General features: G+C 47.8%; 3 protein-coding genes across 5 annotated transcripts; 1 reads left to right on the top strand and 2 right to left on the bottom strand.

Annotated features, from left to right (window-relative positions):
- The first annotated feature begins 2,481 nt into the window (after positions 1 to 2,481).
- On the top strand, positions 2,482 to 23,651 carry KLHDC10 (kelch domain containing 10). The gene is made up of 9 exons (XM_028746706.2): positions 2,482 to 2,702; positions 8,058 to 8,279; positions 10,582 to 10,736; positions 11,743 to 11,891; positions 13,685 to 13,769; positions 16,131 to 16,197; positions 17,809 to 17,856; positions 20,312 to 20,451; positions 22,154 to 23,651. The coding sequence occupies exons 1-9, from the start codon at positions 2,564 to 2,566 to the stop codon at positions 22,361 to 22,363; spliced, it is 1,215 nt and encodes a 404-aa protein (XP_028602539.2). The 5' UTR covers positions 2,482 to 2,563; the 3' UTR covers positions 22,364 to 23,651.
- Positions 23,652 to 28,842: 5,191 nt separating this feature from the next.
- Positions 28,843 to 83,833, bottom strand: LOC114605516 (uncharacterized). The gene is made up of 20 exons (XM_028746869.2): positions 83,527 to 83,833; positions 75,270 to 75,431; positions 73,847 to 73,974; positions 64,813 to 64,921; positions 60,303 to 60,419; positions 58,263 to 58,324; positions 55,697 to 55,831; positions 54,325 to 54,510; positions 52,307 to 52,409; positions 50,965 to 51,106; positions 49,308 to 49,491; positions 46,357 to 46,456; positions 43,386 to 43,504; positions 40,877 to 40,914; positions 39,600 to 39,712; positions 35,986 to 36,134; positions 35,254 to 35,348; positions 34,188 to 34,266; positions 31,777 to 31,885; positions 28,843 to 29,412 (listed from the first exon to the last, which is right to left on the bottom strand). The coding sequence occupies exons 1-20, from the start codon at positions 83,579 to 83,581 to the stop codon at positions 29,339 to 29,341; spliced, it is 2,259 nt and encodes a 752-aa protein (XP_028602702.2). The 5' UTR covers positions 83,582 to 83,833; the 3' UTR covers positions 28,843 to 29,338.
- Positions 83,834 to 90,240: 6,407 nt separating this feature from the next.
- On the bottom strand, positions 90,241 to 111,235 carry TMEM209 (transmembrane protein 209). 3 transcript variants are annotated; one of them, XM_028746363.2, is made up of 16 exons: positions 111,134 to 111,235; positions 108,558 to 108,677; positions 108,336 to 108,475; positions 107,750 to 107,808; positions 105,574 to 105,705; positions 104,189 to 104,430; positions 102,907 to 103,111; positions 101,956 to 102,131; positions 100,668 to 100,739; positions 99,945 to 100,041; positions 99,510 to 99,635; positions 98,348 to 98,445; positions 97,699 to 97,813; positions 96,748 to 96,845; positions 93,268 to 93,341; positions 90,241 to 92,229 (listed from the first exon to the last, which is right to left on the bottom strand). In XM_028746363.2, exons 3-16 carry the CDS (start codon positions 108,470 to 108,472, stop codon positions 92,175 to 92,177), a joined length of 1,686 nt encoding a protein of 561 aa, XP_028602196.2. In that variant the 5' UTR covers positions 108,473 to 108,475; positions 108,558 to 108,677; positions 111,134 to 111,235; the 3' UTR covers positions 90,241 to 92,174. The 3 variants fall into 3 exon arrangements, with proteins under 3 accessions (XP_028602196.2, XP_028602195.2, XP_028602201.2); XM_028746362.2 differs by having other exon boundaries at positions 108,558 to 108,680; positions 111,134 to 111,226; XM_028746368.2 differs by having other exon boundaries at positions 108,572 to 108,680; positions 111,134 to 111,226.
- Positions 111,236 to 111,461: the final 226 nt, after the last annotated feature.

The following is a 111,461-nucleotide window of genomic DNA, read 5'->3' as shown; positions in this document are numbered from 1 at the left end:
AGGAGAGCCCACCACCTCCAGAGGGAGACCATTCCACTGCCGAGCAGCTCTTACTGTCAGAAAAGGCACCTTCCTGTGCTGCAAGGCAGTGTGGCGTAGTGGTTAGAGCAGGCATGGCCAAATTTGGCCCTCCAGCTGTTTTGGGACTACAAATCCCATGATCCCTGGCTAACAGGACCAGTGGTCAGGGATGATGGGAATTGTAGTCCCAAAACAACTGGAGGGCCAAGTTTGGCTATGCCTGGGCTCGAGGGTTAAGCTAAGCAGGGGACTCCCAGGTTCCAGTCGCCACTTGGCCATAAGTTTCATTGGCTGAGCTTGAGCGCAGAGACTGTCTGTCCAGCCAGACATCGTCATCGGAAATAATCAGTCTCACGCAGAGCTGGGTTGAAGAAATCTGGCTGCTTTAGAGCTGCTGCAGCCCAGCATTTATTGTGTATAGCAGGGGTCTGCAACCTTTAAGACAAAAAGAGCCACTTGGACCCGTTTCCGAAGAAAAAACAACTGGGAGCCCCAAAACCATTGCAACATTTAAAACAAATATATCTCTGGAGCCGCGATCTGACAGCGGGCGGGAAGGTGACGTCGGGACGGTGCGTGACTAACGCACGCACCGCCCCCATGCGACGTCACAGCCAGTACAGCGCCCGCCACAGTGGGGAGTGTCGGGGTGCACAATGCGCCTCCTCCCCTCGCTAGTATCCGCCCCAGAGCCGCGGCAAAGGTGTAAAAGAGCCACATGCGGCTCCGGAGCCGCGGGTTGCAGACCCCTGGTGTATAGTCAGAAAGATACAAAATACAAGGAATGCAACTTGTTCTCAGCCAGCAGATAAGGACAATGCCATGCCATCACACTAGACCACGCAGACGATCAGGCTATGTTACGTGGACCAATCATTTGGGACAGCACGAGCTATCCACGCGCTGTTCATGCTCCAAGGATGCTTTTAGCTATGAAATCACCCTGCAATAATAAACTTTCGCCCATGCTCTTATGTATAAACAACCATTTCCCCACACCTAGCCTACCTCACAGGCTTGTTGTGAGGATAAAGCAGTGGCGGAGAGGAGACCCACGAATTGCTGCCTTTATTTCCTCAAAGGAAAGGCAGGGAGTATGCAAGTAGTTACAGTAGTACCTCGGGTTACATACGCTTCAGGTTACAGACTCCGCTAACCCAGAAAGAGTACCTCGGGTTAAGAACGTTGCTTCAGGATGAGAACAGAAATTGCGGCGCAGCGGCAGCAGGAGGCCCCATTAGCTAAAGTGTTGCTTCAGGTTAAGAACAGTTTCAGGTTAAGAACGGACCTCCAGAACGTATTAAGTTCTTAACCCGAAGTACCACTGTACTAAGGCTAGAAGTACAGAAGTTTTCCCTCCCTAATTTTGGTTCCTCTCGCTTCATTTTTGTCGGTTAAATGTTCACTTGGGGTTGGCTGCTACTTTGATTTGGGTATAACTATGAACTGTTTATTGTTGCTGTTGTTACCGCTTTTCACTGATTTATTGGTTTATATGTTGCTCGTATAGGATATCTTGTGTTTTTTTTAATGTTTGATGCTTTGTTGTGTTTTATGTTGTAAGCCGCCCAGAGTGGCTAGGGAAACCCAGCCAGGTGGGCGGAATATGAATTTATTATTATTATTATTAGTAGTAGTAGTATTACTAATAACATTCATTTTGTTTCTTTTCTGCAGCCCTTAAAACTGTCGAGACCTCCTCAGAACTCCTGGGAACTATAGTTTTCGCGCTAGCGCCCAGGACAGTGTTCCCCAACCTTGGGCTTCCAGCTGCTTTTGGACTACAACTCCCATCATCCCTCGCTAGCAAGACTAGTGGTCAAGGATGATGGGAATTGTAGTCCAAAAACAGCTGGAGGCCCAAGGTTGGGGAACACTGGCCCAGGACACCTCCCTCGCAGAACTACAACTCCCAAGATTCCTGGCGAAGAAGAACCGTCTCTTCCGCCTGTCGATCCGCCATTTCCTATTTCGATTGCTGCAGCCTCCCCCCCCCCCCCCATTCCCCGTTCTGTGCGGAAAGGCCTTAACCTTGCGAGCGATTGCTCTGGTCTGGCTGCCTCCTCCTCCCCCTTCCTTTCCATGATGACGTCGCCCAGCCCTTTCGCCTCTCCTCCTCTTCCTCCAAGGCGACCCAACAACCGCGCCTCCGATTGGCCGGCGCTGTGCAAGGTCGGCACCTATTGGCTGTGGTAGCGGGAAAATTCTTGTTCAGCCCCCCCCGCGCTCCTCGCGCAGGCACGCACAAGCCCCTCCTCCAGCCCCTCACGTCGCGCTCCAATTGGCCGGCGCTGTGCAAGGCCGGCGCCTATTGGCTACGGCAGCGGGAAACTCTCGTTTGCCCCCTCCCCGCTCCTCGCGCAGGCACGCACAAGCCGCTCCTCCAACAACCGCGCCTCCGATTGGCCGGCGCTGTGCAAGGCCGGCGCCTATTGGCTGTGGCAGCGGGAAACTCTTGTTTGCCCCCCCCCTCCTCCAGCCCCTCACGTCGCGCTCCGTTTGGGCGACTGTGAGGGAGCCGAGAAGAGGAAGGAGGGCCAAGATGTCGGCGGGGAACGGAGAGGGCTGGGACGGCAACCGGCAGCGCGGCGCCGGCGGCGGGAACGGGCCCGCGGCTCAAGCCCCGCGCGGGGGGCTCCTCAACCGCTTCGTCAGGCTCCCGCCGGGCCCGGGCCGAGGCGGTGAGTGGGGGGGGGGGGGAGGGAGCGACTGCGCCTGCGCCGCCGCCACAGCCAGAGCCCCGCTGCCCACCCCGAATTGGTGGTGTTTACCCTTCGTGACCCCCTGGACCAGAGCACGCCAGGCCCTCCTGTCTGTGGAAACCAGAAGTCGGGCCTTTAATGTTGCTGGTCTTAGAACCACAGAATTGCAAAGGACCCCAAGGGCCATCTAGTCCAACCCCCTTCAACGCAGAATTCACAGCTGAGAGATGGCCACCCAACCTCTGCTTCAATACCTCCAAGAAAGGAGAGTCCACTACAGTGGTACCTCGGGTTACAGACGCTTCAGGTTACAGACTCCACTAACCCAGAAATAGCGCTTCAGGTTAAGAACTTTGCTTCAGGATGAGAACAGAAATCTTGCTCTGGCGGCGCGGCAGCAGCAGGAGGCCCCATTAGCTAAAGTGGTGCTTCAGGTTAAGATCAGTTTCAGGTTAAGTACGGACCTCCGGAACGAATTAAGTACTTAACCCGAGGTACCACTGTAAAGAGTTAGAATACGCGACTGGATTCGATAAGGGATACCAGCTGTTGAGAAGGAGGGAAGTCGCAAGCTCGGCAGAGCAAAAAGGTTAAAATGTATAAAGAAAACAATAAAAATTTATTGGGGGGGGGGGGAGAGACCCCATTAGCTAAAGTGGTGCTTCAGGTTAAGAACAGTTTCAGGTTAAGTACAGACCTCCGGAACGAATTAAGTACTTAACCCGAGGTACCACTGTACCTTCTGAGGGCATTCATTCCACTGTCAAACAACTTTTGCGCTCAGAAAGATCTTCCTAACGTTTATTTAGAATCACCTTTCTTTGTAATTTGGTTCGGGTCCTACCCTCTGGAGTGGCAGAAAACAAGCTTGCTCCATCTTCCATGTGACAGCCCTTCAGATATTTGAAGATATTTGTATACACCTAAAAAGTGGTTATAGCTAACAGTGTTCTAGCCATCCTAGAAGTCATGATTTAGGCCCAAGGAGCCAGGAAGAGATCGTTCATCTATGCACACACCATTTCTCAATCATTCATTTCCATCATTCTAATGTCATTTCTGCAAAACCACCTTCTTCATTTAAGTTGTTGTTGTTGTTTAGTCGTTTAGTCGTGTCTGACTCTTGTTGACCCCCTGGACCAGAGCACGCCAGGCACTCCTGTCTTCCACTGCCTCCTGCAGTTTGGTCAAACTCATGCTGGTAGCTTCGAGAACACTGTCCCACCATCTCGTCCTCTGTCGTCCCCTTCTCCTTGTCTTTCCCAACATCAGGGTCTTTTCCAGGGAGTCTTCTCTTCTCATGAGGTGGCCAAAATCTTGGAGCCTCAGCTTCAGGATCTGTCCTTCCAGTGAGCACTCAGGGCTGATTTCCTTCAGAATGGAGAGGTTTGATCTTCTTGCAGTCCATGGGACTCTCAAGAGTCTCCTCCAGCACCAGAGTTCAAAAGCATCAATTCTTTGGCGATCAGCCTTCTTTATGGTCCAGCTCTCACTTCCATACATCACTTCTGGGAAAACCAGAGATTTTACTATACGGACCTTTGTTGGCAAGGTGATGTCTCTGCTTTTTAAGATGCTGTCTGGGTTTGTCACTGCTTTTCTCCCAAGAAGCAGGCGTCTTTTCGTGACTGCTGTCACCATCTGCAGTGATCACGGAGCCCAATAAAGTAAAATCTCTCACTGCCTCCATTTCTTCCCCTTCTATTTGCCAGGAGCCGATGGGACCAGTGGCCTTGATCTTAGTTTTTTTGATGTTGAGCTTCAGACCATATTTTGCGCTTTCCCCAAATATGCTGAATCTGAATGTCTTGTGCTTGGTTGGGGGCTTCCGGCTGACCGCCGTTGGAAGCATCTCGCTGGGGCCACGTTGGTCTGATCCGCTTATAAGGGCTTTACGGAGGGGGGTTTGGGGAGCCTCCTCAGGTGACATTCGCCCCGTGTGTGCACAATGCAGGCAGCCCCATGTGTAAATCCCGAACAGCAGCCCTGCAAGGTCACCTGGTGCTGCTGTCACTGCCTTGGGGTGAGCTTCGTGTGTGTATACAGTACAGTGGTACCTCAGTCATCAATTGCCTTGGTATTCAAACAACTTGGAACTCAAAAACTGCAAACCCAGAAGTAAGTGTTCTGGTTTGCGAACTTTTTTCAGAAGCCGACCGTGCAACGCTTTGAGTGTTGCGCTTCCGTTTTGAGTGTTACGCTGAGGTCTGTCTGTCTTTGCTATTTATTTTGCGTTTTGCAGCTCTCTTTGTTTTGTTTTTGTGACTGTGTGGAACCCAGTTCAGCCCCTGATGATTTGATTGTGTGACTGCAGTACATCATTTATTGCTTTCATTTTATGGATCAATGGTCTCATTAGATAGTAAAATCCATGTTAAATTGCTGTTTTAGAGGTTGTTTTTAAAAGTCTGGAAGGGATGAATCCGTTTTGCATTGCTTTCTATGGGAAAGCGCTCCTTGGTTTTGGAACGCTTTGGTTTTGAACAGACTTCCGGAACGGATTAAGTTTGAGAACCCAGGTACCACTGTATGTTGCAACTTGCGTACAGCGCCTTGGCCGATCCTGAACACCAGCCCTGAAAGGTAGCTTGGCGTTGTTGCTTCTCCAGTTTGCTGTTGTGGGGTGAAGGGAGAGGTCAAGCAGCTTGCTTAAGGCCCCCTAATGAGTTTCTGACAGAGGTGAGACCAGGACTTCCTGACTCATAGCTTTAGCCACTATGCCACACAAGCTTTTGGCACCTTTCCCGTCGTTCGTGACTAATTCCACCCCATAAAACAGTGCCAAGTTCATTGCATTGGAAACGTGCTGCTTGATCCCTTGCGTGCTAATTGGATATAAATCCCATGGTGCTCACTGGTATTTACCCCAAGAATGCATAGAGTTGCACTTTCGGTTACTAAAATGTTTATATACTTCCTGTTTCCTGCTTACATTAACTGTCAAAAGCACAACTAAAACTTTTAAAAGAATCAGGTGCAATATATAAGGGGGGGAAATGTAAAGAAAGTTGGACATTGAGCAGCTTGCTTATACCGCCAGTTTTTCAGGTGCTGTTGAAACACAGCCAGGATAGGAAGTCCCGTAATGTGTGTGCCACAGAGAATGTTTTTCCCTCATTTGCCACCACCAACCAGTCTTCTGATGGTGGAATGCCCAGAGCAGTCTGTCAGTATCACCTGAGTAGACAGGTGAACTCACCTTGGAGGAGACAGTCTTTTAAGTATCAGAGTTCCAAGCCGCACAGTGCTTTAAAAATGGTACTCAGCACTTTGGGTTGGGTCTGGAAAGAAATCAGAAAATCGGTACAGGTGGTATGGCAGTGGAGCAACACACTTCAGGAACTTGTTGCTGGTCAGAACTCTGGACTCCTGCTTCCTGCATCAACTGAACACGCTTAGAGTCCCGTTATATCCTTCAAAGAGAGTCTGATGCAAGACTTGTTACTGTAATGCAAGTCTAGGTGTAACAAGTACATAACCGCAGCTGGATCTGCTCTCTCTAGGTTTGGTTGCAGTTGGCATGTTAGTTTAAGATGTGCAAGAGCGCTCCTTCCTGGTCACAGTTATCACCGGTACTGGCTATCTAGGAGCACAGTCACACCATAAACAACCTTATTGGCACCCAGTACATTTCTGAGTGCAATTCAAAGTGTTGGTGCTGACCTTTAAAGCCCTAAACGGCCTCAGTCCAGTATATCCGAAGAAGCGTCTCCACCCCCATCGTTCTACCTGGACACAGGTCCAGCGCCGAGGGCCTTTTGGCGGTTCCCTCATTGCGAGAAGTGAGGTTACAGGGAACCAGGCAGAGGGCCTTCTCGGTAGTGGCACCCGCCCTGTGGAATGCCCTCCCACCAAATGTCAAAGAGAACAACAACTACCAGACTTTTAGCAGACATCTGAAGGCAGCCCTGTTTAGGGAAGCTTTTAATGTTTGATGCTTTACTGTATTTTAATATTTTGTTGGAAGCCGGCTAGAGTGGCTGGGGAAGCCCAGCCAGATGGGCAGGGTATAAATAAATTATTATTATTATTGAGACCGGGCTGTGCCTACATCCCTGCATCATTGGTCCTCTTGACCAGCAGCACATCTAACTCTTTGTTAATGTTCTTTGTTAGCGAGGCCACACTTTTTGTTGTTGTTGATGTGACAGGGCGCCTGAATGCATACTGGTTTATGTGCATGTAGCTAAACCACATCCGAACAAGGTACTTCAACCCCATTTCATGTTACTGCTGGGTGCATATCTAGGGAGTGCACAGAGACCATGAATCAGGCCAGCTAGTGTGATCTTGTCCCTCTGCCACAGGGTTCATCGGACTGGGAGAGGTGGCAGTCTGAAAAGGGCTCCAGTTCTGTCAAGGTTAAGCTTTAGTTTGTTAACCCGTAATGATGCAGTTGCTTATCAAGCTCAGGCATTAATTCAGCGCCTCTGCAGCCTTTCTGGAATTGGGATGAAAAGAGAGAAGAGGCGGTGTTATTTCTGTACCGATGGCACTGTACCTTGTATGTGCAGATGACCTCTCCCAGCATTTTCATATTTCAGCATAAGGGCTGAAATAGAACCCCAGATGGAAAAAAAATGTTGAGCAGGTGACCTCTACCACCAACTTTTGGTAAACCAACTTCTAGGAAGGACTGAAACCACAGTGGAAAAACCCCTCCCAGATAATGTTGAGAGTTCATAAGAGCCTCCTGGATCAAGCTAATAATCCGTCCACTCCTCTTCTCATAGTGGCCAACCAGATACATATGAGAAGCCCACAAGCCAATACAGTGGTACCTCGGGTTAAGTACTTAATATGTTCTGGAGGTCCGTTCTTAACCTGAAACTGTGGTTAACCTGAAGCAACACTTTAGCTAATGGGGCCTCCTGCTGCTGCCGCACCGCCACTGCATGATTTCTGTTCTCATCCTGAAGCAAAGTTCTTAACCCGAGGTACGATTTCTGGGTTAGCGAAGTCTGTAACCTGAAGTGTATGTAACCTGAAGTGTATGTAACCCTAGGTACCACTGTATGATTGAAAGCCAGAAATGTTTGGAAGATCAGCTGTAACCATCCACAACACCACATCTCCTTGTGTAGCTTTTACACAAACTGTTTGCACACACCTTTCATGACTTACCTGCTCCCATGCCCGCCAATGAAAACGGGTTCTCGGGAATTTATCCAAGATGGAACTGGAGCAACTTCCTTTCTTGGTGCTGAGACTTTGTCTATTGTGATGCCCACCTCTCTCCCTCCTTTGTCGTCTTTCTATGCTGCTCCACCCAGCCTTGCAAAATATATTCTGTCCCGCCTTAGTTCATGAAAATATTTTGTCTCTCTGCTTTAGGCCACAGAGTCCCACCAGCCAGAAGCGGCCACCGTTGTGTGGCAGACAATGCCAACTTGTACGTGTTCGGCGGATACAATCCTGACTATGATGAGTCCGGAGGGCCAGAGAATGAAGACTACCCACTCTTCAGGGAGCTTTGGCGATACAACTTTGCTACCGGCACTTGGCATCAAATGGGCACAGAGGGTTACATGCCTCGAGAGTTGGCATCTATGTCACGTGAGTGGAGGAGAATGAATTATTGCGGTAGTAAAGCATAAATGTAACTCTTCACCTTAATAGCATTCATGTTGTGAACTGCCCTGACATCTATGGATGAAGGGTGGTATACAAATTTAATAATAATCATCTGTCCCATCTGTATAAAGGCAGTACAGTGGTGCCTCGCAAGACGAAATTAATTCGTTCCGCAAGTTTTTTCTTCTTGCGAGTTTTTCGTCTTGCGAAGCACGGTTTCCCATAGGAATGCATTGAAAATCAATCAATGCATTCCTATGGAAACCACCTTCAGACCAGGTCCGGGGACAGTCTGTCCCCCGACCTCTTCTGAAGGCTGGGGGGGGGGGGGGACAAGGGCTTTTCTTCCCACCGCCAGCCTTCAGAAGGCTGTTCTGAAGGCTGGCGGTGGGAAGAAAAGCCCTTCTCCCCACCTCCCGCCCCGCAAGCTCCGGGGACAGGAGGGCTTTGCTGCCGACCGCCAGCATTTTAAAAGCCCCCGGGACAGCGCTTCCCTGCTATCCCGGACCGCTTTTAAAATGCTGGCGGTGGGGAGCAAAGCCTTTCGGCCCTCGCCGCCCTTCCTGGACCTCTTCTGAAGGCCGGAGGGGGGCTAAAGGCTTTGCTCCCCACCGCCAGCATTTAAAAGAGGTCCCTGGAGATTTCCCTATGGGCTTTCTTCTTGCGAAGCAAGCAAGCCCATAGGGAAATTCATCTTGCGGAACGACTCAAAAACGGAAAACTCTTTCATCTTGCGAGTTTTTCGTTTTGCGAGGCGTTCATCTTGCGAGGCACCACTGTAATTGAGTAAGATTAGAGTGAACTATTTTGAGATCCGTTTTGTAACTCCTGTACTTAAAACAGGGTCTTATAAAAGTCCAGGCTTAGATGCCAAGAAGGATTTGTCTTCGTATTGTTGCTCGCAGGATCTGCACTGTGGATAAATTCATGTTACACAGTTGTGGCTACCAAGAGTCTTAAGAGGTGTGGCACTACCACCACCACCATCACCCCAGCAGTGGCCATGGGGTTGTTTTTTTTGCGGGGCTTTCTCGCATCCCTTTTCTTTTGGAACTGCTACAGCTTGGGACGCTGGGGGTGCTGAATGCTGGAGCTCTGTCCTTTCTCTTTACTTCTCTCCCCCCCCCCCCCGAAATTCTTCATGGTGGGTGTACTTTGCATGATTCATCCACAGCTCTGCAGGCAGGTTTTTTCCCATTAGTGCAGTCCGCTTTCTGTTGTGAAATTCAGGTCTGCAGGGAAGCGTCAGCGACTTTTATTGCCTTTTGCTGCTGTGTGAGCGCTTGACTGAAAAGCAGTATGAGTTGCTCGGGTTCCTTTAGTATGCTTTGTCTGTTCATTTGCATGCCCATTCATACTGCTTGCGCATGAAGCCGTCTGCTGCTCACGCTCCACCTGCACAGGCCCCATTTACCCAGCGCTAACGCGGGTGGCGCTGTGGGTTAAACCACAGAGCCTAGGACTTGCCGATCAGAAGGTCGGCGGTTCGAATCCCCGCGACGGGGTGAGCTCCCTTTGCTCGGTCCCTGCTCCTGCCAACCTAGCAGTTCAAAAGCACGTCAAAGGGCAAGTAGATACAGTGGTGCCTCGCAAGACGAAATTAATTTGTTCCGCGGGTTTTTTCGTCTTGCGATTTTTTCGTCTTGCGAAGCACGGTGTCGGGAAAGTTTTGGAAAAGCTTCAAAAATCACCAAAGTCTTCAAAAACCTCAAAAAAGGCTACCACACTATGAGTTGCTCCTCGAAGTCAAGTCACAACTGTATTAACGGTTTTAAGAAAAAGGAAACAAACTTGCAAGACGTTTCCGTCTTGCGAAGCAAGCCCATAGGGAAATTCGTCTTGCGAAACAACTCAAAAAACCCTTTCGTCTTGCGAGTTTTCCGTCTTGTGAGGCATTCGTCTTGCGAGGTACCACTGTAAATTGGTACCGCTCCAGCAGGAAGGTAAACGGCGTTTCCGTGCTCTGTTCTGGTTCGCCAGAAGCGGCTTAGTCCTGCTGGCCACATGACCCAGAAGCTGTATGCCAACTCCCTTGGCCAATAAACAAAATGAGCGCCGCAACCCCAGAGTCGGCCACGACTGGACCTAATGGTCGGGGTCCTTTACCCTTTACCTTTAACTTGTTAGTTCTATGTCACTGGCAAGAGGGCTCTCTCCATCCCTTTGCTAGACTTTTGGTTACTGGTGAACAGCTCAGCAGAGAAGACGATTGTTCCAAAGTGCATTTGAGGGCTACCAAATCTGCATGTCAAAGGTTTTGTTCTGCATTCTTGTTTTCTGCCAGTTGTGTTGCATGGGAATAACCTCTTGGTCTTTGGTGGCACCGGAATCCCCTTTGGCGAGAGCAATGGCAATGACGTCCACGTCTGCAACGTCAAGTACAAGCGCTGGGCCCTCTTCAACTGTCGAGGGAAGAAGCCCAACCGCATCTATGGACAGGTACGGGGGGGGGGTGTCATCCACTGCAGCCCCTATTCTACTCTACAGGGAAGTTTTTAATGATTGATGTTTTATTTTGTTGGGAGACACCCAGAGTGGCTGGGGCAACCCTGTTCAGATGGTCAGGATGTAAATATTATTATCATTATTATCAGACTCTTGAAGGACAGAGAGTGGTTCCATATTCCTGAGAGGTTTGTGCCCTTCATTCAGGTCTCACTTACCTCCTCGGGTCTAAAAATGGGGAGCAGTTCTCAAGTTCCTGAGCATGAAGTATACTGGAGCACCTTTGGGGGATGGCATAGTATGAAGTCAGAGAGATAAGCATTTAATTTGAGCCCAAGGTCTTGATGGCTTAGCCCTATAAAAGAGAAAAATAGAATATGCTGGAGCATGTACAGTCATACCTCAGGTTACAGACGCTTCATGTTGCCTTTTTTCGGGTTATCGACCGCCAAAACCCAGAAGTACCGGAATAGGTTACTTTCGAGTTTCAACGGTCAGGCATGCGCAGAAGCGCTAAATCGCGCTTTTCACATGCGCAGAAGCGCCAAATTGCAACATGCGCAGACGTGCCTCTGCGGGTTGCGGATGCTGCGGGTTGCGAACGTGCATCCCGCACGGATCACGTTTGCAACCCGAGCCTCCACTGTACAGAGTGTTTTTCGATTTTAGGTACCACAACCATTTTCCATATATCCAAGGCTAGAGGCTGTTCCCTTACCCCACCCTGTGTCTGTACACATTGCAGTGTTTCAGTACCACACTTCAACCATAAGCTCAAACCAGTTCACGAAAATGAGATCAGACTTACAGGCAGATTTAATTGCCCTGGCAATACCAAGTGCTGTCCGTGGCATGCTGTCACTCCTGGCTCTGCTCCCTCGAAAGTGGTGTGACAAAGGGGATCCAGGGAAGGGGGAGATGGATGCTCTTCAGAGGATACCTGCCTTCCTATGGTGCCCCTTCAGTTCCCCTGCAGCTCTTCCCTCTTCTCCCTTACCAGGCGATGGCGATCATAAATGGCTCCTTGTACGTATTCGGAGGCACGACAGGATACATTTACAGCACAGACCTGCACAAGCTGGACCTGAACACCAGGGAGTGGACCCAGCTGAAGCCAAACAACATGCAGTGTGACATGCCGGAGGAAAGGTGAGCTTGGCCTCTTGCTCAGTGGCGCCTGCTGCGTAAAACTGGCTGCAAGGCGACCAGCCTCAAGCCTTCCTCATTCAAAATGATAGTGTCAGGGGTTCAGGGGAAGAGGCACAGATGAGGGAGGAGACTGAGAGCGAGGGGGAAGAATCCCAGGACGACGAGGAAGAGGATGACAATGACTTGAGGGATTCCATGAGTCTTTCAAGTGAATCGGAGGATTCCCAAAAGGGGGCGCCTGTGGTCAGGCGAAGGGGAGTCACAGGGGGGACTCGTCAGGAGCAGGGGAGAAACAGGGGAACCCCGAGTGGGAGTTGGGAATCGGGGCCGGCTTCTCCGCCGGAACGGAGTGAAGGGGGTGGAGTTTCCAGTGTGACAGGAGAAGCAGAGCAGGAAGCAGAGAGGGGAAGGAGATCGGGGCAAGACGTCCTGCCGGAAGGGGCGGAGAGTAGTACAGGGAGTAGTGTAACTGTCAAGAGGAAGGTCAGAGGTAGCGAATGCGCGCCAAGTTCAAATGTGGAGGCGCGCGGAAATACAGAGAGCCCGGAGGAGGAGCCAGGTCCCAAAGCACGCAGGAGGGGGGAAGAGTTGTCTGGGGATTCAGCGTCAGGGGAATCCAGGAGGGGCGAAACCCCAGGGGGCAGGAAGACCCTGCGGAAAAGGAAGGAAAGGAAGAGGTGGAGCAGCACAAGCCTCTTAAACTGGTGCAGAGGAGGGACTGACTCAGAGGGGACTTCAGCGGTCTAAGGGTAACAGACGGGCTGCGCGCCTCGGCTGTGGACTGTACAATGTACCGCAATAAAGATCTTTGTATTTGAACTGGACTTGGCGTTGGTCTCTTGTGAGCTGGGACCTGAGGCGGCCCTGACAGATAGTCTCACGATAGACGATCTTATTAAAATGTCAATTTGAATTCAAAAAATTTGGCAGTCTCTTCAGCCACCTCCCCCTGCCCTCCAGATATTGCTAGGGCTTGTGTGGTTTAGTTGGGATGTCTAAATCGAGAAACATTTGCTATGAAAATTCTAGCATGTCTGGCGGACTGCCTCACCAGAGTGGTGCATGCTCTGGTTATCTCCCGCTTGGACTACTGCAATGCACTCTACGTGGGGCTACCTTTGAAGGTGACCCGGAAACTGCAATTAATCCAGAATGCGGCACCCAGACTGGTGACTGGGACCGCATAACACCGGTCTTGAAAGACCAACATTGGCTCCCAGTACATTTCTTAGCACAATTCAAAGTGTTGGTGCTGACCTTTAAAGCCCTAAATGGCCTCGGTCAAGTATATCTGAAGGAGCGTCTCCACCCCCATCGTTCTACCCGGACACTGAGATCCAGCACTGAGGGCCTTCTGGCGGTTCCCTCAGTGCGAGAAGCCAAGTTACAGGGAACCAGGCAGAAGGCCTTCTCAGTGATGGCACCCACTCTGTGGAACGCCCTCCACTAGATGTCAAAGAGAACAACAACTACCAGAGTTTTAGCAGACATCTGAAGGCAGCCCTGTTTAGGGAAGCTTTTAATGTTTGATGTTTTATTGTATTTTAATATTTGGTTGGAAGCCGCCCAGAGTGGCTGGGGAGGCCCGGCCAGAAGGGCAGGGTATAAATAATATTTTATTTTTATTTTTATTCGTATTCATATATAGCATGGCATTCTTGGCTGACAGACTGAGAAAACTGGATGCACCACAGGGGCTAGAAACTTGTGCATGCGCACACACACACACACACACACACACACAAATGAGCAGGCAGATGAAGCTACAAATAATTTTGACTTTGTCTTTCCAGATACAGACATGAAATTGCACATGACGGGCAGAGGATTTACATCTTAGGAGGGGGAACTTCTTGGACAGCCTATTCCTTGGACAAGGTAATAGGATCAACCGCCAAAATACTTTTTATTAGTTTGATTTCTCACTAGTGAGATCAGAAAGTAAGCCTGTGACCAGAACTGGTAAATTTTAATAGCAGAATGTTGGGGTCTTGAGTTTTTGGCACATAATGCAGATTGGTGAGTGATCTAGTGAATGAAATTGGGTTTGGTTTGGGAGAACTGGGTTCCAGTCACTGCTCTGATTGATTATGTGGCAGGTCACCCTTTTTTCCATCTCAGAACATTGCTCTTGCAAGGGGGAAACGTCCACCAGGGTGCCATGAAGACAAAATTGCAAAGATTTGCACACTAGGAATCCCAATATATTTCACCTGGATCTCTAATAGGGCACAACCTGGGATGAATTTATGCTGTGCAAGCCCCTTTGACATACATAGCCACACTTTTGCACAGTTCCTGTTGATTTAATTGTAATAATAATAATAATAATAATAATAATAATAGATTTATATCCCGCCCTCCCCAGCGGAAGCCGGGCTCAGAGCGGCTAACAACAATAAAAGTAACACATTTTACATAAAATCACAATCAATTAATTGAAATACATTCTAAAATCAATTCAGAATCAAATTAATGGCAACCATTGGGCTAGAGTGCTATGAGGTTTACAGAAGGAGGGGGGTCAGACTGTGCCTTGGCCAAACGCCTGGTGGAACGGCTCTGTCTTGCAGGCCCTGCGGAAAGATGTCAAGTCCCGCAGGGCCCTAGTCTCTTGTGACGGAGCGTTCCACCAGATCGGGGCCACGGCTGAAAAGGCCCTGGCCCTAGTTGAGGCCAGCCTAACCTCCCTGTGGCCCGGGACCTCCAAAATGTTTTTGTTTGAAGACCGTAAGGTCCTCCGCGGGACATACCAGGAGAGGCGGTCCCGTAGATCAGGCCGGTGGCCCATCTAATCCTGCATCCTACAGCCAAGCTAAAGCCCCAATGGGAAGACCACAGAGCAGGATCCGAGCACAAGAGCACTTGCTTCTCCTGTATTTTCCAGCAACCAGCATTCAAAAGCATTGCTTCCTCCCACCTGCGGAGAGCAGAGCTTAGCCTTCGAGAGACACCTCCTCCATGAAAGGGAGCCTGGGCAGCCTGAAGGAGATCTGGTGTGATCTGGTGGGAGGAGCAGCTGGAGCCCAGCTTACAAGGGCTGAAACACTGCTGTAGGTGGCAAGCAGACTGATAGATGCAGGAACTAAAGATAAGGCAGTGCCCCCTGAACCAAGTATAGTGGAAGGCCAATGACTTGAAACTCCAGCGGGTGCAGAATACTGCAGCGAGGCTCCTCATGGGGTCCCTGCCATGGGAGCATATTCACCCAGTGCTTTACCAGTTGCACTGACTCCCGGTGGAGTACAGGGTCAGGTTTAAGGTGCTGGTCTTGACCTTTAAAGCTCTTTGTGGCTTAGGGCCCTCGTATCTACAGGACCGCCTCTCCTGGTATGCCCTGCAGAAGACCTTAAGGTCCATGAACAACCATAGTTTAGAGGTCCCGGGCCCTAAGGAAGTCAGACTATCCTCCACCAGGGCCAGGGCCTTTTCAGTGATGGCTCCGACCTGGTGGAATGCTCTGTCCCATGAGACCAGGGCCCTGCAGGATTTAACCTCCTTTCGCCAGGCCTGTAAGACAGAGCTATTCTGCCTGGCCTTTAATTTGAATTCAGCCTGATCTTTTATTTCCCTTCTCTTCCTTCCCCCTCCCCTTTTATGAAGATCACCCGCTCTGAGATCCCACAGCTAATTCTCCCCTGGTCTCCTCGCTGGCCCAAGTAGGACCAATTCAGCCAGCCAGTCCTGGGGATTATCTAATGCTTATTTCCCCTAAATTGATACTTGATTTTTGAATCTTATTGTTATTCATGTTTTTATACTGTACTTTATGCTGCTTTTATAATTAAGTGTTTTAAATTTGTTGCTAGCCGCCCTGAGCCTGGTTTTTGAAGCAGGAAGGGCGGGGTATAAATAAAAATTTATGATTATTATTATTGCTGAAGTTACAAGAAAGCAGATTTTCACTTAAAACATCAGGAAGAACATTCCGACAGTAAGAGCCATTGTGACAGGTTGCCAAGGCGCACAGAATTATAACAGCTCAAGTTTCCCTTCGGCAGCAGGCAGATGACATGGCAATTTTTCTGCAAACCCAACAATCCATACCCCCAGATACCATGAATCAAGTGTTGCCTAATTTCCAACGCTTAGCTATTTAACCTGGAAATCTCTTGTGGGGTGATGGAGTGGGCTTGTCGGGTGAACTTGCTGGCAGAGGCCTTGAGTTCAGCCATTGCCATGTTCCATTTATTTCATTAAAAATATATATATATAATTGTATTATTTCTGTCGCTTAAGATCCACGCCTACAACCTTGAAACAAACACCTGGGAAGAAATTGCAACAAAGCCTCATAAGAAAAAAGGTAGGCTTTTGAAAAATAGCATATATTGGCAGGGGATGAAAAGACAAAATTAGTTGTAGCCAGAAATAAAATGTTGGTGGGGGCCCCAAAAAGAAGTTTGCAAACCAGTCTTCTCAAAACCTTTGTACTTTCCCTTTTGTTAAAAATCCAAACTAAACCCACAGATTGATCTGAAATATACACCAAAAATGTTGCATAATTCCAGGTCTCATGTATAGTAGGTGGTTCCAGATTGATTTTTTTAATAACTAGATACAGTGGTACCTTGGGTTACAGACGCTTCAGGTTACAGGTGCTTCAGGTTACAGACTCCACTAACCCAGAAATAGTACCTCGGGTTAAGAACTTTGCTTCAGGATGAGAACAGAAATCGTGCTCCGGCAGCACGGCAGCAGCGGGAAGCCCCATTAGCTAAAGAGGTGTTTCAGGTTAAGAACAGTTTCAGGTTAAGAACGGACCTCCAGAAAGAATTAAGTTCTTAACCCGAGGTACCACTGTATTTCTCTGGAGTCTGGTGCCTTTAGGAAATCTGACATCTCAGAAATACTTTTTAAAATGTACAGTAAACTTTCAAGAGGGGTTATGTTCCAGAGATTGTGCCTAAAACCAAAATCGCATATAGTAAAAACACCGTGGGTTCTTTGGTGGGTGGGATTGCCAGTGACTTTCCCCCCAGATGCCTGTCCCTAATTATTTATTTAGCCAAGCACTTAAATGCACACAAGTTATATGCACATATGTTGTGGGCTTACTGTATTCATGTAGAGCTCAGATTTAGTGATTCCACTTGACTTGGGCTCTAATCAACGCTCATAGTTAGGATCTTGTAACCTTTCTTGATATGAAGGCTCCCTCCACCAGGTGGCCTTTCAACATATTTCAGTTCAGATGATTTCCCCCCTGGTCATTTTTATTCGCTTGCTCTCACAACCCTCTCGTTCCAGAGTTCCAGAGCGCTTGTAAAGCGAGCACAAACTGTTCTTAGGCTTCAGATAGGTAGCCATGTTGGCCTGATGCAGTCAAAATAAAAAATAAATAAATAGTCCAGTAGCACCTTAGAGACCAACTAAGTTTGTTCAGTGTGTTTAGTGTGTATCTGAAGAAGTGTGTATGCACACAAAAGCTTATACAGTGGTACCTCAGGTTACATACGCTTCAGGTTACAAACTCCACTAACCCAGAAATAGTGCTTCAAGTTAAGAACTTTGCTTCAGGATGAGAACAGAAATCGTGCTCCGGCGGCAGCAGGAGGCCCCATTAGCTAAAGTGGTGCTTCAGGTTAAGAACAGTTTCAGGTTAAGAACAGACCTCCGGAATGAATTAAGTACGTAACCCGAGGTACCACTGTACCTAGAACAAACTTAGTTGGTCTCTCAAGTGCTACTGGACTATTTTTTTGTTCTTAGGCTTTTCATCTTTATCCACATGATCATATGAGCATATGGACGATCGTATGAGGGTTTCGCAGCCAGGCACAAGAAGAATGCTTTGCAATTCATGTTAAGCCCCTTTTCAGGCTGGCTGCCCCCTTCCCAATAATGAGAAACCCGCCTTTACTGAACAGTCTTCTCTTCCGTTTCACTCGCTCACCCTCAGGTTTTCGTTCCACAGATTTCCCGGCGGCCAGGAGATGTCACAGTTGTGTACAGATAAAGAATGGTAAGAATCACTGGCTCTCTTCGGCACGTTCAGCCGCAGAGGCTCCTGTTTGTGGCATGTGAAATCCCAACTGGGATGAAGCGTTTGAGCCTACTTCTGTATGCACACAACAGTCCATCTTTGAGGTGCTGCGGTGCCTCAGCATGTTCAGAAACATTCTAACAGCAGAGGGTGGAAGGGTCAGCCATATTGTTGGAAAACCTGTCACGAGAGAAATGGAAGGCTGGTTTGACTCGAGGGGGGAAACATCGTAACCTTGGGGCCAGTGGCGTAGCGTGGGTTGTCAGCACCCGGGGCAAGGCAAGTAATTTGCGCCCCCTAACCCGTGGATTTGCCCTAACCCCAGATGTTGCGCCCGGTGCGGCCGGCCCCTCCTGCACCCCCCACGCTACGCCACTGCTTGGGGCCACTTCCTCCAAATGGACTCTGGTTTGTCAAATGTCCATGTCACTTCCCACTTAAAAAAAAAAAAAGAGTACCGTCATACCTCAGGTTACAGACGCTTCAGGTTGCGTTTTTTCGAGTTGCGGTCTGCCGAAACATGGAAGTACTGGAACGGGTTACTTCCGGGTTTTAGCTGTCACGCATGCGCAGAAGCTCTAAATCACACTTTGCACATGCACAGAAGCGCTGGAGCGCAACCCGTGCGTGCGCAGACACAGGTTGCGAATGCTGCGGGTTGCGAACGTGCATCCCACACAGATCACATTTGCAACCCAAGCGTCCACTATCCCAGTGCCATTTACAACTAAAGTGAAAAGTAACAATAAAATCACATAAACTTGGTTAAAAGTGGATTTAACGTTAGTATATTGTTGGTGGTGCCCAAATGCATGGAAAAACAAAAACTTCTTTGGCAGTGCCAAGGGGCATTCCTGGGAAGAGTGTTCCATAAATAGGGTGCCCCTGGAGTGGTGAGTGGGCAGGAAGGAAGGAAGTGGATGGATGTGGGAAAATTCAGAATGCTTTTGCTTATTACTTAGTTATTCAACTATTAAGGTAAAGGTACCCCTGCCCGTACGGGCCAGTCTTGACAGACTCTAGGGTTGTGCGTCCATCTCACTCAAGAGGCCGGGGGCCAGCGCTGTCCGGAGACACTTCCGGGTCACGTGGCCAGCGTGACAAAGCTGCATCTGGCGAGCCAGCGCAGTGCACGGAAATGCCGTTTACCTTCCCGCTAGTAAGCGGTCCCTATTTATCTACTTGCACCCAGGGGTGCTTTCGAACTGCTAGGTGGGCAGGCGCTGGGACCGAACAACGGGAGCGCACCCTACCGCAGGGATTCGAACAGCCGACCTTTTGATTGGCAAGCCCTAGGCGCTGAGGCTTTTACCCACAGCGCCACCCGCGTCCCGTATTCAACTATTACTTTAGCCCAAAGAGCTCAGGGAAGCATACATATTACAACCCCCCCCCCAAAAAAACCAATTGGTTGAGTGGAGACTTGAACCCGGGCCTTCCTCGCTACATACACTGGGTTATTATTAAAATTTGTATCCTGCCCTTCATCTGAAGATCCCGGGGCGTTTCACAACACAGAAAAACACAAAGGAAGAATGCAAGCTACATAATAAATCACAGACAAAAACAAACGTCTCCCACAAACACATTTTAAAAGCCACAGGGTGTTTCTCAGCCAAACACCTGGTTGAAGAGAAACTTTTTCGCCTGGCACCTAAACATATGTAATAAAGGTGCCAGATGGGGAGAGCATTCCACAAACAGAGAGCCACCGCAGAAAAGGTCCATTCTTGCGTTGCTTCTCAGCGAGAGGGCACATCAAGAAGGGCCTCAGATGATGGTGGCAAGGTCTGGGTCAGTTCATATGGGGAGAGGCATTCCTTGATGGGGGGGGGGTACTGTTCCTAGGTTCCCAGGCAAGATTAAAAGTTACTGTACTTTTCCATGTAGAAGATGTTTTTTCCTTTAAAAATCATGCTGAAAAGTGGGGGTCGTCTTATACCTGGGTAGTGCATAGGGTGGGCATTTGATTGGTTGCTGCCGTGGCTGTTGTGCGTGTTATTGGTTGCCGCGTCAATGGGTGGTGTTGATTGGCTGATGCTCCCGCAGTTGGGCGGGCGATTGGCAGCTTCTGCCGGCAATGGGACAGACGGGAGGCGGATTTTGCAACGCCTGCGGGCGAGCGATTTTTGGCAATCCTCTGCAAAAAAAAAAAGTGCAGCAACTCTGTGCCATCTTCCCCCATTTTCTTTGAGCCCCCAAAATAGGGGTAGTCTTATATACGGGGGTGTCTTATAGACGGAAAAGTACAGTATTTCCTTGAAAAGATGGAGGTGGGGGAGCATATTAACCTCAGAGGAAGTCTGGTGAGAGAAACCATTGTGGAAACGGCAGTTTCTCTCTGCACCAGTTGAAGAACTGAGCAAACCCTCCTTGTGTGCCCCTTTATGGTGGGAAAACAACGCCTAATGCCCTGTGCCGTTTGTCGATTCAGATGTCTTCGTCTGCGGAGGATACAACGGAGAAGTGATCCTGGGAGACATCTGGAAACTGAGCTTGCAGACCTTCCAGTGGGTGAAACTCCCGGCCGTCATGCCAGAGCCAGTTTATTTCCACTGTGCTGCAGTGACTCCGGTAAGCGGCTGCCAGAGCCCAGCCTCTCTGCAAGGTCCTACGTGGCACAGAAATGGCCAGCAAGAAGCTGGGGGGGGGGGGGAGTGAATTAACCAGCTGAGGGAGGTATTTCAAAATACTGGAGTTATGTCAACCCAGACCGTCATTAGGTAAAGGTAAAGGGACCCCTGACCATTAGGTCCAGTTGCGGACGACTCTGGGGTTGCGGCGCTCATCTCGCTTTACTGGCCGAGGGAGCCGGCGTACATCTTCCGGGTCATGTGGCCAGCAGGACTAAGCCACTTCTGGCGAACCAGAGCAGTGCAGGGAAACGCCGTTTACCTTCCCGCCGGAGTGGTACCTATTTATCTACTTGCACTACGATGTGCTTTTGAACTGCTGGGTTGGCAGGAGCTGGGACCGAGCAACAGGAGCTCACCCCGTCACGTGGATTTGAACCGCTGACCTTCTGATCAGCAAGCCCTAGGCTCTGTGGTTTAACCCACAGCGCCACCCGCGTCCCTAAGACCATCATTGGTGGGGTGGGAAATGGCCCTGGAACAGCCACCTTCAGATGCTGGAGATGAAATCCTGCTGGGACGCTCAGGCACTGCAGGATTAGACCAGCCATGTCAGCTGGTTTGGGTGGGAAGGTGGGCATTTGCTTGATGGGAAATGGCCAAATTGGATGCCCTGCGGGTCGGAGGTTCTCCGCCCCTGTTCTGCCTCATGTCTTCAGTACTACTCAGGCTGAGGAAGAGGGGCAGAGGATGGGGGCAAAGGGCCTTTCTCTGCAGTATGACTCTCTGCAAGCACGTCAGGCCCATCGGCTGTTGCCCTGTACTACTACTACTACTACTACTACTACTAATAATAATTTATTTATATACCGCCCTCCCCAGCCGAAACTGGGCTCAGAGAGGCTAACAACAATAAAAGTAACACAGCATTCTAAAATCAATTCATTCTAAAATCAATTCAAAATCAAATTAATGGCAAACATTGGGCTAGAGTGCTTTGAGGATTACCGAAGGAGGGGGTCAGACTGCGCCCTGGCCAAAGGCCTGGTGGAGCAGCTCTGTCTTGCAGGCCCTGCAGAAAGATGTCAAGTCCCGCAGGGCCCTAGTCTCTTGTGGGAGAGCGTTCCACCAAGTCGGGGCCACGGCTGAAAAAGCCCTGGCTCTGGTTGAGGCCAGCCTAACCTCCCTGTGGCCCGGGACTTCCAAGATGTTTTTATTTGAAGACCGTAAGGTCCTCCGCGGGGCATACCAGGAGAGGCGGTCCCGTAGGTACGAGAGTCCTAGGCCGTATAGGGCTTTAAAGGTTAAAACCAGCACCTTAAATCTGACCTTGTACTCCACTGGGAGCCAGTGCAGCTGGAAGAGCACCGGGTGAATGTGATCCCGCGGCAAGGACGAATCTCGCCATGGCATTCTGCACCCACTGGAGTTTCTGGGTCAGTCTCAAGGGCAGTCCCACGTAGAGCGAGTTACAAAATGAGTTGCCCATGAGGATCTTGAGGTCAACCTGGCTGGCAGGCTTGTAGCACCCACTGCCCTCTTGCTTCCTGTGGTTGCAAACAGAATGCCACCGCAGTGTCAAGCTGACCACAGATATTTGGGGCCAGATGGCATGCCTCCTTCGCAGGCAATCCAGGTGCTTGCCATTCTGCTTCAAAGAAAACCCAGCAGTGATCTTCCTTTCCCCCCTCATTTCCACACAGGCCGGCTGCATGTACGTCCACGGAGGCGTGGTGGACATCCAAAGGAACAAACGGACTGGCTCTCTCTTTAAGATGTGGCTGGTAGTGCCCAGCCTCTTGGAACTGTCATGGGAGAAGCTTCTGGGGTTTTTCCCCCACTTAGCAAACCTCACCAGATCGCAGCTTTTGCACCTTGGACTCACACAGGGACTCATCGAGCGCTTGAAATGAGAAAGCACCTGCTCTTCAAACACTACTTTTAAAAAAGCGACTCCTCTCGCCCCTCTCTTTTCTCTCTCTCTCTCTCTCTCCCCCTCTCCTTTTCTCTCTCTATTTATGAGCACTGCGGAGGACTGCTGCTAGGAGGATGGGACGACGCCCGACTCCAAAGCCTTACTCGGCAAATATACATCAGATGCCTTTTTTTTTTCCTTCTGTGAATTTTTATTTTAAAGTTTATGGAAGTCAAGCTTTTTTTTGTTTTTAATTTATGGATACCTATAAATACATCATGAACGAAAGACGCTGTCGCTCAGCTGATTTGTACTGCTTTTGCTGCATGCTTTGTAGTCACAGGAAGGCAAGGCGGACTGCGTGAATGTCTCTCCTAGTTACTGTTCTGTAAGATGGCCGTAACTTGCAGCAGTTTCAAAAGGGGAAGGCTGGCTGCTCGCTCGGGAACCCATCGTAGTAGCTCTTGCCACATCCCCTGCCTCTCTAAAAAAAGAAAAGGCCTAAATGCGAGCTGGCTTCCTCTGATCTGTCTCCTTACAGATGCTACAGTTTGGAAAGACGGGCGCCTTCTGTTGTGACTTTCTGAAATGCGTGTCATTTATTGCCTTTTCATATTGAACTGCCCAGTCCAAGACTGGCTTACTTCCGTGTGGCTGGCTGGCTTCAGCACAGGAGTTTATCCTGAATGGTGGCAGGAAAGGGATATAGAGAGCTGCCCAAGTACCATTTCTGTTATGCCTGACAATGAAGGGGAAAGAGAACTGTGAATAAGCCGATGCTATTTTTTCTTTCTCCTGTCGCAAGTGTGTGTATGTGTGTTTGTGTGCATGAGAGAGAGTGTAAGTGAAGGAGGATTTGGAAATTCATGCTCTGTGCAATAGCTGTTATTATCTGCTAGTTTTTCTTCCGTAGATAGGGGGCTTGCCTCTCTGGCCTCTCCAGTTCCTGCTTCCACCCCCTGCAGGTTTGGTTTGTTTTAAAACCCCATTCTATGGCCTGTCTTTTTCCTCCAAAACAAAAAACCTTCGTATTAACTGGTCCTTCATTTGCAGGAAATGCCATGTTGTCACCGCTGCGTTTCTGTTCTTCTTCTTTAGCAGAGGCAAAATGCCTGACATTTTGCTGTGGACAGTATTTGCCTTTAAAAAAACCATGTCTGTGTCTTAACTGTTGTGTTCCAAATGGCTGCGGAAATGTCCTGTAGAATGTATACCAAAACAGCCGTCAAACCAAGCGTCACACCTAGCCTGAGAAACTGGCTTTTTAATTTTAATTTTTGGGTTTTGTTTTTTTAAAAAAAAAACTGCACATGAACTATTATTGGTAGTCCTTGTCAAGTTGTCTTCTTTAAAATTCTGGTGGGAGTATCACAGCTTTCTTTGGAAATGGATAGGAGCTCGATGCTGTACAGCAGGGGTCAGCAAGATTTATGGTACCTTGCCTGGGCTGGATGAGTCCCGCGGAGATTCCTCCATGAGCCGGATCCCGTGCGCGCATGAGCATGTGCAGCTACGATTTCCGGCGGCTGCGTTTGCGCAGATGCGATTTCCGGCGGCTGCGCAGACGCGATTTCCGGCGCCGCAGAAGCGAGTCCCCGTGCCATGCTGCGCCAGTTTAGTGCAGCGCACCGGGACTCACCCAGCGGGCGTCTCGGTTCTGGGGTGGCTCGTGGGCCAGTTAAACGGCCTCCGTGGGCTGCAGGTTGGCGATCCCTGCTGTACAGTATTCCCATGTAGCATCAAACCATGGATCTCATTCCCTGTCCCCCCTCCTCGTGATCCAGGATTTCCAATTCTGATTTAGCAGCAAGCTTTCATTGTGTCTCAACATTTGAGTAGCCAGGACCATGGTTTGCCGTTCCCACCAAACCATGGTTTTCAGTTCTAGGTTAGCAAATGTAAGCCATTCTTGGCTGTTGGGACACAGACTGGCTCCCTGCTTAACCAGGATTGTCAAGTCCTGGATTGTGGAATGCAAGGGGTCTGTGAGCTGGTGTGGAAGCTCCCCTTGGCACTAAGCCATGGTTTTTAAGCAGGTGAGCTCCGTCCATAATCTCATGTCCCTCTGCCTTCCAGTCTTCTGTATCTGAAGTCATTCACCCCTCCTGTGGCTTGCATTGCCGCCTCTTGAAGCACACCCGAGGCCTGGTTCATGGAAGCAGCAGAATCACGCCTGTACCATACGTTACTGAGTGGTGTGGGGCTCTGTTATCTACCTATTAAATTTATATACTGTCCTCCCATCTCAGGGTGGTTCAGAGAATAAAATACAGGGCAAAAGCAAGTAAATAATGAAAACAAAACAGTCTGACCGCTGGATAACGGTTCCCATCATTCTTGATCATGCTGCCTAGGATTTATGAGAGATGGGTTCCAACGATGTCTGGATAGCCACTGGTTTTCCAAACCCCGCCTGACATGTTTGAATAGTCCTCTGTGATCAAGGCAAATAGCACATACCTTTGCCGTGCTGTTCCTTACATGTGTTCTTTATGCTGGAGTATTCAACTGTAGAACTCCTTTCTTCCTGCCTGAAGGGGCAGGAAGTTATCCCATGACTCTACTGCCTCTATCTGTGTTCCGGCGTCGTTTAGACATGCAGGATGCAAGCTCAGCTGAGAAGCAGCATGGCTTTCAATCTGTACTTCCTCAGGTGCAGAGAGAGAGAAACTCTAGCTAGAGGAAGTCTATTTTTTTTTTTTTAATAAATTTTTATTGAGTTTTCAAATTTTTAAAAGACAGACAGACATATAAAGACAAAACAAAACATACATGATTACATAGCCTTACTTTCATTACCTTCTTTCATTGACTTCCCCGCACCCCCCTTCCCACATTCCAGTTTCATTAATTATCTCAGCAAGTTATTTGCTCTCCTCCCTTAAATATTTCTTATCTTTTCTTAAAATTTGTCACTTATGCTTAACCCAATTTAACTTATCCAATTTTACACAATAATTCCTTTCTCTAAGAACGGCCTAAATTCTCTCCCATGAATTCCTCCCTCCACATATTACATCAAAAATCATAATATAGCTGTTCTAAATCTCAGATTTTAACTATTCTACTCTCCCCTCCTCCCCTGCCCCGGTTTCTGTCCCTTCCCAAACCAATGTCCCAATAGATTGGCTGCTTTAGCCCGGGTTTCTCACATCGGAGGCTCTTAAGCCCCAGTTAGTCTCTCTCCACCAATTTTGTTGGTAATCCATTTTGTTGGCCCTCTCTTCTTGAGGAGGTTCTGTCACCAGCCCCTCATTTTTTTCTCCTTCCAAGTCAGTGAATATCAGTTTCTGCTCAGGACCACTCAGTCTCTCATACTCCAGCCTAATGAAAAAGTCCCAATCATACTTGTTTACTCTTATATAGTCCAATATTCCAGTTATTCCGGGGACTTCTTCCTTTGTCTTTCTCTCCTTTTGCAGATTTGTGGTCCACTTGTCATTTTCTTTGTTTCCTTTGTTCCCAGAGGTTGCAGGCTTTTGGTTGGTTTTTTCCACCTGAAATTCCTCTCCTTCTTCCTCTTCTTTTTCCCCCAGTTCCAAAGTTATCTCCTCCTCTGCAGCTGCAGAATTTCTTTCCATCAACTTTGTATCATTAGCAGAGTTGCTCAGTTCCAAACCGAAAGTCTCCAGTTGTTTACTTATTGTGGTACTTTGCTCTTGTAAAATTCCCACGAGAAAGAACATCCTTTCAATCTCTGCCCATAGTTTCCCTTCTGCAGCCATTGCAATGTCTTTAGTTCCCTCCAGGGGGATTTCCATCATGATCCTATTCCAACAGTCCGTTACTTGTTGTTCCCAGCCACTTTGTTATTCCCAGTCACTTTGTTTCAAAAAGTTCAATTTTAATGTAGCTCTTTTAGTCCGAAAAGATACTAATAACACAGTTCCAAGTCTTTGCCGCTCGTTTGACAGCTCTTTTGACAGCTGTCAAACTCTTTATTCTTTTTCCTCGGGCTCCCACGCAGGGCGCTCCCGGGTCCAAGGGGGGGGATTGCCAAGAGAAAAAAAAAACTTCTGAAATTCTGCTCTTTTCCACTCCAGCACAATAACTTTGTAATCCAATTCGTGAGAGTTATCTATTTAAACGCCAAAGTCTTTCCGCCTTAGTGCTCCTCTCCTTGCTTTGAATCTTTCTGTGGGGGGGGGGGTGCGGACTTCCTTTTAACACCCCCCCGATCGTACTCAATTTTAGGTATAAAACTTTTAATGCCAAAATTCCCTTCTACTCACGGGTTATTTGTTTCAGTCCAAATTTCAGGAAGAAAGATAGCGCTCTCCGGTCATGGCTCGCGGCTTCGCTCCGCCAAGGCAGCGATCGACTCTCAGCGCCACGCCACTCTCCGGTCCACTCCGTAGCCTTTAAAAAGGCTCTTCGCGGGTCGGGGAGGGCGTTTAAGCTGCCCACCGAGTCACCATGTCCGCAGGCTTCAGCGCCTGCGGTTTCTAAGGGTCCCCGTGTCGCCGGCACGGCAAGACCCGTCCTTAGCGGAGCCGATTCCCTCCGGAGCTCGGAGGGAATCCGCCATTACCCGTTCGCGCTATCCCGGAAGTCCCTCTAGCTAGAGGAAGTCTAACCCAGTGGCAGGGAAAAGGTTTTTTATTTTATTTTACTGTCTTACCTTCCTGGCATGACCCGCAGGTGGAATTCTGATAAATATATGCTCTTAAGTACCGCGGACCCCCCATTTTTCAAAAGCCAAGCCGTAGATCCCCTCCTTTTGAGAACATTGATACCTCTGTGGCAGTTTTCGTCTTGCGAACGGTGTCACCGCACCCTCCAACATGTCCCAGCACAAAAATGGGGTGCACGTCTTCAGGGCCGCACTCTGACACGAGTCATGTGACCTTTGTGGGAGCACAGCCCCCCGAAATGTGGTCTGGGACAGCTGATGGGTATGTGTCGCAGACCTCCTGGGTGGGTTACGCAGACCCCCAGGGGGTCCACGGACCACCCATTGGGAGCCGCTAACAAGTAACGTAAGCCAGTCGTTATTCGGGTCCAGAGAGGCGTGTCTGTCTCCATCATTACTAACATTCAGGAGGAGTTTGAACACATTCCTGTTTAGCCAGGCAATTGGATCGCTGAAAAATACATTTCCTGGCCACCCTGAGATCACTGAATGGGATAATGCTTTTTTAACAGCTTCTAGAATGCTTTAATCCATTTCAAAATGTTTTCGCTTTGTTTTCTGTTATACTGCATATCCGTTTGCTACATTGGGCTCCTTGGGGAGGAAGGAGGGATATAGATAAAACAAATACCGTATTGGCCCGAATATAAGCTGCACCCACACATAACCCGCACCTTTAAAATTCAAGGTGGGGGAGAGAAGACCCGAATATAAGCCGCTCCCTTAAAATTCCACAGGCACTCACACCCGTTCCATTTTACTGTAAGTCTGTTTCAGCAGTGATATCGTAAAAGCCAATTTTTGTAAGGTTGTGAATTTAAGCTGCACTTTTAACTTCACACGGTCGGAATTGGGGGGAGGGGGAGTGTGGCTTATATTCGGGCCAATACGGTAAAAAACAAACACTCTCATATGTAGTTATGGCTGCAAATGTCTGAAATCCTGCAGCCAATGTCAAGTCACGGCGGGCGAGATTGATGAACAAAGCGGCTGCCCAGTCGTTGCTTATGATGGTCCTATATTAAGTTTGGGAAACCACCAGACTTTCCATGATCATTCACAAAACAGCCCCCCCCAAAATACATACACCACACCACACAATTTTTTTCCTCTCTCAGAGGTCGGGTGGACCAACTGAGGGGGGAAAAGGTATTGTATTTTTCGCTCCTTAAGACACACCTGACCATAAGATGCACCTAGTTTTTAGAGGAGGAAAGCAAAGAAAACATTCTGAACAAAACAGTGGCTGTATGATTTTTGTGGTTCATGCTGTGGCCACAGACATGATATGTGATTTGGCGGTGAGTTTGGGGTAGCCCAATGCAAAAATCCTGAGGATCCATGTGGATCCATGGTTTGTAACCACGTTTTTGCGCCATTGCGCCCCCCCCCCCAACAGTGGATGTGTGATTTTTTTTGCTGCAGGCTGTACCCATGGACATGCTATGTGATCTGATGGTGAATTTGGGGTGACCCAATGCAAAAATCCTGAGGATCCATGTGCTTTTACCTCTCCCCTCCCAGGCAGCCTCCTTTATTGCTAGAGTCCCTTATCCCCCTCCCGATCGCTTGCCGATCAGCTGCTCAGTGGCTTTGTTTCAACACCCCCTTCCCTTTTTCTAAAAAAAAATAATCTGCTTTTCTCCCCTGGGCACTTCAGCTCCAGGGACCACGCATTCACACCATAAGACACACAGACATTTCCCCTTACTTTTTAGGAGGAAAAAAGTGCGCCTTATGGAGCGAAAATACAGTATTTCATGAGCACACAGCCTCCCTCTTGAGACAACAGACGGCGACGCAGGGCTACTGAAAAGAAGTTCAAGGGCCAACTGGGAGACGCATTCAGAAGAGGCTTCCTTTATTGTGCTTGGAGTCGAGGCCAGAGGCAGCTTTGCTTGGGAGCACCCTGCCATCACCACCTCGACCACCGCCACCGGGACCCGAGGCAGCTAGCCGTTGTGAGCAAACACAACCCCAGAAAGTCACAAGAGCAGCGAGAGCCTTCGAGAAAACGGCAGACGTCGGAGCTGTCGGGAATCCCGGACAGTTTTTTGGAGTGTGGAAAGGAGCAAGGAGCTTGCTTGCTTGCTCCCCTCCATCCATCTTCCGACAACATCCTTCTGCCGTTCCCAGCTCAGCCTCTTCAATTTAAAAACACCCAACGTGTCGGGGAACAAGCTTTGAAGCTGGCAGGAATCAGAGAGGCTTCCCACCACCACCACCACCTTGACAGGACGCAGCAGGAGAACTTCCTTGGTGGCGGCGGCGGTTTTTTAAGTCCCTGAGCGAAAGGCACATTCCGCGGCGGGAGGACGGGGTCCAGCGCGGTGCGAGGCATCAGCACCCGGCGGGAGAAGGAGCAAAGTAGTACACTGCGAGGAGGATGAAGTAAACCATCACCAGCACGGTCCCTGCGGGGGGAGAGAGCAGGTCAGCATGGAAAGATTGCCAGGTCCAATAATAAAAATAATAATTTATTATTTATACCCCACCCATCTGGCTGAGTTTCCCCAGCCATTCTGGGTGGCTCCCAATCGAGTGTTAAAAACAATACAGCATTAAATATTAAAAACTTCCCTGAACAGGGCTGCCTTCAGATGTCTTTTAAAGATAGGATAGCTGCTTATTTCCTTCACATCTGAAGGGAGGGCGTTCCTGTGAGGATAGTTTGTGCTGTAAATAAAGTGCTTTTCGTTTTAGTAACTCAGCGTGAGGGCTTGATTTATGCACACCGACGCACAGAAGATAGAAGGCTTTATTTCTGACCGCTGTGAGACTCTGCTTTTGATCAGGGCTTTTGGAATGCGTGCTGCGCAACAGAAGTCTGCCGCAACAGAAGCGTGCCAGACCTTATCTCTCTGAGCAATAAATTATCTCAGAGTTCCACGAGGTGAACACCCAGTCCAAACCCCCTGATGATCTCTCCCAGCGGCTTCATATAGATATTAAAAAGCATGGGGGAGAGGACAGAACCCAGAGGCACCCACAAGTGAGAGCCCAGGGGTCTGAACATTCATCCCCCACCACCACTTTCTGAACATGGCCCAGGAGGAAGGAGCGGAACCACTGTATGACAGTGCCCCCAGCTCCCAACCCCTCAAGACGGTCCAGAAGGATGTTATGGTCGATGGTGTCAAAAGCCACTGAGAGATCCAGCAGAACTAGGAAACAGCTCTCACCTTTGTCCCTTGATCATCAACCAGTGCGACCAAGTCATCGTTTGCATGAGACATATTTTTTTGGCAATTTGAAGGCCGTCCCAGTTCACTGGGAGACAAACTTGGCTCACCTTGGGTTCTCTTTACTTTTTTCTTCTTGCTGATACTTATCAAAAGTCCATACCCAATGTAAAGTATGTATTTTTTTATCACACACCAGAAAAAAGTACCGTATTTTTCGCCCTATAGGATGCACTTTCCCCCCTCCAAAAATGAAGGGGAAATGTGTGTGCGTCCTATGGGGTGAATGCAGGCTTTCGCTGAAGCCTGGAGCACCGACCCCTCTCGCTCTCCAGGCTTCAGGAAGCTATCCGCAAGCCTTGGGAGCCCGGCGGGAGTTCCCGCGGGCTCCCAAGGCTTGCGGATAGCAGCCTGTTCTGGGGTTGGGGGAAGCTCAGGCTTCTCCTGCCCCAGCCCCGTGCCTGGGGGGGAAATAATTTTTTTCTTTATCCCCCTCCCCCCCCAAAAAAAACTAGGTGCGCCCTATGGGCCGGTGCGCCCTATAGGGTGAAAAATACGGTACATATTTTTAAAATCCAATCCAAAAAGAGAAAATTAGAAAAAGATAAGAAAGACTTCTGATTCTCCGCCAGCAAAATGTCGTAACTTGTTCAAAGTATTCACTCCTCCAGCTATTCTACAGCCGTCCCTCGGAAGTTGAACGGAATCCATTCGACTTCCAAAATATTCGGAAACCAAAGCGCGGCTTCTGATTGGCTGAAGGGAGCTCCTGCAGCCAATCGGAAGCCCCGTTGGACGTTCGGCTTCCAAAAACAGTTCGCAAACCGGAACACTCACTTCCGGGTTCGTCGCATTCGGGTGCCAAAATGTTTGAGAACTAAGCTGTTCGAAAACCAAGGTACGACTGTATTTTCTATAAGCCAATATGTAGCCCAAGATGATTTTAACTGTTTTTAATTCTAGATTGCACTTTCTTGTAACAGGATCTGCTGAAGGGCAGGCAATAAATTCAACAACATCCAGTGTGCTCCCCCTGCTAGATTTTTTTAAAGCTGCACACACGATGCACGGCCCACGATCTATACTGATCGTGCCGTTTCTGAACAAATCCTGCTGTTGGATGATTCCACCCCCCAACCCCCCCCCCCCGTTTCAATCCAACTAGAAAACTTAAGCCATATTCACTTTGCACTGTGTGAACATTTGAGATGGCCGCTGCGCATGCGCAAATGAGCACACCTGCACAGACGACAGGTTCACGGGCAGGGGAAACCCAAAAGGTCCTGTGCATTGGCGAAGGCTTCCCTTGGGAGGCGAAAAACTTTGCACTCGGGAGGCGAAAAACTCAATGCAAAACTGGCTTGAAATGACTACGCTGTGCTTTAAGCTGCTGATGTGAACACACACTTAGATTGCTTAAATCTACGATTCCCAGCACCCGGAGATGGGTGGGGTGGAGATTACGTTTTGAATGTCCTTTAAAGGTTCCAGCAAGTACACAGCCCAAGTTAGCTCAGAGACGGTGGTCTTCTGGGTCTGAGTAGCCCCCCCCCCAGCAGGCAGGACTGGAACTCGCAACTCGAAAGCCAACTTTACCTTGGAAGTAGTCGCACTTGCCGTCCATAAAGATGTAATTCATCAGGACTACGCTGAACATGCTTGCATAGACATGAAGGTCACTGAAGACCAGGATGAAGTCCGTGGGCTGGGAATAATAATAATAATAATAATAATAATAATAATAATAATAAGTTTTATTTATACCCCGTCCTCCCCAGCCAAGACCGGGCTCAGGGCGGCTAACACCAAATATAAAAACAATTGATTGAAATACAGCTTAAAAACAAGATTAAAATACAACATTAAAACATTAAAATGCAGTCTCATTTCAGTGGAAACTTTTTTTGGGATGAAAACGTCAAGTCTTCACCAAGGCTAACTATCCAGACTGGTCCTACATGGGCCAGAAAAAAGCCAGGGAAGTCCCCAAACAGGAGTTCCATCACAGAAGGAGACAGGAAAAAGGACAGAGGGGAAGGGGATCAAGTTGATTCCAAGCCAAAGGCCAGGCGGAACAACTCTGTCTTACAGGTCCTGTGGAAAGAAATCAGATCCTGCAGGGCTCTGGTGTCATGAGACAGAGCATTCCACCAAGTCGGGGCCAGTGCTGAAAAGGCTCTGGTTGAGGCTAATCTGACTTCCTTAGGGCCCAGGACCTCTAGGGTGTTGCTATTTATGGACCTTAAGGTCCTCCACGGGGCAGACCAGGAGAGGCGGTCCTGTAGGTACGAAGGTCCTAGGCTGAAGAACAGGAGCGAAAAGGAATCATAGAATCATAGAGTTGGAAGAGACCACAAGGGCCATCGAGTCCAACCCCCTGCCAAGCAGGAAACACCATCAGAGCACTCCTGACATATGGTTGTCAAGCCTCTGCTTAAAGACCTCCAAAGAAGGAGACTCCACCACACTCCTTGGCAGCAAATTCCACTGTCAAACAGCTCTTACTGTCAGGAAGTTCTTCCTAATGTTTAGGTGGAATCTTCTTTCTTGTAGTTTGGATCCATTGCTCCGTGTCCGCTTCTCTGGAGCAGCAGAAAACAACCTTTCTCCCTCCTCTATATGACATCCTTTTATATATTTGAACATGGCTATCATATCACCCCTTAACCTCCTCTTCTCCAGGCTAAACATGCCCAGCTCCCTTAGCCGTTCCTCATAAGGCATCGTTTCCAGGCCTTTGACCATTTTGGTTGCCCTCCTCTGGACACGTTCCAGTTTGTCAGTGTCCTTCTTGAACTGTGGTGCCCAGAACTGGACACAGTACTCCAGGTGAGGTCTGACCAGAGCAGAATACAGTGGCACTATTACTTCCCTTGATCTAGATGCTATACTCCTATTGGACAATGACCACAGTTGACAGGAGGCAGAGGTGAAATTAGACTCTTAAGAACATAAGAAGAGACTGCTGAATTTGGCCATTAGCCTATCTAGTCTAGCATCCTGTTCTCACAGTGGGAAACCCGGAAGCAGGACCCTATCGGAAGAGCCCTCTCCCCTGGCAACTGCCTCTCCCACTTTCTGATTGGCAAGCCCTAGGCTCTGTGGTTTAACCCACAGCGCCTCCTGGGCCCCAGTGCCAGATTTACGTTTAAGCTAAACAAGCTATAAGCTTAGGGCCCCACTCTCTTGGGGGCCCCCAAAAAAATTAAAGGAAAAACAACAATTTCTAAAATACATTTCTAAAATACAGTGGTGCCCCGCAAGACGAATGCCTCGCAAGACGAAAAACCCGCTAGACGAAAGGGTTTTCCGTTTTTCGATGCGCTTTCCCCCCCTTTTTCTAAGCCGCTAATAGCCTTTTACCCACTAAGCCGCTAAGCCTTTAATAGCCGCTAAGCCACTAATAGCGCTAATCCGCTAAGCCGCTAATAGGGTTGCTTCGCAAGACGAAAAAACCGCTAGACGAAGAGACTCGTGGACCGGATTATTTTCGTTTTGCGAGGCACCACTGTATAAGATAAAAAGCAAATAAAATAAAACTTACATACAGCAACAGTGTTTTGTGTTGTGTAGGCTCCTATGATGCAAGTCATGGGTCCCTGCTCCCTAAAATAGCACTGGTTTGCTCATTTCTATATATCGGGTGCCTACTTTCTGCATGGACTGGTTGCATGCGGAACATGTGCAAATGGCTTGCGATAACTATTAGGTCCATCAATGACCATATAGCATATATTCAACACAAGAAACAGCGACTATTTGTTATTGACAAAGGACAGCTGGACATATCAAGGGCCCCATTACCTTCAGTAGCCGAGGGCCTCACCATTTAATGTATTTTTAATCTTTGTTGGAAGCCACTCAGAGTGGCTGGGGAAACTCAGCCACATGGGCGAGGTATAAATAATAAATTATTATTATTGTAAACCTAAATCCGGCCCTGCTTGGGGGTCTCTTTCAACACCATGATATGATGATACAAGGCGATAGGGGAGCCCATGACTTACATAGAAGACTGTGAAAAGCACCAGGATGGGGATTTGGAGCATGCAGACCTGGACCGCGATGCAGTTCCCAATCTCAATGCTAGAAGAGAGAAAGAGACAGGAGGAAGGGAAGGTGAATGCAGTTGTCAAAATTCCCCTCCCCGGATACATAAGGACCCCCACCGCCTTGCTGTTTCCCGCTACCCGGTTAGAAATCGCCTCCTGTAGCATAGAGTTCCAAAGGTCCCTCTCTGACAGGATGGCAAGGGCATCTGCCACAACGCAGGAGGTGGTCATGTTTACATCGCACAATCCCCACACGTTTCCTGGGTACCTTGGGGATCACCTGAACCCTTATCCTATCCTAGCTTGGTCGCCGAAATCATCTGCAGGAGTGTTGCTGGTCACACACACACCCCACGTTGGCAAAAGCTCGTTCGAGAACAAAAAACTGATGTCGTCGGAACAGTCCTGTGGAACTCTATGCCACTGGAGATTCAGCTTTTAAATGCCTCCTGAAAGCTTTCCCGCTCCACTGGGAGCCAACTCAAGACAACTACATCCTTCCAAAATGGTTAATTCAGGCATAGGCAAACTCAGCCCTTCAGATGTTTTGGGACTACAACTCCCATCATCCCTAGCTAACAGGACCAGTGGTCAGGGATGATGGGAACTGTAGTCCCAAAACACCTGGAGGGCTGAGTTTGCCTATGCCTGACACAGATGGTGCCATTGGCTTTAGCGCCCCCTACTGTCAGCCTCCGAGTTTTCTGCCCAATGAGTTGTAGTTTCAGCTGAAAATGGGTGTCTGTTTTAATCTTTTAAATGGTCTTTGTTGCATGCTATTATTGCTGTAAACTGTTTTGAGATTTATATATATTGGGCTGAAAAAATTGGGTTTTCCTTCTTCACATCCGCTGCGACCTGCACCCCGGTCTAAAGAGGTGGGGGACGCAGGAGGAGGGCATATTTAAGGAATATTTCTTGGGAAATCTAAAGAGTCTAAAGAGGTGGGGGACGCAGGAGGAGGGCATATTTAAGGAATATTTCTTGGGAAATCCTCCAGGCTAGACTTCCAAGGACCCACCTGAGGCTGAGGTTGTTCTGCAGGGCAAACTGGATCCCGTTGACGATCTCTGGGAGTTCTGGCACCATGGCAAGGATGGTCACGCCAATGAAGTGCTGAGGGAAGGAGAGGCGGCCTGGTTATTTGGTTCTTTAGCTGAATTATAAGCTGCTCGCTCCAAGCAGTGCAGAGCTTCAATATATATGCACAACGCGACTAAAATCGGGTTCACCCACGCCAGGGGTCAGCAAACTTTTTCAGCAGGGGGCCGGTCCACTGTCCCTCAGACCTTGTGGGGGGCCGGACTATATTTTGGAAAAAAATATATGAACCAATTCCTATGCCCCACAAAAAGCCAGAGATGCATTTTAAATAAAAGCACACATTCTACTCATGTAAATTCCCTTCCCTGGGGAGTTGTCTGTATGAATCTGTACTTTATTCCGAATCCATGTTATAGGTCGTTGCCCTCAACGGCATCTCACATAACTTCAAAAAGAAATTTAACCAAAATAATCCTAAAAACTAAAAATCACATTGAAAGGCTTGGGAGAACAGAGAGGCTTAAGAGATGCTCCTGCGACAGCCAGGAGAGCCTCTCTGGACACAGCAAGCCATGGTTGGGGTGCCACCATTGAAAAGGCCCCGGTAGCGAACCACCTCCTTGGGGGACATGGAGGTCTTCACGCCAAGGATGGCATCGCCCTGCTGCGGCCCCCACCTGCTCCAGCCCTGACCCTGCCTCCTCCTCACCTGAGACACTGCCGAGTTGTTCAAGATGGGGCTGATGTGCTCCGTGGCCAGGTCTGCGCAGGCGGACATGCCCAGAGTGGCGACCAGTAAGATGAGCAAAGCTCTCCAGCGAGACCAGTGGACCACCGCACTGTGATGGTGGCCGGGCACTAGAGAAGAGGAAAGACGCGTACATCCGTAAGAGGGTGGCGTGGAAGCAGTAGCCGGGGAGGGTGGGAGTCGGGAGTCGATAAGGACGATCAGAATTGATTACTTGTTTAGAATAGATTTATGAAAGATTTAGAAAACTTATTGATTAGAATATTTGTGCGAGATTGTATGGGGGAAAATACGGAATAACAATCTTGCTTAAAATGTATATAGGATGTGCAGTGTAGGCGATGGCAGTCAATCAATGAATTATTATTATTATTATTTTCATTTTGAGATAATTGTAGAATAAACTTGGAAGAAATTCTTCCAACTTTTCTTCTTTTCTCTTTATTTTTCCTTCTTTTTTCCTTCTTTTTTCCTCTTTTGTTCCTTTTTTCATATTGAAGGAGGTAGGCTACAATATATATGTGCTTATTTGAAATATGTATGTATGTATGTATGTATGTATGTATGTATGTATGTATTTGCAATATTTTGTAACAATTATGTTAAATCATTTTTTAAAAAATTGAAAAAAATACTATTGCTTGCACTCCTCTGCCCATCCAGCTGTGTTGCCCCAGCCACTCTGCGCGGCTTCCAATTTAAAAACTACAGGGAAGTTTTTAATCTGTGACATTTTAGTGTATTTTTGGTCTCTATGGGCGGGGTACAAATAATAAACTATTATAACATATAACATATAACAACATATAACATATAACATATAACGGACCCCTGGGCGGTTAAGTCCAGTCAAAGGCGACTATGGGGATGCGGCGCTCATCTTGCTTTCAGGCCAAGGGAGCTGGCGTTTGTCCACAGACAGTTTTCCGGGTCATGTGGCCGGCAGGACTAAATCGCTACCAGCACACAGAGGACCGTGACGAGTGCCAGAGCACACAGAAACGCCATTTACCTTCCCACTGGAGCAGTACCTATTTATCTACTTGCACTGGTGTGCTTTCAAACTGCTAGGTTGGCAGGAGCTGGGACTGAGCAACGGGAGCTTACCCCGTTGTGGGGATTCAAACTGCTGACCTTCAGATCGGCAAGTCCTAGGCTCTGTGGTTTAGGTCATAGCGCCACATGTGTCACTATTAACCTTAACCACACACACACACACACACACACACAGCATAGTAACAAACGAAAAAAAATAAGCCACCACCGAATTCAGTTTAATATCCTATGGTACCTCAGGTTACAGATGCTTTGGGTTACAAACTCCGCTAACTAGTAAGTGGTTGCTCCAGGTTAAGAACTTTGTCCCAGGATAAGAACAGAAATCGCACGGCGGCGGCAGGAGGCCCCATTAGCGAAAGCACACTTCAGGTTAAGAACCCTTTCTGGTTAAGAACGGACCTCTGGAACAAATTAAGTTTTTAACCTGAGGTACCACTGTAGATTGTTTAATTGGCCAAAGGCCTGGGAGAAGTAGGACTTGCCTGGCATCCGACCCACTTCTAAAAGGCCACCTAAGAAAAGCTTTTGCCACGGTTTTGTCTGATCTTTTCCAAGACGGGGGCCATCCCTGCTTCCTGCTGCAGCGAGTTCCGCAGATTAAATCTGCACTGTGAAGAATTGTATACAGAGCTCTGGGACTTTGACACGGTGGCGCACGGCCCGCCTCAAGGCATTAAGAGAGGCCCACTTTGTACTGCAATGCGCTCTCCACGGGGCTACCTTTGAAGGTAACCCAGAAACTACAACTAATCCGGAATGCGGCAGCCAGACTGGTGACTGGCCAGACCATATAACCGTGGTCCTGAAAGACCTACATTGGCTCCCAGTAAGTTTCCAAGCAGGGACACGGGTGGTGCTGTGGGTTAAACCACAGAGCCTAGGACTTGCTGATCAGAGGGTTGGTGGTTCGAATCCCCACGACGGGGTGAGCTCCCATTGCTCGGTCCCTGCTCCTGCCAACCTAGCAGTTCGAAAGCACATCAAAGTGCAAGTAGATAAATAGATACCGCTCTGGCGGGAAGGTAAATGGCGTTTCTGTGCACTGCTCTGGCTCACCAGGAGCGGCTTAGTCATGCTGGCCACATGACCCGGAAGCTGTACGCCGGCTCCCTCAGCCAATAAAGCGAGATGAGCGCCGCAACCCCAGAGTCGGCCACGACTGGACCTAATCGTCAGGGGTCCCTTTACCTTTACATTTCCGAACACAATTTAAAGTGTTGGTGTTGACCTTTCAAGCCCTAAATGGCCTCAGCCCAGAATACCTGAAGGAGCATCTCCACCCCCATCGTTCAGCCCGGACACTGAGGTCCAACTCTGAGGGCCTTCTGGCAGTTCCCTCACTGCAAAAAGTGAAGTTACAGGGGACCAAGCGCAGGGCCTTCTCGGTGGTGGCACCTGCCCTGTGGAACGCCCTCCCATCAGATGTCAAGGAAATAAACAACTACAGTGGTACCCCGCAAGACGAACGCCTCGCAAGACGGAAAACCCGCTAGACGAAAGGGTTTTCCGTTTTGGAGGCGCTTCACAAGACGAAGATCCCTATGGGCTTGCTTCGCAAGACGAAAGCCCATAGGGAAATCTCCGGGACAGCGGGGAAGCGCCTCCGCTGTCGCCCGCCAGCATTTTAAAAAGCCCCGGGACAGCGGGGGACTTCTCCGCTGTCCGGGGCAATCTTAAAATGCTGGCGGGCGGGAGCGAAGCCTCCGCTGTCGCCCGCCAGCATTTTAAAAAGCCCCGGGACAGCGGGGGACTTCTCCGCTGTTCCGGGGCAATTTAAAAGCCCCGGACCATGCCCCGATGCTGGGCGGCGGGCGGGAACGCCTCCCCCCGCCGCCCGCCATCGGGACCATGCCCCGATGCCGGCCGGCGGGGCGGGAACGCCTCCCCCCGCCGCCCGCCATCGGGACCATGCCCCGATGCCGGCCGGCGGGGCCGCGAAGCCTGGGCACGCTGATCTCAGCGCGCGCAGTCTTCGGCATGCCGGCAACTCTCCGCAAGCAGCGGCAGCTTTCCGCAAGCAGCGGCAAGTCTTTGCTCCCCCCTGCCTGCCTTCCCGGGAGAGCGGAGAAACGCGCTGCGTTTCTCCGCTGTCCCGGAGGGCTTTTGAAGGCAGGCGGGGGGGAGCAAAGACTTTCGCCCCCCCCCAGCCTTCAGAAGAGGTCGGGGGACAGACTGTCCCCGGACCTGGTCTGAAGGCGGTTTCCCTAGGAACGCATTAATTGATTTTCAATGCATTCCTATGGGAAACCGTGCATCGCAAGACGAAAAACTCGCAAGACGAAGAGACTTGCGGAACGAATTAATTTCGTCTTGCGAGGCACCACTGTATCTGACTTTTTAGAAGACATCTGAAGGCAGACCTGTTTAGGAAAGCTTTTAAGATTTGATGAATTATTGTATTTTAATATTTTGCTGGAAGCCGCCCAGAGTGGCTGGGGAAACCCAGCCAGATGGGTGGGGTATAAAGAATAAATTCTTCCCCACCTGCAAAGAGCAAAGCTCAGGAAGGTACTTACTGTGGCAATCGCTGACATGGATGTCGTAGATGTGCGAGTGAGTCTTCAGGGTAAAGAGCAGGCCGATGATGTACGCCGCAGGGAGCAGCAGGGACACCGTATACACCAGGGGCCTGCCACACACAAAGGGTTAAAATATGCAGGGGGGGGGTTCTACCCTTTACCCCTGGCCCACCTGCCTCCAGGACCAAACCTTAAGAGGCAGAGATGAGCATAGAGAAGCTGATCTACGCATGCAGTGCACTTAAAGAAAATGTGATGGAAATGATGTATAGATGGTATTTGACACCATCAAAGCTTGCTGAAATGTGTAACACAAGATCTAACGAGTGCTGGAAATGTAAAGAAAAGGAAGGTATCTTTTATGTGGTGGACCTGTAAAATGGTAAAGGCTTTCTGGGAAACGATATATAATGAGTTAAAGGCAACGTTTAAAAATACTTTTGTTAAAAAACCAGAAGCCTTCTTACTGGGTATACTGGGTGAAGAGATACGAGGTATGATTAACGGAAAGAACCAAATGCAAATGAATGCAGGACGAATGCTCATCATCACTCAGCCTCCCCACAAACAAATCAGAGCAAAAGCTCATTAAAGTCCAGATACCATTTAACCTCCCCGTAAGCTTTGTGCAAGCGAACCAGGATAAACACTGGTTTCTGAAGAAGTGTGCATGCACACAAAAACTTCTACCAAGAACAAACTTAGTTGGTCTCTAAGGTGCTACTGGACATTTTTTTATTTTTATAAATATTTCGATTGCGTCAGACCAACATGGCTACCTACCTGAATCTAGAACCATGGAAGGCACCACATTGAGCTTCATGAAATGGAAGTCCATCAACTTATCTGAAGAAGTGTGCATGCACACGAAAGCTTATACCAAGGACAAACATAGTTGGTCTCTAAGGTGCTACTGGACAATTTTTTAATTTTATTATATAGCTCAATAAACAGGTTTCTTTGAGAAGCTCCTTTGAGTCGCAGGAGTCGCTTCCCCAAGCCTCGTGCAGAGTTTTTTATTATTATTATTTTCAGAAGCTACCAGGGAACTGGTGATCCGATCAGATGATGAACGACTCATGCATGGGGCTGCCTTAGAAAAATCGATCTGCCACAGTCAAGGATGAGGAAGACAGAGAGCATGTTATGCGCCTCTGGCACATGACGGAATGGAATTTTGTGGCTCACAACAGCTCCAGCCAGCGAGGCTTCCCATGACCAGAAGCAGTTATACAGGACAGGCATATAAAAAGGATGAATGATAAGGTACTTACTCAACATGGCTGTAGTAAAGTGTCCCATTGTTCTCCATCTACCAAGAGATAATAGAATTATCAGACCCTGCAGTGCCAGAAGTTGTCTGTTTGCAAATATTGTTATTTGTGGGGCTGCCTTTGAAGACGGTTCGGAAACTTCGGCCGGTGCAGAATTTGGCAGCCAGTTTGCTCACTGAGGCAAGACTGTCTTTAGCACATGATACCAATCCTGGCTCAACTGCTCAACAGGCTGCCAATTAGTTTCTGGGCACAATTGAAAGAGCTGGGTTTGACCTATAAAGCCTGAAATTTTATTTATACCCCACCCTCCCTGGCCAGAGCCGGGCTCAGGGCGGCTTTGTTGTTGTTGTTGTTTAGTCGTGTCCGACTCTTCGTGACCCCCTGGACCAGAGCACGCCAGGCACTCCTGTCTTCCACTGCCTCCCGCAGTTTGGTCAAACTCATGCTGGTAGCTTCGAGAACACTGTCCAACCATCTTGTCCAGTTAACCAGGGCGGCTAACACCAGTAAAATTACAGTAAAAACATAATAGGGCGGCGGGGGGGGGGCAATTTAAAATACAGGTTAAAATGCAATTTAAAATGCAGCCCATAGATCATAAGTAGCCCACGGCAGAATCCGAGACCAGGGAGAAGAGTCGGTGGAAGAAGATTGGAAGAAATTTAAAGACTATCTACAGAAATATTGCAAAATTAATGAATGTTAGAATGATGTTGGAATGAAGTTAAGTGGTCTTAGCAGCAACGTTATTAAGGTTTAGGTAAAAATGGATTTTTAATAGATTGGAACTTGAAGTAATAATATATTAAGATCAAGGATTAAGATAAGAACAAAAAGGGAAAGGATTTGCTGAATTAAATAACTGATTTGGGATGCAAAAAAGGGAGGTGTGAGGAGGTCCGGGAAATAAGTGAATGAAAGACAAGATATGGAAATACTGATTTGCTTTTAATTGTTATTCTATTTTTTCTGTTTTTTGTATTTGATTTTCTCTTTTTCTCTTCTTTTTTTGTATTACTGTAATTTTGTTTGAAACTTTAATAAATATTATTTTAAAAAAAATAGATCATAAGTAGCCCATAGATCATAAGGGGAGGGCAACATAAGGGTCAGACTGAGTCCAAAGCAAAAGCCAGGCGGAACAGGTCAGTCTTGCAGGCCCTGCGGAAAGATGTCAAGTCCCGCAGGGGCCTAGTCTCTTGGGACAGAGCGTTCCACCAAGTCAGGGCCAGTACTGAAAAGGCCCTGGCCCTAGTTGAGACCACTCTAACCACCTTGAGATTTGGGACCTCTAAAGTGTTGTCATTTGTGGACCTTACGGTCGTCCGTGGTGGCTAAACGAGGACGTGGCCTTTTCTGGACGCTCAGGTTGCAGATGTGATATGTGCAGGATGCACGTTCGCAACCTGCAGTGTTCACAACCCACAGTGGCCCGTCTGTGCACATGCAGGTTGCGATTTGGCACTTCTGCGCATGCGCAAAGCGCGATTTAGTGCTTCTGCGCATGCACGACCGCCGAAACCCGGAAGTAACCCGTTCTGGTACTTCCAGGTTTCGGCGGGGCCATAACCCGAAAAAACACAACCTGAAGCGGCTGTAACCCGAGGTATGACTGTATTTTGGCTTTAAGTGGTATAGAAGTTTAATCATCAACAACTCGGAACCTTAAGGAGCCAAAATCCCCTGCGGTGTCTGAAGAAACCAGCAACTCAGAAAGCATCTGGGCTGGTTTTCGCCACTGAGATCCACTGCAGAGCAGCAAAGAGATTATGCCTGATTTATGATCATGGCCACTGGGCCCATCACCTCCTGGCAAATAGAAGGGGAAGAAATGGAGGCAGTGAGAGATTTTACTTCCTTGGGCTCCATGATCACTGCAGATGATGACAGCAGCCACGAAAGTAAAAGACGCCTGCTTCTTGTGAGAAAAGCAATGACAAACCTAGACAGCGTCTTAAAAAGCAGAGACATCACCTTGCCGACAAAGGTCCGTATAGTTAAAGCCATGGTTTTCTCAGTAGTGATGTATGGAAGTGAGAGCTGGACCATAAAGAAGGCTGATCGCCGAAGAATGGATGCTTTTGAATTCTGGTGTTGGAGGAAACTCTTGAGAGTCCCATGGACTGCAAGAAGATCAAGCCTCTCCATTCTGAAGGAAATCAGCCCTGAGTGCTCACTGGAAGGACAGATCCTGAAGCTGAGGCTCCAAGACTTTGGCCACCTCATGAGAAGAGAAGACTCCCTGGAAAAGACCCTGATGTTGGGAAAGATGGAGGGCACAAGGAGAAGGGGACGTCAGAGGACGAGATGGTGGGACAGTGTTCTCGAGTTTGACCAAACTGCGGGAGGCAGTGGAAGACAGGAGTGCCTGGCGTGCTCTGGTCCAGGGGGTCACGAAGAGTCGGACACGACTAAACGACTCAACAACAACAACAACATAGCCAACACGGCTGGGACTGGTTGGTGAAATCCCAGCCCCGTGTGGGGCCCAGAAGGTGCTGCTCACCAAGTCGAAGTGGCAGCTCTGGCAGACGTAGTGCCCTGGTGGCTCTTGGGTGACGTTCTGGCATTCCCCGCAGACCAGCCTCCCGTAGACTTTGGAGAAGAGGGTTGGAGCGAACACACCTGGGGGAAAGGAGAGAGAGAGGAGATCAGCCCCATCGCCTCGCAGGATCCGTCCAGCCCACATCTTTCCCCCTGACCCGAGTTTCCCATTTTCATTACAGGGGTACTTTAGTTCTCAAACTTAATCCGTTCCGAAAGTCTGTTCCGTAACCAAAGCGTTCCAAAACCAAGGCACGCTTTCCCACAGAAAGTCATGCAAAATGGATTAATCCATTCCAGACAACCCCTAAAACAGCAATTGAACATGAATTTTACTATCTAATGAGACCGTTGATCCATAAAATGAAAGCAATAAACAATGTACTGCAATCACACAATCAATCCATCAGGAGCTGAACTGGGTTCCACACAGTCACAAAAACAAAACAAAAAGGGCTGCGAAAACAAAAGCGCAAAATAAATAGCCAAAACAGACAGACCTCAGCGTAACACTCAAATCGGAAGTGTAACACTCAAAACGGAGGATGTTCGGCTTCCGAAAATAGTTCGCAAACTGGAACACTTACTTCCAGGTTTGCAGTGTTTGGGTTCCAAGTTGTTTGAGTACCAAGATGTTTGAGAACCAAGGTACCACTGTACTGTGTTGTTTTAAAGGCATCATTTTATAGCACATTTTAATATGGATGTCCAGGCTTATCGTGGAGGGTTAAGGCAATTCTGACTGCTTTTCTGTCATGGATAGGACCACTTGCCTAGACTCTGCCTGGAGGAACAAAGGAAGAAGTTTGGGTTGGGCCAAGTTAGTGTTAGAAGCGTTATGACGCCAAAACTAGTCAGAAGCGCAGGATGGTGAGGCCCAAGGCCAATCCAGTTGCAGGTAGTTCCAAGGGCGGAATGGGTGATACAGGTTTATACTGTGTGTATGGCATCTGTATGGTTGTTGCAGTTACACTGATGTCTGCAACACAGATCATGAATTGGGGGAGGACGTTAGAATTCCTGCTCCATGATTGCAGTCATGGGATTTTTGTCTATCACATGACGTCGTATGTTTTGACTCCACAGAGTGGGAAGTGACAGAGACAGGATGTTTGTGTTACTGTGTTCTGTGAAGTGGGACTATTGTCCTTTGCTCTTTCTCTCTTTGCTGTCTGATGCTAGAGAGAGAGGGAGCCATGTTGCAGTGTTCCGTGTGTGTTTATATGTAAATAAAGTAGATTAGCCAAAGTGCTGAGTTGCTGAGGTCTGTTACGCTCATGATGCGCAAACTCTGCAGATCCCTAAGTATGCCAGTGTCAGTTGGAATTGATCGCTGTGATGTTTGGGCTGAAGAAAGCTTTTGGAGCTCCCAAACGGAAGACCAGGAGGGAGAGAACATGCCATGTAGGCTGAACTCCTGACAGTTAGACCTGCTAGCCTCAAAAAAACATGACAACAGATATTTTTGTATTCCCTGGTGTTACAAGACCGCTCAAGGGTTGGATTTATAAACAGGATAACGAGGATGATTTATCTCTAATCCTTATGTCAAAATTCTCCTATTGGTACTATTTACTGAAATCTAGTCATACCAGGAGCACAAAATTTGCTGTCACTGCCCTTTGCCTCCCTGAGAACTGCTCTCCATTTTCAAACAATCCCTACATCAGTCTTAGATGGAAGATACAGAAATGTTCCAAGGCATTTAAGACTATGTATTCGTAGGTGAGGTAGAAGATCTCCCCCTGTGATATGCTCTATTATAAAGGTAAAGGGTAAAGAGACCCCTGACCATTAGGTTCAGTCGTGACCGATTCTGGGGTTGCGGCGCTCATCTCGCTTTACTGGCCGAGGGAGCCAGCGTACAGCTTCCGGGTCATGTGGCCAGCATGACTAAGCCGCTTCTGGCGAACCAGAGCAGCACACGGAAACGCCGTTTACCTTCCCGCTGGAGCGGTACCTATTTATCTACTTGCACTTTGACGTGCTTTCAAACTGCTAGGTTGGCAGGAGCAGGGACTAAGCAATGGGAGCTCACTCTGTTGCGGGGATTCGAACCGCCGACCTTCTGATTGGCAAGCCCTAGGCTCATTGGTTTAACCCACAGCGCCACCTCTGTCCCTATGCTCTATTATAAGCTCTATCAAAACCCCAGAAAGAGATTTTTTGGAACAGATGCTGGCAGAACCCTGAAGTGAAAATATGTTGGCTATTATCTGACTGTGACCTGCTTGTCACATGCAAAACGGCAAATGAAATTAATGGACTATGCAGAATTAGATAAGATGACAGGAAGGATTTGAAACCTGAGGGACCAGAGATTCTTAGAGGACTGGAGTAAATATTTGAATTATTTGAAAAGCAATTGTAATAAACAGATTACGCTAGTAGGACTGCAAGCAGTTTTGTGAGGAGGATTATGCGAAATATTGCAATGAAGACTATGAAGGGAGTTATTAGTTAAGCCAATTAAAAGTAATAGAGAAATTAAGAAATGTAGACTAAGTGATAAAGACTGAAAAATCTTCAGATGCGGTGGATGAAAGTCCAAAACATTGTATAAGATAAGAAAATATGTTAAATGACTGTTGGAAATGATACGTTAAAAAATTGTGTGTGTGTGTGTGTGTGTGTGTGTATATACACACACACACACACACACACACACACACACACGGCCCCATTTGCTAAACCCGCTAAATATATAAAAGCTATATAAAAGACAATGCCGCAAACTTTGCAGGCGATTCATTAATTTGACTTATTGTAAACGGATGCGTATCTCTGGTTTTCTTTCATCAGGTTTTAATTGACTTGCTGGATCTGTAAAAACTAATCTGTAGTGGCTTTTAGTCAAACGCAATAAATGATTGGCAGTTGGGTAAGGCTATCAATGGCTCCCTCCTACCTACCTACCTACCTCCACAACTTACCTCCCACAGAGAGGAAGAGGAGGGCGGAGCTGACCCCGGCTGACCTGCTGTTGAATCTCTGCTCTTGGTGCCGAATGCCGCCAATCACCATGCAAAGCCCCTAGAAGGAGAAAGAGAGAGGAGGATAGTGGCTCCATCCCTGTGTTCACCAGCCTGTATATCTGAAGGAGCGTCTCCACCCCCATCATTCTGCCCGGATGCTGAGGTCCAGCGCCGAGGGCCTTCTGGCTGTTCCCTCATTGCGAGAAACCAAGTTACAGGGAACCAGGCAGAGGGCCTTCTCAGTAGTGGCACCCGCCCTGTGGAACACCCTCCTATCAGATGTCAAAGAGAGCAACAACTACCAGACTTTTAGATGACATCTGAAGGCAGCCCTGTTTAGGGAAGCTTTTAATGTTTAATGCATTACTGTATTTTAATATTTTGTTGGAAGCCGCCCAGAGTGGCTGGGGAAGCCCAGCCAGATGGGCGGGGTATTATTTATTTTTATTATTATTATTATTATTATTATTATTATTATTATTATTATATGTGGCAGGATTGCAAAATAACTAAAAGTTATTGGGGAATGATTTACAATGAAATGGAAAGAATGTTTAAGACATCTTTTGTTAAAAGACCAGAAGCTTTTCTTTTAGGTTGGCCAAATTCTGTGCCACTGCCATAAAGCTTAGTCATTATCATAGCTGTCAACTTTTCCCTTTTCTTGCGAGGAACTCCTATTCGGAATAAGGGAATTTCCCTTTAAAAAAGGGAAACGTTGACAGCTATGGTCATTATGGTAGCACAGCTTGTTCCCTAAGGCCTTGAATGACAATTTCAGGTTATATTTTAGTGACTAAGATTTAAACTATATATTTTTAACTGCTACTATATCTGTATTGTCCCTGTTATAGCCAATTGTAAATTCAAATGTATCCCTATCATGCTTTATGACTTCCCTGATATTGTATGTGAGCTGGAACTGGTCTGTAACCGAAATAATAAAATAATAATAATAATAATAATAATAATAATAATAATAATAATAATAATTATTATTATTATTATTATTATTATTATTATTATTATTATTATTATTTCTGTTAGGTATTACAGGGCAAGACTTGCCAAAAGGATGTAAAAAACTATTTATGTATGCCACAACGGCGGCTAGGATGTTACTAGCCCAAAGATGGAAGGACGACAAGATACCAAGGAAAGTAGAATGGCAAGAAAAGCTGTTGGAATATGCTGAATGGTGAAACAAATTGGAAAACTAAAAGACAAGGACAATAGAGATTTTAAGAAGGACTGGGAACCATTTATGTTATATCTAAAGAATTATTGTAAAGAAGTGGACTCACTAAAAGGTAAAGGTACCCCTGCCCGTACGGGCCAGTCTTGACAGACTCTAGGGTTGTGCGCCCATCTCACTTAAGAGGCCAGGGGCCAGCGCTGTCCGGAGACACTTCCGGGTCACATGGCCAGCGTGACATCGCTGCTCTGGCGAGCCAGAGCCGCACACGGAAACGCCGTTTACCTTCCCGCTAGTAAGCGGTCCCTATTTATCTACTTGCACCCGGGGGTGCTTTCGAACTGCTAGGTTGGCAGGCGCTGGGACCGAACAACGGGAGCGCACCCCGCCGCGGGGATTCGAACCGCCGACCTTTCGATCGGCAAGCCCTAGGCGCTGAGGCTTTTACCCACAGCGCCACCCGCGTCCCTGTGGACTCACTAGCACTTCTTTAAACACTTACAATTAAGAAATCATGTAAAAAATTATGATGTAATAATGGGAAAATAACAAAGGGTAAGATGCAATGTGGAGATATGGTATAAAATTGTTTGTTATTGTTATAACAATATTTAATTAGAAGTTTGTAAATTAAAGTAGAATAAAACAGGCAGGAGAAGTAAATATACAAGGAACCAAAAGAGGAAATTGAGGGGTAGGGATTTATACATTGTTACTGTGAGAATAATGATTGTAATGAATATAATGATTGTAATGAATAAGCGATTAGGGGATCTAAGCAATGCTTTGGTCGATGGAACCGCTGGTCTGAGCTGGCTCATAAATTATTATTTTTTTAAGTAAAACAAACAAACTGCCCACCCCCGGCAAAAAAAAATGTTGCTGGGAGTCCCAAATGCCACCATCCCCGGTCTGCGTTGCCAATGAACTTGGCCCCGTAGCCGTGCAGATCTCTGAGCAGAGGCGTCATATGCCGAGAAGGCCTCATTACTGTCAGCAATCGTGTTGCAGCATTCTGCACTCAATGCAGCCTGTGGATCAAGCGCAAGGGAAGCCCCGTGTAGAGCACATTGCAGTAACGCAGCAGAACGCAACGGCAGAGCACCTCCCCTCCGATTTTTCGATGTGCGACTTTGCCGCAAGAATAACGTGTCGCGAGGTCGGGGACGGGACCACTGTGGAACCAGGCTGGGGACTCCATTCGGCATGCAGGAAAGGGGAGCCTTATTCTAGCACAGCCTTCCCCAAGCTAATGTGTCGAGAGGAGGAGTCTAGTAAATTCACCAATTAATTATTTAAATCAAAGCGGCACGTAAACGTTACGAAACCGATAAAGTAAAAACAAATCCCTTCCGAACGCGGACGAAAGCTCCCCTGTTCCGCTTGCAGAATTTAGTCGCAGAATTTCAGGCTGGAAGAAACAGTCTGACAGATATGGGTGGATGGGGAAGTGCGGAGGGACAGAGAAGCCACAAATTCCAAAAGGGAAGACAATTAATTAATTAATTAATTAATTAATTAATTAATTAATTTCCCACCCATCTGGCTGGGTTTCCCCAGCTACTTTGGGTGGCTCCCAATAGAACATTCAAAACACGATAAATACATCAAACATTAAAAACTTCCCTAAGCAGGGCTGCCTTCAGATGTTTTCTAAAAGTCAGGTAGTTGTTTGTTTGAAGTGTCTGGACGGGCACTTGAGGGCTGGACTCACCGGGATGAAAAGGACACAGCCCAGGAGAGTCCCCGTCAAGGCGGACTTGACGATTTCCTCGTAGCACTTGTTCTTTTCCCGGGCGCCTTTGATGAGGGCTGTGATGTAGAAAGTGAGCTCCGTGATGGAGCCGAACGTGGCGTTGACCACGGCCCCCACCGCAAAGTTGCTCTGGGCTGAGATGCTGCAGGAGAAAAGGAGAAGGTCCACGAGGTGAAGTCGCCGCCCTTAGCATCATCAGAAGGGCCTTGGGGTCCCTCACAACTCAGCCATTCTACAAGGTGCGACCGGAAAGTTCGGTGAATGGTCCATAGCTGTCAACCGTCCCTTATTTGGCGGGAAAGTCCCTTATCCCAGCGCTGTGTCCCGCTGCTGTCCCTTATTGATGATGTCCCTTAAATTTCCTGGGTTTCAAAGGAAGCAGCTCCTCTCCTTCCCTCCCTGCCGGCCAGGGAGGAGGGAGGCTCCAACTGTGTTGCTTGGCTGCGTTGCTCACCCAATAAGAAGTCTAAGAACGACTGGGGGGTGGAGCTTGCATGCCTTGTGCCAATCAAATCAGCCGCGTTGCCTGGGGACTCGCCTTTGCTCAGCACTTCCCAGCGGAGAGGTGACGGTGGTTTCCCTTGCTGCATCCCTTTTGCCGGGTTGCTGCGCTGTGGGAACCACCGCTTGAGGCTTCGTTTGGCTGCTGGCTGGGCTTTCTGAGCCTCAGAGGGGCTCAGAAGCCGAACATACCTGTGCCCGAAAAATCCCTTATTTTGGCTGCTGATCCCTTATTTTCAAGGCTGCTGGTCCCTTATTTTCAAATCTGTAAGTTGACAGCTATGGAATGGTCACAGAAATCGGGACAGAGAGAAATATAGTCATACCTCGGGTTACAGTACCGGAACGGGTTAATTCCGGGCTTCGGAGGTCGCACATGCGCAGAAGCGCCAAATCGCAACCCGCACGTGTGCAGACACACTGCTGCAGGTTGCGAACATGCATCCCTCACGGATCACGTTCGCAACCCGAGCGTCCACTGTATTCGAACACACAATCGGCATCAGAAACCCACAAAATCCTCACAATTGTGTACAGAGATGAAACTGTAACTCGAAAGACAGTGTGAGAGTGGCTGAAGTGGTTTTGTGAAGGGCGGCAAACCATCAAAAATTACCCTCAGTCTGGCAGACCGTCGGTGAGCAGAACGGCGGCAAATGTTGATACGAGATTGTGAGTTATTGATGAGGGATCGGTGTTTATCCGTCCGAATGATGGCGGAAGAATTGCATATTGCGTGTGAAATCGTTACTGAGGTTACTGAGTTGTCCCACCCTCCATATTCTCCCAATCTGGCCTCACCGGATAGCTTTATTTTTCCAAAACTGAAATCTGCACTGAAAGGGCACAGATTTCCCAACATTTCACATGTCCAAGCTGCTGTGACGAGGGAACTGAAAGCCGTACGAAAAGAGGACTTCTCCAGAAGTTTCCAACAGTTCTATGAACGTTGTCAACGGCGCGTTGTATCAGAGGGGGCCTACTTTGAAGGCCTGTAAGGTTGTCTGAATATTTCTCGCTGTCCAATTTCTGTGGCCGTTCACCGAACTTTCCGGTCACACCTTGTATGATTCCATGATTCTAGATCTCATGGTTAATTCTTAACACCTCTTACCTGGCAATTGCCATGCCTATGTAGTACGAGAGGGGCATGATGGAGAGCAGCGCCAAGGTGAACTTCACCACAGAGCTGGTGTAATGGTTGTGCTTATCCGCGTAGCCCAGAACTAGAGTCACAATAACCAAAGGGAGCAGATCTGACGAGAGGTATTGAAAGGAAAAACACACGTGCGTATTTTCTTTTGAGCGGCATCAACTGCGCAGGAGGTTTCGCTGAGAAACAGCCGCCCAGAGTGGCTGGGGAAACCCAGCCAGATGGCCGGGGTACAAAGAAATTATTATTATTATTATTATTATTATTATTATTATTATTATTATTATTATTCCTCCTGGGAAGATGTAGCCAAGGAGGTGCTAGGAATACAAGGACCGTCTGAGGCTGAGCTGCAAGTGCAAGCGTTGAATTAGACAGCAGAGCCAGAGTTTTGACACTCTCCCTATCAACACTCCTGCTTTAACCAAAACAGGTTTCTAGTTCTTATGGAGGACATTAAAACTTCAAAACGTTGGGGTTGCACCTGGGGCCTGATCTGAACCAAGGCTCCTCTGGAGGCCCATGCAAAGTCAAGAGTTCTCTAAGCACCTGCAGAGTGCGCAACCTCTTTGTTTAAAGATGGGCAAGGAGGTTTTTCAGAATGGTCAATATAATACGATAATCTTTATTATCATTGTCCCATACAGAACAACGAAACTGAAAAAATCTACAGCAGGCATTCAAAATCCCACAAGCCTGCTATCCCAGCTATCCCAACCTGGTTAGCCCCCTAAAAACTCTGATACCCCATAATTAAATACAATATACTCCCATAGAGACTACCTTACACTGCGTTTAAAACCAAAATCGCATTGGATAGAAACTGTTTCTTAGGCGGCTAGTCCTAGTCTTTATAACCCTGGACCTTCTTCCAGAAGGCAGAAGCTGAAAGAGATCATTTCCGGGGTGCGCACTATCCTGCGCTATCTCTGCAGCTTTCTTATGGCACTGCCTGGAAGCAGAGATTTGATCCAAGGTGGGAAGAGGGCACCCAGTTATTCTCTCCGCAGTCTTTACAACCCTGGACAAGTAGCTGTGTTTAGCTCTGTCCAGGTTTTGCTCCTCTGCTCTCGCTACATCTGCCGAAGCAACTCCACGCAGAAAACCCATCTGTTTTGCTTAACCGATTCAGACTGCTCAATTTTATTTTTATTTTTTTACATGCAACGCAATTGAGGTTTATAAGTCACGGAGGGGCATCACTGCATTCAAGAGATCCTACTCTGCTAAAAGAGACCCAGATCCAAAGCTCTCGCGCAAACCCCGCTCCCAAGCGGCAAATCCTAAAGCACCGAAAGGATACTGACGGCAAATACATTGATCCCGTCCACGGCGTATTTGTAGTAATAAGCGTTCACAGCCCGGTAGCAGCAAAGGAGCACTTCAGCGTCGAGGGGAACTTCTGTCTGCAGACGGCAGAGCCAAGAGACCATTAGTTGTAGTAGTAGTAGTAATAATAATAATAATAATAATAATAATAATAATAATAATAATAATAAATTATTTGTACCCCGCCCATCTGGCTGGGTTTCCTCAGCCACTCTGGGCGGCTTCCACAGAGACCAAAAATGCACTAAAATATCACACGTTAAAAACTTCCCTGAACAGGGCTGCCTTAAGATGTCTTCTGAATGTCAGGTAGTTGTTTATCTCTTTGACATCTGCTGGAAGGGCGTTCCACAGGGTGGGCGCCACCACCAAGAAGGCCCTCTGCCTGGTTCCCTGTAGCTTTGCTTCTCACAGGGAGGGAACCGCCAGAAGGCCCTCGGAGCTGGACCTCAGTGTCCGGGCAGAATGATGGGGGTGGAGACGCTCCTTCAGGTATACTGGACCAAGGCCTTTTAGGGCTTTAAAGGTCAGCACCAACACTTTGAATTGTGCTCGGAAACGTACTGGGAGCCAATGTAGGTCTTTCAAGACCGGTGTTATATGGTCTTGGCAGCCGCTCCTAGTGACCAGTCTAGCTGCCGCATTCTGGATTAGTTGTAGTTTCGGGTCGCCTTCAAAGGTAGCCCCACGTAGAGCGCATTGCAGTAGTCCAAGTGGGAGATAACCAGAGCATGCACCACTCTGGAGAGACAGTCTGCAGGCAGGTAGGGTGTCAGCCTGCGTACCAGATGGAGCTGGTAGACAGCTGCCCTGGATACAGAGTTGACGCCAGTCAATGCACAATGCTGCTAAAATGGGTCAGCATCCTAAGGCCAATGGGCCACAGGCGGCCCATGGTGGTCATTTAACCGGCGCATGGACCCCCACTGCCTGCTCAGTCAGCCTGTGCGCCGCGCTAAACCAGGGCGGAGCAGAGCAGGGACTGCCTTCTGCGACGCTGGCCGGCTTCCCATGGGCTGCGGGAAGCTCCTGCAGCCCATGAGAAGCTGCGCACGCCTCCTCCGCGCTGGAAATAGCGTTTGCGCATGCGCGCGCACACACATCGGTCCACAGCAGCGTCTGCAGGAACGTGAACCAGCCCAAGCCACAGAAACGTTGCCGACGCCTGTGCTAAAGCTTCAGTTCCGGGCTAGGGACTGTGTGGGATGTTATAACATAAAAAGATAAAGGGATCCCTGACCATTTGGTCCAGTCGTGGCCGACTCTGGGGTTGTGGCGCTCATCTCGCTTTATTGGCCGAGGGAGCCGGCGTACAGCTTCTGGGTCATGTGGCCAGCAGGACTAAGCCGCTTCTGGCGAACCAGAGCAGCGCATGGAAACACCGTTTACCTTCCCACCAGAGTGGTACCTATTTATATACTTGCACTGGTGTGCTTTCGAACTGCTAGGTTGGCAGGAGCAGGGACCGAGCAACGGGAGCTCACTCCGTCGCGGGGATTTGAACCGCCGACCTTCTGATCTGCAAGTCCTAGGCTCTGTGGTTTAACCCACAGCGACACCCGCGTTACAACATAAGCACACACACACACACACAAAAGCCAGCTGGATCAGGGCAATAGCCCATACAGTCCAGGATCCTGTTCTCGCAGGGGCTGAACCGAAGGGAAATCTGCAACAGGATCTGAGCACAAGAGCAACTCTCTCCTTCTGGGGTTTCCTGCAAGTGGGATCGAGAAGCATTGCCCTCTCCTCATCTGTGATCCTCTTTTAAATCCATCCCAGCTGGTGGTCATCCCTGTCTCCTGTGGCAGGGAGTTCCACAGGTTAACCACGAACCGTGGGACGAAATATCTTTGTTTATCTGTTCGGATAATTCTCCGAAGTTCTACCTGTGCCGTCTCTTGCTTGCTTGGCTAAAAAGCCACAAGCCTTTCTCCAGGGGGGCCCTGCCCTCTGCTACGTCCGCGGCCCCCGCCCCGCCAACACCTTTACCTTCCGCAGCCGCTGGACGTGGACCTGCTCCGGGGGCAGGAGGAGGACCTTGGTGACGGTGCGGCCGTTCATCTTGGCCACAGGGATGATGAAGACAAGGAGCCAGCAGACGAAGCAGATCAGGCCGTGGGCGAGAGAGAGGAGTGGGTAGCCCAAAAGGAGCCAGACGTAGGTGCTGGGACGCCGCTGGGGGAGAGATGGGGAATGGGAGGGATCAGTGAGGGGGGAGAACTTCCCCACGGCAGGTCAGAAACACACAGGGGCGGAACCACAGAACTGTAGAGGCGGAAGGGACACCAAGTGCCGTCTAGTCCAGCCCTCACGCATGACAGGTATCACAGCTAAATACTCCTTGGCAGAGGGGCACCCAACCTCTGTTTTATTTTTTAAAATATAATTCTCTTAAATTTTCTGTTTTACAATTTAGAATGCTCACCTAAACATCCTTAAAGTATCAATGACTTCCCATCTTCTCTTTCCACGGTTCATTTTACAAATCATAAATCCCTGCATATTTTAGGTAAATTAAACCATTCAGTACAGTGGTACCTCGGGTTACAGACGCTTCAGGTTACAGACTCTGCTAACCCAGAAGTAGTACCTCGGGTTAAGAACTTTGCTTCAGGATGAGAACAGAAATTGCGAAATTGCGTGGCAGCAGCAGGAGGCCCCATTAGCTAAAGTGGTGCTTCAGGTTAAGAACAGTTTCAGGTTAAGAACAGACCTCCAGAATGAATTAAGCTCTTAACCCAAGGTACCACAGTATTCCATTACTACATCCATCCAAGCTTGTTTACACTGCTGAATTTATCTTAATGCTGCCAACGTTTTCAAATGTACAGTAGACCCTCGGGTTACGTTACTCTCGAGTCATGTAAACTTTGGGTTGCGAAAGCGGCAAACCCGGAAGTATTTTTCTGGGTTTCGCCACTTGCGAAGAAACGCTCTATTGCGCCGCGCACGTGCGCAAAAGCGGCGCCTCTTGATAAGGATTTCTCAGGGTGCGCACGGACCCCCGGAACGAATTAAATTCATATCCAGAGGCTCCACTTTAAACAATTCCCCCCCCCCATATATTCAACAAACGTTTTCTAATCTTCTTTAAACGTACGTTCTTCTTGTTCTCTTATTCTATACGTTAAGTCTGCAAGCTGCGAATATTCCGTCAGCTTCAGTTGCCATTCTTCTTTAATTGGGACCTCGCTCATTTTCTCCAACCTCTGTTTTAAAACCTCCAGTGGGGGGAAGAATCTGCCCCTTCTCCTTTAAGGATTCTTGAGCTGAGATTCCTGCATTCCAGGGGGCTGGAGTAGATGGCCTTTGGGGGTCCCTTCGAACTCTAAAATTCTAGGAAGGCAGCACCCCACCTTACCCAGTGTGCTGCACTGTCCTCACAAGCCGACTCCTGGCGGGAGACGAGAGGAGTGGTCTCCTTCACCTCATTCACTTCTGCGATGGCGTCGTATTTGCTGAACTTCATGTTGCAGTTCCGGCGGTAAGTTTTCGTCTGCGAGATGCAGGAGTTGAGAAAGAAGTCAGGGGAGGGAAAGGGCGCTTCCCAAATCAAAGCCCAAGACATTATTTTTACTGCGGGAAACGGTTTGCAAAAAATGTGTACATTAGGCAAAATATTATAATAATAAAATAACAACAACAACAATAGATTATGAATCACCTTTCACCTTACAGTCATACCTCAGGTTACAGACGCTTCAGGTTGTGTTTTTTCGGGTTACGGATGCGCTGAAACCCAGAAGTACCAGAATGGGTTACTTCCGGGTTTCGGTGGTCACGCATGCGCAGAAGCACTAAATCACACTTTGCGCATGCGCAGAAGCTATTGGCAAAACCTATTGGTGTTTTGCAACTTTCTGACTAGTTGCAGGACCTTAGCCAGACCTAGGAGAGTAAACGCAGAATCCACGGAAGCAATTGGCAACTTGGCTGCAGACAGGATAGACGAAGCAGGAACCAGGAACTTGTAGTTAGGTGTTTATTATATACAGTGGACTGTTTACAGGAACAGAACACGGATCTTTTGCTAGCTCTCTCTGACACGACTCACAACTCCTACACTGACACACAGAACTCCGAACCTCTGAACTCCTGAACTAACACATTCCAGTTAGTGGGCCATTAATTATCACTCCCTTGAGAGAGCTTGACCAATCAGGGAGCTGTCTCCATGCCTCTGTTATCACCAGGCAGACTTACTCCTTCAGATTGCCTTCTGGCTGTCTGCCAAACCTTAATTGACTCTGTGTGAGTAGCTGCATGTACAGTTTCCCAACAGAAGCGCCGAATCGCAAGCTGAGTGTGCGCAGATGCGCCGCTGCGGGTTGTGAACGCTGCTGGTTGCGAATGTGCATCCTGCATGGATCACGTTCGCAACCCGAGCGTCCACTGTAGACTTAAGGGGATTTGCCAACGCACAACAAAACTAAACACAGCCGTACCTTTGTTTTCCAACAGTTTAGTTCTCGGACATTTTGGCTCCCAAACCCAGAAGTGAGTGTTCCGGTTTCCGAACGTTCTTTTGGAAGCCGAACGTCCGACGGGGCTTCCGATTGGCTGCAGGAGCTTCCTGCGGCCAATCGGAAGCCATGTTTTGGTTTCTGAACCCTTTGGAAGTTGGACGGACTTCCGGAACGGATTCCGTTTGACTCCCAAGGTACGGCTGTATAGGTTTTAAAACCGCATCCGAGGTGGTCTGCGCTGGAGGTGGTAGAGTCCTCACAAAGATGTGTTATCATTGCGCATTTCTTCTAATAAACATACCGTAGATTCCGGCGTATTAGGTGACAGGGCGTATAAGATGACCCCCCAACTTTTGCTGTTCAATTTTTGAGTTTTAGAGTTATAGAGTTTGAGCGCCGCCAGGGGCAGATCGCACACTCCTCCGCTGCCTCTGCCGCCGCAACAGCAGCAGCCCGAGGCGAGACGTTTGGCGGGCGGGCAGGCGAGCCCCACGCTCGGAAGGACTTTCTGCATTCCCTTCTGTGGGGAGGGAGGAGAAGCGAAGGCAGAAGGGGCGCCTCTGCTCACCGGCTCCCTCTCCTCCTTCCCAACGCATATACCCGGCATATAAGATGAGCCCCAACTTTTGGGGTGATTTTCCAGGGATAAAAAGTCATCTTGTATGCCGGAACATACGGTATTTTTGGAAGCAATTCTCTCCCCCCCCCCCTACTCTCATGTATTTTTGTACTGCTATTTTCAAATGGCTAAGCAATTTTTAAACAACGGTACAGAATTCGGAGAAGTGAACATTTCAAATGGCCTCAGTCCTGTATACCTGAAGGAGCGTCTCCACCTCCATCGTTCAGCCCGGACACTGAGGTCCAGCACCAAGGGCCTTCTGGCGGTTCCCTCATTGCGAAGTGAGGTTACAGGGAACCAGACAGAGGGCCTTCTCGGTGGTGGCGCCTGCCCTGTGGAACGCCCTCCCTTCAGATGTGAAGGAAATAAGCAGCTATCTTCTCTTTAAAAGACATCTGAAGGCAGCCCTGTTTAGGGAAGTTTTTAAAATTTAATGCTGTATTGTTTTTAACACTTGATTGGAAGCTGCCCAGAGTGGCTGGGGAAACTCAGCCAGATGGGCGGGCTATAAATAATTATTATTATTATTATTATTATTATTATTATTATTATTATTATTATTCAAAGGCCAGCTGTGCTTCGGCCTGCATATTATTTACAGAAGTGACCGTAAGGGGAGGACCGAAATCACCCCCCACCCCAGAGGAGCAGGCAGGTTTCACCTCGCAAGCCACGGACCCCCTTCTTCCCTCCCTCTGCCCTAAAGACACGCAGCTTCCTCAGCTGCCATTATTGACAGGCATCTCTCAAAAATGCCCGAAGTCGCAGTTCTGCAAAAATCAACGGATGCAGGCTGTGACCTGGACAGACGGCTGCCAGCTTCCGTTCGGGTCTCCTACCTTTTGAATGACTTTCCCAAACGGCCAGAGGAAATATCCCGCAAGTTTCCAACACAGCTTACCTGCGGAGGGGAGAAAGACAGGTGAGGTCCCGGAACAAAGAATGTAGGTGGGATAGGGCAAAGCGTTGAGCTGCCCCTTTCCGTTGTCTAGGGCATGATCCATTAGGCAAATGGGGCACTGCCCCACCAAGCTCGGTCCTCTGCCTTCTGCCAGCACCCCCCAAGCCCCCCCCCCCACTTTCCTTCTTAATTTAAACCAGCTCAGGGGGTGGTTCTTGTTGCCATCTTCTTCTTCTCCTTAAATCTCAGGGCTGCCCCTTGCAGAATGCGTCAAGGAAGAGGACAGGGACAAAAATCAGAATTTGCTGGCTCCGGCTATTATTGGCCAAGCACAGTGACAGATCTAAGTTTTTTGGGGGGCCTGGAGCTCCAACTGTCATGACCCGCCTCCCTTCTCAACCAGCAATGTGGTCTGGGTAACCCTTTGACGTTCTTCACTGCAGTTGCCCCACAAGAGATCAGCACATTTATTTTTCAAAAAATTAACAACTACATCTCAGATCTTGATTAAAATGGCTGTACAGTCATACCTTGGGTTACAAACGCTTTGGGTTGCGCGATTTCGGGTTGTGCAAGGCACTAAACCCAGAAGTACCGGAACCGGTTACTTCTGGGTTTTGGCGCTTGCGCATGAGCGCTAAATCACGCTTTGCGCATGCACAGAAGTGCCAAATTGCGACCCGCGCGTGCGCAGACACGTGGGTCGCGTGTTGTGAATGTTGCAGGTTGTGAACGTGCCTCCCGCATGGATCACGTTCACAACCTGAGCGTCCACTGTACTGGATTATCTCACATGCCAAAGTCACTGGGTTGAATAAAAACGTCCTGTGATTTATAGTTTTTGAGTTATGGGGTGGGATGAAAATGTGGGGAATGTTCTAGACATGCAGGATGCATCCTAGAAAGATGAAATAAACCGAGAAAAGACCACAGTCGATAGAATATTTCAGTTGAAACACCTACTATGCAAAGCACGTTTTACAAAATATTCCGACAATCTCAAACTCCGGGATTGTCAGAATTTATAGCACCAAAAATTAATCCGCTTGAGTCATGCGATTCAAATTGGGTCAACCAGACAGTTCAGCTTGATTTGTTTCACAGTAGATCTCTGCCTTCCATACTATGACTCCCAACAGCCACTAGCCGCCACTGGCAAGATCCCATCTGGGATAATGGGCGTGGTGCATGCAAGACTCAGGCTTTACCTCGCAGCAAGAAAACCAGCTACATCGCATTAGGTTAGCCTGACTATTCCCAGCCACTAAGGCGAAAATTAGGCTGTTGGTCACATTACTTCTGGCTTTCTGGGGCAGATTTCCTTTTTAAAAAAATTACCTATTTCATAAAATGTATGTACTTCTTGATAGATATTCTTAAAAATAAAAAAAAAAACCTCGAAGTAGTTTAGAAAGAGAATAAAAGAATACAGTTATCCCTCGTGTTGTGTTAGGTTCATGTTGTGTCTTTTCGGCTTGCGAACACGGCAAACCCAGAAGTATATAATTCCGGATTTCGCCTTGCGCGCACACACAGAAGCGTTCTGTGCGCTTTGCACATGTGCAGAAGCGCCGCTCTAGTTGCGGACTTTCTGGGGTGCGAACGGCACCCCGGAACAGATCGTGTCCGCAACTACAGGTACCACTGCACAATTATTGGCCAAAATGTTAAAATATTCAAACTGGTTAAAACAGACATCAACATCCAACATATGTGCCTGCTTTGTATCAATAGGCAGGGAGTTCCAAAGTCCGAACGCTGCCAAACTAGACGACCGAGTTCTTACAAACATACCTGTCCTTAATCTTCCACTCATCCATTGTTTTTGCCTCTTCAGTCCCTCCCTCCTCCCCGAAACTGGATCTTGAACATGAGCGCAGCCGCAACTGCTTTTCGTATGCTCTGAGATTCCTGGGCTTGGACTAGAAGACCCTGAGGTCCCAATTCTACAATTTTATGCTAAGGCCCCTGAACTCACCGTAGGGCACCCCCAGGATGGTGAGGAACATCAGGACGGAGACCAGGACGTAGAGCAAGGACAGCCACCATCCGAAACAGAGGAGGTAGAAAAGGTTTCCACATGTCAGCATAGAGCCTAGGTAGAAGATTCGTTTTTTAAAACACACAAAGTCTATCCCAGACTCGCATTTCCCTCGTCCCCTTCCTTCAGACGCAGAGGACTTTGGAGGGTAAGGCCTCAAGGATGCACAGGAGAGAGGAGGGGACCTTAACCAAAAAGTCTTTTCATCCAACTTAAATCTCTCGCTAGTCGTAAATGAGAAAACCACTGGAAACGATAACCTTCCCCTGTTAACTTTCCCCTTGTTTTAATTTTACAACCTTCTTGACTCCACTCTAATAACTCTTGATAAGTTAGCGGTTTCTCTTTACCAACCTCCTCTTTTCTATGAAAAGCTTCTTGTGGTGAAATCCATTCGGGTGTCTTTGGACATATTCTAGGTTCATATTTATTCCAAATTCTTAATCAGATTTTTGAAATCCACATCAGCTTTGACTTTACTGCCCCACAAATATCCACGCCATTCAAACCTTAAATCATGTGCTTCTAAGTTCTAGAGTCTCTTGTTTTTCAGTGTCACCCCCTCCTTCATCCACACCAAACAAGAAGCCACAAAATACAATTTCAGGTCAGGTAAACCCAACCCTCCCCTTTCCTTTGAATCCTACAATGCTTTAATTTTGACTCTCGGTCATCCCATCCTGTCTCCCGCCATAGAATTTTAGAAAAATCTTTTTGCCATTGTTGAAACGGTGAATCATTAGCCGAAATAGGTATTGTTGGAAATAAAAACGTCATTCTAGGCAGAACATTCACCTTTATCACTGAGATTCTACCCAACAACGATAATTTTAGCATCTCCCATCTTGACATATCTCTTTTTGATTTCGGCCGATGTCTTAACATAGCTATTTTGAAACAACACACAATTCGTACTTGTCATAGTAGTACCCAAGTATTTTAATTCTTTTTGATTTGGAAACCCTGTTTTCTCCATCAAAACGTTCTGATCTTCTGTTGTCATATTCTTTGTTAATATTTTTGTTTTCTGGTCATTAACCTTTAAGCCTGCTAACATACCAAAATCATTTACTTCATAAGAATCTCCATTCCCTGCAGCAAATTTCCCAGAACTAATATCAGGTCATCAGCAAAGGCCCATAACTTTCTTTTTCAATCTTTATTCCCATAATTCTCGCATCTTCCAAGACTTCCAAGACCAGAATGAAAGGTAATGGGGTCAATGGACACTTTTGCTTTGTCGCCTTCTGTTCTCTCACAGGGTTTTGTCAATTTCCCATTAACAATTATCTGGGCTGTCTGTGATTTGTAAATCATTTTTACCCATTTAATAAAGTTATCACCAAAGTTCATTTCCTGCAGTGCTTTAAATAAAAATACCCAATTCACCTTGTCAAAGGCTTTTTCTGCATCCAAAAAAATCAAAGCAGCTCGTTTCTTGTGGCAATTCAGATATTCCAAAGCATCTAACATATTTCTGACATTATCTCTTACCTGTCTTTTAGGCAGGAATTCACAGTGATCATGATGAATTGAATCCTGCAAAATCTTTTTTAACCTTTCTGACAAAATTGATGTAAGTAACTTATAATCATTGTTCAGTAAGGAAATCGGTCGGTGGTTTTTCACCAAAGTCAAGTCCTGAGGCTCTATAGGTATAAGTGTAATAATTATAATAATATAATAATAATTTATTATTTATATCCTGCCCATCTGGCTGGGCTTCCCCAGCCACTCTGGGCGGCTTCCAAAAAAATATTAAAATACTGTAATACATCAAACATTGAAAGCTTCACTAAACAGGGCTGCCTTCAGATGTCTGCTAAAACTCTGGTAGTTGTTGTTCTCTTTGACATCTGGTGGGAGGGAGTTCCACAGGACGGGCGCTGCTACCGAGAAGGTAGCCCCACGTAGAGCGCATTGCAGTAGTCCATGCGGGAGATAACCAGAGCATACATCACTCTGGCAAGACAGTCCGCGGGCAGAGAGGGTCTCATCCTGCGTACCAGGTGGAGGTGGGAGACAGCTGTCCTGGACACAAAGTTGACCTGCGCCTCTATGGACAGCTCTCAGTCCAAAATGACTCCCAGGCTGCGTACCTGGTCCTTCAGGGGCACAGTTAACCCATTCAGGACCAGGGAGTCCCCCACACCTGCCCGCCCCCTGTTCCCCAAGAACAGTACTTCTGTCTTGTCAGGATTCAACCTCAATCTGTTAGCCGCCATCCATCCTCCAACCGCCTCCAGACACTCACACAGGACCTTCACCGCCTTCACTGGGTCTGATTTAAAGGAGAGGTAGAGCTGGGTATCATCTGCATACCCAGCCCAAACCCCCTGATGATCTCTCCCAGCGGCTGCATGTTGGCCTCTCTCTGACTATCTGGAATCTTACCGCTCTGTAAAATATTGTTCATTGTCCATTGAAAGGGTTGTAAAAGTATATCTTCAAAAGACTTATGGTAAGAAGCCAAGAGTCCTTCTGGTCCAGTACCTTTCCTTTCTGAACTTTTTTGATGGCATCACATAATTACTGAACAGTTACAGGGTCATTCATTATTTGTCTTTGAGAGTCTTAATCTTTGGTAAATGCTATCTCTGTAAGTATTCATCTGTCTGTGTGCTTTGTTTTGTTTTTTGAAAAAAGAGATTATTTGACCTATACAGTGGTGCCTCGCAAGACGAAATTAATTCGTTCCGCGAGTTTTGTCGTCTTGCGATTTTTTTCGTCTTGCGAAGCACGGTGTCGGAAAAGTTTTGGAAAAGCTTCAAAAATCACCAAAGTCTTCAAAAACCTCAAAAAAGGCTACCACACCGCGTTCTATGAGTTGCTCCTCGAAGTCAAGTCGCAACTGTATTAACGGTGTTAAGAAAAAGGAAACAAACTTGCAAGACGTTTCCGTCTTGCGAAGCAAGCCCATAGGGAAAATCGTCTTGCGAAGCAGCTCAAAAAACAAAAATCCCTTTCGTCTAGCGAGTTTTCCGTCTTGCAAGGCATTCGTCTTGCGAGGTAACACTGTATACAACTTAGACTAATATTGGTGAAATACTTTTTCATATTTGTCTTCTTATCTGTTATTACAGCAATTGTAATTCTGTGGACAGAATAGGGTCTTCAAGGCAACTCTCAGCTCGAACAGTTCCCAGGGTTCTTTGGGGGAAACCATGACTTTTTATAGTTGTGGGATACTACTTTTAACTATATATGCAGGTAGAGACCTTTTCGGGTTGCTACAGGACAGTGGAATTTTCCAGTGCTGGCCCTCAAACAATTAAAACTCTCCAGATAACATTTGCCCGGTGGCTAACTCATGTTTGAGGATTTCAACTAAGTACTAGGAAGAGCTTCCTAGCAGTTTGGCGGAAGAGGTTGCCTTGGGACGAGGTGGACTCTTCATCAGTCAAGGTTTTGAAGAAGGCTGGACGGTCAACCTATGAGGGAAGCTGTATCTGTGGATTCTCTGCATTGGCAGAGGGGCAGCGTGGATGATCTTTGGACTCACAGCTGTCCACGGAGGAGCAGGTCAATTCTGTGTCCAGGACAGCTGTCTACCAGCTCCATCTGGTACGCAGGATGAGACCCTACCTGCCCGCACACTGTCTCGCCAGAGTGGTGCATGCTCTAGTTATCTCCCGCTTGGACTACTGCAATGCGCTCTACGTGGGGCTACCTTTGAAGGTGACCCGGAAACTACAACTAATCCAGAATGCAGCAGCTAGACTGGTGACTGGGAGCGGCCGCCGAGACCACATAACACCATTCCTGAAAGACCTACATTAGCTCCCAGTACATTTCCGAGCACAATTCAAAGTGTTGGTGCTGACCTTGAAAGCCCTAAATGGCCTCAGAACAGTAGACCTGAAGGAGCGTCTCCACCCCCATCATTCTGCCCGGACACTGAGGTCCAGCGCCAAGGGCCTTCTGGCGGTTCCCTCCCTACAAGAAGCAAGGTTGCAGGGAATCAGGCAGAGGGCCTTCTCGGTGGTGGCGCCTGCCCTGTGGAACACCCTCCCATTAGATGTCAAGGAAATAAACAACTATCTGACTTTTAGTAGCCATTTTAAGGCAGCCCTATTTATGGAAGCTTTTAATATTTGATGAATTATTGTATTTTAATATTTTGCTAGAAGCCACCCAGAGTGGCTGGGGAAACTTAGCCAGATGAGTGGTGTATAAATATTATTACTGTTGTTGTTGTTGATGATGATGTTGTACCTTCACAATTCTACTAGCATTTGAGATCTTTCAACAGAGTTTTATATGCACTTTTCCCCACGTATTTTTTAAAATGGGAGCGTTTAATGGAGAAAGTGGGGTAAAAGTTTCATCCAAGAAGTCCGTCCTTCAGCAAGATACAAGAGCATTGGCCTCTTAAAAAAACACCAAGCCCTTCTTGATGTTTATGTCCAGCTGATTGTTAGGCAAGGTATTTATTTATATTTTTTACCTGCAGGGCTTTTAATTATGTTCAGGTCAGAGTACAGCTCCTTCACGATTTCCGAGCGGTCTTCCCAGGGCCTGGCTGTCACGTGGCTCTTCCATTTCTTAAAGCCAAACTGCAGGAGAGAGAAAGAGGTTGTCTGTTACAGGGACATCTATTAAAGCTACTTAAAGCTCCGTTAGGGATGCGGGTGGCGCTGTGGGTTAAACCACAGAGCCTAGGACTTCCTGATCAGAAGGTCGGCGGTTCGAATCCTCGCAACGGGGTGAGCTCCCGTTGCTCGGTCCCTGCTCCTGCCAACCTAGCAGTTTGAAAGCACCTCAAAGTGCAAGTAGATAAATAGGTACCACTCCGGCAGGAAAGTAAACGACGTTTCCGTGCGCTGCTCTGGTTCGCCAGAAGTGGCTTGGTCATGCTGGCCACATGGCCCGGAAGCTGTACGCCGGCTCCCTCAGCCAGTAAAGCGAGACGAGCGCCCCAACCCCAGAGTCGGCCACGACTGGACCTAATGGTCAGGGGTCCCTTTACCTTTAACTTTTAAAGCTACGTTTCATCACCAAGCCCTTTCTGGGAACTATAGTTCTAGGAGAGAGGTTCTAGGTTCTCAAACTACAATTTCTGGGACTCTTGAGCGGGGAAGCCATGGCTGTTTGAAAGTGATGTTCCCATGAATGTCTGCAGGAAGCCAAAGGGAGATACTGCCCTGCCTCCCACCCCCCGGTTGATGAATCATGATCTCAAGAACCCTGGCTTTATTTTTTTCAAATAAAGAGTTAAGTTTCTAGCATTTGTAGAACCCAAGATATGAGGCAAGCGAGGGAAACTAACCTGCTCCCCCCCAAAAAAACTCATTTATTTATTTATAAAAAATATTTATGTGCCGCCGTATCAAAGAAATATATCAACATTGTTTACAACAGAGTAAAAGCTTAAAAACAAGTTAAAAGCAAACAGCAGTAAGATCACTGTGGGGTGTGCACTCTTAATTGCCTACGTAGGCCTTGAGAAACAGAAAAGGTTTCAGCGGGCGTTTAAAAGTTGGCACAGACAGCGTCTGCTGAATCTCCAGTGGCAGAGAGTTCCACAGGACCGGGCCAGCGACGCTAAAGGCTCGGTTTCTTGTCATTGTTGTTATCAAATGAGCCTCACCAATGTAGGGGAATAACCTGAGACCGTCCTGCAGATAATCAGGCTAGGATATAAGGGTTCTGGCAGTCCCTGGATTAATACATAAACCTTGAATCCAGCTGGGTAGCAGATGGACGGTCAATGCAGCTGTTTTAACAACCGTGTCAGCTGTTCTCAACAAGAAGCTCCCGTCAGCAATTTGGGCGCAGCATTCTGCACCAGCTGGAGTGTCTGAATCAGACCAAAGGGCAGCATTGCAGTAATCCAGCCTCAAAGTTACCAGGTGCATGAACTGAGCGTTCCCAACTGCTAACCTACAGACTCCAAAAACTCAATTATCTGGGTCTCTGGTCCCCCTCAGTTTTCGCCTTACTTAAACTGCACCCCCCATCGTTCTCAATGTACTCAAACTGGATCCTGGAGCACTGAGCAGACATGGTGGGGTCTCCAGGAAAGAGCAGAAAACCAAAAACCTACCCCGCTGCGCAGAAATGTTGAGGTCATTTTAGTCCATGTTTGTCTAGCAGCTCCATGTGGTAAGCAGGCTGAGACCCCACCTGTCTCGCCAGAGTGCTGCATGCTCTGGTTATCTCCCGCTTGGACCACTGCAATGCGCTCTATGTGGGGCTACCTTTGAAGGTGACCCGGAAACTACAACAAATCCAGAATGTGGCAGCTGGACTGGTGACTGGGAGTGGCAGCCAAGACCATATAACACCAGTCTTGAAAGACCTACATTGGCTCCCAGTACGTTTCCGAGCATAATTCAAAGTGTTGGTACTGACCTTGAAAGCCCTAAACGGCCTCGGTCCCGTATACCTGAAGGAGTGTCTCCACCCCCATCGTCCAGCTGGACACTGAGGTCCAGCACTGAGGGCCTTCTGGTGGTTCCCTCCTTGCGAGAAGTGAGGCTGCAGGGAACCAGGAAGAGGGCCTTCTCGGTAGTGGCGCCCGCCCTGTGGAACGCCCTCCCATCAGATGTCAAGGAAATAAACAACTATCTGACGTTTAGAAGACACCTGAAGGCAGCCCTATATCGGGAAGTTTTTAATGTCTGATGTTTTACCATTTTTTATATGTGCTGTAAACTGCCCAGGGGACGCAGGTGGTGCTGTGGGTTAAACCACAGAGCCTAGGATTTGCCGATCAGAAGGTCGGCGGTTAGAATCCCCGCGACGGGGTGAGCTCCCGTTGCTCGGTCCCTGCTCCTGCCAGCCTAGCAGTTCGAAAGCACGCCAGTGCAAGTAGATAAATAGGTACCGCTCCGGCAGGAAAGTAAACAGCATTTTCGTGCGCTGCTGTGGTTCTCCAGAAGCAGCTTAGTCATGCTGGCCACATGACCCGGAAGCTGTACACTGGCTCCCTCGGCCAACAAAGCGAGATGAGCGCCGCAACCCCAGAGTCAGCCACGACTGGCTCTAATGGTCAGGGTCCCTTTACCTTTTAAGCTGCCCAGAGTTATTATTAAAGTGCTTTGCCATTTTCCCTTAACCTTCCTGCTTGATCTTTTTGCAAACCATTTTGAGGATTGCTGCTGCTGTTTGCAACAAAGCGGTGTGTATATTTTGAGAAATAACTGAATAAGAAGAGCCTGCGGGATCGGACAGCAACGATGGCAGCAAGGACGTTTTGCAGCTGGAGGCGAAACAAAAAATGACCCCGCCCCCCCGCCACCTTCTCCTCTTTTTGTGCAGCCCACCCCCCTGCAAGCTGAAGGCAACAAAGGGAGAAATAGGAGGCTAGAGAGAAGGGGGGCAGCAGCAGTGTGGATCTGCCGCCTGAGGCAACTGCCACACCTCACCTCGCAGTTGTGCCGGCTCTACGATACAATCATCTTTATTGTCATTGTCCCATACAGAACAACGAAATTGAAAAATCTACGTCAGACATTCAAAAACCAACAAGCCTGCTATCCCAGCCTGGTTAGCCCCTAAAAACTCTGATACCCCATTTTTAAATACAATATACTCCCACAGAGAGTACCTTACACTGCGTTTAAAACCAAAATCGCATTTGGATAGAAACTGTTTCTCAGGCGGTCAGTCCTAGTCTTTATAACCCTGTACCTTCTTTCCAGAAGGCAGAAGCTGAAAGAGATCATTTCTGAGGTGCGCACTATCCTGCGCTATCTCTGCAGCTTTCTTATGGCACCTGGAAGCATAGGTTTGATCCAAGGTGGGAAGAGGGCACCCAATTATTCTCTCCACAGTCTTCACAACCCTGGACAGCATTGTTTTTTCCCTGACCGTGCAGCTCCCAAACCACACACACAGACCATAAGTTAATACACTCTCCACTTCCGGTCGGTGCCAGCGCTTAATGGCGGTCCTACCTCCGAGCTCCGGAGAAGGACTGCTCCGCAAGTTCGGGTCTTACCCGCTACGGCGAGTGGGGGACCCCTAAAATCTCAGGCGCGGAAGCCTGAGAGCAAGGAGACTCGGTGGGCACCTTTGCGCCCCCCGGTACTGTGAAAGAGCCTTTTTAAAGGCTCCGGAGCGGCATCGGGAGTGAGCGCGGTGCTGAGAGTCGCTACCCAGCCTGCGGAGTGAAGCCGCGTCGCCATTAGCGGAGAGCGCCGATTCCTTCCTGAAAAGAAAATCTGGACTGGATTCCCGTGAGTAAGAAGGGGAAAAAAAAATTAGGAACCTTTAAAAATTGAAAATTTGGCTGAAAACGGGAGGGCAAAAAATAAGGAAGTCTGCCCCCCCCGGACTGCAGGAATTTAAAGCAACGAAAGACCTCGCTGCAGTTATTAGAAACTTAGTTGCGAACTGTCAAACCTGAGCTGTCAAAAGTATCTCTCCCTTCCAGATTGGCAGGAGAAGGGGGGAAAAAAGACAGTCTTGTGAAGATACTTTTAATTTAAAGGGAAACAAAGTTTTTCACTGCTCTGATCCCCGGGACGACCTGCCAGGACTTAACACCGGGAAAACTGTTCTTTAAAACAGCTTTGAAGTGGATATAGACTATACCTTAAATGGTGGAAAAATTTTAAGACATTTAAGATTTAAATGGGACTTTGTTACTGATATTGGACTAACCAAATTTAAATTGGAGAAAAAGTTTTTCAACTTTAATGGCGGACTTGAGATTTTCTACATCCGGCTTTCTGTCTCTTTGTTGTTTCTAACTTGGAAACTTTTAACTGCTCCCTCTTGAGGGCTAAGAGGGAAAAATTGTAAAGTAACTGATTAATACTGGGATTTTCCATTGCAAGTTTTTCCTGTGAGAACGGCCTTGGGATATGAGTGGCACGGCAGAGGAGATAAGAACCAGATCTAAAGCTAAACTAACACAAAAGAAAAGAGGCTCAATCTCTGGCAACACAGTGCCTGCACCAGACAGTGTGACAGCAGCATCAATGGAACCTATGACACAGGCACTGCTTAAAATAAATCAATCCCTTGAGGCCTTAACAAAGCAATCAGCAGAAAATTCAAAGAAATTGACAGAACTTACAGCAAGATTGGATCTGAATACCACATCAGTGGCAACAAATACAGAATCTATAAATAGACTGATTCAGGAATCTTCAGAAACAAGGAAAATTGCAGAGAGTGCAAAATCTGTCGCAGGTGAGACACAGGAAAGACTTGTGCCGATTGAGAAAAAGGTGAATGAGCATGAAGCGGCCCTCTCCTTACTGGAATTACAACGGAAAGAACGAAATCTGAAATTTAGACAGGTTCCAGAGAAAGAAGAGGACAATCTGGCGGAATTTCTCACAGAGGCAATTCTGGAAAATTGGCAAGGAGATCTGGAGGAAGATGAAGTGGGGATAACAACTGCTTTCAGACTTGGTAGAAAGCAAAGCAAGAAGTCAAGGGATTGTCTGATCACCTTTAGAACCAAAGAGGAAAGAGACAAGATACTGAACCTTCACTATCAAAAAGCTTTGGTGATTGGAAACATTCAAGTCCAAATCTTTAAGGACATCCCTAAATACATCTTGGAAGTGAGGACTTTTTATAGAGATCTTGCCAATTTGCTGAGGAAGAATTTCATACCCTTCAGGTGGGAATTCCCACAGGGGTTGTCCTTTAACTACAAAGGGAAGAAAGTAAGAATAAGAACAGTACAGGAGAAAGAGCACTTTTTGGAGAGAAACCTAGAGGACCTACAGAAAGGTACGGTGGACTCGGCAAGAGAAGGACAAGGATTAACACCAGAAGGAGGAGGGCTAACGGACATTGCAAATCTATCATTTGGACTACCACAATTGCCAACTGAAGAGGAAGAAAAACTTGGAGCAGTCGGAGGATCAAACATCTAACAAACAAAATGTCTCTGCAACTTCTAAGCTGGAATTGCAATGGTTTGAACCACCCCAGAAAAAAACGACAGGTTTTCCACATTTTGAAAAGGGAACAACTGGATCTGATATGTCTACAGGAAACTCACATAACTAGAGCACACAGAAAATTGTTGGTGAACAAAAGACTGGGACAAGAATTTATATCTTCCGATAAAGTAAAAAAGAGAGGAGTAGTGATTTATGCAAAGGAAAAATTGGACCCAAAGCTAAAATTTAAGGATGAAGAAGGAAGATACCTGGCAATTGAAGTACAGATCCAGGGGGAAAAATATTTGATAATTGGAGTGTATGCACCAAATGATGGGAAGGCAGAATTTTTTAAGAAGTTGCATGAGACTTTACTAGATTATTTCGACTGCAAAATAATAATGATGGGGGACATGAATGGAGTGGTTTCTACAAATATGGACAAGGCACAAAGACAGACAATATCTAAAGAAGGAAGATTACCAAAGACTTTCTTCGAGATGACGGAAAATATGGACTTGATTGATATCTGGAGAACAAAGAATCCTCTCGAGAGAGAGGGAACTTTTTTCTCGGAATCTAAAATGACATGGACGAGAATCGACCAAATCTGGGTATCTAGTGTGATGGCTACAAAGATTAAAAAAGTAGAAATCTGCCCAAAAACCTGCTCCGACCATAATGCCGTAAAGATGGAAATGAAAATGACAACAACTGGATCCTTTAGATGGAGAATGAATGACTCCCTATTTAGAGATGAACAATTCTGTATAAAGGCCCTAAAGACATTGAAAGATTACTTCGAGATAAATTTGAGAACAGATGTGGAAAAAAGAACAATTTGGGACGCAAGTAAAGCCGTGATGAGAGGCTTCCTGATACAACAGAATTCAATCAAGAGGAAAAAGCAAAATGAAAGGAAAGAAAGAATTTTAGAAAAAATGAAGGAAGGAGAAAAGAAACTGAGGTCAAAACCAAAGTCTCAAGAAATTTTGAGAGAAATAAAATATTATCAGACGCAATATATGGAACTGACAAATCAAGAGATAGAATGGAAAATTAAACAAATGAGACAAAGGACTTTTGAGTCTGCAGACAAGTGTGGGAAGCTCCTTGCATGGCAATTGAAAAAGAGACAAAAATTGAACACAGTTACTTGTTTGGAGATAGAGGGAAAGAATGTTCATAAGCCAAATGAGATAAGTAACTGTTTCCAAAGTTTTTTTAGGAAATTATACACACAAGGGCCAGGAAATGAACAAGAAATAGAAGAATTTCTTAAAAATTATGGACTACCGAAAATTCCAGAACAGGGCAAGTTGATTTTGAATGAGAAAATAACAGAACAGGAAATAGAGGAGGCCATTCAAAAGGCACAACTGGGAAAGTCTCCAGGACCAGACGGACTGACGGCTAGATATTATAAAGCTTTGAGAGAAGGTTTAGTGCAACCACTAAAAGAAGTTTGCAATGAAATATTGGAGGGGAAAAAGGCACCTGAAACGTGGAAAGAGGCTTTTATCTCACTTATACCAAAGACCGAGACTGAAAAGAACCAGGTTAAGAACTACCGCCCGATATCATTATTAAATGTGGATTACAAAATTTTTGCAGACATTTTAGCAAAAAGACTGAAGAAAGTATTGACAGGTGAGATTCATAAGGATCAATCTGGCTTTCTCCCGGGTAGACACATGTCTGACAATGTGAGGAACATAATAGACATTGTGGAACTGTTGGAAATGAACATTAACAGAAAAGCGGTTTTGATTTTTGTGGACGCGGAGAAAGCCTTTGACAATATTTGTTGGAGTTTTATGAAAAAGAATCTCCAAGGGATGGGGGTAGGCCAAGGTTTTGAAAATGGTATAGGTGCAATTTATTCTGAGCAGAAGGCAAAGCTAATTGTGAACAATGTGGTAACGGAAGAGATAGCCATAGAGAAAGGAACACGACAGGGATGTCCTATTTCCCCCCTACTTTTTATACTGGTTCTGGAGGTTTTGTTAAATATGATTAGAAAGGACCAGTTGGTTAAAGGAATTCAGGTCGGAGTGAGAGAGTATAAATTAAGGGCATTTGCAGATGACCTAGTTTTGACTTTACAACAGCCAATCACTAGCACAAAAAGAGTTTTAGAACTGATCGAGATATTTGGTCAAGTTGCAGGATTTAAGCTGAACAAACAAAAAACTAAAGTTTTGGAAAAAAACCTAACAAATGAAGAAAAAGAGACATTCCAGAAGGAAACAGGTTTGGAGATAGCAAAAAAAGTGAAGTACCTGGGGGTGAATTTGACATCGAAAAATGTGAATCTTTTTAAAGACAATTATGATAAATGTTGGACAGAAGTTAAGAAAGATTTAGACATATGGTCAAGGCTGAAACTTTCCTTGTTAGGCAGAATTGCTGTTATCAAAATGAATGTATTGCCTAGAATGTTATTTCTGTTTCAGACATTACAAATAATAGACAAGATGGACTGTTTCAAGAGGTGGCAGAAAGACATATCGAAATTTGTTTGGCAGGGCAAAAAGCCAAGAATAAAATTTAAGACATTAACAGATGCGAAAGATAGAGGGGGTTTTGCCCTGCCGGACTTAAGACTCTACTATGAATCAGCAGCGTTTTGCTGGTTGAAAGATTGGCTGCTCCTCGAGAATACAGACATTTTGGACCTTGAAGGATTTGACAACAGATTTGGTTGGCATGCATATATATGGTATGACAAGGTAAAATTGCATAAAGGTTTTAAGAACCATATGGTGAGGAAAGCTCTGTATAATGTTTGGATTAAGTACAAAGACCTGTTTGAAAGTAAAACCCCCAGGTGGTTGTCACCAATGGAAGCAAAAGAGGTGAAAAAATTGAATATGGGTTCTAATTGGCCTAAATATTGTGAAATTATAGAACAAGATGGTGAAAACGTAAAATTGCAGAGTTTTGAGGTCATCTCTCAACTCCATTCCCAGAATGAGCTTCCTGCTCATCTTGGCCCCGTGATCATCAGATTCCCTGACCTCTGGAACTTCTGACCCACATGGATTGCTGTTTGCCCAACCCTAGGACTGGACCTGACTTCGGATGCTGCGTTTAGAACCAGAATTGCATTTGGGTAGAAACTGTTTCGCAGGCGGCTAGTCCTGGCCTTTATAACCCTGGACCTTCTTCCAGAAGGCAGAAGCTGAAAGAGATCATTTCTGGGGTGCGCACTATCCTGCGCTATCTCTGCAGCTTTCTTATGGCACTGCCTGGAAGCATAGATTTGATCCAAGGTGGGAAGAGTGCACCCAGTTATTCTCTCCGCAGTCTTCACAACCCTGGACAGCGTTGTTTTTCCCCTGGCCGTGCAGCTCCCAAACCACACACACAGACCATAAGTTAATACACTCTCCACAGTGCAATGGTAAAATGCCATCAACAGGTCCTTTGAGAGATTGTTTTTCCGGAGGATTCTCAGAAAATACAACCTCTGCTGTGCTCTCTTCATCAGGTCTTTGCTGCTTTCTCCCCAGGTTAGAGCATCTCTCGGCTCCATTGCCAGGAATCGGAATGGGCGCACTGGGCTCCGTTCCTCTCCGCCCCCCCCCCTTGCCATCGCCCGCCCTCCTCTCCCTGCCAGGAACGCACCTTGTAATTGTTGGAGAGCTTGTGAGCCTCGACCTCGTTCTCTGCGGTGAGGGTGGTCTTGACCAGGCAGCCATCGCATGTCGGCACTTCCTCAGAGTGGTGGGGGCAGCAGGAAGGGTTCGAAAACACTAGGGAAGAAGGTAGAGGCATCAGGACACGTCAGGGGTATTCTTATGTACTGAGTTGAATAGGATCCAGAATGCAGCAGTCTGATTGGTCCTAGAACAATAATATCCAGAATGCAGCAGTCTGGTTGGTCCTAGAACAATGGGATCCAGAATGCAGCAGTCTGGTTGGTCCTAGAACAATGGGATCCAGAATGCAGCAGTCTGGTTGGTCCTAGAACAATGGGATCCAGAATGCAGCAGTCTGGTTGGTCCTAGAACAATGGGATCCAGAATGCAGCAGTCTGGTTGGTCCTAGAACAATAGGATCCAGAATGCAGCAGTCTGATTGGTCCTAGAACAATAGGATCCAGAATGAAGCAGTCTGGATGGTCCTAGAACAATAGGATCCAGAATGCAGCAGTCGTATTGGTCCTAGAATGAAAGGATCCAGAATGCAGCAGTCTGATTGGTCCTAGAACGATAGGATCCAGAATGCAGCAGTCTGGTCGGTCCTAGAACAATAGGACCCAGAATTCAGAAGTCTGATTGGTCCTAGAACAATAGGATCCAGAATGCAGCAGTCTGATTGGTCCTAGAACAATAGGATTCAGAATGCAGCAGTCTGATTGGTCCTAGAACAATAGGATCCAGAATGAAGCAGTCTGGATGGTCCTAGAACAACAGGATCCAGAATGCAGCAGTTTGATTGGTCCTAGAACAATAGGATCCAGAATGCACCAGTCTGGTCGGTCCTAGAACAATAGGATCCAGAATGCAGCAGTCTGATTGGTCCGCAGGAGCCACCCAATCCAACTCCAGGTGGAAGTGAATCCGCAACCTGATTGGCCTATGAGAGAATCCGTAATTAGCCAATCACGTGGGGCCCATTTTGTAAATAATGTATATAGACATTTCGGGGAAACTTCCATTCCTCACTACTATGAGCTGAATAAAGAGCATGAAATCCACAGCAGAGCCTAGGACTTGCCGATCAGAAGGTCGGCGGTTCGAATCCCCGCGACGGGGTGAGCTCCCATTGCTCGGTCCCTGCTTCTGCCAACCTAGCATTCGAAAGCACGTCAAAGTGCAAGTAGATAAATAGGTGGAAAGGGAAACGGCGTTTCCGTGCGCTGCTCTAGTTCGCCAGAAGCGGCTTAGTCATGCTGGCCACATGACCCGGAAGCTGTACGCCGGCTCCCTTGGCCAATAAAGCAAGATGAGCGCCGCAACCCCAGAGTCGGCCGTGACTGGACCTAATGGTCAGGGGTCCCTTTACCTTTTACAATGGAAACTCCCCCTTTTCCCCCACACCTTACCTGGCAGTATCCTGGGGGTGAGGATGCCATGCATGAGCTGGTGGGACCCCGAATGGAGGTCCCCCACGTCCCCATGGGTGTTGTTGACAGCAGCACAGTGCCGGTCGCAGAGAGACCCCCTCCGATGTGGGTCAGCCTTGGGCTCCAGTTCTTTGGGGAAGTCTGGAAGGGGAGACAGAACAGGTGTCAGTTAAACACTGGAAGTTACCGTATTTTCCCATCTATAAGACGCCCCTATGTATAAGACACCCCCTATTTTGGGGGGGATTCCGGTTTAAGAAAGTGGGGGGAAGATGGCCACCGTGTATAAGATGCCCCCCATATTTTTGACATTATTTTTAAGGGGAGAAACCTAGTCTCATACACGGAAAAATATGATACGATTCGATAATCTTTATTGTCACTGAGACTATGATGAAAAGAAAGGAAGTTAGTAATTTGAACTAGTTAATTATATTAGAAAACGAATATTGGAAAATTGCTAAAATGAGATTTAATGAAAATCAGTTAGGAAGGATTTGAGGAAGTCACTTAACAATGGAAATCAGCTTGGATTTTGATTGGAAGAAATTTTCTATATTTGTTTGTTTTTTCTATGTTTTGTTTTTTGTGTTATGTTGTATTTGTTAAACATTTGAAAATTAATAAAAAAATTTGGGGGGGAAATATAATCTTTATTGTCATTGTCCCATACAGAACAACGAAATTGGAAAAAAAAATCTACATAAGACATTCAAAACCAACAAAGCCTGCTATCCCAGCTGTCTCAACCTGGTTAGCCCCCTAAAAACTCTGATATTTTTAAAATACCATATACTCCCATAGAGACTCCTTATATTGCGTTTAAAACCAAATTGCATTTGGACAGAAACTGTTTCTCAGGTGGCTAGTCGTAGTCTTTATAACACTGTACCAGTAACTCAGCCAGCCTTGAAACTGATCCACAACTCTTAGGGGGGGGAATTAAAAATTTGCTAATATGGTGAGCCCCTAGGAATTTGACACTACTCTGCTATGTACAGAACATTCCTCAGGCTGTTACCAAAGGGATCAGAATAGCTCCACAGATGTTTCTCTGCACTGCTGTGTGTACACAAGAACAGGGAGCTTTGGGAAATTGCAGTTTCCCAGGTTGCAACGAAGGACTGGCACTGGCCCTGTCCTTAAAAGAGATACCTTTTGGACGTTAGATATACAGTGGTACCTCAGTTCTCAAACTTAATCCATTCTGAAAGTCCGTTCCAAAACCAAAGCGTTCCAAAACCAAGGCACACTTTCCCATAGAAAGCAATGCAAAACAGATAAATCCATTCCAGACTTTAAAAACAACCCCTAAAATAGCAATTTAACATGAATTTTGCTATCTAACGAGACCACTGATCCATAAAATGAAAGCAATAAACAATGTACTGCAGTCACACAATCAATCAGTAGCTGAAAAGGGTTCCACAGTCACAAAAACAAATTAACCGAAAAAGCCTCAAAAACAAAAACGCCTTTTAGGGCTTTCAAGGACAGCACCAACACTTTGAATTGTGCTCGGAAACGTACTGGGAGCCAATGTAGGTCTTTCAAGACGGCTGTTATGTGGTCTCGGCTGCCACTCCCAGTCACCAGTCCAGCTGCATTCTGGATTAGTTGTAGTTTCCAAGTCACCTTCAAAGGTAGCCCCACGTAGAGCGCATTGCAGTAGTCCAAGCGGGAGATAACCAGAGCATGCACCACTCTGGCGAGACAGATAGCGGGCAGGTAGCGTCTCATCCTGCGTACCAGATGGAGCTGGCAGACAGCTGCCCTGGACACAGAACGGACCTGCGCCTCCATGGACAGCTGTGAGTCCAGAATGACTCCCAGGCTGCGCACCTGGTCCTTCAGGGGCAGAGTTGCCCCATTCAGGACCAGGGAGTTGTAAGACTTATAGCAAGAAAAATGCTTGTGGTGCCGTGAAATCACAGCCCCACAGAAAGCCGACGGACTTGCCACCTGACACCAAGGGACTGGCGCAAGCATCAGATGATGGCGAGGAGAATTATGCGCAGCCTGTGGGGTGCAGGGCCCACATGATGCGCACCAAGGCAATCAATTAAACACCACTGAGAGATTAAGGGCAGCTTAACCGTCTCGGAGCCTTAAGACGTCTTCGGATGAACATCAACAAAGGAAGGAGGGAGGAAAGAGGGAATCATCATCCCCCCCCCCCCCCGAGGGAAATCAAGGGACGCGATGTGTCAGTTCAGGGGTCAGCAAACCTTTTCAGCAGGGGGCCGGTCCATTGTCCCTCAGACCTTGTGGGGGGGGCCAGACTATAATTTTGGGGTGGAAATGAACGAATTCCTATGCCCCACAAATAACCCAGAGATGCATTTTAAATAAAGGCACACATTCTACTCATGTAAAAACACACTGATTCCTGGACTGTCCACAGACCGGATTGAGAAGGCCTTAGTTTGCCTACCTAGACAGCATCTTAAAAAGCAGTGACATCACCTTGCCGACAAAGGTCTGTACAGTGGTACCTCGGGTTACATACACTTCAGGTTACAGATGCTTCAGGTTATAGACTCTGCTAACCCAGAAATAGTACCTCGGGTTACGAACTTTGCTTCAGTATGAGAACAGAAATCGTGCTCCGGTGGCAGCAGGAGGCCCCATTAGCTAAAGTGGTTTTCAGGTTAAGAACAGTTTCAGGTTAAGAACAGACCTCCAGAACGAATTAAGTTCTTAACCCGAGGTACCACTGTATAGTTAAAGCTCTGGTTTTCCCAGTAGTGATGTATGGAAGTGAGAGTAAAGGTAAAGGTAAAGGTACCCCTGCCCGTACGGGCCAGTCTTGACAGACTCTAGGGTTGTGCGCTCATCTCACTCTAGAGGCCGGGAGCCAGCGCTGTCCAGAGACACTTCCGGGTCACGTGGCCAGCGTGACGAAGCTACTCTGGTGAGCCAGAGCCGCACATGGAAACGCCGTTTACCTTCCCGCTAGTAAGCGGTCCCTATTTATCTACTTGCACCCGGGGGTGCTTTCGAACTGCTAGGTTGGCAGGCACTGGGACCGAGCAGAAGGAGCGCACCCCGCAGCAGGGATTCGAACCGCTGACCATGCAAGTCCTAGGCGCTGAGGTTTTACCCACAGCGCCACCCGCGCCACCCGCTCACCAGTAAGTGAGAAATGGACCATAAAGAAGGCTGATCACCAAAGAATGGATGCTTTTGAATTATGGTGCTGGAGGAGACTCTTGAGAGTCCCATGGACTGCAAGAAGATCAAACCCCTCCATTCTGAAGGAAATTAGCCCTGAGTGCTCACTGGAAGGACAGATCCTGAAGCTGAGGCTCCAAGACTTTGGCCACCTCATGAGAAGAGAAGACTCCCTGGAAAAGACCCTGATGTTGGGAAAGATGGAGGGCACAAGGAGAAGGGGACGACAGAGGACGAGATAGTGGGACAGTGTTCTCGAAGCTACCAGCATGAGTTTGACCAAACTGCGGGAGGCAGTGGAAGACAGAAGTGCCTGGCGTGCTCTGGTCCAGGGGGTCACGGAGAGTCGGACACGACTAAACGACTAAACAACAACAAGTCTGCCTATCCATGCATTAGCTCCCTGCCCCAAAGCCTAGAGCAGCAATTATCCCAACCTGGCACCCTCCAGAAGTTGTTGCTCACTACAGCTCACAGCATCCCTGGCCATCGGCCGTGTGAAACGAGGATGCTGGGAGTTGGGAATCATAGAATCATAGAGTTGGAATAGACCACAAGGGCCATCGAGTCCAACCCCCTCCCAAGCAGGGAGTCCCACAGCAACCTGGAAGGCCTTGTCCCTGGTCTGCAGCAGGGGTGGGGCTCACTCCTGACCCAGAGTGTGTGCCCCACATGCGAATGGCCCCAGATTCCATACCCAGGTAAGTCTGGGAGAGAGACCCTTGTCTGGAACCCAGGACAGCTGCTGCCAGCCAGTGCAGAGAATAAAAAAATCACATCCCAGGAACAGAAATGAAAACATCAGGTCATATTCAACTAAGTTTCACTAGGAATAAGATAAAGGGAACCCTGATCATTAGGTCCAGTAGCGGACAACTCTGGATTGTGCCGCTCATCTCGCTTTACTGGCCGAGGGAGCTGGCGTACAGCTTCCAGGTCATGTGGCCAGCATGACTAAGCTGCTTCTGGCAAACCAGAACAGCGCACGGAAACGCCGTTTACCTTCCCACCGGAGTGGTACCTACTTATCTACCTGCGCTGGTGTGCTTTCGAACTGCTAGGTTGGCAGGAGCAGGGACTGAGCAACAGGAGCTCACCCCGTCGTGGGGATTCGAACCGCCAACCTTCTGATCAGCAAGCCCTAGGCTCTGTGGTTTAACCCACAGCGCCACCTGCGTCCCTTTTTCACTAGGAGTAGGTGCTCTGAAATGAATGAACACAACTAAGGCCCCATCTGAACCATACATTGAAAGAATCACCCCATCACTGCCATGGCTTCCCCCAAGGAATCCTGGGAGCTGTGGTTTGTTAAAAAGCTGCCGAGTGTTACCACTAGACCCCTACTCCCTTCGCAGAACTACAATTCCCAGAGCGCCCTGGGAGGAGGGATTGGTTGTTAAAGCACTCTGGAAATCTCAGCTCTGCTAAGAGGGAGAAAATGGGTTCTCCTAACCACTCTTAGAAAACTACCGTTCCCAGAATGCTCGCAGGGAGAGCCATGGCTGTTTAAAGTGGTAAGATGCTGCTTTCAATGCACGACATAGATCAGGCATAGGCAAACTCGGCCCTCCAGATGTTTTGGGACTACAACGCCCATCGTCCCTAGCTAACAGGACCAGTGGTCAGGGATGATGGGAGTTGTAGTCCCAAAACCTCTGGAGGGCCGAGTTTGCCTATGCCGGACATAGATGGTGCCACTGGCTTTAGCGCCCCCTACTGTCAGCCTCCGAGTTTTCTGCCCAATGAGTTGTAGTTTCAGCTGAACATGGGTGGGAACTTGCTTCCCCTGCAATGTGAGGGTTTGAAGCAGAGACGTGCAGAGCCCCACACAATCGCAACGCAAACACGATCTTATCCACCAAGGCCGTGAAAAGAGGCCCTGTTGGTGACCCAGAATTTTCTTTTTAAGGAGGTGCAGGAAGAGACAAGACAATGGAAGAATTTAGGGTCAAAGACTATCAAGATAAAACCTGATTTTATCTGGCAACTCCAGAAGATGGGGGGGAAACGAGTGCTTTTGGCTCCAAGAGCTTGGGCGCTGTTGTGAAGCAACGAATGCAACTTCTCTCTTAATTCCCTGTGGTGTCTGGCTTCTAGAAGCGGGATACAGAATCACAGAATGGTAGACGGGGCCACGAGGGTCATCTAGTCCAACCCCCTGCGATGGAGGAATCTTTCGCCCAATGTGGGATTCGAACCCACGACTCGCAAGTTAAGAGTCTCGTACTCTATCGACTAAGCCTCATGGATGCTCTGCTTTAAATAAGAACAGAAGAAGAATCCTACAAGCTGGATCAGGCCTGTCTAGGCCAGCATCCTGTTCTCACAGCGGCCAACCAGATGCCTCAATGGGCAGGATCTGACCGCAACAGCTCGCTTTCCCCACTAGGAATTCCCAGCAAATAGTATTTTTCAGAGCTGTACGCCCTGTGGCCAGTAGCCACAGCGATAGCGTTATCCTCCATCCTCCATCCATTTATCTCGCCCTCTTTGAAATGCCAAGGTCCCGCTAATCCCCAATAATTCAGGGCGATTGGCTGGATCAATGGGCAGCAGGGTGATCTCATCTTTCCAGCATTTCAAATCTGAAATCTTAATTACCCTTCAATCCTCTGGACCACTATGGGCAGGTGGGGGACTTTGTACAAAATGCCTTAAGACAGGGGTCAGCAAACTTTTTCAGCAGGGGGCCGGTCCACTGTCCCTCAGACCTTGTGGGGAACCGGACTATATTTTGGAAAAAAATATGAATGAATTCCTATGCCCCACAAATAACCCAGAGATGCATTTTAAATAAAAGGGCACATTCTACTCATGTGAAAACACCAGGCAGGCCCCACAAATAACCCAGAGATGCATTTTAAACAAAGGACACATTCTACTCATGTAAAAGCACGCTGATTCCTGGACCGTCCATGGGCCGGATTGAGAAGGCGATTGGGCCGCATCTGGCCCCCGGGCCTTAGTTTGCGTACCCATTCCTAAAGACAGGCTTCCTCAACCTCAGTCCTCCAGATGTTTTTGGCTTACAACTCCCATGCTCTCTAGCTAACAGGACCAGTGGTCAGGGATGATGGGAATTGTAGTCTCAAAACAGCTGGAGGGCCGAGGCTGAGGAAGCCTGCCTTAAGAGGACCCTTGCTCTCTGGCGAGACCCAGAGATGAACATCGTTTGACACTCGCACGCCCCATTTTAAGATGGGATAAAGGCAGGGTCGGATTTTGGTTTGATGAGGCCCTCAGCTCCAAAAGGCAGTGTGAAGCCTTGCTTCCCAGCTGAGGGATCCCCACCCCCTCCTGCTTGCACAAAAGTAGGAATGGGATCAGGGCTGCTCCAATGGGAAGGGCGGCATCACACTGCCCGAACCTCGCCACAGCCGCCGCTCTCGGCCCTCCTTCTTCGCCTTCCATGCCTGACCCACAGCGCACCGCTTCCCCACCACCACCACCGAAACACCCACAACTCAGGGGCTGCCCAGGCTCATGGAGAAAGGAGATAGAAGCCTCGGAGGAAGGGGAAATGTGGTGGTTGAGGTCAAGGCGGTGGCTGCCCCTCTGCCACCTCCATCGCTGCAGCATCAACGTCACAAACTAACTATCTATCTATCTATCTATCTATCTATCTATCTATCTATCTATCTATCTATTTATTTGTTTGAAGTGTCCCCAGATTCATAGAAAAAAATCTGCTAACCTTACAAGGGCGAAGGCAGGAATCTTGGCTAAAGCATTAATGATAGGTTGCCATCCAAACTCTACTTTAAAACCACCAAGGAAGGAGAGTCCACAATCTCCAGAGGGAGTCCGTTCTAGCTTCATGGTGCAAATTTATTTTAAAAGCTGCAATTAGAATTATTACACTACTCTCTTCCAAACTTAAAAATGGAAAGCGTAATGCTGGTGGTTAACAACAGAGGTTTAAAGACTGTCTCAAGGCAAATCTAAAAAAAATGTATAAACATATACATGTATATGCATATACAAGCAAATATAAAAAATGTATAAAAATATATAAAAAATGTATAAAAATGTATGAACACCAACAATTGGGAAACACTGGCCTGCGAGCGCTCCAGTTGGAGAACAGCCTTTGCCAAAGGTGTCATGGGCTTTGAAGACACTCAAACTCAGGACGCAAGGGAGAAACATGCTAAGAGGAAGGCACGCTTGGCAAATCCACACCCTGATCAACTCCCGCCCGGAAACCAACGTCCCCACTGTGGAAGGATGTGTGGATCCAGAACTGGCCTCCAGTCACTTACGGACTCACTGTTAAAACCGTATTTATGGAAGGCAATCTTACTAGGTTACGAGGGATCACCAAAGAAGAATATACAGTGGTACCTCGGGTTAAGTACTTAATTCGTTCCGGAGGTCCGTACTTAACCTGAAACTGTTCTTAACCTGAAGCATTACTTTAGCTAATGGGGCCTCCCACTGCTGCGCCGCCGGAGCATGATTTCTGTTCTCATCCTGAAGCAAAGTTCTTAACCTGAAACACTATTTCTGGGTTAGCGGAGTCTGTAACCTGAAGCGTATGTAACCTGAAGCATATGTAACCCTAGGTACCACTGTACGATATACGATATCTTTATTGTCAAGACTTTAAAAATATTTTTATGCCACCTTTAAAGCTAAACACCTTCTCAAGGTGCTTTGCGAAACCTAAACCAGCAATATAGACGTACACACGTGCACAATATTAATCCCAGGGTTGTGGGTTCGAGACCGACTTTGGGCAAAAGATTCCTGCGTCAAAAGAGGTTGGACTAGATGACCCTCGGGGTCCCTTCCAATTCTATATTATCCGCTCGAGGGCCATCACTCCAGCAGTGTGCAACCCCTGGCTCTGCATGCCGAAGGTCGCTGGTTCGATCCCTGGGTGGGGCTGGAAAAAAAGACCTCTCCAAAAAGCCCATGAAAATCTGGAGAGCTATGCGTAATAAAGGATAACTATTTAAAAAATCTGGAGAGCTGTTCCTCCTCCTCCTCCTCCAGGGGAGATGCTCCTGCCCGGCCCCTACTTCGCCCCCTTCCCCGCGGAAGATAAGCGACCCCTCACCGTAGTTGTCGTGCGTGTGCCTCCGCCTGCGCGCGTGATCCGCGTCCGCCGACATCGCCGCGCAAACCGGCTCCGGGTTCGCCACCGCCTCCAGCGCTGCGCTCCGGCGCGCAACTGACCGCGGGCGCCTCTCCAAGCTCCGCTTCCCCGGGCGAGTCCAGCACGTGCCGGGGGTGGGTCTGGGTCCAGCCCCAAGGAGGAGGTGGGGCTGGGGGTCGTGGGGTCGGGAGGGGCAGCAAGGCAGGCAGGCAGGCAAGCGGCGCGGTGGGGCAGCGAGCGCCGCCTCTCCTTTCTCTCGCTGCGCAAAGCGTGCACTTTCCTCGGCGCGCGCTTGGCTTTTTAAAGGCGCCAGTCCTCAGGGCGGCTCTTACGCGCGGGAGCGAGCGCCGCCGCCGCCGCCGCCGAGACCTGGCCGAAGGGGCTGCGAAGCTTCCCTGGGAGGAGGGAGGCGCTGCAAAGGAGCGGAGCGCGGTGGGTTGCGCGCGCAAAGGGACCCGTGTACGACGAACGTGTGAATGGGGCCAAGCGCAGCAGGCGTTCGTATGTGGGCGCTTTTAGGGCGCAGTTGTTTTGGAGGGAGGGTTACTCTGAAAGGTCCCCAAAACTAACATTTTTACACGTAACACTGTATTTTTCAGGGAAGTTTTTAATGTGTGACGTTTTAATGTATTTTTAATCTTTGTTGGAAGCCGCCCAGAGTGGTTGGGGAAACCCAGCCAGATGGGCGGGGTACAAATAAATTATTATTATTATTATTATTATTATTATTATTCAATGTTTTGTTAAAGTTGTCTGTTGTCGCTTTAGTTCTCTTTGCACCACTTAAGAGATATTTTAAATATATTAAGCGGTATAGAAATTAAGTAATCTATAATCAGGTTAACGAAAGGCAATAATTAACTCTGTCCTAGTGAGGAGGGGGGACACGGGTGGCGCTGTGGGTTAAACCACAGAGCCTAGGACTTGCCGATCAGAAGTTCGGCGGTTCGAATACCCGTCTCCCATTGCTCGGTCCCAGCTCCTGCCAACCTAGCAGTTCAAAAGCATGTCAAAGTGCAAGTAGATAAATAGGTACCGCTCCGGCGGGAAGGTAAGCGGCATTTCTGTGCGCTGCTCTGGTTCGCCAGAAGCAGCTTAGTCATGCTGGCCACATGACCCAGAAGCTGCACACCGGCTCCAGTAAAGCGAGATGAGCGCCGCAACCCCAGTCGGCCCCGACTGGACCTAATGCTCAGGGGTCCCTTTACCTTATAGTGAGGAGGGGAATGCATTCTGCACATGGCCATAAACACTGTTGTTTCTCACCCTTTCCGGCAGCGGTGAGGAACTTCAGGCACAGAGGCCATAGGCGGCCCCCTAAGCCTCCCTTGGGACCTTCCCCTAGGCCACACCCCCTCTCTCAGGCCACACCCCTTGCTGGCTGTGCTCCACCCGCTTCTCAAGTGCTTTAGCCAGGCTAGAAAGAAGCCTCAAACTGTCAAATAGCTTCTCTTGCTTGACTGAATGAAGGATGGAGAGGTGTGTGGGTGCAGGAACACTCGTCTCTTGACCTGGCAGGGTCGTTGTGGGGGCTAGATGAGGAGTGGGGAGAACCATGTACCCCACCTTGAGCTCCTGGGAAAAAAAAGAGGGATCATAGAATCTGAGAGTTGGAAGGGACCCGGAGGGTCATCTAGACCAACCCCCTGCAATGCAGGAATATGCACCTGTATCGTATGAGGATCGAACCTGCAACCTTGGCGTTATCGGCACCATGGTCTCACCAACTGAGCTATTCATGATAGAACTGCAATAAAATAATAACTCGGTTCAATTTTAGTGTGGCTAGAATGCAACTCATGGTACAAAGATGCATTGTTCCCCTGCCCACTTTTTCTGCAGAGATATACGTCTATGCAGATTTTATCCTGTTTTTTTATCTTGTAAACTGCCCTGAGATCTTCAGTTGATTGGCACTATATAAATGTAATAGATAATAATAATAACATATCCTCATTCCTTCTCTCTAGTCCTGGTCTGATATCCTAAGCCCATTTCTGTTGCAGGCAGTTATTTGTGAATTTCCTGGGCAATATGGCTGGTGTAAGGGACGCGGGTGGCGCTGTGGTCTAAACCACAGAGCCTAGGGCTTGCCGATCAGAAGGTCGGCGGTTCGAATCCCTGCGACGGGGTGAGCTCCCGTTGCTCGGTCCCTGCTCCTGCCAACCTAGCAGTTCAAAAGCATGTCAAAGTGCAAGTAGATAAATAGGTACCGCTCCGGCGGGAAGGTAAACGGCATTTCTGTTCGCTGCTCTGGTTTGCCAGAAGCGGCTTAGTCATGCTGGCCACATGACCCGGAAGCTGCGGACAAACGCCGGCTCTCTCGGCCAGTAAAGCAAGATGAGCGCCGCAACCCCAGAGTCGGCCACGACTGGACCTAATGGGCAGGGGTCCCTTTAACTTTTTAAGGAATGGCAGCATTCTGCATGGCATTAAATAGCAACAATGGCACAAGCAAGGTTTCTTTCCTGTAGGCTATGGGGGGTGTGCAGACTTCAGGCTTACAGGATCTACTTTTGGGCTTTTCTTTTACCAGCTCCCCAATATTCCCCAACTATAGCCAGGTGCAAAAAAGGGGCCCAGGGAGATCTACAAGCAGATCCCAGAGATATATAAGCAGATCCCAAACTCCTCCTCCTACAGCAGATACGATCTTTGGCAGCAATCCCATTTAACTTGATGGGACTTATTTTTGAGCAGACAGGCTTGCAATCGTGCTGCTTCCAAGCCTGTTTCAATTCCAAGGGTGCTCTGACATTTATATTTTCATTCTTATTCTCCAGCCCCCGCTGTGATATATAATAGGGGTTCCGCTCCATTTCGTAACAGAGGAATTTTATTTTGTTTTGTGTTCACCAGAAATGATCTTGTCAGTGCTGCGGTATTTTATTGTTTACTTCTGCAAAGAGGTATCTCCCAATTCAAGCTGCAATAGTTAACTCTCAAGAACTAGGCCTAGGCTAGGTTTGTAGCAAAGAGATAATTCTGAACTGATTAGCCAGTAGTGCAAATCCAATTGACGGTGAATGATTTATTGAATCTGATTAGGTCTGGCAAGATATGCTGTACTGGACAAGGGAACCAGCTATTTATGTTCTCGCTTTATACCTTCGACTTGGTGGGGGTTTATAGTTCTGTGTAGCAATGATGCCAGGAGAACAAGCGTTTTGCTGCTAACATGAAACTCACAATTCTTCCACAAAGGGAGACTCCAGCATGCAATCAAGTGTATCAGCAAGTCTGATGCTATATCCATTTATGACTCCCTCTCTCCAGACTGCGATTTTCTCTCCTGCTATAGGCGCAGTTAGGACTGCAAAGCTAGGAAGGTTGCATTTGTTGTTGTTTAGTCGTTTAGTCGTGTCCGACTCTTCGTGACCCCATGGACCAGAGCACGCCAGGCACTCCTGTCTTCCACTGCCTCCCAGTTTGATCAGACTCATGCTGGTAGCTTCGAGAACACTGTCCAACCATCTTGTCCTCTGTCGTCCCCTTCTCCTTGTGCCCTCCATCTTTCCCAACATCAGGGTCTTTTCCAGAGAGTCTTCTCTTCTCATGAGGTGGCCAAAGTCTTGGAACCTCAGTTTCAGGATCTGCCCTTCCAGTGAGCACTCAGGGCTGATTTCCTTCAGAATGGAGAGGTTTGATCTTCTTGCAGTCCATGGGACTCTCAAGAGTCTCCTCCAGCACCAGAATTCAAAAGCATCAATTCTTCGACGATCAGCCTTCTTTATGGTCCAGCTCTCACTTCCATACATCACTAATGGGAAAACCATAGCTTGAACTATACAGACCTTTGTTGGCAAGGTGATGTCTCTGCTTTTTAAGATGCTGTCTAGGTTTGTCATTGCTTTTCTCCCAAGAAGCAGGCGTCTCTTAATTTCGTGGCTGCTGTCACCACCTGCAGTGATCATGGAACCCAAGGTTGCAGTTATCACCCAGTTATTCTCAATGGTCACAACTGACCTGGCCCTGTCACAGGCTGCATATCACCCATTTCATACCATTGTTCACCATGTGGTTTTAAAAAAACAAGTATGTATATCTGCGCTTCAGGGATAACATTTCATGCAGCTGATGAAATGTGGACTAATCAACTAAAGCTTATCTCCTTTTAAATCCGTTAAGTCTCTACAAGGCTCTCTTTTATACTTCCTACAGAGGCACCCGGAGCCCCTGCAAGCGTTGCAAGAAAATTTTCCGCTGTGAACATGCTTCTCCTTGCTAATGCTAAACTTCAAAATGGGGAGTGATGTTTCAGCTGGGTTTTTAGCAGGGCATTGTGTGTTGTTTTATACTGTAAACTATGACGACCCCTTTGGCTGAAGCTAGAAGGGACGCGGGTGGCGCTGTGGGTTAAACCACAGAGCCTAGGACTTGCTGATCAGGTCAGCAGGTTCGAATCCCTGCGACGGGGTGAGCTCCCGTTGTTCGGTCCCTGCTCCTGCCAACCTAGCAGTTCGAAAGCACGTCAGTGCAAGTAGATAAATAGGTACAGCTCCGGCGGGAAGGTAAACGGCATTTCCGTGTGCTGCTCTGGTTCCCCAGAAGCGGCTTAGTCATGCTGGCCACGTGACCCGGAAGGAAGCTGTACGCCGGCTCCCTTGGCCAATAAAGCGAGATGAGTGCCGCAACCCCAGAGTCGGTCACGACTGGACCTAATGGTCAGGGGTCCCTATACCTTTACTGTGTGTTGTTTTATACTGAAACTATGACGACCCCTTTGGCTGAAGCTAGAACTCTGGGCAAAATCCATGTTATCAAGTCACCCCACACCTCCATAGGGCTGAGGCACATTTCGGCTTTTGGGAACACACAAAACGAGAGTTCAAAAACCACAGCAGAGTAGTGTTTCCTTTGATTGGGGCCGGCTGAGGTGTCAGAAAATAGCAAGCAAGCTTTCAAGTTCCCCACAAACTGGGGAGACCCATGTCCTCTGGTTCCATCAGCAATTCCTTTTGGGGTATAAAACAAGGGTTTCCCATAACCCACAAATTGAACCCTGATACGTGTTGGACATTCATACACAGGGAAAGAGTAATAAGCACTGAAAGTTGGTCAAAACCATATGAGCAAATAAAAGTTTACGTTGTCGATATCGTCACTTTGTGGGTATCTCTGCTGTGTTGGCATAACCCACAGGTCTTCTGCTAGTTCAGGTTTTGAGCTCACATTAATTTAGGGAAATGAAGTATCACCACACTTTTACAGGTGTGAATCTCTTACTGAGCTAGATTCCTGTTACATGGAATCTCACACCTGGGCAATCAAAATGGATCTGGCTCACAGCAGTGGTCACCAAAAATCTTGTACAGACACGATCAGTGAACCACAGACCTCCCCACTCTGTACAAACTCATGATGTACTGAGGCCAACAATAAATCTACCAGTATGTGGACCCTGCTATACAGACACTTTCGGCCTCAATGTGTTTTCTGCTTCTGTAGTTTTCCAATTTCCATATTTGTCCAAACTCATACACTTATCTCCCATTTTGGTTGTTGCTGCTACATGTAGGTCTCGCTAACATGTTCTAAATCTTAAGTTGATGTGAAAAATCATCAAAATAGAATACATTCCAAGAGCTCACCAGTGACATAATTCCTTCTTCTGTATAGCCAGCAAGACTGTATCTGCCAGGGACTGAGCTTTCAAGGGCTGACAACCCTGTACAAATCTGTACCAGGATACCAAAACAGTGAGACAAAAGACTCTGGCAGCCAGACTGAATGGTCATTTTTCTCTGCAGTTGCCAAAGAGGAAGCCTGGATGGTTTTCAAAAGGTTTGCGGGCAGGTAGTAGCCTTTAAAAAAGCAGCAGGTAATGTATTGAAGCAGGAAAAGGCAGAGGGAATATTTGTTTTAAGCCGGAGAAGAGGAGCACATTTTTCTCTTAAGGGTCAGTCAGCCCACTCTGGGGTTCATTTTTACCAAGATCAAGGCTGGCAAATTACACTGAGAAAAGCTGCACTTTACGTAGGGTTTCCATCCTGCAATTATTACCCATGCTTAAAAAAAAACCAAGCCTCAAGTCAACCCTTAAAATATCTTGATAGGTATATATGAAGAGCATTCAAATTTAGCTTTCAGCCCCTCAGAACATCTGTCATATTGTAAAACGACTGGCCCAAGGGAACTGGGCAGTCACTAGGAGGGACCAAGAACCACAGAGGTCCTTGCCAAAGCCAGCTGCCTAGGGACAACCCAATTGGTGGGCATATCATGTGGGCTACTGGCTGCCTTTACGGTCTAGACAAGCTGTGCTTGAGGAGGCTGAAGTTAACAGTCGTCTTCTCAGAGTACAGTGGTAACTTAGCTCTCATGAGTCTATCTCATATATTAGTTTCACCTTTTAAGTTGAATTACTGAAATAAATGAACTTTTCCACGATATTCTAATTTTCCGATTTTCACCTGTAAGGTATCAAGGGAATCCTTTTCCGAGTTTCACCTGTAAATAGAATGGCTGCCTAGGAAGCTAAAGGTACAAGGCAGGAATGGGATTCCTGGAAGGCAGCTGCCATCTCCTCTGGCCAGCACTGCCAATGATCAGCGTGATGCTGGGAATTGTAGTACTGTACAACATTATCCGACGGACCACAGGTTTTGTGACGTGAGAGGACAGGCGAAAAAGAGGGAAGAGAAAGGACCCAGAAAAGAGTCACACAGAAACAAATCAAAACAGACGTTTTAATGGCAGCACCAAGACAGGTGTCAACAAAGGTTTCAGCTCCCTGAGGAATGACTCGGATCAGAAAAACGTAACACACAAGCTGCTGTCACAGCAATAGGTCTTAAGACCAGTGGCTATGGAAGCAGAAGCAGCCACCCCTGCCATCTCACCAGCCTCTTCACTCCTGCAAAATCCAGCACAAACACACTTTGTCAAGGCAACAAAGGAAGCTTTGCTTACAAAATATGCCGCTCTGGGTCACAACAAGATATGTTGATATGTTGAGGGTTAGGGTTTCACAGAACTGAATGAAGAGATGCAGGGCTGCAGACCTCTAGCGGTAAATTAATTCAATTAGACCTACAAATTGTCCTGCGTGCTGTGGTTGCAAGGCAAATGAATTGTATTTTATGCTGAGAGTTAGGGTTTGTTTTGGAACACCCTATTCTTTAAAAGAGGGTGCAGTTTTCTGAAATAGCTTTGTTGTCTGTCAAATGCCTGGGCACCAAGATGTACATACTAAGGTTGGGGAGCTTTTCGCAGGGGAAGCCAATTTTAAAAAGGCGCAGCAATTGTTCCAGCCGCTACTTCCTTTCCAAAACCATCAGGCACACAGAGCAGCAAAATTGTTCACTTGCAAGGAAAGAGAAGTACAACTGCAGCCAAGATCTTTGCAGACTGGAAAGACCCCAGTGATGTGACTGGAAGCAGAATTCGTTCATTAAAACACATATATACCAGATTATCCAAAGGCATGTGGTGTCCAATCCATGCCAATCCTTCTCCCCCTCCACCACTCAGTCTTAATCTAGGAGGAAAAATAAACTACAGTGGCACCTTCGGTTGCGGATGGGATCTGTTCAGGAGCTCCGGTGGGATCCTGAGGTTTTCGCAACTGGAGGTTCCTGTTCTGCGCATGCGGCGAAACCCAGAAAAATACTTCCGGGTTTGCTGCATGCGTATCCCGAAGGATACGTAACCAGAGGTGCTCGTAAGTAGAGCTACCACTGTACTGGTTTATTTGGCAACAGGACTCATGGGGCAGTTTTGCTGGAATGGCAGGGTGATGTTCCGCTCTTGTAGCTCTCTGCTTATCGGACTGCGTTGGGGAAGAAAGGCAGCAGCACTTCCATGCCATGAACTATTAGGGAAACCCCTACGCTTTAGATGCAGTTCACTTCGCAGAATCCCGTAGAAACATGAAATTTGAACCCCCCCCCCAACCCAAAATAACTACATCTCCCAAGGGCCCGGAGAAAAGGCCGTGTCAAAATGAGGTTTGCCTGCTGTTCTGTGCTGCTGATAGAGGAGCTGGAGTACTGTCACTTCAAAAAAGAAAAAAAGGCAACGTAGATCATACAAAGTCACTCGTGCGCTAGAGATGAAAGGCACATACCTTAGTAACCAAGACTCAAAAGAAACCTGATTTGATGTATTTCTGTGGTTTGGGGCCTTGTACTTAAGATATACTGATGTGACCTTTTTTTCTGACGTGGCAAAATGGAAGCAGCCTCCAAGAATTCACAGCCTCACTTGAACAGTTTGGATCCAATTCAGCAATGCATTATCGACTTGGTGCCATGCTTATATGAATCTCCAGAGGCAGGTGGTTTGTGTGGCAAACAGGCCTCCTGTTGTCGTCTAAAAGCAGCAGTCGCTTTCAACAGAATGATATCCAAAAAGGTAATTCAGTCCGTCTAGAAATGATGTAACTTTCCCACTGTGATCCTCAAGTCAAGTCATTCACAGAAACCATTTGGTTTTGATGCTGAAAGTTTCTCATTATTATTCCAAATACAGTTTTAAAAAAACAAATGTCTTGCTTTATATATCCAAACCATGCTTTCAAGGCACTAAGTTCAGCAAGCTGCTGAGTTCTCTTCCCAAACACAAGTCGGGGTGTTTCTCCCCACGTGTCCTGCGACAGGGACTGGAAGCTAGTCTCCAAAAATCCACAAAACGTTCACACCAGATAAGCCAAGATTGACCCGCCTGCAAAAAATAGTTGATGCATTTCATATCAAGACATGCAAGTTATACCATTCATCATAAAATAAGAAATTTAAAATGTTAAAGTCTCATTTGAAGCTGGTGCATCGGGAGCAGGGTTAAGCTAAACCCCTCCATTCGATAACCACTCTATAGAAATATTGCTATTGATACACAGAAGCCAATTCTAATGTCCGTGCTTATTTGATTAACTGGGCTTCATTCTCCTACTCCCACTTACGTGGCCACAGCCTAAGTCCCTCATTAGCAAGGTTTGTTCGTCAAGCCTCCACCCCAATACATGCACATGCCAGCAATAATAATAATAAATGGGGGCCACTCCACCTCATTTTCAGTCCTTCTTGCTAAATATTTCCACCTGCCATCCCTCCACACTCTACTGGCTAGTAACTGTTCTCTTCCCATTAATTTGATTTTGAATTGATTTTAGAATGAATTGATTTTAGAATGTATTTCAATTAACTGACTGTGATTTTATGCAAACTGCTATTTTTACTGTTAGCCACTCTGAGCCCAGCTTTGGCTGGGGAGGGCGGGATATAAATAGCATTTTATTATTATTTTATTATTATTAGTATTATTATTCCACCACTCTCCCCCTCCACCCTCAATGTGATGTGATAACCTCTCTTCTGGCAGGGAGCAGTTCACTTCTCCTTGTTTAGGGACATAGGAAGATGCCTTATGCTATTGCTGCCAGACTATTGGGTCCATATACAGTGGTACCTCGGGTCACATATGCTTCAGGTTACAAACTCGGCTAACCCAGAAATAGTGCTTCAGGTTAAGCTTCAGGATGAGAACAGAAATTGCGCGGCAGCAGCGGGAGGCCCCATTAGCTAAAGTGGTGCTTCAGGTTAAGAACAGTTTCAGGTTAGGAACGGACCTCCGGAACGAATTAAGTACGTAACCAGAGGTACCACTGTATCTTGGTACTGTCCACACTGATCGAGAGAAGCTATTCAGTGGATATTCCCAGCCCAGTGTTGGGTTCAGCAATACACAGAATGCCATACCTACCCAAGCATCCCAGATTCTTTAGTCTTTATGATGTACAGGAACATTAGCAAGGTGTGGAACAAGTTGTTTCTGCCCTAAATTGAAAGACAAAAGGGGTCCGAGTGAGCAGGAGGGGAGTCACGTGACAAAGACTTAAGACTATGTATTAGGGTCTGTTGCCCTCAGTATATGGAGTACTGTGTCCAGTTCTGGGCACCACAGTTCAAGAAGGACACTGACAAACTGGAACGTGTCCAGAGGAGGGCAACCAAAATGGTCAAAGGCCTGGAAACGATGCCTTATGAGGAACGGCTAAGGGAGCTGGGCATGTTTAGCCTGGAGAAGAGGAGGTTAAGGGGTGATATGATAGCCATGTTCAAATATATAAAAGGATGTCATATAGAGGAGGGAGAAAGGTTGTTTTCTGCTGCTCCAGGGAAGCGGACACGGAGCAATGGATCCAAACTACAAGAAAGAAGATTCCACCTAAACATTAGGAAGAACTTCCTGACAGTAAGAGCTGTTCGACAGTGGAATTTGCTGCCAAGGAGTGTGGTGGAGTCTCCGTCTTTGGAGGTCTTTAAGCAGAGGCTTGACAACCATATGTCAGGAGTGCTCTGATGGTGTTTCCTGCTTGGCAGGGGGTTGGACTCGATGGCCCTTGTGGTCTATTCCAACTCTATGATTCTATGATTCTATGATATTGTCAGATTGCAATACTGGAATTGCTTGCACCTCTGTAAGACCACTATGCACACACCTGGTTGGGTCAACTGAGAATCTAGTGCACAATACAGCATCTCCCAGACCCGAAAGCGGCTATACTTTTGGATAGCTTAAGCATGAACTATTTTTCTCCCCTGAAGCTTCCTAAGTATCCTATACATTAAATGTGAGCTCATTCCCAGGAATGCGGGCCCTTATGCAGTCGAGGCTGCACCATCCACATCCAAGAGGGAGGGGTCAGCAGGTTCCCTCAGGGAAGCCCCAAGGGCTGCAGAAGTAACCAAAAAATATTCAGGGGAAAACTACCTCCAAAACGCCAAAAAGCTGAAAACAGACCGATGAGGCTGAAAACACACCAATGGGAACTAAGCAAACTCAGTGACTGCATGCTGGTTGACAATTAGGGGAAAGAAACAGAAAATTCAGGAGGGGAGCGGGAAATGTCATGTAGAAGCTTTAGAAAAGGGAATTCTGGACAGCAGTACTCCATACCACAACATTTTGTTGCAGGGTTTGTCGCTTATAAGGAAGGGTAACTGGCAAGCCTCTTTAATGGAGACGACCAGTACTTTGCTCCCTTCTCCCAGCCACAGACGCATCACCGAGGAAGACAGGTGACGGCTCAACAGGTGTGTGGAGACCAATGCCACGAAAATATCCTGTACATCAGACGGCTCATTTCCCCACCCACTGGACGCCCCCCTAGCAGTTTTGGAACACCACCCGCGGCAGCTAAAAAAGCCAATGCAATTCTGGGCTGCATCAATAGGAGTATAGCATCTAGATCAAGGGAAGTAATAGTGCCACTGTATTCTGCTCTGGTCAGACCTCACCTGGAGTACTGTGTCCAGTTCTGGGCACCACAGTTCAAGAAGGACACTGACAAACTGGAACGTGTCCAGAGGAGGGCAACCAAAATGGTCAAAGGTCTGGAAACGATGCCTTATGAGGAACGGCTAAGGGAGCTGGGCATGTTTAGCCTGGAGAAGAGGAGGTTAAGGGGTGATATGATAGCCATGTTCAAATATATAAAAGGATGTCATATAGAGGAGGGAGAAAGGTTGTTTTCTGCTGCTCCAGGGAAGCGGACACGGAGCAATGGATCCAAACTACAAGAAAGAAGATTCCACCTAAACATTAGGAAGAACTTCCTGACAGTAAGAGCTGTTCGACAGTGGAATTTGCTGCCAAGGAGTGTGGTGGAGTCTCCGTCTTTGGAGGTCTTTAAGCAGAGGCTTGACAACCATATGTCAGGAGTGCTCTGATGGTGTTTCCTGCTTGGCAGGGGGTTGGACTCGATGGCCCTTGTGGTCTATTCCAACTCTATGATTCTATGATTCTATGATATTGTCAGATTGCAATACTGGAATTGCTTGCACCTCTGTAAGACCACTATGCACACACCTGGTTGGGTCAACTGAGAATCTAGTGCACAATACAGCATCTCCCAGACCCGAAAGCGGCTATACTTTTGGATAGCTTAAGCATGAACTATTTTTCTCCCCTGAAGCTTCCTAAGTATCCTATACATTAAATGTGAGCTCATTCCCAGGAATGCGGGCCCTTATGCAGTCGAGGCTGCACCATCCACATCCAAGAGGGAGGGGTCAGCAGGTTCCCTCAGGGAAGCCCCAAGGGCTGCAGAAGTAACCAAAAAATATTCAGGGGAAAACTACCTCCAAAACGCCAAAAAGCTGAAAACAGACCGATGAGGCTGAAAACACACCAATGGGAACTAAGCAAACTCAGTGACTGCATGCTGGTTGACAATTAGGGGAAAGAAACAGAAAATTCAGGAGGGGAGCGGGAAATGTCATGTAGAAGCTTTAGAAAAGGGAATTCTGGACAGCAGTACTCCATACCACAACATTTTGTTGCAGGGTTTGTCGCTTATAAGGAAGGGTAACTGGCAAGCCTCTTTAATGGAGACGACCAGTACTTTGCTCCCTTCTCCCAGCCACAGACGCATCACCGAGGAAGACAGGTGACGGCTCAACAGGTGTGTGGAGACCAATGCCACGAAAATATCCTGTACATCAGACGGCTCATTTCCCCACCCACTGGACGCCCCCCTAGCAGTTTTGGAACACCACCCGCGGCAGCTAAAAAAGCCAATGCAATTCTGGGCTGCATCAATAGGAGTATAGCATCTAGATCAAGGGAAGTAATAGTGCCACTGTATTCTGCTCTGGTCAGACCTCACCTGGAGTACTGTGTCCAGTTCTGGGCACCACAGTTCAAGAAGGACACTGACAAACTGGAACGTGTCCAGAGGAGGGCAACCAAAATGGTCAAAGGCCTGGAAACGATGCCTTATGAGGAACGGCTAAGGGAGCTGGGCATGTTTAGCCTGGAGAAGAGGAGGTTAAGGGGTGATATGATAGCCATGTTCAAATATATAAAAGGATGTCATATAGAGGAGGGAGAAAGGTTGTTTTCTGCTGCTCCAGAGAAGCGGACACGGAGCAATGGATCCAAACTACAAGAAAGAAGATTCCACCTAAACCTTAGGAAGAACTTCCTGACAGGAAGAGCTGTTCGACAGTGGAATTGGCTGCCAAGGAGTGTGGTGGAGTCTCCTTCTTTGGAGGTCTTTAAGCAGAGGCTTGACAACCATATGTCAGGAGTGCTCTGATGGTGTTTCCTGCTTGGCTGGGGGTTGGACTCGATGGCCATTGTGGTCTCTTCCAACTCTATGATTCTATGACCACCCAATTTCTTCTGCGCTGCTCCGCTGTCCCGGAGGCACCAATGGGAAAGTTGCTGCATTCTTACCTTTGGTAGACTGTAGACTTGTCGCTGGTAAATAAGTTCATAGTGGGGAGGGTTGACGCTACTCTGGTAGATGCAAAACAAGTTTTCGTTGGAGACGTCTGTGAACAACAAGTTCATATTTTGCCTTGATTAACGGAGTTATTTGGCTGATGACAAGTGGTAAAAGGTAAAGGGACCCCTGACCATTAGGTCCAGTCGTGGCCGACTCTGGGGTTGCGGTGCTCATCTCGCTTTATTGGCCGAGGGAACCAGCGTGCGGCTTCTGGGTCATATGGCCAGCATGACTAAGCCGCTTCTGGCGAACCAGAGCAGTGCACGGAAACGCCGTTTACCTTCCCGCCGGAGAGGTACCTATTTATCTACTTGCACTTTGACATGCTTTCAAACTGCTAGGTCGGCAGGAGCAGGGACTGAGCCACGGGAGCTCACCCCGTCGCGGGGATCTGAACCGCCGACCTTCTGATCGGCAAGTCCTAGGCTCTGTGGTTTAACCCACAGAGCCACCCACGTCCCTTGATGACAAGTGGTAGAGGGAGGGAAATAATATCCAGCCATTTCCCCTTCGGCCCCCCCGAAACAACTCTGCAAAACCTCAGGAGCAGATCGGGTGGGGCGCTGCTGGGGGGGGGGGGGAAGAATGGCCGGAAATTCCTTCTCTCCCCGGTCCACTGATGGAGGCCTTACTGTCAGCTGAGCATCACCACTGGATACAACCCCGTGTGTTTGTTTATATAAAGTAAGATAATGCTACTCAACCCACAGCTTGTGGGACACTGCTGGATGTATCTAAAGGCCATACTCAAAAAGTTTTATGAGGCTCCAATATGCATACAGAGCTCCATGTACACAAAGGCATCCCTGCTTGTGTGGAGCTTCCTCTGCTCTCGTGATCAACCATCATCAATGAGTTAGTCCCACCCAGTTCATAAAATGCTATAAGAGCCCCATTACCTGGCTTATCAGGCATTTGGATGAAATGTTGGGAGGTGAATGTTTTGCCATCGGGATATTTTGGATGAGGTGGCAGCCTGGAGTCAAGGTATGTGCAGAACACGTGCATGATAATCTGAAGAAAGGGAAAGAAATGAATTTCCTCACCATCATTGGAAAGAAAATATCCCTAGAATAAGCCATAAATTCACTCTTCTTCTTAATACAAAACACAACCCAGTTCCCAGGCAACTGAATAAAGAATGACATGAATATGACCCTTCCTAGCAAATACTTATATAGCAGCATTCAACCGAGCTGGGACAGAGCCAAACAAACTCCTTAATGTCTGCTAACGACTTACTGTGTTTGCATCACTTCAAATCAATTTTATTCTAGTGTTTCGAGAAAATGTAGAATTAAGTTTAAAAAATTCAAGGTCAGTCCAATACAGGCAACCTAGCAATCAGCTCAGATCCAGACAGAAAAGTTCGTACAAATGTGATAAGTTTCATGTAACCTCGTTTAAGCACAAGAGGACTAAAATTAATGGCATATAACCCCTGCTTCTGAATACTGCAATCTATGTTCCCATCTAATTCTTACCGCTGTTGCTGAGCCACGGAACCTTAATGGAATATATTCAGGGCAGACAACACACAAGACTTACTGCAGAGTCGGTGGGCAAATCAGTATCCCACTTCCGTGCTTTGAAGTCTCCGCCCCGATTCCACCGGAAAGAGCTCATGCACCCTCCTTGAGAAAGCTCTGTGGGTTGGCAGAATTGTACAGTACGTTATTTGGGGGCAGAACTGGAGGAAGATTTAACAAAAGAGATTCCGTTCCTGGAGCTTCAGTACCATTCAGTGACTGAAAGAGGCAGTTCTAAAAGAGGGCTGTTCCCTTCAACACCTGTGCTCTCCTGGTGCTCTCCAGATGTTTTGGACGATGGCGCTGATGGGAGTTGTAGAGAGCTAGGTTGGCAAAGGCTGGTTTAGAATGATATACCTGAAGGAGCATCTCCACCCCCATCATTCTGCCCGGACACTGAGGTCCAGCTCCGAGGGCCTTCTGGCAGTTCCCTCACAGTGAGAAGCAAAGTTACAGGCAACCAGCCAGAGGGCCTTCTCGGTAGTGGCGCCCGCCCTGTGGAACACCCTCCCACCAGATGTCAAAGAGAAAAACAACTACCAGACTTTTAGAAGACATCTGAAGGCAGCCCTGTTCAGGGAAGCTTTTAATGTTTAATAGGTTTTTGTATTTTAATATTTTGTTGGAAGCCGCCCAGAGTGGCTGGGGAAACCCAGCCAGATGGGCGGGGTATAAATAAATAATAATAATAATTACTATTACAGTGGTACCTTGGGTTAAGTACTTAATTCGTTCCGGAGGTCTGTACTTAACCTGAAACTGTTCTTAACCTGAAGCACCACTTTAGCTAATGGGGCCTCCTGCTGCCGCCACGCCGCCAGAGCACGATTTCTTTTCTCATCCTGAAGCAAAGTTCTTAACCTGAAGCACTATTTCTGGGTAAGCGGAGTCTGTAACCTGAAGCGTATGTAACCCGAGGTACCACTGTATTATTATTAGATCATTTGGTTTCAGCCTGGGGAAAACTTCATGGGGATCACCATTAAGTGCTACACTGCCAATCTGTAATATTGTTGTTTGAAACTCAGACCCTCCTTCCACTACCACACCTCTGCCTTAGCAGAGACCAAAGTGCAAGTGCAGCGGCCTTGCTGATGCAACAGCAGCTTGCTGAAAACCAATGCTAATTATAACTAGTGTAAAAAAGCCCCCAAATGCACACCAGCACCTTGACTCTTTACCTTTGATCCTTTCAACCAAATATTCCTGGTTTGGTGTAAGGTCCAGGTACTGCACTATTGTGTTCAGTGTGGGAATGAGTGGCGCTTTAACCAGGGCTGCTTGCTTCAGACTGCTGATACTGGCATCTGCAAAAACAAAAGGCCATGAGCCCGCCAGACAGGAAAAGCCCCAAAAGTTCTAAGATAAGTCATGATAAGGGCTGCTCGCTTCCTTTTATTTAATCTGCAAGGTTATGTTCTGCTACCCACAAACATGCAAATTTATCTGTACAGTGTCCCGGTAGATCACAACAACCTGATCCGACTCTACCTCTAAATCTAAACAAATGTGGCGTCCAAAGGGTGTTCCCAGGTATTACCAAATGGTAAAAATAGTGGGCTATTTCCCCTTCAACAGGAGATAACAGACCACAAGTTTTATGTAAGTCAACGTACCTCCAATTTGCAACTCTGGACACCCCATTCTCCGCATCTGAGTGCTCACAGACTCAATCTCCTGAACGAGGGGCACTAAAATTGTTTCATTGATCCACTAAATGGCAGAAAGAAAGAAAGAAAGAAAGGTAAGTTGAACTGCGTCTTGGGCTTTCAAGCACTTTCAGTTTGTCCCACAGAGCAATCTGTCAGTTATCCCTACTTAGCTTAATTTGACTATTTACAGTATTTTTGCCCTATAGGACGCACTTTTCCCCCTCCAAAAATGAAGGGGAAATGTGTGTGCGTCCTATGGGGCGAACACAGGCTTTCGCTGAAGCCTGGAGAGGGAGAGGGGTCGGTGCGCACCAACCCCTCTCGCTCTCCAGGCAGCTCTGCGCAACCCTCGGGAGACCGGCGCGACTTTGCGCCGGGCTCCCAAGGACTGCGCAGAGCTGCCTGCAGTCCCGGGCTTCGCGCAGCTCTGTGCAGCGCTAGGGAGCCCGGCGCAACTTCCTGCCGGGCTCCCTAGGCTTGTGGATAGCAGGCTGTTCTCAGGGCTGGGGTTGGGGGAAGCCAGTCCCGCGCCTGGGGGGGGATAATTTTTTTTCTTTATTCCCCCCCCCCCAAAAAAAACTAGGTGCGTCCTATGGGGCGGTGCGCCCTATGGGGTGAAAAATACGGTACCCCCAAATCAAATAAGAAGTCACACATTTGATTTCAAAGGCCAGCAGTAGAACTCACATTTCTGAATTTAGCAGTCCAGGAGTCCATGTGATCCAGAAGTTGCCTACTCATTGACACTCTTGCCCAAACCTGAATGAGAAAACCAGATGGTCTCAGTATGTCAACTCAGTCCAGTCATTGTATGATTATTATTTAAATACTTGTATCTTCTTGAAACATAGTAAGCAAATTATAAAGTCGCAGGTCCTATAAACTTTTTATTTTATCTATACCCCGCCCACTTAAAAACAAAATAAATCATCAAGCAATAATAACAATCAGATCAAATACAAAAAGTCACAATAGCTTTAAAATAAACAACTTCTATCAAACAAAGCAGTATCAATAACCCATTAGAATCTAATAGTAAACAACTATTACTCCTCCCAAATGCACGAGCCAATGCAATTTTACTCTGAATTCCGTCTTCCACTCCCAATGGGGTTCACTATTAAGTACATGCACTTGTAGTGATTTGCCACTAACGTGTACAGTGGTACCTCGGGTTACATACGCTTCAGGTTCCAGACTTCGCTAACCCAGAAATAGTACCTTGGGTTAAGAACTTTGCTTCAGGATGAGAACAGAAATCGTGCTCCGGCGGCGCGGCAGCAGCGGGAATCCCCATTAGCTAAAGTGGTGCTTCAGGTTAAGAACAGTTTCAGGTTAAGAACGGACCTCTGGGACGAATTAAGTACTTAACCCGAGGTACCACTGTAATGACTCTAGAGCACTCATTTTCAGCTGGTGGGTTAGGACCTGAACTAAGTTGAGTAGCACTAAAGGTAAAGGTAAAGGGACCCCTGACCATTAGGTCCAGTCGTGGCTGACTCTGGGGTTGCGGCGCTCATCTCGTTTTACTGGCCGAAGGAGCTGGCGTACAGCTTCCTTCCGGGTCATGTGGCCAGCATGACTAAGCCGCTTCTGGCGAAGCAGAGCAGCGCATGGAAACGCCGTTTAGCTTTCCACCGGAGCGGTATCTATTTATCTACTTGCACTTTTGACGTGCTTTCGAACTGCTAGGTTGGCAGGAGCAGGGACCGAGCAACGGGAGCTCACCCCGTCGCGGGGATTCGAACCACCAACCTTCTGATCAGCAAGTCCTAGGCTCTGTGGTTTAACCCACAGCATCACCCGCATAGCACTACCACCATATAAATATATCAGGGGAGGTAGAGGGGGGTCCCCAAAAGCATGTTTGGGTTAAATGTGGGTCTGGATGTGAAAAGGTTGAAGACTGATGCTCTGGAGACGCCATTCAGAAGGAAACAATCCCCTACTGCCCCGATGCCAATCTTCCATTTACCTCTTCAGCGACCTGCTTGGAGCTCAACTCAGCTTCATCTTTGTGGGCCGATGGGGCTTGGGACCTGCAGGCAGGTTGGTACTGGAATTTCCTGAGCATCTGGGCATAGTCTGCCATGGACCGGCTGTAGTTCCAAAAGGTTGGGCTGCTAGAAGGAGAACTGGAATCTGTGCTTCCTGTAAAAGGTAAAGGACCCCTGGACGGTTAAGTCCAGTCAAAGGCAACTATGGGGTTGCGGCGCTCATCTCGCTTTCAGGCCGAGGGAGATAGCGTTTGTCCACAGACAGCTTTCCAGGTCATGTGGCCAGCAGGACTAAACCTCTTCTGGCGCAATGAAACCCCGTGACAGAAACCAGAGCACACAGAAATGCTGTTTTTACCTTCCCGCTGCAGCGGTACCTGTTTATCTACTTGCACTGGTGTGCTTTCGAACTGCTAGGTTGGCAGAAGCTGGGACAGAGCAACGGGAGCTTACCCCGTCACAGGGATTTGAACCACCAACCTTCTGATCGGCAAGCCCAAGAGGCTCAGTGGTTTAGACTACAGCGCCACCGTGTGCTCCCTGTAATTACCGTACTATTTGCTCTATAAGACTCACTTTTTCCCTCCTAAAAAGTAAGGGGAAATGTGTGTGCGTCTTATGGAGCGAATGCAGGCTGCGCACTATCCCAGAAGCCAGAACAGCGAGAGGGATCGCTGCTTTCGCTGTGCAGCGATCCCTCGTTGTTCTGGCTTCTGAGATTCAGAATATTTTTTTCTTGTTTTTCTCCCCCAAAAACTAGGTGCGTCTTATGGTCTGGTGCATCTTATAGAGCGGAAAATACGGTATTGAACCACAAGCATGCAAAAGAAATTGTGGGAACTGGCTGGCAAAGCTTTTATAGCTATGGGCACATGCGAATACTCCATCAGGTGGGGCGGAAGACATTGTTTACATGGAGAATTGCTTACCCAACTGAACTCTGTGCAGCTTCTCCTCCTCGCTTCGAAGGAAGTTGTCCAGAGACCTGAGGTCCGTCATATAGTCTTCCTTGCCAGTAGGGGAATTGTATACAGTTGGCGAAGAGCGATACCGTGACCTCATTCCACTGCTATCCATTGGGCCGATGCTGGTGGGGTATGGTGAAGTGCTTGGGGAAGGGCTAAAAGGGGGGACCTGGGCAAAACAAAATGGAATATACAGATGATAGATAGATAGATAGATAGATAGATAGATAGATAGATAGATAGATGATAGATAATTTATTATGGTCGGGGACCAGCTTATAAAACACACTTGGGGGTACAGTCCCAAAAGGAAAACAAACAATTAAAACAATGTACAACAATAAATTTAAATTTTATAAATGCAATAAGCATATAGACACTTAAAACTTTAAGATAAACTACTGCAGAGAGCTGACCCAGAATTACCCACGGAACAATGTTTGGGGATTTTCTTAACGAACTAGTTTGAGTCGGGGGATGGTCTGCGCCTACAGATCTGTACACAGAATCTGGCGACCATCCGGGTTGTCTTCTGATCTTTGCCAAACAGGAAAAGGTCGAATTTTTGCTTTTCTGGGAGGTCAGCGAGCCTCACCAATAGGGGATCAATGGTCTCACTACGTGCCTCTTCATAGAAGGGACATCTAAAGAACAAGTGCTCTGGGCTTCCTATCTCCCTGGAATATACTGGGACTCCCAACACGTGGATGAGTGATCTCTCCCCATTTATTTTCCATCAGAGAGCTGCAAAGTTGTTGTTGTTGTTTTTTAAAGAAACAATAACTTTTGTTCATGCCTCTGGCACTTGGCCCAAAGGGGGTACAAAAGCAGGGGAAATCTGGAAAGGATTCCACCTCTGCGTTGCAAACAGGATAAGCTCATGTCATCTGAGGCAGTTGAAATCAAAGCCATGTTGGAGCAGGGAAGCGGCCCTGAGTGCTCCCTGGAAGGACAGATCCTGAAGCTGAGGCTCCAATACTTTGGCCACCTCATGAGAAGAGAAGACTCCCTGGAAAAGACCCTGATGTTGGGAAAGATGGAGGGCACAAGGAGAAGGGGACGGCAGAGGACGAGATGGTGGGACAGTGTTCTCGAAGAGACCAGCATGAGTTTGACCAAACTGCGGGAGGCAGTGGGAGACAGGAGTGCCTGGCGTGCTCTGGTCCAGGGGGTCATGAAGAGTCGGACACGACTAAACAACAACAAAAGTATTCTAGGAGAAGAGACTATTGAGAAAGCTCTGTACCTTGCTATAGCAGCTGCCTGGGGAGTAGCTCATAGCAGCACTGTAAGAACCAGAGCTGCTGCCCGACAGAGCCTGGAGCTGAGGGCTATAGCCGGACATGCAGCTGGAGGAAAATTTTGGGCTGGCACTAGGCGAGCGGGAAGGGCTGTAACTCAGCACGCTCTGCCCCTGGATGGGGGGAGAAGGTGTCGAAGGAGGAGTTTTCTTTGGCGTCAGCTCACGGGGTGGAGTGGTCTGGACAGCTGAAATTGAAAATTTTAAATATATTTTTAAGCTTTAGAAAGTTTCTGCACCTTTACACAGCCCAACAGGAAAGCAACAAGAATCCCCCGGCAGCATATGAATCAATCTGGCTAACCTGATTCAAAAATACACACTCACACCCCACTCACACACAAATACAATTCTCACTACAGCCAACCGAAGTCAACCAATCACACCCTAAGCCACACCCAACCTCTCTCACCACCAAGGAAATACAACATGTGAATAGTAAGAGAACCCATACAAGTAACGCAGACACAACCCCTCACACACACTACATAGAATAATAGAAGGATAACCACCCCACCCGCCACTCCTCCTCTTCCCTTCCTTCTTTTTCCTCCTAATTATTTAAACCAATTCATAAACCAAGAACTTATCCTCTCACCACTAATAATGAAATATATTTTCCCACATTTATTACACTATTTTTGTGATATACATCCCACAGGATCGTATATATGTCGAGGAACTCAGCCATTTTATTTGCTTTTTAAATTTTCTGCTCTTCGTGGTGTATGTTGCAGAGAAACTTGGCGGGCGACAACAGGCTCCTGGCGGCACACCAAGCACAGCTACAGGTAAGATCAGGTAAAAAGGTGAAGGGCCCCTGACTATTAGGTCCAGTCATGGCCGACTCTAGGGTTGCGGCGCTCATCTCGCTTTATTGGCCGAGGGAGCTGGCGTACAGCTTCCGGGCCATGTGGCCAGCATGACTAAGCTGCTTCTGGAGAACCAGAGCAGTGCACGGAAACGCCGTTTACTTTCCCACTGAAGCGGTACTTGTCTACTTGTACTGGTGTGCTTTCAAACTGCTAGGTTGGCAGGAACAGGGACCGAGCAACGGGAGCTCACCCCGTCGCGGGGATTCTAACCGCCAACCTTCTGATCGGCAAGTCCTAGGCTCTGTGGTTTAACCCACAGCGCCACCCGCATCCCATGAGATCAGGTACTCCCACCCTTGCCCTCCTCAACAAGATGATCTGTCAAATACATGACTCTCCCCATAGAAAATATCAACTACACACCACTTCCATTGTGTCAGTATTTGCATGGGTGCTCCAAATGTTTTGAATAAGTTACTTGAATTGCTTGAGTTGTTTTTAAATCTGCATTCCTACCTGCATTCTGCAACCCCAGGAGTGTCTGCTGTCCAGGACTCATCACCAAGCTGGTGGGGGCCATAGTATATTTAAAATACCTCCAGAAGTCAAATAAGGCATTAAGGCTGAACAAAGACGCAAATCCAAGTTCTAGAACCAAGCAGAAGATTACAATGAGAGTTTGTGAATGGCATGAGACTGGTCACAATTTACACAGCCAGCCACTCATCGGTTTTATTGCACGAAAGATGCTGGTTTCACCAGGTAATCGGGATTATCAAAATATTTGAACAATCAAGAAATTCAGTATGAAAAGTTTCGGTCTGTAGGAGAAAAGGTACATGGAAATTCCAATCTCACTGAATTTATGGAGTTGCCTGGCAACCAGAGCAGTCAAGGGCAATTAATACTTTATAATTTGTCACATATATATGCACTTAGCAACTCACAGAAATGGTCTAACCAGAGTTAGCACCAGTCAAGGATGATGGCACTTGTAATGCTGAACTATTTTTAAGGGAACGAAAGGGAAGAAATTTGCACCAAGGTGTGGTGGCGGGGAGAGGCTGGAGGGAGGAGAGGTGCAGCCCTGAAGCTAACTCCTGAAACACAGACCAGAGTTTGCAGGAAGCTAGTGTTGCGTCTGCACCTGACCATGTTTACCTAATATGGATGGAACCTAGACGGAGGGATAAGCAAGCATGGGGACAGCGAGGCGGCTTTAAACCCTACAATATGGCTTTATACCCTTGTGAGGAATGGTTGAGGGAGCTGGGCATGTTTAGCTTGGAGAAGAGAAGGCTGAGAGGTAATAGAAGTCCATCTTTATCTGCAGGGATGTCAAAAGGAGCAAGCTTTTCTCCTGCTCCAGAGAGGAGGACTCAAACTACAAGAAAGGTTTCAGCTAAACATTAGGAAAAACTTTTCAACATCTACATGCAGCCGCTGGGAGAGATCATCAGGGGGTTTGGGCTGGGTCTCCATCAATATGCAGATGATACTCAGCTCTACCTCTCTTTTAATTGAGAACCAGTGAAGGTCCTGTGTGAGTGTCTGGAGGTGGTTGGAGGATGGATGGTGGCTAACAGATTGAGGTTGAATCCTGACAAGACAGAAGTACTGTTTTGGGGGGACAGGGGGTGGGCAGGTGTGGAGGACTCTCTGGTCCTGAATGGGGTAACTGTGCCCCTGAAGGACCAGGTGCGCAGCCTGGGAGTCATTTTGGACTCACAGCTGTCCATGGAGGCACAAGTCAATTCTGTGTCCAGGGCAGCTGTTTACCAGCTCCATCTGGTACGCGGGCTGAGACCCTACCTGTCCATGGACTGCCTCGCCAGAGTGGTGCATGCTCTGGTTATCTTCCGCTTGGACTACTGCAATGCGCTCTATGTGGGGCTACCTTTGAAGGTGACCCGGAAACTACAACTAATCCAGAATGTGTCAGCTAGACTGGGGACTGGGAGCGGCCGCCAAGACCACATAACACCGGTCTTGAAAGACCTACATTGGCTCCCAGTACGTTTCCAAGCACAATTCAAAGTGTTGGTCTGACTTTTAAAGCCCTAAACGGCCTTGGTCCAGTATATCTGAAGGAGCGTCTCCACCCCCATCATTCTATCCGGACACTGAGGTGCAGCACCAAGGGACTTCTGGCGGTTCCCTCCCTGCGAGAAGCCAAGTTACAGGGAACCAGGCAGAGGGCCTTCTAGGTAGTGGTGCCCGCCCTGTGGAACGCCCTCCCACCAGATGTCAAAGAGAACAACAAGACTTTTTGAAGGCACCCCTGTTTAGGCAAGGTTTTCATGTTTGATGCGTTATGGTATTTTAATATTTTCCTGGAAGCCACCCAGATTTTTTTTGGGGGGGGGTGATAAATTATTAATATTAAAACTTTCAGACAGTAAAGGTTGTTCGACAGTGGAATGGACACCCTCAGAAGGTGGGGGACTCTCCTTCTTTATGAGGTTTTGAAAAAGAGGTTGAATGGCCATCTGCCAGGGATTCTTCAGCTGTGATGACAACACTGTAGAGGGTTGGGGTAGACGGCCCTTGAAACTCTACAATTCTGTGAAAAAATGAAACCCAGAGGATCACCTCCTCACTTACTTTTTCTCTCCCTAAAAGCATAAATGCAGAGACATCCCCAGTCCATTCAACCAACTTCTACATTCTTCTGGAGTTTCAAAGTACTTACCAACATACCACAGTAACCAGCACGAAATGTTATAATAGGAACTGATTAGTTTTCCAGACCTGGGGGGGGGGGGGGGGGAGGGAAGAGGGAGACAAAGGTCATTCACAGCCCTGCAGCATGGAAGCACCAACTACTTTTCAGTGAGTCACAATAAATAGCTCACTCCCCATGATGAAGATACAATTTCCCCCAGGATGAACTTTATGGCTGGATTTCCAGCACCTCACAGTGGCCTTCCCAATTCTCTCCTCCAAATCTGGGCTATGAGAGACTGGGGTCTTCCACCCAACAGTCATCTGCCAAAGCAGAGCAGATACGTTTACCCATTAATAACACCTTAAAATTTAATAGCATTTTGGAGCGTCAGAAAGCACTTCCACAAACATTTTCTCTGTCGTTTTTAAAACAGCCAAATACAGCAGTTCGATATCACCATCCCCTGTATGGCTGACACCAAGAGAAAGTGACTTGAAATCCTTTATGAACTCATGGGATGGTGAACGATGAATTCATGGGAGAAGCGGTGAACGTTTAGCTCACTGATGACAAGGATGCAGAATGAAGTTGGGGTGTTTGCCTCTCTTACATTTCAGTATAAATCATGCCAGCCATGGACAAGTTCAGAAGTCCCCATGCCAAGACAACTTTTTTTGCTTCAGTTTCTTTCCTCATCTCGATGGTTCTGTCAATGAGGGAAGCAGCTGGAACTTGTTCCCCCTTCATCGTCTGGAAAGAGCAGAGGGACAGTTAGTTATATGAGAACATTTACTTAACGTTCAAAGAAATTTCAGTGCTAATTCAAGTGCACCTTCTCCTGTTTACCCCAGGGTTGCCCAAAGCTGTGCGACCAGATGTCCCCTTCTTCCTTCGGAATCTTCTCAAGATGGTCTCTCAGCCTTCTACAGCAGATGGGGGGAGCCAATGGGGGCTGCTGGGAGAGGAAGGGGAAAGTCCGACTATACAAGCAGAAATTCCTTTCATAGAATTGTAGAGTTGGAAAAGACCTCCAAGGCTCACTTAGTCCAACCCCTTGCAATGCAGGAATCACAGCTATTACACTTGCAGATGGGAACTGCGGGATATCAGTTGTGCTTCCTTTAAAAGGTAAAGGGACCCCTGACCGTTAAGTCCAGTCGCGGACGACTCTGGGGTTGCGGTGCTCATCCCGCTTTATAGGCCGAGGGAGCCAGCGTTTGTCCGCAGGCAGCTTCCAGGTCATGTGGCCAGCATGACCAAGCCACTTCTGGCGAACCAGAGCAGTGCACGGAAATGCCGTTTACCTTCCCACCGGTGCGGTACCAATTTATCTACTTGCACTTTGACATGCTTTCGAACTGCTAGGTTGGCAGGAGCTGGGACCAAGCAATGGGAGCTCACCCCGTCGCGGGGATTCGAACTGCCAACCTTCTGATTGGCAAGTCCTAGGCTCAGGGGTTTAGACCACAGCGCCACCTGCATCCTTTATCTTGAGCCAAATTTTATATTGCAAGCTCCTCTCCTTGCATTCTGCACACTGATGATGCTATATAAATAAGTAGTAAAGAGAACACACTGAACTAAATATGAAGCTCCTTTTTACAGTAAGCAAACATTATAGGCGCACTTCAGTTGTTTGTCGTCAGGGACTTAAAAAGGCCTTAGCCCACCAGTGACTTTCCTTTGGGCCGCATAGCTGCAAAGCAATTTTCCCCACCAACATTACAAGGGTCTCTGTTCTGCACCCAGTGTTAATTTTGTCCCTTTGTCTTATCCCAAATGTCTTAATGCCATTTACAGAAACACATTCATGGATTAAATTTTGTTTCTATTGAACACCACACCGCCCTGTGATCTTCAGGAGAAGGGTGGTATGCAAATTTAATAAGCAACAATAGCAACATTAAGTCATTGGGCAGTTAATGAACACATTGAGTATTATTATTATTATTAGTTGCTTTACAGAAGGGAAAAAGCATTGAAACACCATAGAACAGTAAAAAATACAAGCAATTTAAAAGCAGGAGTTTTAAAAGACAGAAAGATGCTTTCAACTGGAATCTTGAGGCACAGTTCCATGCAAATAATGCACTCTTAACTGTTATTATTGTGATCATTATATAGTTATTTATACTCTGCCTCCCCGCCCCCCCCCCAGAAATTTACAGATAAGAACAGGGAGGTGTCAGTAAAGGGACCCCTGACCATTAGGTCCAGTCGTGGCCGACTCTGGGGTTGCGGCGCTCATCTCGCTTTACTGGCCGAGGGAGCCGGCGTACAGCTTCCGGGTCATGTGGCCAGCATGACTAAGCCGCTTCTGGTGAACCAGAGCAGCGCACGGAAATGCCGTTTACCTTCCCACCAGAGTGGTACCTATTTATCTACTTGCACTCTGACGTGCTTTCGAACTGCTAGGTTGGCAGGAGCAGGGACCGAGCAACGGGAGCTCACCACGTCGCGGGGATTCGAACTGCCGATCTTCTGATCGGCAAGTCCTAGGTTCTGTGGTTTAACCCACAGTGCCACCTGCGTCCCAATTAAACACATAAGCAAGTTAGATTGAAACATAGCTGAGTTGGTCAGAGTGTGGTGCTGATAGCACCAATGTTGCAGGTTCAGTCCTCGTATGGGAGAGCTGCCTATTCCTGCATTGCAGGGGGTTGAACTAGATGATCCCGGGGTCCCTTCCAACTCTACAATTCCACGATTCAAATAATTACAATAAAAACAGCATGCCGCCAGTCCCCTCATTAAAACAGTCGGTTCCCAAAAGAACGCTGGAACAGGAAGATCTCCTCCACCTGCAAAGCGGAGGGACGACAAGGAGGGCGCCAGGCTGGCTTCTCTTGGTAGGGAGTTCCACAGTTGCCTGGGAGAAGCCACCACCGAGAAGGCCCTCTCCCTTGTCCCCACTGAACGTGCCTGGGAGGGTGGCAGGATTGAGCCCAGGGCCTCCCCTGGGCAGATTCCCATGAGGGGAACACGGTCCCTCAGGCAACCTAAGCCTTATTAGCCCAAGCTGCCTCATAATGCCAGAGGGCCAGCCGGGCCCACACTTCCTGGTCCAGCTACCAGGAGGTGCCAGGGACTGATCCTGACACCGGCTGCTCTGCCCCCCAGCGAGAAATGGGGCGCCCCACGCGCTCCCCCTGGGGCAGGGGCAGCCTGAGGCCCTCCAGGCGCTGCTGGACTACAACTCCCATCATGCCTAGCTACTGGCCGTGCTGGCTGAGGCTCATGGGAGTTGGAGTCCGGCAGCCTCTAGGGCCCCAGGGTTAACCACTCCCGCCTCTGGGGCCCAACGGTAAACGGGGCCCCAGGGAGCGCATGCGCACCACTCACTCACCCCCCCAATTCAAAGGCAGACCGACCCCCTCAACTTCCCCGCGCTCGTTTCCCCTCACTTACCCCGGCGGCTCCTCGCGCGGCTTCGTTTTTAAAGCGCGCATGCGCAGCGGGGCAGGTTCCGTTTTTTTAAAAAAATCCAACCCTCTGACGACAGCAGAAGGGGATTGGCTCGCACCAATTGGAGGTGGGAGAAGACGGCGGAGGCGGGAGCTGTCGCCGGGGCGACGGAAGGGTGAAGGCGACGGTTGGCGGTTGCTCTCGCGCTCGGCTCCGATTGGGTCGCATCTGTTTTCCCCCCTCCCGCCCCCTTTATCGTCACGACGTGGCCCCTCCCCTCCCTCTATTAAGCCGGCCGGTCGCTTTCAAGTTTTGGCGGGAGAAACCGCTG

This window comes from Podarcis muralis, chromosome 10 (assembly GCF_964188315.1).
Source record: "Podarcis muralis chromosome 10, rPodMur119.hap1.1, whole genome shotgun sequence".
Taxonomy (NCBI): domain Eukaryota; kingdom Metazoa; phylum Chordata; class Lepidosauria; order Squamata; family Lacertidae; genus Podarcis; species Podarcis muralis.
Note: the sequence above shows the minus strand (reverse complement) of the source record. Positions and strands in the feature narration are given on the sequence as shown.

Excerpts from the sequence above, each read along its gene's own strand:
- TMEM209 (XM_028746363.2), bottom strand. The coding sequence starts at position 108,472 with ATGAAGGGGGAACAAGTTCCAGCTGCTTCCCTCATTGACAGAACCATC. Across the intron at positions 100,740-101,955 it reads CCAAGCAGGTCGCTGAAGAG|GTTTGGGCAAGAGTGTCAAT; the intron begins GTAAATGGAAGA and ends TTTCTCATTCAG. Across the intron at positions 96,846-97,698 it reads CCAAATGCCTGATAAGCCAG|ACGTCTCCAACGAAAACTTG; the intron begins GTAATGGGGCTC and ends TGTTGTTCACAG.
- KLHDC10 (XM_028746706.2), top strand. The coding sequence starts at position 2,564 with ATGTCGGCGGGGAACGGAGAGGGCTGGGACGGCAACCGGCAGCGCGGC. Across the intron at positions 13,770-16,130 it reads CAGCCTATTCCTTGGACAAG|ATCCACGCCTACAACCTTGA; the intron begins GTAATAGGATCA and ends CTGTCGCTTAAG. Across the intron at positions 17,857-20,311 it reads TTGTGTACAGATAAAGAATG|ATGTCTTCGTCTGCGGAGGA; the intron begins GTAAGAATCACT and ends TTGTCGATTCAG.
- LOC114605516 (XM_028746869.2), bottom strand. The coding sequence starts at position 83,581 with ATGTCGGCGGACGCGGATCACGCGCGCAGGCGGAGGCACACGCACGAC. Across the intron at positions 55,832-58,262 it reads TTGGGAAAGTCATTCAAAAG|ACGAAAACTTACCGCCGGAA; the intron begins GTAGGAGACCCG and ends TGCATCTCGCAG. Across the intron at positions 39,713-40,876 it reads CTTTACTACAGCCATGTTGA|GCCCCTGGTGTATACGGTGT; the intron begins GTAAGTACCTTA and ends TGTGTGTGGCAG.